Source organism: Thermobia domestica, chromosome 6, assembly GCF_964235325.1.
Source record: "Thermobia domestica chromosome 6, izTheDome1.hap1.1, whole genome shotgun sequence".
Taxonomy (NCBI): Eukaryota; Metazoa; Arthropoda; class Insecta; order Zygentoma; family Lepismatidae; genus Thermobia; species Thermobia domestica.
Genome location: NC_137459.1, coordinates 209,843,605 through 209,987,783, shown reverse-complemented (window position 1 = coordinate 209,987,783; position 144,179 = coordinate 209,843,605). Strand labels below are relative to the sequence as shown.

Here is a 144,179-nt window from a genome sequence, read left to right as displayed (position 1 = left end):
AGGACGAGTCCATTTTCGCCGGGCGAAGGGAGTGAACAGCAAAATAATACAACTCGCTCGTAAAATTTACGACACGTTAGCTTTCTCGGGTTAAAGAAAGTCCGTACGTAGTATTATATCTGCTTTGTCACATCTTTACTTTTATTCTACGCACTGGCTTTGTACCTGCTGACTGGAAAACTTCGAAAACTCTTATGTTTCTCAAACCACATAAACCTGTTGCTTCTGTTAGCTCATACCGTCCTATTCAACTAACATCGACCTTCAGTAAAATACTGGAACGCATCCTTGTCAAACCTCTTCATTCATACCTGGTACATCACAACGTCATCCCACTCGAGCAAGCTGGTTTCAGACCTTCTTTCAGCATTAATGACAAATTGCTCCGCCTCTCAAATTCCATCTATACTCACTTTAACACAGGCAACTCGTCCTGCTTGGTCCTGTTTGATCTCGAGAAGGCATTCGACAAGATCTGGCATCCTGCTCTCATCTGTAAACTCAAACAGCTCCGCCTGCCTATTGCTTACCTTAGATTCATCTTTAATTTTCTTAGCTGTCGATTGGCTTATGTCTGTATCAACACTAGTTTTTCATTTCCTATTTTTCTTCATTCTGGAGATCCCCAAGGATCGGCTTTGTCGCCTTTACTATATATTCTATTCGTTTCCGACTTCCCAGCAATCCCAGATACTCTTAAGCTCTTTCAGTATGCCGATGACACTGCACTGTTTGCGACGGGCAAAACAATTCATCAGCTTCATCTGGTTCTCCAGGATGCTATCAATGCCTTCGTTGATTGGTGCTCCCACTGGAGACTGATAATAAACCCAGCAAAAACTCAATGTATGGTATTTCTTGCCCCGAAGCATCGTTCGCGTGTACACCGCAACCCAACACTCTTAAACCTCTCTGTACAAGATGTACCTTTAAAACCTACTCGCAGTGTCAAATATCTAGGAATAACCTTCGATTGTCAACTAACCTGGACAGCACATCTGAAAGATATCTCCAAGAAGGCGTACTCTCGCCTCAATCTTCTGAAAGGTCTTGCTGGAACTACCTGGGGACTCCATATTCATACACTTCTTAACACATACAAAGTTTTCCTCCGCCCGATTCTGACGTACGGATTTACAGCTTGGATATCTGCTCCGACCTCATACTATGAGAATTTATGCATCTTGGAACGTCATGCCTTGCGAATTGGTTATCGTATCAAATTACTAAGTTCCACTCAAGATCTCTATCATAGACTTAGTGCCTGCACAACAATCATCCACTTCTTCAGCAAACTTTTGTTGATCATGCCCGAAGTACCTCCCCCATTACCGCTCTGTTCCCTCCGCTCTCATTACTATTCACTTTGTACCATCACACTCTACCTCCAGACCACCCTGACGCAGTCTACTACGAGCCATACACTACAGCCGCTCATCTACCTCACATATGGCCATCATTTGCACAGTGACACCTTCTGAACTAACAGTGCTCCTCTGTCCTCATTGATGCCTAGTGCCGCCCCTAGGCGAGAAGATAACCAGCATTTGTTCAACTAACAGAACCTATGTGTTGCAGTAAGTTTCGCACTTCATTTCATCATTCCACATCATATCATTTACAGTTATGGTTTTCTGCAGTTTATGTATTTACCTTTCCCCATGATTATGGTTAAAGGCCATAATGACTGTTAAAATTTGAATAATAAAATTTTCTGTACCTACCCATAGTCCAACCATTGCTTCCTGAACAGCACAATATACTAAACATCTCTTCCCCTACAGAGGGCGTAAGCCTCTTCGGGTAGTAGCTAGCGTAGGCTAGCTGGTAAAAAACATTATGAGGATCTTCTGAGTCGATAGCAATATCGACTGTGTCAACTGTGACGTACCACACGTCAGAACAGTTGTCTTTTGACAAACCTTTTCCCACTTCCTTTCGAAGAAGCTTCATACTGTGTGTTACCGCTGAGAGACTCATCAAGCCCACCTCAGCTGATACCAACGCAGTTGCCAAGCGTCTTGAGGCCCACCTAGACCACTATCCGAACGGGTGGTCTTCATATTATCTTACCTTACCTACTACATTTGGCGGCTTCATAAGCTTGAGTAATGGATCCTGGACCGGGTCCAGGGCATCCCGGATTACCACTCCAATTTGTTCAGGGCCCCTCTATTCCATCAGCGAAAGGGGATAAGCGGAAGGATTGGCAAGATGTCAATTCAAATACTACAGGAACTTCACATTTGCCATCCAATGCATCCGCTCCTATAAATACTGCCCAAATCACGCAAGAATCAAAACGTCCTCACACCTTGAGTGAATCATCCTCTTCTTCTAATGAACTCATGGACGCAGACTTCTTGCCGCTCAAGACATCTCCTAAACCATCAATTTATGATTTCCTTCTCACGAACTATGCTGCTACATATCAGGATCTTCGTCAGCTATATTTACAAATTTTGAAATACGTTCCTCGAACTAACATGAAACAACTCATCCATACCAAGAATGGTATCATTATCCGCTCGCCAGATCCAAATCTAGCTTCTACCATACGTAACACTTATTCTTATGAAATTTTCGGACCATCAGCTGATCTTAAGAAGCTAACTCCCAAACAAGTAAAGCAACCTCCGCCTCCTCGTAAACCACCGGCACTTTCTTTTGTCATACGAGGTGTAGACCCTCAATTCAACGATGAGGAAATCACCAAAGAATTATAGCTGGAGGGACATTCAGTAATAAAGTGCATCCGTATTAAGAACGCTAATGGTTCTACTTATATGGTGCGGGTTCTTACGAATTCCCAAGACGCCATAGACAAACTTCTTAGCGACGGTGCTTATATTTATTTAAAACGTCATAGAGTTGAACCCTCTCGCTCCTCGCCACCTCTGCCCGTTCGATGCGAGCGCTGTCAGTCGTATAATTCCCATTCTACATCTGAGTGTAAAAATCAACTCAAGTGCGGCTTCTGTACAGGACCTCATGTAACGAAATCCTGCACGAATCTCCATCCCACCTACAGCTATAAATGTAAGGCGAAGCCTAGAGCAGAACTTCTCACACCTGAACTCACTGTACCTATTCGTACACATGAATCGCCAGATATTACCCCTGCTCCCGCTTCAGGTTCTGAACCTGTCACGATCAATCAATTTCTCACATTTCTTACAGTCTCTCTATAAAACATCCATCCGTTCACCAGACAAGATATCCTTCAGAATTCATCTCGCTCCCAAAAGCATCTTCCACATTAATTTCACTGGTACGTACTCTAGCAACTATGTTCATTTTCACTCAATTCCTTATGAAACTGCCGTTTAACACCTTGGTACATCTACTGTTCATCACGCTGATTATGGCCATTAAGTTTTTGTTTTTAAATATTCGTTCTTTAGCTAAACATAAACCTTTGTTTGAACAACTACTTTTGGAAGAACATATTAATTGTTTCTTACTGAATGAAACCTATCTTACTTCTGCCAAGCTTTGCAAAATATCATCATACCATTTACTTCGTCACGACTGCCTTACGCCCTCACGTCGTGCGAACGGTGGCGTAGCTATCGGATTCCCTCCTACAATTCCCCATAGACTCCATAGCTCTGGGATACAATCCTTGCCCGAACACCTAATCAGTACCTTATATTTTCAACAATGTTATGTAACAGTAGCCACCATATACATCCGACTTGGACATCCCATTCCTTTGCAGTTCTTCCAGTTTATTTCAAACTCATTTTGCAACTATGTTATCATGGCTGACATCAACCTCCACATTCGCTTCGATAGACAAAAATCGGCCTTTCGCAGATACATCCAAATTCATACCACTGGCTTTATCCATAACCTTGCAAAACCTACCAGACCAAACAGTAACACTACACCTGATGTCGTTATTACATCATCAAACTTACTTTCTCAGATACAAGTGGATGTGCTGGATCCCATGGGCAGCGACCACGTGCCTATAAAACTTATCATCACTCCCCCGGGCCAGCACCATCCAGTTCCTCCTGTCATACCTCCCAGGCTTATTCCTCCTAACAATTGGGCAGATTGGCTGAACTTCCGTAATTATCTCACCACCCAATTAGAAAACCTTACCGCTCCCACCACCGAACAATATTTATACAACACTCTCCATACGATCACTCACAGCATCCAACAAACATCCTCTAAATATATACCACACACCCCTGTTCATAAGTACAAACCTACTTTACCGCCTCAATACTTGCGTTTGATTCGTCGCTCGCGACAATTCTATCGGGACTACAAGCGTACCGGCAATCTGGAATCGCTTCGCTTATCTCGTCAATACCAACGATCTGTGCATAATTACATTGTAGTATACAAGAAACGAACCTGAATCAAAACATATAATAACTTATCAGAAAATACGCATCCCACAATATTCTGGAAGCGATTTAATCAACTCACTGGCAAATCTTCTAGCACTTCATATCCGTTACTTGTGAATGACACTCCTCACCATACTGATACTGAGAAAGCAAATGCTTTTGCTCATTACCTTCTGGATATCTTCGCTCCACTCTCACCCACTACCCCGAATCATCTCCATCTTGGCGACCATCTTAATCTCCTTGCACCTGCTCTACAACCAAATCCCGATCACACTCTACCACCCAATTCACCGCTCACGGTACCCATCACAGTCGCTGAAATTCATACTGCCATTGCTCGTAAACGCAATACCGCACCTGGTCTTGACGCTATCACCTATCGCCATATCAAAGAGGGTCCTTATGTTCTACTTTCTTTACTCTCCTTGATTTTCACATTTGTTCTCCGTACAGGATTTATTCCTGCTGACTGGAAAACTTCTAAAACCTTAATGTTTCTGAAACCCGGTAAGCCAGCAACCTCTGTCTCATCATACCGCCCTATACAACTTACTTTAGTCTTCAGTAAAATCCTTGAACGAATCTTAGTCTCCCGTCTTCATACCCACTACTCACGACTCCATCCCTATTCATCAAGCAGGCTTTAGACAATCTTTCAGTATTAATGATCAACTTCTTCGCCTCACAACACATATCACAAATCAATACGACCTCCTGAAACCTTCTTGTCTTGTTGTCTTTGATTTAGAAAAAGCATTCGACAAAGTTTGGCATAGTGGACTCTTGTATAAACTATACTCATTCCACCTGCCATATTGTTATATTCGCTTCATCTTTCACTTCCTTTCCTGCCGCCTGACATATATCTCCATTAGCAACACTCTCTCACATCCTGTCTTCAACCCGTTCAGGCGTTCCACAAGGTTCCGACCTTTCCCCTTTACTGTATTTACTGTACGTGGCGGACTTCCTTCGCCTTCCTCTCAATGTCAGTCTATTCCAATACGCTGATGGCACTGCTTTCCTAGCCAGTGGAACCACCATTTATCAGATTAATCTTATTCTCCAAGAAGCCATAAATTCTTTCTACACCTGGTGTCAACACTGGCGTCTCAAAATCAATGCGGATAAGACTCAGGCAATTGTGTTTCTTCCTCCCGGTTCACGCAGCCGCATCCATCGTAATCCCACAAGACTCCGCCTCAAGGTCGATAATTCACCTATCTCCGCAAGCAAAACAGTCACCTATCTCGGCATAACCTTCGATTCTCAGCTGAAATGGAATGCTCATCTTAAACGCATTACAGCCAAAGCCACAAAGCGCCTCAACCTCCTCCGCCGCCTTATAGGTACCACTTGGGGTCTCCAAACAAATACCGTCCTAAACACCTGTAAAGTATTCATGCGGCCTGTCCTGACGTATTGGTATACTGCTTGGGTCGATGCCCCGATTTCCTTTTACAAACGCTTGCTCGTTTTAGAACGCCATGCGCTACGTCTTGCTTACCGTATTAGGCTTCCTAGTCCTACCAGAGATCGGACCCCCTTCGCCAACCTTCTATACCACCTCGAAGATTTGCGACTCCGCTATATTACGAAGCGATTCCAGAATCACCATCCTATGCTGTTCGACACCATGCATCATGATGCTACATTTTTTCAAGTCCTATGCACCCTTACGCCATACACCATTATCTCTATTATTCATAATCTATCATTATACTCTCCCGCCCAACAGTCCCTTCCTATCAATCATCGAAGATTACATCACAGACTTGAACTCACCTTACATACTTCCATCCTATGTCGCACAGTAATCCTTCTGTACTAACAGTGCTCCCCATGTCTCCATTCTGTCCAGAGCAGCCCCTGGATAAGAATATAACCTGCATTCGTCTGACTAACATTTCCCTCGTGTTTTATCGTCAATCGCACCTCACTCTCACCTCATCACATGATCATCATTTTCTATAGTCTCGCTCATACATATATTAATTTGTATTGTATATATTAATTTGTTTTCTATATATTAATTTGTGTTGTATATATTAATTTGTATTGTATATCTCACTTCGCATTGTAATAGTTGTCCTCAAATCCTGGCTCACTTTCCGCTCCAAACGATTATGTCCAAAATGCAATAATGACCATTATTGATTATTGTTTTGGATTTATTGGAATAAATAAATAAATAAATAAGACCCTCTATTAACCAACTACATGTACTGTAACATCCCCAACTTCCTCACTCCCTCATCCCGAATAAAGGGCGTAACCCTTTGGGTGGGCGCTAGCCTCGGCTAGCAAAAATTAATAAAAAATAAATAAAATATTTTTATGAGATTAAGATTTCATATTGTGGAGGATCAGTCTCTGGTCGACATCACCGTGTTTCTCGTCTGAGACCGCAGGGGAGCCACAAGAAAATCTATATTTTTGAAGGAGCTTACACTGTAAAGGATCGTAAGATCGACATCATCGTGCTTTTCTCTTATTGAGAGCACAGGGGAGCTACAGCTACAGCTACATTCGATTTTAGGAAACCCGCCTCATTAATAAACGGGTTCTCACATTTAGTGGGAGCAAAACGATTTAATAATCATCTATACTTTTGATTTGAGGACACCCGCCTCGTTAATAAACGCGTTCTCACTTTTAGTGGGAGCATAACAATTTAATAATCATCTATACTTTCGATTTGAGGACACCCACCTCATTCATAAATGGGTTCTTACTTTTAGTGGGAGCAGAACAATTTAATAATCATCTATACTTTCGATTTGAGGACACCCGCCTTATTAAAAAACGAATTCTCACTATGAGTGGGAATACAGCACGCTATCATCAAATATCTAAGAGGGTGAACCACCTCAGAAAAAAAAACGGACTTCTCATCCCTAGTTTGTACGAAGTATATATCTTAATCTATTACATTCATATTCAGTTCTAAATATTCCATACCGAGTACAACGATTTTATGAAATTGTATGTATTTCAGTATATCAAACTAACGGTGAGTATGGCTTCATCTTCAAGAGGACCACTGACTAGATCAGAGTCTCACCATTCTTTATTTGGTCAGCCTGAAGTATTTTCTGGAAGACAACTCCCGACGAAGGAAGAAGTAGTTAAATGCTACCTGTTCTACAGAAAAATGCTACCTAAAGAGGGGAAAGAAACACTTTCTACGAGAGATATTTTAAAATATGTGGCGAATGATCTTGTCAGTATCTGGAACAAAGCTAGCATTCCAGTCATTGGATATTCCAGCGTTTTGGGCAAACTTTCAAAGCTCATACGACTTGCCCAACAGCTCCAAAAATATCCACCAGCAAAGCGCACATCACTTACATTCATAGCGGACTTCAGTAATTTCAAACAAGTATATGATATCTGTACTTGCAAGTGTGTTAAAAACAAAATAATGGACAGACAGTTGTTTAAATGCGCCATAAAAATACCACAAATAGAGTGGAATTTCTGGGTAGATCAGACTTCGGGTCGGAAAATGGTAATCGGTTCGATTGACAAGATTGTTTCGAGTTCACTTCAGAAAAAATCAGAGAGGAAGGACTAGGAAGAGCGGTTTAGGAAAAAGCATTTGCAAAGCCTAACTACGACTAAAACTACTGCCTGTCAGTTGAACTTTATGGAAGAAAATGAAGCAAGTGGTGTGGCCTTGGAAGATGAATCACCTTATGAAGCAAACACATCCGACTCTGAAGACACATATTCCGAAAAACGGCCAGCACAAAATAGGCATCAGTACCCAAACATAATCCAAATGATGGAAAGAACTGGCGTTAATAACCGAGATGCTTGCAAATTAATGCATGTCTGAAAGACTAAAACTGGATAAACCTGAAAATACACTAGAACCAACAAAGTTGCGGAGACAGCGAATTTGTTGGAGAGACAAGGGAGCAGAATCTCGTTCAGTTGACTTGCGCAGGCTAATTTGTGTAGGTTTTGATGGGCGCATAGATGAAACCAGATTATTTGGACCAGATGGAGGACAACTAACAAAGAAGGAGCATCACTAAGTTATTATTGCATATCCTAGTGAGCAATACGTGGATCATATTGCTACACAAAGTGGCAAAGCAGAAGATATTTAAGATGAAATACTCTGTGTTATACGTGACACGGATTCGACAGCTACTTTGCGTGCTGTTGTATGTGATGGAACAAATACAAACACCGGCGAACATTCTGGAATTATACGTCGAATGGAAACAGCTTTAAATCGGCCTTTACAGTGGCTCATTTGTATATTGCATCTGAATGAGCTTCCACTAAGAGAAATTTTTAATAATATTGATGGCAAAACAACTGGTCCAAAGGAATTTTCGGGGCATATCGGAAAGGTGGTAAGTTTTGAACCACGGGATGTTCCAATAGTTGATTTCCAGCCCGTCACTGGAGATGTCAAGGAATTTTTTTGTAAATATCACAAAAGATTTTAGCGCTGATCAAAAGTATTTGCTGAAGGCTTGCATCGCAGTACAAAAGAGAAAGGACAACGCTGATGCTGCTGTTATAAAATTTTTACAAACTGCTTCTCCATGTGCCCTTAATCACGCCAGGTGGTTGACGCTCGCCAATCAAACCCTTCGTTTGTTCATGAGCACAAGAAATTCATCCAAAATCATATTGCAGCTTGTAATCTACATCGTTAGAGTGTATGCTCCAAGTTGGTTCGAGATAAAAAAAAAAAACATTCCTACTGCTCTGATGGATTATGTAACTTCTATTTTATTTTAAAGAAAGTTAGAAATTTACCCGATAGTGAGATGAAGGAAGCTGCAATAAGATCTCTAAAGTTAATATGTTATTTTGCCCACAGTGAAAATATTCTTCTTGCAGCTCTTGCAGATCCAAACATTGAAGTAAGAAAAGATGCAGTAAACAAGATTGTTGTTGCAAGAACGACCAATCAAGCTGGAGTGAGAAAATTTTGTAAATCAAATATTATGATTCATCTCGAAGCAGAAAACTACTACGAGATGATTGATTGGGATGCTTCCGTCACACCGTCACCTCCACTTGTAAACTCAATGCCAGATGAAGAATTGCTGGCAAAGATTGAAATAGGACCACTGGAATTTACAGGAATTCAATGTCATTCACAAGCAGTTGAGCGAGTCGTAGAAGAAGTTTCCACAAAATTTTTGGTCATAAAGCCAGACATGGAATGATTGCTTCATCCGAGGAATCAAGAAGGAAATTTGGAAATTTGGATACTAAGCAAGCGTTTCTGAAAGCAGATAATTAAGTAATACTTCTTTAAAAAAATGCATGTTTTAGAACAATAAACCTACTGAACAGAAAAAAATTATCATATGCCAATAATAGCTTAATTGTTAACTCAAAGTTGGGACCCTTAAATCAAAAGATAAAAATCTGAATTTTTACATAGAAATTATCTTTACCTGTATCAACTTTTAGAACTAGAAACAAAAACTTCTCTTTACATTTCTTGGAGTTCGCCCCGCCCTAGGCCACAAGATCTGGGAGGCCAATAAAGATTAAGAGAAAGTTGGAAAGAGAGGACCAAAGAACAAGAAGAACAACTTTTTCTAGGGGGAGTGGGGGCAAAAATTATTAATGTTGGATCCTCTCAGAAAAAAAAAAAAAACTAAGTTACTGCGCTGGTCAGCGGTTGCACGGATTGTCCCGATTTACATTGCATTTCGTCTTTTAAATAACTTTTAATTTCCAAAGAAGAAAAAACTACATAAATTATTTGCACATTCTTGAAATTGCACCCACACGTGTAGTAATAGACAGTTTCCTGTTTATGTTCCATAAGTACTAGTTTATTTTCTTACACTCATATTAGGAATTTGTGGCAAATTGAGGCCACATAATCATGAGCCTGTTGATCATGAGGCGCAATCAACTAGTGGTTCGAATTCCTCTGAAGAGCAAAGTCGGAATTTTAACTGTCCTCAGTATTTCTGCGTTCGTGTTTCTGTAGTTTCTGGAATACGTCGAAATGACATGAGGTGCAAGTGGCGAAAAATACTCCGGTAGGGGCGATTTGTTTAAAATAAATTGTGAAAGCAGGAAAATCCTACAGTTACTTGCGTTCAAATCCCGTCGTAGTAATTATTACTTTTTCTGAATGGGAAGATAATGTTTATGTAATTGGTGTTGTAATTATGTCATTCCTTTATTATTATTATTATTATTATTATTATTATTATTATTATTATTATTATTATTATTATTATTATTATTACCACAGAAAAAAAAGAAAAACTAACATAGTCGAAGGTATTCATAGGAACAGAAAAGATATAGAGTATGTCAGATGTTTCTTAGGTTTACACATGAACGCAACAATATTAATACGTTTATGGTTTTACAGATAAAATTATCACTTTATGACAAGAAATGGAATATAAAGATTTGTCATCTCATAACAGTAATGCATTTTGTTTAGCTCTTCTTCTAGATAGAAAGCTGATGTGACATTTTAAATAGGAAAATTCCCGTGACTAGCGTTGTAAATTCGATCACAATTTGCAATTTGTGCACAGCTACGAACAGTTCCTTGGAACTCACTTTTGACCCATACTACAGCAGTAAGGACGTGTTTAGCCCTTATGTATTCATCCAATCTTGTCCAAACACATAACTTACCAAACGGTTACGAATGAAGTTGATACGGATGATGTAATTTTGTGATGTTGGCTTTTCACCTGTGAAGGAGGTCGTCTCAACTCCTAGACCCAGAGAAATTGAATATTTTTCATGTTTCTATACATCAGAAGTATCAGTTTTGTAGGTTGTAAAAATTTACTGAATTGCCACACCCGGAATCGAACTCGCGTCCACAACATTACGATACTAATTCTTAGAAGCCACTTCTCTAAGACATCACTGTCCTGGTAGAAGGAAAAATGGACTTGTAGTGGATTCAGTAATTACACACTTTTACGATTTCAGTGTACTGGAATCTGGTGTAGAGGGTACTGGATTATTTTTTAAGTTAATTAGTTTAACGAACTTTTTCAGTACCTTGTTTCCTATTTTTACGCGTTTTACAAGAAGGACAAAAACACAGGAACATTGGGGAGAGTAAAAATGAAAAACAGTATCGGAGCGTTCTTTCCTCGCCTGAAGTAAAACAATAAAATATGGAGAATATGCAATTCTTGGTTTTCCATTTGCTAGGTTTTGTTAAATCTGTAAAACCAAACCAAACAAAGAGCAATACTACCACACAAAACGATCAAAATGTTAGCAATTCATAACATAACTATTGCATAATCCGAATAACTACAGTATATCCACAAATCATGATTTGTAATATTTTACCAAAATACGTCGTGACTTTTCTGAGAACTTGATATTTGAAATGTTGTTAAAACGCAAAGTTCATTGATCTCAGCACTTATTCACTTACTCTCTTATGATCATATATAAAGGTGAAATGTAGTATCCATGCTTGGTGTAGCATGCAACTAAAGAAATAAGAAGCAACAGGATGATATTTCCCTCCGCCAAGTCCCCTTCAATGGAGTGTTATGTTTATTCAACTAAAAACCGTGAAATTCAAGCAGAAAATTCATAAAATATAAAATATGTAGCCAAGTCTCCTCTTTGCAATAATAATAATAATAATAATAATAATAATAATAATAATAATAATAATAATAATAATAATAAAATAATATTAATAATAATAAAGGAATAACAGAATTACAAATATCAACTACGTGTACAATACGTTCCAATCAAGAAAAAAGAATAAATGTCACACAGGGATTCCAACCCAGGTGACTGTAATGGCAGTTCTCTGCTCTCACACTTTGCTCTCACACGTTGCCTCAGACAAAGTTAAGAAAATAAACTAGTAGTTATGTTAGATAATCTTAGCAAACACTATCTTTTTTATTTATTTATTTATTTGCCATCAACACAACAGGCATAAGCTTAATTATAGTGTTCGTGTATTACATCATACATTTACAATAGTTTTCTCCAACATAGAGTCCATTTTACAAACTCTAGGGATACAGAAGTTGTCTATTAATATTAGATAATTTTCATAATATGGGTAGATTCATGTTGTCTTGCACGTCAAGTATTTGATAAATTTTGATTGGACCTTTTCCAGTTGGTGTCTGTATTGCTGTTGTGATGGATTCCAAATCACAGCAGCATATTCCAGTTTTGATCGGACATAGGCATAATATATTTTTGTTAGTGTAGTACTGTTGTTGAATTTATTTCCTATTCTAATTGTGAACCCTATGTCACATTTGTTTACATTAAATTTGTTAAGAGAACACCAATTAGCAATATTTTCCATGTCACGTTGTAAATCGAGACAGTCATGGATTGTATTTATCTTACCGCATATTTTGAGTTCATCAGCAAGAAGCAATTTGTTGCTTAATAATATATGATCAGGGAGATCGTTAATGAATAAAAGGAACAATAACGGACCTAGATTAGAGTCCTGGGAAATTCCAGAATATGCAACATAATTAAATGATTTACATTCTTTGTAGATAACAGTTTGTTTCCGATTCCCAGACAGCATATTTGCTTGCCGCATGCTTGCCTGTCGCTTTTTTTGATTTCATTTCGCTTCGGCTTCGCTTCGGCTTAGCGCAAGCTGTAGTGCGGGCAACCCACGCTTTACTTGTGAGACGCTTTTCTTTGGATTGAAGTAAAAAGCCAGCGCGCGTTCGATTTTCAGTTGTTCTTAAAAACCACGTGACGCTGACCTCTTAACTTTCGGCGACAAGGTAGTGTTCCCGTTGTTAGCGTCTTTTTAGCATTCACCTTGAATAAAGGACAAACTTAATTATTTTTTTTAAATTGTGCCGTCTAGTACTCTAGTCCCACGTATCTATAATGGCGCTCTTTATTTCCTCGTGTTCCGGTAAGAGGCATAATAAATTGTAGTATTTATGTATAAGGCATAAATGTGAACATAGATGGCAGCAGATTTGAGCCTACTTATTTCGCGAAAGAATACAGAACTGTTGCAGATATTTTAATATAAACTTCAAGTTTAACTTACAGTTTAAACTTTATCTGAACGCTGTGTTTAAAGTATAAACATTTTTCTGCGTTTTTATATAAAATGGTAGAAATTTCAAGGACTCGCGGCTAATATAACAAGATATTGGATATTTGTAAGAAGCAACGGCGCGTTGCTTCCCACAACTACATCGTTAATACTATAATTATTTTGACGTTTTGCAGAAGCAGATCGGAGACTTGGATGTTTTTACGGTTCTGCATTTGGTTCAATAATTGAGTAGGTGAGGGGATAATATATTGTAGTATAGATTTAGTCAGACGATTAATTTATACGGATTTCATACTGTTTTATCTAAATTCGCTTACCGCAAGCATCCATATAGCATGTTTGGCGTGTGTTTCGCTTGCAATAAGCTTAATAAAGCTTGCCATTGATGAGTTACGCTTATACTTGGCTTGCGTTTGAGATAATTTGACTTGTGTTCCACTTGTGAAGACTAGCTTTCCGCAAGCCTTGTCCAGATGTAACTAACTAGCTTGCCACAAGCTTGCAGCAAGCTAATTGGATTGCATAGTAGAGCTTGCGGCGAGCTAATTCACCTGCAACAGCAAGTTTGTGGGAACTTGCAGCAAGTTTAAATTGCTGTCTAGGTTATTTAAATATGATGAAAAGAACTTGATCAAGGGAGAAGAGAGATTATATTCGCCTAGCTTATGTAATAGTAACTTGTGATTGACTCTATCAAATGTCTTTTCAAAATCTATATATATTACATCAACCTGACATCCTACATCTGACGAATTTGCTATAATGAATGTGATAAGTGCAAGGTTTGTTGTTGTTGATTTGTGTGGGATAAAGCCATGTTGATATGGTGAGATTACGGGTTGGATGTGGTCAATTACCCGTCGGTATAGGATTTGTTCAAATATCTTTGCAAAAGTAAGTAAAATTGGTATAGGCCGGCAGTTATTTATTTCGTGTTTATCATTAGTTTTTGGTATTGGGCAAACTATAGATGATTTCCATTTATCCGGAAAAACTCGTGTTTTTAAAGCGAGATTGAATACAATCCTTAGCAGATATGTAAACGTATCTATACAACCCTTTATGATATATGGAGGTATTCCATTAGGGCCCACAGCATTTCTGGGGTTTAATTTTCTGATTGCCATTTCTACTTCAGATTGAGCGATTTACTCAATTGTAAGTGATTCTAGTTTGTTACTTACATAAGTTAATAAATTGTTCGTAGGAATGTCAGTGAAGCCTGTATCTGGCACATATACTGACGAGAAATACTGTGCAAAAGCATTGGCTATTTCATCATTATGGTAAAGTTCGCGTCCCTCATAATTTAATTTCCTCCCAAGAAGATGCTTAGTCTTATTTTTTTATAAAATTCCACAATTCATTAGCATTGTTATTAATGCTATTTTCAGAATCTTGTATGAACGCTCTATATGCCAGCTTAAGTTCTTCCTTTATTTCCCTACGTAATTCATTGAATTTATTGAGATAATTTCCTTCTTTATTACATTTGCATTTTTTTTATGATACCTTGCTTTAGTTTGATTTTTTGATAACTTTATTTGTAAACCAGCACGGACAAGCTGTTCTTGAGTTGTTTTTAAGTGGCACGCACTTGTCAAATACACTATAAATAATGTAATAGAGATTGTCAACTAGGTAATTGGCGTTTTCATATTTCTTTAGGCAGTTCCAGTCAATAGATGAGAATTCAAGATACAACTATAAGAAATTAGCTTTCCTAAAATTATATCCTGATATATTAGTTTTCTTTTTAATCTTCGCGGTCCCCTGCTGCATCACGTTTATTACTAAGGATGGATGGTGTACATTTTCTGGAATTAGTGGACAATATTCCCTACTGACTTCTATATTCGTTATATTAGACAGAACCAGATGTAATGTACGATTATTTTCGTTCGTTGCATTATTTAATGACTGCAAATTGTAATAAGACATAAACGTATATAAATTCTTACATTTAGAAGAACTTGATTCAAAATAAAATCCCGTACCCTGTATTTCGGATAAACTCAAATCACCAATCATGAGCATAGGACAACCTTGATGACAATTGATTTCAAGGCGAGTAAATAAATCATTATACAATTCAATATTAGATCTTGGTGAGAAATACATAAAACAAATATATATGGTTTTCCCCTCACTGTTTATTTTGGCAATCAAGCAGTCATAATTATCATCACACCTGTCCAATAAGAACATGCAATGTTTAGTTAGGGCTGCAATAAGAACACCCCTACCTCTTGTTTTACAGGTTTTGACAGAGTTTCTGTCTTGTCTCAACACAGCATATCTGTTATCAAATACCTCAGCATCATAATGAAATTCGTTAATCCATGTCTCAGTGATTGCAATTCGATCGTAATTGTTAGTTAGTACACCACACAAGAAAATACATGTTCGACGACGTAAGCTACGAGCACTTTGATAGAATATTTTAGAGAGTCTTTATTATTTGTACGACCAGTTGCTATTTTTGAACTACACAAATACATTTTTTCGAGACCGGATGTAGATAACTTACCATATGTAATTCTACACATGTTAATATAATTCAGAAAATGTGAAAATAATTTATATCGTCCTTTCTTCTTTAGAACCTAGAAGGTAAGAAGAATTGTAGGGATGAGCACGAGCGAGTTCAAGCGAGTTTGCACTCAAACTCGACTCGACTAAAACAACAAACATCTTTGAGATCGACTGGATAACTCAACATGAAAAAAATTCCTCCAACTTGACTCGAATTTGACTCGAGTATCGATTCGGGTCAAGTCAAAGCGAAAAGATGGAGCCAAATGCTATTATTATTATTATTATTATTATTATTATTATTATTATTATTATTATTATTATTATTATTATTATTATTATTATTATTATTATTATTATTACTTTGGATCTGTATAGGAAAACTGCAAGCTTATTTTAATGAAAAAAGTGTAATGAAAATTTAAAAAAAATCCTTGGGCAAGGTTTGAACTCACGCCAAAAATTAGTTTTATAACTAGAACGTTGTTCTAGAACACTTGGCCAGGAGGGCCGACAGCAGTTTGCCTCAATTTCAACTATATGTAGGTCATGACCCTTGATGTCCTATTTGTACCGGCCAATAAGTTCAGAGGATATCTGAAATTCTTGGAATCTCCCGCACACCAAGGTCTGTGGGGTCGGTAGTTACGCCTCTGGGCCCGGTCCATACACGACAAATTAATTAAGGGACAATATTGACAAATCTGATATTAATATACGCATATATAGTGCCCCTAATAATAGATATGTTATTTTTTCTGAAATTGGCCCACTACTCATTATTGTTTTATTTACCTTTAGTGTGCTGTAGTGAACGTAGTGTAATGTAGTGAACCTTTTTGATGCTTCACTTATAATTTCATTTTCGCATCGTATATGGAGTAAGACAATTTTGTCTTAAAATGGGAACCCTTGAACGGCGGGGAGCTTCCTTGGTTGTTAGGGGCAGTAGCCCCTGTCCCCACAAGATACGGCCCGTCGCCGTGGCAATATTTTTTCTTAATTGGAAGTATTATTTATGTTATTAATTTAGTAATTCGGTTATTTCTTTGTTATTATTATTATTATTATTATTATTATTATTATTATTATTATTATTATTATTATTAGTAGTAGTAGTAGTAGTAGTAGTAGTAGTAGTAGTAGTAGTAGTAGTAGTAGTATTAGTAATAGTATTGCAGAGTCGAGACTTGGCTACATATTTTATACTTTATGAATTTTCAGATTGCATTTCAAGTATTTTTGTTGAATAATAAAAACAGTCCACCGTAGGGGGTTTGGAGGAGGGAAATTTTATCTTGTTATTTTTCAATGCTTTACTTGCACGCTACACCAATCCTGGATATTACATTTCACCTTTCTACACTCATGCTCAAAAATTAAGGATAATTGCAGATTGTGGTACTACACAACGTGGCACTACACAAAACTGGCGCTAATAGCATAGACACATAGTGAACACAACATACGAACAAAGGTAACATATTGGTACCATGGTATTGGTGATGTCCACGGTATCCACGGTATCGGTGATAAGTTGAGAAACACATGTGCTACACAACGCCACTGTTTAATGCGCATGTACCCCGACAGCAATATGGGATATGATCACCATGCACACGTACACAAACCTTACAACGGGTTGGCATACTCTGGATCAGGTGGTCGAGCAGCTGTTGGAGTATAGCCTCCTATTCTTGCACCAGTGCCTGTCGGAGCTCCTGAAGTGTCCTAGGGGTTTGAAGACGTGCAGCGATACTTCGACCGAGAGCATCCCAGACATGCTCGATGGAGTTTAGGTCTGGAGAGCAGGCAGGCCATTTCATTCGCCTGATATCTTCTGTTTCACGATACTCCTCCACGATGGCAGCTCGGCGGAACCGTGCGTTATCATCCATCAGGAGGAAGGTGGGACCCACTGCATCCTTGAAAAGGCGAACATACTGATGCAAAATGGCGTCCCGATACACCTGACCTGTTACAGTTCTTCTGTCGATGACATGCAGGGGTGTGCGTGAACCAATCATAACCCTACCCCACACCATCAAACCACTACCTCCATACAGGTATCTTTCAAGGACATTATGGGGTTAGTATCTGGTTCATGGTTCACGCCAGGTGATAACCCGGCGAGAATCACTGTTCAGACTATACCTGGACTCGTCCGTGAACATAACCTGGGACCACTGTTCCAGTGACCATGTACTGTGTTCTTGACACCAGTCTTTACGGGCTCTCCTGTGAACAAGGGTCAGTGGAATGCACCTTGCAGGTCTCCGGGCGAATAAACCGTGTCTGTTCAGTCGTCTGTAGACTGTGTGTCGGGAGACAACTCCTTCAGTGGCTGTGACAAGGTCCCGAGCAAGGCTACCTGCTGTACTCCGTGGCCGTCTGCGGACACTGATGGTGAGATATCGGTCTTCTTGTGGTGTTGTACAGTGTGGACGCCCGGTATTGTAACGCCTGGACACGTTTCCTGTCTGCTGGAATCGTTGCCATACTCTTGAGATCACACCTTGTGGTACACGGAGGGCCCGTGCTACGACCTGCTGTGTTTGACCAGCCTCCACTCGCCCTATTATTCTACACCTCATAACGTCATCAATATGTGTTCTATGAGCCATTTTCAACACACAGTCACAATTAGCACGTCTGACAACATCTGCACACTTACACGCTGCACCGTACTCTGACATGCACCAACACACCTCTGCGTATTTGGACTGCTGCCAGCGCCACCGTGCGAGGACCAAACCGCATACACCGCACCGAATGGTCAAATGCACCGCATGATCCTACCCCGAGGTGATTTCCAACCGAAAACCGCCCACCAGAGCGTTGTTTCACCATGTATCCGCATTAACCTTAATTTATGAGCACGAGTGTACATCTACGGGAACTACCGTAAAAGTTTTGATGATCATAAGAGAGTAAGAGAGTAAGTGATGAGATGAATCAACTTTGCGTAATAACAACGTTTAAAGTATCAGGTTTTCAGAAAAGTCATGACGTACTTCGGTTAAATATGACAAATGATGATTTGTGGATATACGAGAGTTCTTCGGATCATGCAATAGTTTGTCGTGAATAGCTAAGATGTTGAGAGTTTTGTGTAGTAGTATTGCTCTTTGATTGGTTTGGTTTTACAGATTTGATCAGAGATGGCGTGGGTCAATGTAAACTTGACTCACCAGCCACATCAACCCAATCTGACCCATTATCCACCACCCACGTTGGCTCACTCTGACCCACTACCCACCATGACCCACCCGACCCACAACCCACCATGAACTACTGACCCACCAAAACACATTGTCATCAACTCTGACACATGATAGACGTCCCCTTTTCTACCGACTAAATAGTTTATACTTGTAATAAAACCAGTTTGTCAAATTTTAACTAATCCTAGTTTGAATTTCTACGGTCAATCCCTCAAGCATCGCTATTATAATAATGATGGATCTGACCTTTACGATATAAAATGGTAAAGTGTTCGTTATTGGCAAACGTACGATGGATTTTAATTAAATTACCATGCTCAAATAATTTCCTTGTTGAATTACCGATACTTCTCAGTGGAAAAGCGAATGAAATTTGAAACTCCCAAATCAAGGTACGTAGACCAGCATAGAGAACCTTACATTACTAATTTTATGTCTATTTTCTAACAACTTTATGGGTTGATTGCCCTGTGCTTTTAGCGTTCGATATAATAAACAAGCTTTTGGCGATTATTATAAAGTGCATGGTAAGTATATATGGATATATGATGCAAAGAACTGTATTTTTTGTTGAGTTGAGTTGAGTTGATTTGGAGTTTAACGACCCTTTCAGAAGCAAGGCTATATGAAAATGGACCTACCCCATACCGTAAACGTCGCCAACACCTAGTGGCTCACTTGCGGGTAAACGTCGACCGCCAATATAGAGACGACGACCGAGGGATTACCGATAGTGTTACACTGCCGGCAGTTTTTCGTCGAGTCGAAACAGATATCTCACTTTGAAATTGCTACCGCGTTGCAGCGAGGACTTCGTTTTGGTACGCGCTCCTTCGATTCGTCGCGGAGAGTCGCGAAGGGACGAACACGAACTATCGCCAGTCATGTGCATGCGGTTATTATTATATACTATCTTTTCCTGACTAATTGTTCCTAAAGTGACCTCCGGGATCAAGAATAACCTCTGCCTCAACATCATGAGTAAAAAAAAATCTTGAGTGCGATAATTGTCTGAATGTAGAAGGAACTGTCGTTGATACTTAGGAAGTAAGTATTGGAGAACTATGAAATAAAGTAAATAGACACGCGCCATTTTGTTATAAAATTACATGGCGAACGTATTTGATCTTATCCTAAACATTTATCGTTTCATATATACGGTTAAAGAGCACCTTGAATGACCAAATGAAAACGACTTATCCCTTTACAAGCGACTTCTCCTTCATCGCCTACGTGGTAAATTCGGAGAACACGCGCCCAGTGATCATAAGGTTGGTGTTTCCAACCTCGTCCGGGTTAATTTTCTGTTTTTTTGTGTGTGTGTTCTAGACTCACCTTAATGTAATCAAATCACACATATAGGCGATTTAACATATTTTGGAGGAGTAATTTTGTGATTCATTGGCCTTTTGTCGAGTCAGACGATGCTGTCTACAATGCAGTGAGCTGAGAAGTTCGGTGGGTCAGATTGCGTCATAGTGAGTGGTGGGTCATGGTGGGCGGTGCACCGCACTGGGTCACGGTGAATGATGTGTCGCAGTGGGTCATGCTGTTGACCCACGACCCAGTGACCGAATCCAACTCTGGATTTGACACGAGACAGAGAATGGAAGACTAAAATTTGCATGCTCACCATATTTTATTGTTTTACTTCAGGCAAGGGAAGAACGCGCGAATAGTGTTTGTGATTTTTGCTCTCTCCATGTTTCTGTGTTTTGTCTCTCTTCTTAAAGAAACTGTAAACTGTAGAAGTGTGTGTGTGGAGAAATTGTAAAAGTGAGTAAAACGCATAAAAATAGGAAACAGGGTACTGAGGAAGGTTATCTAAATTAATTAACTTAAAAAATAATCCAGAGCCCTGAAACACCAGATTCCTATCAATATAAGTATATGTCCTATGACGTGCCGTGAAAAAATAGGGCCCGAGGCGAAAGTATAGGTCAGCACCCCGTACATATGACTTCTATGGACTATTTTTGCTGCATAATACTTTACTATTTTATCAAGACTGAAATCAGAAAGTTTCAGCATTGTTACACTGGAATCTGAAAAGTGTGTAATTACTGAATTAATTACAGCTCCATTTTTCCTTCTCCCAGAACAGTAATGTCTTAGATTAGAGGCTTAAGCGTTAGTTTCGTAATGTTGTGGACGCGAGTTCGATTCCGGGCGTGGCAATTTAGTAATATTTTCAAACTACAAAAGTGATATTTCTGATGTATAGTAACGTGAAAACTATTCAATTTCTCTGGGTGTAAGAGTTGAGACAATTTCCTTTACAGGTGAAAAGTGAAAAACACAAAATTACGTCAGGTGTATCAACCATCGTAATTGCCTGGCAAGAAACGTGTTTCGACAAGAATTGATGAACACGTAAGGGCTAAAAACGTCCTTACTGCTGTAGTATGAGCCAAAAATGAGTTCCAAGGAATTGCTCGTAGCTGTGCACAAATTGGTAATAGTGATCGAACTTACAATAGGGATTGCTAGTCAAGGTAATGATCCTATTTAAGATGTCGCTTCACTTTTCTGCTTAGAAGAAGGGCGAAACAAAATGCATTACTGTTATCAGCTAATAAATCTTTATATTCCATTTCTTGTCAAAAATGATAATTCTATCTGTAAATCCGGAAACAAAATAGTAGTAGAAAAATGATCGAACTGGAACAGATCTGGTTCGTAGTAGCTCAACTCAGGAGCCCATGGGAAATCGAACACCTTGAATCGTCCACCCACGGTCTTTTACGACCTTCATTTTAGGGGTGTATTTGTTCCCTTTTATGAGCACTTTTAAGGGGGTGTACTTGTTCTCTTTTATGAGTACATTTTTAGGGGTTGACTCGTTCCCTTTTATGATCACTTTTTCAACCCCTATTTGAACAATTTACCATAGCAGATGGAGACTACGAACACATAGCAGAGCAGATAATACATAAGACTTCGTAACATAGCAGGGATGTATTCATTTCCTTTTATGAGCATTTTTAGGGGTGTATTCGTTCTCTTTTATGATCACATTTTCCACCCTTTTTTTACCATAGCAGAGAATACGAGCACATAGCAGAGAAGATAATACATAAGACTACGTAACATAGCAGGGATGTATTCGTTTCCTTTTATGAGCATTTTAGGGGTGTATTCATTCTCTTTTATGATCACTTTTTTCAACCCCTATTTGAACATAGCAGATAATACATAAGACTACGTAACATAGCAGGGGTGTACTCGTTCCTTTTTTCCACCCCTTACTAGAGAATACGAACACAGCAGAGCAGATATGTATTCGTTTAGGGGTGTATTCATTCTCTTTTATGATCACTTTTTCAACCCCTATTTCAACATAGCAGAAGACTACGTGACATAGCAGGGATGTACTCGTTTTTCACCAGTATTTGAACATAGCAGATAATACATAACATAGCAGTTCCAGCCCTTATATTACGAACTCCCTGAACCGTCCAGCCATGGTATTTTACGACCTCCAGTTTAGGGGCTGTATTCGTTCTCTCTTATGATCATATTTTTTACCCCTATCTTAACATTACCAACATAGTAAGGGGTGTACTCGTTTAGGCGGTATATTCGTTCTCTATTTTAACATAGCAGAAATTGCATAAGACTACGAACATCCTGAACCGTCCAGCCATTGTCTTTTACGACCTCCAATTTAGGGGTGTATTCGTTCTCTTTTATGAGCATATTTTTAACCCCTATTTCAACATAACAGAAATAGCAGACAATGAGCACATTATAGCAAAAACTACCAACATAATAACGGGATGTACTCGTTTCCAAACCTTTAATTACCATAGCAGAAGTTACATAAGAATATGTAACATAGCAGGGGTGTGCTCGTTCCAACCCCTATTTTAACATAGACAATGAGCACATTATAGCAAAGATTACAATCGAACACCCTAAACCGTCCACCCACGGTTTACAGATAGTCATTTTAGGGGGTGAATTCATTCTCTTTGATGACCACTTTTTCCACCCCTAAGAAAAGACTACGAACATAGCAAATTCGTCCCACCTCTAATTGAACATAGCAGAGATGTATTCGTACCACATTATCCACCCTTTATAATGTTGATGGCTCTTTTAGATCTCCATTTTAGGGGTGAACTTGTTCTCTTTTTGCACATAACAGAGATTATTTTCTTTTACGGGGGTAGCAACCCCCAACCCTCCTCCTTTCTCATCCAGGGCTTGGGACCGGCAATGGCGGAGTTTAAGAAATAACAACACTATTTAACAAGTCTAGTTTACGCAGAACTTAATCTCAGCCCAGTGACCCTCATCATACTCCCATAAATGAATAAAGCATAATATCTTTAGCATCAATAGTGGTGAGTGAGAATTTGTTTAAGAAATAGCACAGTGAATAACCAGATGCACGACATGCTAGATAAAGAAAACAATAATGTCCACAAAATTGAGATAAATCACCTTGAATTCGTCTATTATTGCATGTATAATACAGACAGTTTCGTTTTAAAAACCTTATATGATATTGTATATAGGGAGGTATACCATAGCTATCGAAACACTCTCCCACACACATATTAGATATATAAACAGCAACCCAATGTTCTCCAGGCTTATCACTAGAATGTGCATTTATAATTATGGCGGCTTGAAATGTATGAATAAACAGCGGTAGCTCGTCTGCATCATACACACCGATAAAATGATCTTTAGGCAAATTTTGTTGTAGTGCCACATAAAGTTCAATTGTATTTAACATTTTTTAATTAACATATATTTTTCTCTGGAAATCAATTTCTAATTCTGAAGAGAATTCACCATAAATAATTGCTGTTACAGGAGATGGCAGCGCTTCTTTAAAATAAACCTCTAAACGTGCACTTCCTTGCCGTTGTGGACTAGTATGAAATCCGGCTCTAGCGCTAGAATCGGGAGTTAAATCAAACACCAGTAGAGTATAACCATTAGGATATTCGGCAAGTGAAATATCATTACCTTGATTAGAATAATAAATACGTGAACCTGTAAATAACGTAGAATATCCTTGTATATAGCTTATTATCAAAATCAGGTTGTAGTAGTTTGGATGGTAAAGGCGATCCATCAACATACAGTGTAATAAACGACATAATAAAATGTTGAAAATGGAATGGATTTGTTTGATAAGTACCATTAAAAGCAGCATTAGTAACAAAACCAATAATAATACGTTTAGGCACTATGCCTGAAAACAGATCTGGAAGTGTACTATCCATAATTCCTTGTGGTAAAGTTTATGTCTTCATCTGCACTTTTGTTAGAGGATATTTTATTCTAAATTTAGGATTTTGTAGTACTTTATTTTGTGCTATTTTAACTGCTGGTGATAAATCAACCTCTTTCAGAAGCAATGTTGCATCTGTAATTACAACCTTTCCAACAGCATCTGCGTCACCCATTAGACAAAATGTAGGTTTAGCTGGAATTAATTTAATACGCAGTTGTACACCATTCAGTAAAAATTTCTCCTGATTAAATATATCAGCATGAATATAACCCAATAATTCAAATGACTGACTTAAAGTAGTGAGAAGAAACCGTTGTTTAAATCTTAAATTACCATCGGTCACACTGTCTATATGACCTGCAGTATCTTTAAACCACATTGATGTTTGAATATGCGTTGATTAAGCATTAGCATTATAATTTAGTAGTTTTTCAATATACGATCGATATGGATATGTATGTGAAAAGTAGGAAATAACTTGATTATTCAAATATAATTGCACTTCACTGAACATTGCATTGAGAAAATCATTTACAGGACCAATTTTCTTATCTGCAGAAGTTAAATTAGAACCATCTGATTCAGTAATTTTACCTTTAATATATAACATTGTGTGCGTTAAGTCCATATAGTCATCCCCATGACCGGGGACAACAAATTCTATTGGTGCATTATCTGATATTATAGCCACAGGCTTATATGGAACTATTTCATTATCTATAATACTAGTTTGAGTGGATAAACCAGCAAATAAATCTAATTATGATTTCATACACTCACTGCATATTTCTTACTATTAATATTCACACAAGTTAAGATTTACAATACCGTATTACGTCTGCGAAAATGTAATTTTACACATATACTGCCATATTGGAAAGGAAGTGGATTAACTGTACTCTCTCTTAAATCAATAATAATTTGATCAAATTGTTTACGTTGCACGGTGACATAATGAGGATTGTCAAAAATATGTACATTATTAATACCATGCTCTGTAATATTTGTATTTATAATACGTAACAATGGGGCTATGGTGTCACCTACCATTTGTGGTTTTACAATGTATCTGTAAATATACATAAGTGTAGGTAGCGATTTTTGTAAATCTGGTGGATAACGAGCATGATGCACAACTGCAACATCTTCTTGTTGAATATGATCAAAACCTAGTATTCTGGCTAGTTCAGGAGATAGGCGTAGTTCTATATGCTTCTCTTGATCTTTTATTACTCTATTAACCTCAATTCGTTTTACTGATGCTTTAACTTTTAATTGTAAATTTAATATATAACTTTTATGATTAATTTGAGATAGAATATCGTCAACATGATAATAGTGTCCTGGTAAGATTTTAGTTATGTTCCAGCTTTTTGTATTTATGATACGGTAAATAATATTATTAGTATATTTGGAAACATTCTGAAATGAACTTGTATAATATACTTCAACAACAGCTGTTTCCCACACTCCCTTCTCCAGTACAATAGGATGATATAATTTAGTAGTATAACAAGGAAGAGTATTTTGAGGAAAATATTCCATAGAACCATTGCTAGGAAGTGTGAGATAAAATCTATCACTTTGCTCCATAATCAATCAATCAAGAATATCTTTGGACTTTTTTATCGGCTTCACACCGCAACCTGTAGATTTAAAATGAACTTCATTTCTTTTTCTTCCAGCTCCTACCAACACCTGATGTAATTTATTTTGAGCTTTGTTTTTTAAATTTGTTTTAGGTTCTTGCCACCGATCTTGTAAGACTTTTCGATAGGTCTATTATTATCTAGTACATCTCCTGCTACATTAATTCCTGTACGTATCAACTCTTTACCAACAGTTTTTGCACCTTGTTTTAATAAAGGAAATACAGTGCGGAATAAACCTCCTAGAAAACTACCAATGCCATAACCTTCTTGATATGCTGTACCTTTGTATACATTGTAACCACTCCCTGCTTGATTAGTGTAATAATGAAAGTAAGGGTTATTCATCTTTCTTTCTATATACTAAAAATATCAATAGATTACAATATTATATTAGTATTATTGCTTATAAGTACGCCATTTGTTGATAGCTTTACGTTTACGGGGTGGAGAACCATCCTCTTCATTCCCATCATCATCGTCCTCTTCCCCACCTTCTACTTGTGTGAGTTTTCTAATATATTCTATTCGTTGAGGATTACCAATGTACTCTAAGGGTATATTAGCGTTAGCTAATAATGTAGCAAAAGGTTTCCAACCGGCAAATGAAATATTTTTCTTACGACATCTAACAAAATCGGATACCAAATCCACTATATTTGCACCTTCAATTAATTTATTATTAATATTCACCTTTCCATTATCATCCCATTGAATATTAGGATTTTGTTTCAATTTACGTAATAAAGGTCTTGCTTTACGTTTACGAATTTCAGTGAGAGTAGATATTATTTCATCCTCCTCCTCCTCCTCTTCTTCTTGTTCCTCCTCCTCTTTATCAATAGTAGTAGTAGTTGTTGTTGTTGCTGTTGTAACTGCTGCCGGTTTTGGAATTATATTTAAATATTTTTGTAAGACCTCTCTATATCGTACTCATTTTTCTTCTGCATTTAAACTTTTATTATTTAAAATTTCTTTCATTTCATCATCAAGATTAGATATCGTTTGATAATGATGTAATTTTTCTGGTGAGAATAAAATATGTTTTTGTGTGTTTTGCATAATTACTTAATTAAACTTCATAATATACCTCCTAAAATAGATGCAAGCAATGCAGTAAGAAAACTACCTTTTTTGTATAATTATTCGTTTTTTCTTTTGTTTTAATGTCGGACCTTTTTTCACCAAATATCTCAGTTCCTTTTTATATTTAAAAAAATATTTATCTCAGTTTTATTTAACGGAACATTTCCCTGTAATACTTTATTGGAACATTCGCAAATAGAGCGAATTAAATCAGGATCTGCATTTTGTAAAATTGCCTTACGTGCTTTCGGTTTTGACTTTGCTAAAAGTTTTAACAAATGTGCATTTTCCTTACTAATCATTTTTACGGCTATTATAGCAAAAATAGTTGTTAGAATATAAACCATATTACAATTATTTTTACAGGCACATAAACATAATTAAAAGAATCTGTTGGAAAGATATTTGTCCGAACTCGCAGTTCATCAGGAGTATTTTCTTTTAAATCAAAAAATAAATAACCATGTGCAATTCGAGTTGCATCTTGATATGCTTCTTGAATAAATTTTGTATTACCTGGATACAATTGTCGTGACAGATAATTAATTTAAGCTTGGTCTCTGGGATTTTTAAAACAAGCAATATAATGACAATTTAACAAAATATCCCGCATTCCCTTTTGTTGATGAAAAATATTCTGTGTTATAAATATTACACTTATATTCCTATGATGGCTACCCTTAGTAAAAATATCTACAATCCGATGGTCACACTCACGCATTAAATCATCAATAATTACAAGGTGTGGACCCTCGTGTGCTTGAAATTCATTATTTTGAGGTAAACCTTCTTTAAACGTGCAGCCTGAAAGAGTATCATACAACGGCTGCTATTCACCATAACACCATACAATATTCTTAAATAGCTTACTGTAATGTTCAAGAAATGTTTTAGCAAAATACGGTTTTCCACAGCCTGTAGGACCTGCTACCATACATGTAAAAGGATTTTTCCACTCCATATTTTTTTCTTTCTATTACAGATATATCACATTTATTTTAAATAACGTTTTTAACATTTTGCTTTATTTTTTTTTCTTTACATAAAAACACAGCGTTTGTTGAAGAACAAATTTGATTTAATATACCTCGTGATGATGATGACAATTTAACTAAGCAACGAAAATTTACAGTGTTGCTAGAATTTAAAATATAAAATTCACCTTTTGAAATTATAAAATCTACAAGAAATACTTGTGACGACATGCTTCACCTATAAAGGCTTTGAATTTTCTTTTTTTTACAATAGAGTATGCTTTAAATCAATCAAGAATTTTCCCTTTTTGGAAAATCCAACCATTTCACATAGGCTTTTATTATTTTTCTTCCGCAAACCTTTTTCAATCAAATACGTATGAGGATATTTGGTTTTCATTAATTTCTGTTCATAAAAACGTCCCTGTATAGGTTGCTGCTTGCTATCTTTTAAGTGGTAGGTCGGTGGATTTCTCAGGAATACTTTAGCTATTTGAAAGATTTCAGTCGTCCAATTACGAGTAAATCCTCTTTGAAATTTCTTCTTCGCCTTACTTATTCTAACATAATCATTCACTTTAAATTTTGGTTTTCCTTTAAAGGAAGCAAACTTTTTACAATACACGGTTCATAATAAAACCTGTTCATGTTTTTGGTTACATCTGCAGGTCTCATTTTGATAGTGCTATGTTTAGTATGATTCTATTGTTTTAGTAATTCTGGTAATATATCGACCCACTTATAATTACCTTGTAAAGTAAAGCGTTTCCACATTAAATTACGCAGTGTTTTGTTAAATCTTTCGACAATACTAGCTTTTATTTCAGTATATTTAGAATAATGCTTAATATTATATGTTTTCAGTAATTGAGTAAAGTATGTGTTGTAGAATTCTTTGCCTCTATCCGTCTGAAGATAATTAGGACTTATCTGATTTTGTTTTAAAATCGACTCAAAAGCTTTGGCTACATGTTCACCAGTTTTTTGTTTCGCCGGCACTGCCCATGCTTTTTTACTAAATGTATATATGACAGTTAATAATTTTTTATAATTTTTATTAATTTTTGCTAGATCTTTTAAATTGCCAGAATTCATTTCTACAAGATCTGCCTTCCATAAATCGTGAATAACTTTGGTAATAACAGGAATTCTAGCATAGTGTTTTCTAGCAGATTTATGTAATTTATTTCTTTTCTTGACATTCCCATCTTTCTATTTAATATTTAAGTAACAATTATTTACATATTTTACATTGATTATCTTTTTTCCCTAATCTTATAATGACTCCATGGTAAAGTATGAACATTACAATCTAATATATAACGTTTATCATCGTGAGGGTCTAACGCTACTTTTTTCACTTTATTCGTCGTGATATTATGCTGTTTCGATTGAAGATCGTATTGTGTTTTTTGTATAATTTGTTTAGAGAATAAACAAGATTTGTAATTTTCAAAAGTAATTTGATTTTTGACAACATTTTTCTTGATCTCTTTACAGATTTTATGCTCTTCCTGTTTACCTACTTTTATGGCACGTAAACAAATTTTTAGCACGTAAACAAATTACTTCACTGACTGGCTTACCTTTCATTTAATCTTTCACTTTACCTAAAACGTGTTTATTTATTTTTTTTTTGCTATATAAAGCATGATTTTCCGGATAATTAGAAGTATAAAAATACTCATTCATGTCTTTTATATCTTTATAAATATCATCGGTTTTAATGTAGTAAATGAAAGAGTCAGTATCCATGTAAGTAATATTAATCTTATCCCCATATCGAGGTTTCATTACATTATAATGGGATTCATACATTGCTAATTTTGATAATTCTAAAACTGTAGCTCCTACATAGATCGGTTTATTTAGAGTTACAGATTTTTTTAGCATATGGAATAATGCAAAATTGTCTCCTAATTTTACCCAATTTTGAAACTGATCTTGCGCTGCTAATTTTTGTACACTTTTTTTCATTATTAATTAATCTTATATCAATACGTTTTCGTACATTCTCCATTGTCTTTTCGTATACGGAATTATTTAATAACTCATAGAAATCTTTTTCAAATTCAATTGTAGAATTTGCACGACGCTTAGTATTTTCTTCTATATAAGACGCAAGCCATTTAGATTGACGAAACCATAATATTTTATGTAGTTTACCAATATTAAACCTTGCTTTAGATAAAATTGCAATACTCTATAATGCAAGATGTAATTCGGTTTTGATTTAAGTGTTAAGAGTAATTTTAAGTATTTACAATTCGGTGGAATTTCGTTCGTGGGAGCACATGGAAAATCAGAATGGTATTCGTGTAAATAATTTGGATACTCTAAGTTCACTTCTAGAAGAAAAAAACATTCACTATCAGTGGACCAATTAATAATTTTATTCCTGTCTTGCCAATCGTCAATTTTGTCTTCCCACCGAAAACCACCTATAGTAAATAATCAATCATTGATAGTCCGTATAGGTTGTTCATGTCAATATACAGTAAATAGGATTTTTCTTTTTCTGCATCAAAATCATGTACGTAGGGATTATTAGCTTCGGCATACCATAATACAGCTTGTGTGATGCCTCCACGAATCGATTTTCCACAAAATTGATGATACACAACAGAATGCATTTTCATTATGAAAATTCTGCCATATAACTTGTACACCGAACAAGTGAACACCTGCTACAATTAGTTATTTATCACAGTTTTGATATGAAAACTAGTCTTGCCCTTATTATAAGCAAGTGTTTTATCGTTAAAGGTGGAAAGTTGCAGATATTTAATTATTTGATATTGAAGGAAAAACCAAGAAAGAGCAACTTATGGATTGCAACTTGGTATTGAATCTTGTAATAATCTTTATAGCCATCTATTCTTAGCAGGTGTGTATGTATTCTCTTATCACTAATAGCAGAACAGACACAAGAGAACTGAATTCTAAGTTTCCAGGTGTATCTTCTTCTAAGAATGGGCTGTGAACTGATAATTTAAATCCCCTTAATTGTTAAATGGGTCAGCAATAAATCGATTGTATTTAGACAAACTGGCAATAAATACATTAAAATATTTTAACTTCGTAATATGCACGGTAAATTATAGGTAGTCAAGTATGAGTATTGGAAAAGAACACAATATTCTGCAACAATGATGGTCTTTGCCTAAGGTTTCAAGATTGGAGAAGAAAACTTAAAACACTATAACGGACCACGTAAAATTGCCTAAAAAAAATTTTGGTTTGTGTCTGATGAAGGCAAAGTTAATTTGCCGAAACTGTAACGCCATTATTTATTAGTTAATATATGCTTTGGTCAGAATTTGTCTATTATTTTTATTTTTGGCTTGATTCAGTCCAACGTCCTACACTTATGCCTGCTACGCTAAAGGAGACGTGGACCTACTGATTATGGTGGAATCCTAACCATTTTGGTCGTTCAACTAATATTCACCAGTTTATATCATTTTTCTAATATATATCCGAACAATCCCTTTGGTATTCTCTGCTTGCCAGTACTATTAGGCATGTGTTTCATCGACGAGCCGTCTATTCCATCGCACTTTGAAATAGGTATAACTTGTAGCATGCTGCTATTCCATTTTTCACTACAGGAATTTCCATTTAATTAACGATTTCTCTCACTAGTCTGAAGATCTGATTTGTATAGTGGCTATTGTTCTAGATTAACTACTGCATTAGTTAAAACCCTGCAAATGCTCGCACGACTGTATTTCATAACACACATGTTAATTGCACAGTTTTTAATGTTCATGCGAGCAAGAGAGCTCCTAACTCTGAAGTGAAAATAGATATGTAAACTTTGGTTACGGAAATGGATTCAGGAGTAAATTCCAGTACTATTTGATACCTCACATGACCCCCTTACCGTTTATCATATTTGACCGCGATTCAGTATGGCGCCTTTCAAAATGACGATCATGCACTGGAAGTACTCCCACGTATAGATATACTACCTTGGTTTACAATACTGAAGTCAGATCTATCAAAAGCTTTTTCATTTTTGTGTCAAGAGGATATCCTTGGACATTGCCTACTGGATTTCAAGATGGCGTCGGTGTAGCAGCTCAACAAAGCATTTGCTCATCGAGTGACTATTACTACATTACTTTGAAACTCGAACTGAAGCTTGTCACAAATTTTCGTCAAAATTGAACTCTCACGGTTTATGGACCTTCCTCGTCAGTGCTACCAACTGCTGTCAGTGCCGAGAAAGGTTACGTGTAAGTTGGGTTGCATCTGCCTAGGCGTTCTCACAACTGCAAAAGACCTGAACCCCAAGTAATGGAATTAGAGCGTTTAGTAGGGGAATTGCTTATGTGGCTGGCTTTACATGTAGGCTTTAAGGGATTTGCTTTATTAAAGCTCTGATTGTTCCAGAATTTCCAACAAAATGTGAATTGGACCAGTCATAACATAGTATCTGGTTGTATTGAACATATAAGTAAGAATTTACCTCTGCATATTAATGCAATTAATCGCTTCTGTTGGCATTTAGAGAAGTTTTTGCTTACATTCTTTGCTTATATTCTTGCTTAAGATTATATTCTTATGACTCCTGAAAAACAAGTAACCATAACTTCAGTGAAATGCCCTTATATATCGTTTCTCAACCAATTGAACCTTGAGCCTTGTCGTGTGGAATTGAAACATCCAAACAATAATTGGCCTCAGATTTGGCGCGATATTTTTGCTGTTCATATCTCACGATATGTTGAATCGAACTGATTTGTCAATGAGTTTGTTTCCACGAATGGTAAAAACCACCGTCTCGAATTCAGTGACACTTATCGGTGTGACAAGTGTTTAAATTATGATGATTTTATGCATCGATTAACTCAATAATGACTTGCAGCAGCATTTCGGTTCAAATTTCAAATGGTGATCAGCAAAATTTGTCGAACACTTCGTACTCTTACCAAAGTTAGAATATTCATTCTACCGGATTCTGAATTCGATCCAACATCGAAACATAATTATATTATATGGAGTAGTAGGAAAATTCCGGTTCTGCGCCACTGAGCTCACACCCACTTCGTCAGAACCGACTGATGTAGAGAACAAATGTCCCAGTGGCGCTTGATACGCGATGCCGGACTACCCTGGTACCAGTTGGGAAATTGAGTCCTCCATTACAGGGGTGTATTCGTTCTATTTTACAACATTTTAATTGGTGTACTCGTTCTCTTTTACGACCCTTTTTAGGGGTGCAGTTGTTTTCTTTTATGACCACTTTTTCAAACCCTATATAACATAGTAAAGATTACACAAGAAAGGGTGCAAGCACTTTTTAACACAACAAAGCTAATAAAAGAGTGTGGCTTATTTTTCAATCTCTTTTCAACACAGCAGAGAATAGATAAGACTATGAACCAATATCAGAGGTGTACCTTTTATCAATCCCCTTTGTAACATAACACACTATACAAAAGATTATGAACACATGTTTCAACCCCTAATTAACATAGACAAGAGATTACATAAGAAAGGCTACAAGCGTTTTTAACATAGCAGATTGAAAAAAAAAACAGTATATATTATTTTTCCAACCCATATGCAACATAGTAGAGATTACGACCATTTCACGCGTATAGGGACGAGTTCTGAAATAGAGTCCTCCGTTACAGGGTCGAATCCGTTCTCTTTTAGGACTCTTTTTAGGGAGTGTAATCGCTACCATTTATGAACACTTTTTTACGGGTGTACTCGTTCCCTTTTTGAGTACTTCTTTCAACCTCTAACATAGCCGAAATTAACTAAGACTATGAACACATAGACTACGAACACATATTTTTTTCGCAACTAACATAACAGAGAGTAATGGAGATGTATTTGTTCTCTTTTACGTTCCCTTTTACGGCTCCTATATATAACATAGCAGAAAGGCTATAAGCATATTAACCCCTATTTAACACAGCAGAGAATGAATCAATAGCAGGGGTGTAACTTTTAGCAACCCTTATGTAACAAAGAAGAAATTACAGAAGAAAGGCTACATAGCAAAGACTATAAACACATCTATGACATACCGCAAACCTTATTTAACAAAGCAGATATTACAGAAGAAAGGGTACATAGCATTAGACTATTAGCACATTTTCCAATCCCTATTTAACATGGCAGAGATTTGACCACGTATGGGAAAAATTTTATGACACATTTTTAGGGGTCTACTCGCTCTCTTTTCCAATCAATTTTTTCAACCCTTATATAACATAGCAAAATTACATAAAACTATGTACATATATTTATTTTCGCAACATAGCAAATACTACTAACTTAATGTGGGGCTATTCGTTTTCTTTTTCTTTTACGAGCACATTTTTTATGAGTTGATAATATTGAAAACTCAGACCTGACAACGTTGAAGTCGCCATATTTTAAATTGACTTTTGTAAAAAAGATTACGGCAAATTCTTAGTAAAATATTTAACATACCAGATTATTCTATTTTAGGGATATTGTTATTGCTTCAAATGTATTATATTAAAATATTTAAAAAAAAAGGTATTTAAGTTTTTAATTATTGTTTATTAAATTCCAAAGGACATTAATGAAAATAATTTTAAATAATTACTTCTTGCATGTGTATCTTGCGCAAGAGTCACACGAAACCCTTAATAAACATTAAAAATTGATCATCTGTAGATTCAGATACAAGACGTAGGCACCGTGACTCGCATCATACCGACAATAGTCCCAAAGGATCTCCAATCATAGGCAAACAACATACACGGTCTCCGAAACGTCATCGTGTACATAACATTTCAGATTCTGATAGTGACCAGCTTAAAATTGACGGCCAGAGCTATCCCCCGCTATCTACAGCTCCAAAACCGCAAACTTACTCATTCTTACTCACAAATTTCGACAGCAAATATCAGAATGAAAAGCATATATTTCTTCAGCTCACCAAGTACTATCGGCGATCTCAGACCATCCAAGTTGTCGCAACAAGAAATGGTATGATCATCAAATCCCCTGATCCACAATTGTCTACGACAATTCGTAACAAGCTCAGTTTTGAGATTTATGGCAAAAATGCCCAGCTCACCAAACTGCATGATTGGACAATCAAAGAGCAGCCTCCGCACCACGCACGCCTACTTTCCTTGTTGTAATACAAGGTATACATCCTGATCTATCGGACGATGAGATTCATCAGGTGCTTATGGAGGAAGAGCATAAAGTCTCCAAATGCATCCACATTCACAACGACCGCAGTCCCACTTATATGGTTCGCGTGTTACCTTCATCACAACACACCATTAACCAGCTACTTGACAACGAAGCCTATATATATTGTAAACGGCAACGTGTCGAACCGTCCCGCACTGCACAACCAGTATCAATCCGTTGTGAGCGCTGTCAAGAATAATACACGCACAACAGCGCCAACTGCAGGAATAAAATGAAATGCGGCTACTGTGCTGGGTTGCATTACACCCGCACATGTCGAAACTTAACTCGTCCACCGCAGTGCCCGCTTGCCCCGAACAACATCCAACTTACAGCTTTAATTGTCAAGCCCGATTGGCACTATCACCAGATAAACCTCACTTAGTGGCTCCACTTCGTGTTAAAAGTGAACCGCAGACCGAATCTGCTCCGTCCTCCGATTAACCACCTGATAACCAGTCTGTTATAGTATCTCAGCTTCTAGAGTTCATCACCATAGCGCTGCAAAACGAGCATCCTTTTCTATTGCTGCATGCATTGCAACAAGTAGAATATACTGCCCGCTGTGTCTTCCATGTTATATCCAATGCGACCTACACAGGCCAACGAGTTCACTTTCATACCACCAGTCTGGATGCATCCGTTTAAGGATCTCAGTTTCATTTTGGATATCGATATCACCTTTCTTAATATCAGTTCCGACAACCAACACAAACCCCTCTTCGAACAAGTACTTCTGGAGGAACACGCATCAGCTTTCTTACTCAACGAAAACATCTCAACCCACGCCTGCCTTGTAGGTTCCCAGGATATCAGATCCTTCGAGCTGAAAATCAAACACCAGCCCTATGTGCCAGTGGTGGCGCACTCATTGGGTTTACCTCTCACTTACCTTATCGCACTTTCTACGCCCCTATTCACAACCTACCGAAATATCTTATCACAACCGTCTATTTCAAGGCTTTATACGTCACCTTAGTGACTATCTACGTTCGCCCTGGTCATGCAATTCCTTACTCCCATCTCCAGTATATGGCTAAAAACTTTCGCCATTTCATCGTAATGGCCGATACCATTATTCATAGCAGACTCGCTTGCCAGAAGGCTCAGTTCCACGACTTCATCACGACACGCATATCTTGCGTTCTGCACAAACTTCCAAAATCAACCCGTCACCTTTTAGATACCAGATGTTGTTATCACCTCCACAACACTGTCAGGCAAATGCCATATCGATGTCTTAGACTCTCTTGGAAGTGACCACCTCCCAGTCAAGTTAACTATCAAAAGTTCTTTTCACCACCACTGTTCTGCAAACATTCCACCTAGGGAGGTCCGTAGATTTGGCAAAGCTAATTGATAATTACAGACTTCATCTCACGTCTAAGATTAAGGGGCCACGGTGGCTCAGCGGTAGAGCGTTCACCTCTGGTGCTTGGGGTCCCGGGTTCTATCCCAGCCCCAACCAAGTGAACTTTGTGGTGGACAAACACCGTGTGCGTGGGTTTTCTCGGGGTTCTCCCGTTTCCTCCCAATTTCTTCATTCCACCATTTCATTCATTACTCATCATCACCGTCTTCTTTAGCCTAACCGGCATAACCGTGGGACGTAAAACTCAAAGATTTCATTTCATTTTTCACTTCTACGCTTGAACATTTCGATCCACCAAATACAGAGGATGAACTATAGTATGAAACCGTGCCACACACTGGACGCAACTTCACATCCTACCAAATACTGGAAGAGATTTAATGCATTGACTGGCAAACTTACTCAAACACCTTACCCTCTTATTGACGGCGATTATCCATTCACCACAAATAGTGATAAAGCTTATGAATTTGCGAATCATCTCCAAACCATCCTCACTCCATTTCCTCCTGAAAGATCCCAACGACACAATCCTGTATATACGTTTAAAGTTGATTCTCCTCATCTTCAACCCAGTACAGAGCATAACTTTCCAGATCATCACGAACTGACCACACCCATCACAGTTCCAGAAATTCGTGAAGCCACAACTCGCAAACGTAACACTGCTACAGGTATTAACCTTATCACTTACCGTCACGTTAAAGAGATTCCTTTCTGTTTACTGCTCCTGTTAGCCCATATTTTACCTTTCAATTTATCGGTATCATTTCACCGGTATCATTCCCGCCGATTCGAAAACCTCCAAGACTCTAATGTTTCTAAATCTAACAAGCCAGTTACATCTGTATCATGTTACCGTCCAATCCAATTAACCAAAGTTTTATGCAAAATTCTCAAACGCATTCTTGTAAACATACTTCATCCAAATTTCTCTCGCCATCGTATCAACCCACCCCATCAAAAAGGTTTCCGTCCTCGCACTGGTGTTCACGACCAGCACTGGGTTACATGCGTAGGATCCACACTGCGTAGGATCCACACTGCGTAGAATCCTAACTGCTTACGATCCAAACTTCGTACGATCCAAACTGCGTACGATCTATACTAAAACCGGCGTAGGATCCAAAACAGGTAAGGTCATATGATCGAATAATTAAAATACAATTATTTTATAATCGCAGAATATTAAGTAATAATATTTTTTTGAAGTTACATAGGAAAAAACCGGAGTAGGATCAAAACTGTATACGAGCGAAACTGCATAGCGTCAAAACTGCGTAGGATCCACACTGTGTAGAATCCACACTGCGTAAGATCCAAACTGCGTAGAATCCATACTGCGTAGGATCCACACTACTTAAGATTCAAACTGCGTAGGATCCACACTGCGTACGATCCAAACTGCATAGAAACGAAACTGACAAATAAAATAGTGACAAATATAATTAAATAATCATACAGGGGTGTACCCAGGAAGTTTTCTTGGGCGACTATGACTTATTAAGGAGGGCCCAGAAAGCTAAGTCTTGTCTCAGCAGGGAGATAGGGGGAGAAAGGTGAAGCCTTCCCCCCAATTCCCCAACTTATGATCAAGTTGGCAAATGCCTTGTTCAGAAGATTGTCGTTACGTTCAATTGACTTAGCTTAACATTTTCTTAGTCACCTAGTTGCTGTGAATTGTCACTTCTTTTATAGACTTCGCAGGTGGCACAATTGAAGGTTCATGTAATTAATTCAAGTTTTTGTTAGTTTGGGCTTCGTCCCAAATTTACTAACTTCCAGGGTTGTTTTGTTTAAAACAAAATGTTTAAAACAAATGAGTAAAACTTGTTTTAAACAAATGATTTTGTTTAAAACAAATTTTGTTTACGTTTTAAACATTTTGTTTTAAACACGTGTATTTTGAAAACTTGTGTTAAACATATGTTTATTTGCATTTTATTCTAGTTTTCCAGAGCAAGATAACTGTCCAAAAGTGCTCCCCAATAAGAAGACTATTTTCTTCCCATGTGAATGTTTTGATTTCTCGTGGCTCCAGCAGTCAATGTGGTGATCTACAATTTATTTTGTCTCTTTTCCCCCTTATTTTTAACGTATATTGTATTATTTAAATGCTTCTTAGTTAACTTGCGAGAAAGTGTCGTAGTCGAAGGTTGGACTACTTGTGGAACTGGTATTAAAAAATAAATAAAATAATTTACACGGAAACAAATTTTTGTGTTGTATTCAGAAAACAAACAACATATTATTTGCTAAGTTGAGGCTCTGAAATTAAAATATTGCAGGCATTTGTTTGTACAGTACAAGTTGGTTCTCAGTCTCGGTACAACATAGAATCGTTTAACATGAGTTATACGGGAAGGAAAAAAAAGGACATGATTTGGTGCAAATTTATTAGAGTAACTCAAACTCAATCAGGTAAGTAAACGATCAAACGAGTTTGTTGCAAAACGTGTATAAAAAGAAATAGGCGGTTTAGTTCAAAGAACGAAAATCATTACGAAAAATGCAATGTTTGGTAAAGAATGGAAACCCAAACAAATGGTAAAAATGTTGATCCGAAAATTGCTTCTGATGAATCTAACGTCAGTGATGTGGCTGAGATGCAACTGGAAACTCCAAGTAAGGATTAATTTTGTATCAACAATATATTTTTTCATTATATTATAAAAATTTTATTTCGTACCTCTTCCCCACCACAGTTCTAAATTTTCTTTGAAACTTTACAGCTTGGCATAGCTTGCATGAAGAGACCAGGCGAGAAACGCAAGGTATGGCAGTCGCTCGTGTAACTAACCATTAAAGTGAGATACTTATTATAACATTAGTGCTGAACGTCAAGGTCTGGGACAATTTGATCTCAATTTGTTCATCTGTATGCATGTATGTACCACGCTACAGGGTGCAATATTCAGTCTTTTAACATTAAATTTTGAAGATAAAGACACAAGACGCCGGAATTTGCTGTATAGAGTTTGACTGCGATCCCACGTAAAAGTTCAAAATTAGTGGTTCGGATCCCACTTTAAACAAAAAGCCCTGTCTCATATAGTCTTGCTACTGATGCAATATGTAATCAATCAAACTAAATAAACTAATTTTATGTGTTTCAAACAAACTTGGGTTGCAGGATAAATTTGGCTCCAACTCAACATTTAGAGCAATGAGATCCAAGTCCATTTTCAGAAAGGTTCACTTTTGCTCAGCAAACGTAATATCTTCATAGCATAGGGTATGAAATAAATGAAACAAAAACCACGGGAAAGCGTGTGGACTAGAGTTCTACTAGCGAGTAGCATATGAAACTATCCCACGCCTATTCGCATGGTTTTAGTTACATTTGTTTTGGATTCTTGACTGCGAAGTATTACGTTTTGAAATAGAATTCATTTGCTGAGGAGAATTAAGATTTATAGCAAATGGATTTAGATCTATTGTGCTCCGAACCCTTCAAATATTACCTTTCGTCAATATATTCTTCACCCAAAAAACAACCAATTACCTAGACTTGTCGAAAACGTAGCACTATTATTATAAAATAATTTTATTAGCATCAGTGTTATGAAATAGTAATCAAATTTTGCAACAAAAATCTCACCCACCTCCACGAAACGCTACCCCTAAAGGCATAACTACAAAACTTTCAGAAGCGGTAACTCAAAATAATTTTCTTTAGGGTTAAAATAACCGCACAACAGCATTTCTGGTAAAATTCTAGCCTTCATGTAACATGACACCATTTGTATTTGAAATTTTGAATACTAAGCAAAGATGTTCGCCATGATGCTTGACAGCACCATCTGATGTGTCAGACCATTTCCAAGTTTCATCATTCTCTCTCAACCCGTTCTCAACGCACAAGGATGGTGAGGACTTTGTTTTGCCATGTATATTGATAGATTGTGTGAAACATCTATAACAGGTAAATTTTAAAATATATCTTAAAAGCTTACTATATCCAAGAAAATACTTATGAGAGTCACTGGCAAGAGGGTGTAATAAAAGGGGTCGTTATATGAAACAAGTTGAAAATTACTAATCTATACTGAAATATTCTGTATCCAACACTGTGAAGTCTTAAAGAGAATAAAATAAATGAAAAGATCGGTTGTAAGAGCAAAAAAGTCTTAATAAATACATGATTACACGATTTTGAAATATGTTTATAATCATGTTTTAAACCGTTCAAAATGTTTAAAACATGTATTGTTTCGTTTGTGTTTTAAAACATCTTTAAAACATTTAAACACCTTTTTCATGTTTTAAACACGTGTTTTGTTCTTTTTTTTAAAAAAAAACTGTATTTTCTCCAACCCTGTTAACTTCTGACCAAGTTGGAAAATTAAAATGCGCTATTTCCAATATTTACTTAAAAGGCTGCCATTACTTTCAATTGACATTTGATTAGCATTTTCTTACTTACCCAGTTGCTGTGATTTTCAATTTCTTTATGAACTTGACAATTGGCACAGTTGATTGTTTATATAATTAGTCTAGTTTTAAGTAGGTGGGAATATGTCGCCAGATACAAAATTTCCTCATCCTAGGCTTCGCGCGTCATAAACCTACTAAAATACCAAACTTCCTAGTTTTTATTCCGATTTTAATTATGGTACGTAAAATATGAGATTTTATATATCCAAAAAGTCTATTTAAATTACACAGTTTTTTGTCTCTTTAAAGCTGCTAAAAATGGAAAATATTCACTTTTGGAAATTTTCTATATAGTTCCAGGAGGCTACAAACTTTGCCAAATTTAATCGTTGTAGTTCTACTGGAAGTGCCTAATCATTTTTGGATGTAGAAAATGTTCCATAAACACATTGGGGTGCTTTAAATTGAAATAACATGGAATGAAAATCAGTTCCCCATAAAACACAACTAAAGTTTTAAACTGTTATTTTATTTATTTATTGTAATTTTCATAGACAACCCTATCCAGACCCTACAATACCAAATTTTAATTATTTTTTAAATTCCAATTTCTGACCCCTGTGCCTTAGACGCTAACGCTCGTGCCGAAGGCAAGAGCGGTGCCGGGTTCGATTCCCAGTAGGACCACTAGGTCGAAAAGGTGTACAGATTTTTTTCAAGCCAGCCATTCCGGGTAAGTTTTTTCCTGGGGTTTCCTCATTCGCACCAGACAAATGCCGGGATGGTACCTCATATAGGCTCCACGCCTCTTCCTTGCCCTCCTCATTCCTTTCTTCCCTTTCTTTCCCCGGATTCTATGCTCGCCGAGAGACGTCATTCCTCAAACGTGACGAGCTTAAGGCTGTTGATGGCGATAACGTAATAAAATTGTATAAATATCTTAACTATATATAAAACTACATTACCTGACATAAATTATTGAGCACTTCTTGTTGGGCTACAATGATTAAATTTGGCATTATTGTAACTTTCCGCAACTAACCCACAGAAAAATTGCCAAAAGTGAATATTTTTAAATTTTAGGGGGTCTAAAGAGGGATGAAGAATTTCCCCATGCTATTTAAAGGGGCCTTTTTTGACCTATACTCTCATGTTTTAGGTACTTAGAATTGGAATAAAAAATTGAAATTCGGTTTGCTTGTACGTTTTCGTTAGCACTACCTAGGTAAATCAGTAAAAATAAAAAAAAATCAACTTTTGAATGGTTTTATAGGGAACTGAAAAATCTTCCCCGTGTTATTTATATGGAACAACTTTTACACCCGCAAATTATTTAGCACTTCCTGTAGAGGTACAATCATTAAATTTGGCATGATTGTAGCTTTTCGAGACAAACTCACAGGAAAATAGCCAAAAGTGAATCCTACTGAAATGAAGTTTCAGTAAGGACCGAAAAACGTGGTCACAGATCGTTGCAATTGGGTAATTAGGTGGCGCACCATAAATTCATATTTAGTTCTAAACATCGTGTGCGTGGGTTTTCTTGGGGTTCTCCCGTTTCCTCCCACTTTTTTCATTCCACCATTTCATTCATTTCTTATCATCACCGTCTCCTTTAGCCTAACCGGCATAACCGTAGGACGTGAAGCTCAAAGATTTCATTTCATTTCATTTCCGTATTAATGTTCTAATCCTTGATTTTTTCTCACTTTTATATTTACCATAATCTATTATTTTTTTTAATTACTAGCTTCGTTTATTCAATATCGACATGATACTTTCAGGATATATTAGTGGTGGGCTATGGTTTATTTTAAAATAGCTTGCATCTGTCTCGTAGCAGTATTTCTAGCCATAGAACTATTTATTTCTAGACTTTTGGTTTTTTTTAAAAAAAAAATCCCTTTTTCCCTTCTAAAATTGGCCTCTTATTTCCTTCTCTTCTATTGGCTATATTGGAACAAACGTACCAGATTCTGGAAGCCTCATTCTTGACCTACACAACGCACTATAAAAAGTTTCACTTGGATAATTAGGAACACTACAATTCAGGTCTTATACCTTCAGTATACCATATTACATAATTTTAAGGATAATAGTGACTTTCTAGGTAAAATTATATATCTATTTTTTTAAAAAAATTACATACTAATTTGAGAGATATCATCATGATACTAGCTGAATATATTAGTGGTGGGCCAAAGGTTACTTTAAAATGGTTTGCGTCTGTCTGATAGCAATGTTGCCAGCTACAGAAAATGTTAATTTTAATTTTTGTGAGAAATTTGGGAAATTTATACTTTTCCCCCTATTATTTCAGTGTCGTTGGCTATATTCGAACCAACTGTCTGAAATCATTCTTGGAATACAAAACGCACCATAGAGGAGCACGATTGGATAATTAGAGAAGCCAGTGAACCACCATGTATGCTGATTTTTGCTTCTGACGCGTAAGAAGTGCCAAAATTTCATGTGTATTACGAGAGAGTTTTTTTCTTTCTCTCTTTGTATAGCAGCCAGCGACTTCAGGTATTTACTGTACTTTGTCAACATATTAAAGAATTCTTTTTAGGTGACTTGAACCCATGTGGCTTCAGTGTTGCCAGCTAGAAAAATCATGAACTTCGGCTAGGGAATTAAAAAAATCACTCTTACATTTTTCTCAATAGTCCCTCCCGTTTGTAACACTGCAATCTAACTTACACCAAAAAATAGCCATGTCCCTCTTCTAAAACACAAGATGTAAACAATATCAATCGGGCTAACAGTGTTTGGGCAATAAATCATTAACTGAAAGTCTACGAAAACCCCAAAATCGATTTTGTCCCGAAAGGGTTAATGAGATACGCGCGCCAAAGATTTCGGGCACTAATTTAACGTGAGCCCCCCCCCCCCCAACTTTCTGGGCTGGTCCAGAGAATGAATGGTCAACATAGTACTGTCTGCGGGCTGGATGGACTGCCAAATTTCAGCTTTCGTTCTCCCATAGTTAATTTGTTTGTAGCGGGAATTTCTGTTATGGTATAAGTTAATTACAAGCAATGAAAAACCGAAAATGAATGTGGACAATCTCGAACAAGCAATAAACAATCTGCGTGATTTGCTTTAGATTTCGGAAAATAGGTTCTGCCAGATTTACGCTTATCGACTGTAATCGTTTATTTATTTTTTTTTTTATTTATTTGGGAGGGAAGCAAAGTATAATACATTTCAATCATTACACATGCAAATAGATGTTTTATGGTAAGAAATATAACTTCGATATTTTTTATACGTGTTAAGGAGCTTAGATTATTATCTAATAATTGTAAGGAAGATACAAGTTTTTTTTTTTTTTAGGAAGATACAAGTTTTTCATCACCCTCGTACAACAATTCATGTTTAATAGGCGTATAAAAGGAGCTCATCCCCAAAACATCGGGACCCCATTCTGGGACCTCATGGTGGGAGCCCAGTTCCTGACCACCATTGTGCTGACGGGAATCGTAATCGGTAAAAATATCACAACTAGATACACATGCAGAAAAAACATATCCGTGGAGAAATGATTCGAATAAAAACATTCAAATTGGAAGCAATTCATGGCAATTGAATTTTTAAAAATCACTGGTAGTGATCAGTCTTTGGAAAAGACAAAATCGTTGGTTAAGTCCTGACCTCTTAAGCCTCTATTTTACAACTTCTTCAAGTTCGAAAATGTTATTATTCTTGTTTACTTTCATTTTTAATATTCCCACGCAAACAGCAGCATGCATGTTCTCTTCATTCATCTACTTTTCATACCTTCATTCTCACCATCGTGATAAACCCGATTGGGTAGAAAGGCGTGATTAATTAAGAAAATTCATTACAATCAAAACACATTTCAGACTTTGATCGTTTGACTTTGAAAATGCTCCTGCATAATCTATAAGACATTACTCGGCACCTTGATGTCACATCGTCATTAATAAATCATACATAACAACTTTCTTTAATAAGTGAAAAACTTGTGACTGTCATTGAAACGTTTGAGTTGCGAGCGGAGCGAGCAAGACAATTTTTAACAAATCCATTTCTCTGCTAACCGACAATTTTGGTTTAATAGGGCGCCAGAACTTTTACGGGGCGCCGCGTAGTTTATTCATTTTCAACACTTTTCCTTTCTTCTTGCGTCCCACTGGCCCCCCTCTAGCTACGGCTCTGATTGAAGATGACGACAGTCTCAAACTAATAACTGGCAAATAGGCATTTTAATTTGCCAACTTGTTCAGAAGTTGGTAAATTTGGGACGAAGCCCTTCCTAGCAAAAAACCGAGACTAATTACATAAATCTTCAAATGTGCTAACTGCCAAGTACGTAAAAGAATTGATAATTCACAACAACTGGGTAACTAAGAAAATGCCAACTTGATCAGAAGTCGTTGACTTGCTGCCCCCCTTTCCCTCCTTAGTGACGCCCCTGGTCGTATGCAGCGTTTGGATTCTACGCAGTTTGGATCCTACGCAGTATGGATTCTACGCAGTTTGGATTCTACGCAGTTTGGATTTTACGCAGTTTAGGTCGTGCAAGATCCATGAATATAACCCTAATTGATAGCTGCACAGGTTAAACAAATTAAAGAAATGATTAAAAAATATATTTTTTTGAGAACATGATTAAAACTTAAATTATTTCAGGGCAACGGCGTAGTACCAAAACTACGTAGGATCCAAACTGCATAGAATTCACACTGCGTAGGGTCCACACTGCGTAGGATCCAAACTGCGTAGGATCCAAACAAGTTTTGAGCTGAACTTTTTGATCCTACGCAGTTTGGATCGTACGCAGTGTGGATCTTATGCCGCATTTCCCCAGCACTTACGTCTCACCAGTCTAATTACTAATTACTTCAACCACTCACAGTCTTCATGTTTACTTCTAATCGACCTTGAGAAAGCTTTCGATAAGGTATGGCATCTTGCGCTCTTCTATAAACTTGTGTTCTGTAAACTTCCAATATGCTACATCCAATTCATTTTCAACTTTCTGTCATGTCGCATTACATATATATCTGTAAACAACTCCTTATCACACCCTGTCTTTATTCATTCCGGCGTTCCACGGGGCTTAGCATTATCTAAACTTATGTATCTGCTCTTCGTTGCCGATCTTCCTCCACTTCCTCCAAATGTACATCTCTTTCAGTTTGCAGACGACACAGCCTTTCTTGCTCTCGGCAAAACGATCCACCAATTGAACACAGCACTCCAATCTGCCATCGACATCTTTGTTAGTTGGTGCTCGAAATGGTGATTTCGCCTAAATTGTGAGAAGACTCAAGCAATAGTTTTTCTTGACCCTAAGAGACGGTCCCGCGTCTACAGAAACCTAACACGCCTGCACCGTTATATTCTTGATACTCCCATCAAACCTACCAAATATGTTAAGTACCTAGGTGTTACATTCGATAATCACCTCACATGGCGATCTCACTTATCTCAGATTAGCACTAAAGCCTACAATAGACTGGATCTTCTTCGCCGACTTACTGGCACAACTTGGGGCCTACAAGCAGATACCATTCTCATAACATAAAAGGTGTTCCTATTCCCCGTTCTCACCTATGGCTTTACAGCTTGGATCGCTGCACATTCAACCGTTTACAACAAGCTCAAAATCCTAGAAAGACCAACACTGCGTATAGCATATCGCACCAAGCTACACAGCCCTACACAATTTCTGAATGATCGCATTTCCTTTCCTCACATCCCTTACCATATCGAAAAGCTTCGACTTTCCTAAATCACAAATAGACTGGCTCAAAAGCATCCCAGTTTGCTTGATATCATACACAGTGGTATCGACTACGCTCCACAACATCCTGTCCGCCACCCACCACTCTCCCTCATCTTTATTTTATATCGTTATTCACTCCCACCAAATCATCCTGATGAAGACATCGCATCAGCCTATGCCATTCATTCAGATTCGCATTACATCTTCCCATCATATACAGAGTAATTCATCTCTTCTAACAGAACTAATTGTGTCTCTCATCACGATCCTGACCAGCTCAGGATCGGAATATAACATGCATTCGTTTAAATAACCCTTCCCTTTACTGTGTTCTGGCGTTTAGTGCACCTCACCCTCATCTCCATCTCATCACCCATCCTAATGATTATGGCTAAAGACCATAATGTCTGCTACGGTATTTGAATGCTATATAATTGATGATCAAAAATTTTAAAATAAATTATTAAAACCACTTAGACCATCCCTACTGCCTTCTTTCCATATTACTATTCCTTCTCTTCAAGAGAACAGGGCGTAACCCTTGTAAGGGGCTAGCATTACTTCAGTATGGAATGACTGTGAGCATTGTATCCAAAATTCTTCGATCTTTAAATCGAACGTACCAGCTGTGACGTACCATACGTCAGTACAGCTGCGTTTTGAATACCTTCCTGCTTCTCATCCTGTTTTTTTTTTCTTCTCTCGTCAACCTGTAGAATATTATCCGTCAGACTTATCTCAGTCAAGGGAGAATAGCACTTCAGGTATCTTAGAGTGACTACCTCACGTTGAGTACTATCTAAAGAGGTACTCTTACCTATTCATCGTTGCATCTACACTCATCAACCACTTCTTCACTTTCACTTTTTGGGTTCTGGCCCACCAGGACGGATCTTCCTATGCGTGACCAAATTACCGCTAATAGTATTAAAGATAAGGGACGACATGAAGGATTATTGGCTACTGTTTCCGGACCGGCTGTGCGCCCCACGAAGGCAAAACTGTGGCCTACATCCAGCCAACCATCTGCAAGTAACCATGTTTCTGGGGACGCATAGTTACTGGAGACTCAATTGCGTCAGCTTTGTCCATGAATTCCGTCCGTTGTTGATCACCATCTGCTGGGTCAAGCTACGCTACACGTCTGATGGACTCATCACATAAAAAGAAGCATCATCTTCACTCTACTACATCCACATTAGATATGGACACCATCGATGCCATCCAGGGTACTAGCACCAAGAACACCGACCTCCCTGCTTCTACTATTTACTCGATGTTTCTGACAAACTACTATGCCAAATTCTCCACGGCCAAGTTTGTTTTGCTCCAATTTCGAAAATATCTTCCTCGAGCAGCAGTTACTCAGGTGGGGCATACCCGCAATGAAATTATCCTGAAGACCAATGACACCAATCTGCTGAACATCATCAACAACGAAGTCCCGATCGACATCTTTAGGCCAAATGCACAACTGTAATCACTTAACAATAGCAGAAGGTAACAACCACCACCTCCTCATCGGACCCCGTTTCTATCACTGGTCATCCGCGGAGTGGAACCAAGTTACACCGAAGAAGAATTCCAAGAAGAACTAAGGCTCGAAGGACTCACAATTACAAAAGTACTACGGATTCGCAATGACAATGGACCAACTTAAATTATAAGAGTGCTCACTACCCACTAAGCTACGATCGGTGATCTACTTACGAACGGGGCATCTAACCGCAGACTGCAAGAACAACAGCAAATGTGGATACTGCGCTGGACTGCACACCACAGGTGCCTGCACAAATTTTCACCAACCACCTACCTGCGCTATATGCCATGAAAAACATCCATCGTAAGCTATAAATGTAAAGCCAAGCCTGCACCTCCAGTGGATCATCCCGAACTTGTCGCACGATTACGCTCTTTGCATATAGCTACAGACACACCTCACGATGATAATGCTCCTATCACCATCAGCCAGTTTTAACCTTTCTGACCTTAACACTCCAAAACATTCATCCATTCCAACGCCCCCATATTCTCCATCAAATCATATACACAACCAAGCTAACATTTAACGTCAATCACACTGCAACATACTCTGGCGCAACAGTTCATTAACATACCTCGCAACCCAATCGTGAAGACTAAGACATCTCATCATGGAATTAATGTTCCTCTTTTTGAATATTCACTTCAATCAGCAAAACAATCTACTTTTCCGCTGGAATACCATCCGTCATAATAATTCTCTTCCGGCCCAACGTGACAGCGGCGCGGCTATAGGATTCCGCTCTCATTTGCCTAATCGTCACCATCATTAAACCACCCATCCAATCCCTGAACATGTTATCATCACCTTATATTCCAACCACATCATCATCACCCTTGCCACCATCTATCCAGGTCATGCTATTCCATTCCACTTCTTATATATATATCCAATTTTTACCCCTATTACGTCATCATAGCCGATTTAAATCTCAACAGTAGAAGTACACAAGATCGTGACAATTTTCAAACTTTATTACCACCAATTCCATTGGTAATCTTCACGCTCTCACAAAAGCCACAAGACCCATCACAAATACCACTCCTGATGATGTTATTACCTCAGCCACTCCTGCAGCTAATTGTCACATTGACGTTCTTGACCCTCTGGGAACGATCACGCCCCCATTCAACTTTCCTACCGTATAAACCCCCATCAAACCAAGCACACCCACAACCTAACCCTAGTGTGAGGTGCAGGTAGCCTGAGCCTAAACTAAGGTTACTACAACACCAACACAAATAAAATAAAATAAATAAGGTGGAGTGACTGGGAATATTCAAATTAAAACATGAAATTTACATGAAATGCAAATTACCAACATCTGCATAATTTATTCCCTCTTGGAGATGATAGTGTTCTCCTGCAAGAGCCGCCACTTCCACTGTTAAATCGGTAGAGCATAAATAAGTTTTTAGTTACTACGAACCACAGATCTCAGGGTGATCTGTTCTACAGTCATGGTCGAAAGCTACTATAGTGAGTTGTTTGTTTATTACCAAAAAGGTTTAAAATAAAGAAAAAAATCTACTTTAAAATAATAACAGGTAGCAGCCTGTTTTTTCTAACCCACTATACTCATGACTGTTTATTGGTTCTCTTGGGCAATTATACTCTCTGAGCCCCATACAGAGAGCCGGTCAAACATACTTATGGCAAGGGAAAATGCCTCCTGATATCACACTCCTGAAAACAAACATTTAATTAGTATCAGGTACTCACCCTGCAGCAAATTGAGTAGACCAAGAATTCTGGTTAGAGATGGTAATTTTATTCTCATGGAACAGGACATAAGGATGAGAGCGGTGATAAATAGCTTACACTTCAATACACTTGTTACTTTCACTCCTTCTGTAGTGCACTACCACACACACTTAAACTTTTCATAGATATATTTATATATTCACCACGCGGTTGCATTTTATAAATAACAAAGGTAGAGGGGACTAAACTTGATATAAAAGGTCTGTCTGACCTTTAAAAAAAATATATACAAACTTTCTTATCTCCTCATTTTTAGTGAGTTTATGGTCTCTAAACAGTTTAGAGAGGAGAGAATAATTTCACACTAGATATCATTTAAAATAAATACGATAATAAAGAAACAAACAAAATTTCAACTGATATAATATCTTTGTTCTGTCGAAACACAGTTTCTGTTGTAGACGAGGATGTCACGCACATAGTTCTAGATGAACATCACAATGTCCTTCCGCATTACCATTTCACTGTGAAGGGAAATGTTCCTTATGAGCTTAGTTACACTGGCTTTTGAAGTTTCACAAAGTAGACATGTAGTATGTCCTTCAAACAAGCAATTTAAACTGCTTGAACTCCTTGTTCAAATGTCCAAGGAAAGGCACTGTGTAAAAGCGTTACAGGCCTATGGCAATATTTCTACTGGAGATATTGCACATTTTGTTTTCTCCCATACTGGAAGTATTTGTTTCACCAATTTTAACGGTGGTGTGTTTGACAAATGTCAAAGTTAGCAATCTCTTTTGAGTGACGGTTAGCACTCAGAGAACGAAAAGAGAAAAAAATTTAACTGTTAGTTCCATTTGTCACTCGTCGTTACTTAATACAACTTATTTACCAACACAGAAGATATGTGCATGGCTTCACACATTCTGTAATTTCACTTGACGGTGTTTTGCACAAGTAGAGTTCACTACACACTCGCGTAGTACTGTTGTTCACGGGAATATCCACGGAGACCGGCACTGTCCTCACGTTTTCCCGGGCTATCAGCAACTATGTAAGCGAAGTCAGATGACTTCCTTACGACCAAAAGCTATATGTTCTCACCTCTAGATACTAAGTTGAACTCCCCTTGTTTCTCTGCAGAAACAAGTATATCAATAGCACAAAACCAGGAAAGGAAGAAACTCGCTCCCTTTCGAGTCCTTTGACAAAAGGTTGTGTGCCTTCTGGCTATATTCCGGGTGTTCCTATCTGCAAATACACTTGTTCAGCTACCTTCCGTTGCCAATTTTCACCTTCACCCTTTTGACAGGTGCTGCCCTTACTCCAAGTACGGTCAACACGAAAGCTTTTGCTCCCAGCAGAAGTCTATGAGAGTTTTCAACACAATTATGTTTATCTTCACTTGTTACACACGTATTAATATGAGAAACATAAGTTATTATACATAAAAATAAAGGAAAATATACAAAGAATACATAGTTATGAAATACATGAACTGTCATCTCTATCAGAAGCAGCAGTAAGCCCAATTTCCTGTGGCTGTCCTTCAAAACTGTCTGCTACTAATGCATCCATGTTTGTTTGGAGAGGGATAGAGGAAACATCTTTGTTAATATTTTTTTTTTACAATTACAAGATCCAAGTGTCTTGTTCGATAATGGATACACGATGATAAATAAGTCAGGAATTTTATACGGTATTTCCAAGAACGTTTTGAGCGTAATACGATAATATTAATAATTAACATAGAAAAATAAGTCAAAATAGAGTAAAACTTTCAAACTGCTGTTGCATCTTGGGAAAGGAGTCTAGGTCCGCTTGCTGACCCGTACTGGTCATGGGGGAAGTGGGGGCGGAAGCGAAGCTTGAGCCTAGCGTCGCACAAACTCACACCTATAGAAATCTAAAAACTCACATGTAGAAGCTAAAAATTTTATGAATTTTTACACAATAGAAGCTGTGTGTCTCTACCCACTGTTTCCAAACCAGAGTGGTACCACTAAGGAAGTTTGTAGAATCCTTCCTGTGTATTGTGAGCTTTATTTATTCCCAAAACTAGTGATTTCTTTCCATGGAGTTGTGAGGACCCCACATCTCGAAGTCTAAGGCGACGAGAAGTCGGGAAGAAAAAAAAAATTCTCTGTGAGCGCTTGCTCTGTCTTCCTGCCAAAAAAAAATCCAACGTATGATTCTCATCGAATATGCTTATTTCTTCAATTATTTATCCATTCTATGCATATTTATATCATTCTTCTTTCATCCCCATGTATGCTATGCATTGTCCAAAACCCAGTAATTAGATGCAAACATTTTATTACAATATAACAAGCCTATAAACGAAAATAACACACATAAATATAATACAATATGATACAATATTGTATTAATATTCCCGTACTACGCTCCAGTGTTTTACACAATTTAATCACAATACCTTGATATATGTAAAAAGTATGCTAATATTCAAGCAATTAATTTTATCACAATATACTCTATTTACATATTGGTATGTAAATGTGCCCCTCATCTGCATTTTGATATGCAGATGATGGAGAAGGACATAGGCCTTCTACAGTTTTTCCCCCTATGATTCTAGGTGCTGCACTTGCTAGTACAGGACGTAGATCATAAAGAGGGCACATTTTTCGTTCCTGAAAATCTCTAATTCACACAAATATATAAGGTTAAAAAAAAAGTAAATACATAGTAATCATAATGACACAAATCTCAAATAAACAAAAGCTAAATATAGAGAATTCAGTGTTCCCTAACTTTACATAAACTTGAATCACATAAATTCCCATACCTACTAAATTACACTAATACACTAATTCACTGAAATACACTATAACACTTACACTATTTACACAAGTCAAATCCGGGGTTTGATGCTTCACTGTGTGATCCTATTGCATCTCTATTGCACCAGTACCACTGTGATTCTCTTCTTCTCTTGCAACATATGGCTTTAAAAGAAAAGCATTTCTGGTCATCTTGACCTTTTTTGTCGCTGGATCCGCTAGTGTGTACATGTCCCGGCCAGTGGTAGCGACAATCTGCCATGGCCCCGAGTATAAGAGTAAGAGTTTTTTCGACACACCTGCTAGAGCATCCGACTTGGGGAAAACTCTAGATAGGACAAGGTCACCCACATTGTACTCTACAGTACGGTGTGACTTGTCAAAATTGCGTTTTCGTGCAGCAGCATTCCTTTTGTGGTTCTTACGAGCAATCTCAATGTAATACTGCACGTCATGGCGTTTTTCCACTTCTGGGATCTCAAATAGCCTGGCTATGTCTCTAGACATAGACTGTCCAAAGTGACACTCAAAGGCTGACACGCCAGTGGTCAGGTGCTTTGCCGAATTTAAACACTTCTCAATTTTGTCCAAGTATTTTGGCCACAATCTCTGGTTATCATGGCACAATTTACGTAGTAAACGTACTGTCGCCTTGACAGCCACCTCGCCCATCTCACCCTGGGGATAATATGGCGTGGAAGTGATGTGCCTGATACCAAGATCTGCTAACTCATTTTTCCAGCGGATAGACTTTAAAGGTGACCCTCTGTCTGTCAAGACTAGTTCCACACTAGGGTTAACTTTTAAGTAATCCTTCAGTGTCCTTATTGCAGTGGTCGTGTTTGCTTTCTTACACGCATACAATCCAATCAGTTTTGAAAATGCGTCGTAGAATACTAGGATATAGTGGACTCCCCCAATTCCCTTGGTTAGAGGTCCTAACCAATCGGCGCAGGCCAAGTAGCCTGGCTTCTCAACAACAACGGGATTCAGTGGTCCCGGACGATAACATTGGGGAGGGTTGCTTTTCTGGCATAATTCGCAGGAAGCACGAAATTTCCTCACACTTGCTCTCATCTTCGGCCATACGAAAAATTCTGATAGAAGTGGGAGTAGTTTACTGGCCGACATGTGCCCTCGATGTGTATGGTAAAAATCGAGCAGTGGAACTACTAGCACTTCTGGGATGCATATTCGGACTCCTTCCCGGTCACGCTTGCATAAGCGCCCGTTCAATACTTCAAAACGGTGACAAACACCATTCACCTTTGGTGAGTACGTCTTCTCTTCTACATCTCTCTTGATCTTGCCGTAGACAGGATCTGAAGACTGCATCTCCGGTAGTATGGCTATCATCTTCCTCAACTCACAAGGAATTTCCGTCAGGATGGACATCAGCGACTCCTGGAGGATAGGCTTCCGTGCAACACTGAGGTCTTCTTCTGTGTGAGGAGGGTACCTAGAGTGATAATCACTCAAATTCTCGTTCGACTTAACAAACTGGAATTCAAAATTGAAATTGGAGAGCAACATCGCCCACCGGGTGATGCGCTGGTTTGTAAGCCTACAGTATAGAATAAAATTAAGCGCAAGGTGGCCGCTGCGAATTCTGAATTTAGTTCCTATTAAATATTGTTTAAACTTAACAACCCCAACAATCAGTCCAAAAAAATTCCTTCTCCGTTACAGAATAATTCTTCTGTGCCGCATTAAACACACGTGATGTAAATGCTATAACTCTAATGTCATCATTATCATCACGCTGGTACAATAGAGATGAACACGCAATATCACACGCATCACACTCTAAAATTAGCTGTTTGTCAGGCAGGACGGTTTTCAACACTACTTCTTCCTGGAAGATCTGCTTGATCTTCTCCATCGCTGCCTGATGTTCTGGTTCCCACCTGAACCGCACATTCTTTTTGAGTAGTTGGAACAACGGATGGAGAACTTCCGAGTATTTCCTACTGAAACATCTATAGTACTGACAGTAACCAATGAAGGAACGCAGTTCCTTCACGTTCCGGGGTGTTCTAAAATCCAACACCGACTTCACTTTCTCCGGATCTTTACCGATACCGGATTGAGAAAGATGGAAACCAAGTATGTTCAAGCTTTTTCTTGCGAAATTGCACTTTTTCAGTCTGAGAGTTAGGCCGCCCGCAGCGAGTAAACCCAACCCTCTGTTGAGGTGTACAATATGATCTTCGAAGCTCCTGTCGGCTAAAATCAGGTCATCCACGTATGTGCCGCAGTACTCTCTAGCTTCAGTTCCTATCAGCATATCTAATGCTCTGACGCAAGAAGCAAGGCTCTGTTTCGTCCCAAACGGAAGTTTTTGAAAGACATAAGATATGCCTTCATGTAGGAATCCTAGGTATTTTTGGTCGCTTTCCTTAACTCGTATTTGTAAGAACATCTCGGTTGCGTCGACACAGCTGAACCAAGAATTGTCGCAAATGTCCTGAAGAACAGATAGGGTGGCATTGGTCTGTCGGAAAGGTCACCAGAAATTTTGGCCAGAGCTCGGCCATCTATACAGACCCGGATACGTCCATCACTCTTCGGTGTCACTACCAGAGGGTTTATAAACGCCGTAGGCTGTTTCTTGATCACAACCCCAGGCCAACCAACGCGAAATTTCATTGGATACCAAGTTTCGAAATCTCTCCGGGTAAGGGTATAACTTTGTCTTGATAGGACGGTCGTCCGTTATGCCGATCTCATGCTCGTAGTAAGCTATGCAACCTGGCTTAACATCAAAAAGTGCTTGATGCTTAAGAAGCACAGCTTTCAAACTCTCTCTTTGTGAGGCTGAGAGATCTGAGTAGTTCGATACAAACTCCTCTATCTCTGAATGGGAGGCGCGAGTTCTCACTTTCATCCACTCTTCTGGTGGGAATACGTGAGCTGCCATCTCTTGGGCACTTGGGAATCTTCCATCATCCAAGTTTGGGGCACGAGCTTCCTTCTCTCTGCAGGTCTTAGGCTCATTCTGTGCACTAACCCGTGTGGCCTTCCGTCTTTCATCTGACGAGGAAGAATTACAATCAAAAGTATCTACTTCATCTATAATACTGAAAGGTTTTTGGCACTCTCCACTCAATTCCAAACAACGAACTACTAGATCCTCAGTCTCGCAATCTACTGATCTAAACACCACTTCTACATCATGAGGATGTTTGAGATGTAGAAGGCCGGTGTCATAGTCTAACACGGCACGAGATTCGGTAAAGAAGTTGGATCCTAATATCAGAGACCTGTTCAGGCCTGAAATAATAATACCTAAAATATGAAACTCCTTCCCTTGTATCTCAATGACTAACAGCGTTTGGCCTATGATTGTCGCTGATTTACTACCAAAAGCAGACGTAACCCGTATATTCTTCGCACTCAAAAATGCGGGAGGGGGGTGGCTATTTGAGACAGTGTCCCAAATTTCTTTCGAAATTGCAGAGCAAGTAGCCCCAGTATCTAACAAACAATTTACTTCTGTTCCAAACGAATACATTTTTATCTCTGGTAGTGAGATGACGTTATTGGTAGGTAATTCATCATTACAAGAATCAAACAAGTTTTTAAAGATGCCATTTGCTTCTTCGTAGATCTCCCTATCTAGGTCAATATGTTCCCCATTCCTACTAAGTAAGGTTAATTTATTCTCAAACATGCCTTCACTAAAATGCTTCTTGGATGTTATTTCTAAACATAAATTACAATTTTCTACTTCTTTTTCTTCCTCAGTTACAAAAATTTCCTTTACTGTGGTTTCGCAAGAGTTTTCATCATGTTCATTTTCTACATTATCTTCAAAATTACGCACATACTTGGGATATAATTTTGTCAACTCGGTTGGACAAGTTCTCACCGTGCCCTTCCTATCGTCGCCGCAAGTATATGCGGACAATCCTCATTCTCGTGACGAAGGAGAAGAGGATTGGTTACTCCTGGTGTTGTTTACATTTTGTGAAGGAGGAGGGGGAGCACGGTCATAGCGCTCAAGCAGTTGAATTTCCTCCTCTTCTCGATGGAAGGAATTCCTCGCTGTCCATCCGTGTTGCGCATTCCGCCCCTCCTTCCCCGGGCTCCACGACCGTTGCTGTGGGTGGAGTGGGAGTTCCCCCCACGTGACCAGCCAGCTGACCCACTTCCGCTACTCTGGTTTCGAGGCGGGGAGTGCTGGTGGCTGTTGTTTTGGTTTGTGTTATTTTGTCGTCGTCTCTGGTAAGGACGATGGTTATTATGTGTTCTGTTTTTCTTTCTAACCATGTGCTTACCACTGAGGCCAGAGGGGTTGTTTTCCTCTCCTTCCATGCTCACCTGGAGCATGTTGACCCCTTTCCTCTGGTTTAATTGGTAAAACTGGTCGCGATTCGTCATCGACGACTGCAGTTCTTGTACTAGATTCAAAAGTTCTGCTATGGTCTTAGGGCGAGACGAGACTATTGCCCTAAATAGCCAATTCGGGAAGTGCCTCGGGAGTACCTTTAATAAAGTCTCATCTGACATTCTTGGCTCCAATATACTATTTTTGTGTAGCAAATCCAGCAGATATTCTGCGGGGGATTTGTGCACGCGATTATCGAAGTGGGATGTGAGAATATGTGCCCTCAAGTTCGCCAACCGCTCTTCGCTAAGGTAGCATTGCCTAAAATTGTATACAAAATCTTCATATGTGTGGATTTTGCTACGGTTGACCTGGAACCACTGGTAACAGGTGTTCCGGACCGCTCGAGGTATGAAACTTAATCTCATCTCGTCCGGTACTCCAGTGACCTCGAAGTACCGGTCGAGATCTTGAAGAAAATTATAGGTCTCGGTTTCTGATTCGTTTCCTGTATACACAGGTAAAGGGACGTCCCTGTGTATGAGACCAAATGCGGTTGCGAGATTTTGTCTCGTCTCATGATTGCATGAGCGAGACGTCGACAGAACATGGTCTCTCTCGTGGGCTGTAGCGAGGTTCCCAGGATGAGAACCAGGCAAGTCGCGACTCGAGGTGTTGTTCGGAGATGGCGGTCGTTCTTGTGTGCTGGAGACAGAGATGTTTGCGAGTCTCCCCTCAATCACCTCACTCGTCTCCTTCTGAATGGAGTTCTTCCACTCCTCCATTTTCTTTTCAAGTTGTGCACACACATCTTGAACGGTATCTTGCATCTGCTGGATGCTACCGTTACATTCAGATCGGATTTCCTCGAGTGGCGTTTCCTGCTCTAGTTCCCCCCTGATCCTGGCTAGTTGGGAAGCGAAACTCACTTCCACTCTCCTGACCTGATTATTCAGTTGGATCGTGGTCTGTTCGACACGAGACGAGACCTGTTTCACACTTTCAGAAAGCTCTGTGTAATTTTCCTCTAGTTTCCTGGTGGTTTCGGTGACACGTGAGTTGAGATCTTCCCGAGCGCCTTCAATCTCCCCCCTAAGTTCTACTGTGGTGATCTCTAGTCGCTCTGTCAACTCCCGTTCACTCTGCTCAAGTCTCGACGTCATGGAATCTAACCGAACTTCAAGACGAGCATTGACCGACTCTATGGCCTGTTCAAGTCTTTCACTATTCTGTCTTGTTTCATTATGGACTTGTTCAAGACTTCTATCTAATTTCTCTAAACCCTTGGAGCTTTCTTCTAATTTCTTTTCTAGTTTCCTTTCTAAACTTTGGGAGTTTTCTAAAATCTTATTCTCTAAAATTTTCGCATTCTCCTCTTGTCTCCTCGTACTTTCTTCAAGTTTTTTAACAAGTTCACCTATAATGGCGGCTAAATTTATGGTACTAATGTTTTCCAAAGAGCTACCTACATTAACGGCTGGGCTAACACTTCGTTCTGGAGTTTCCGTGGTTTCCTCCCTTTCCTCCCGTACGGGCACTTCCGGTTCCCTACCGGTGACTGGCGGAACCGTTTTCACCGTGTCAGCGTCTCCCACAACGCTGATCGGGCGCTCGCTAGCGCTCTGCGCTTCAACTAGACTACTCTCTTCTGAGAGCTCACCAGCTCTCTGAGCGAACTCTTCAAATACAAACTCCGTGTCCATTCTTTCTAATCTTCCAGCCTGTGCTCGCGTTATGACCATTTACAAAAACAAAAGGTTACAAAAGGTTACTTCCCCCCTAACTTTAAAAATCCTGAATTCTCTAATGCAATATAGTCATACAAACATTCAAAACACAAAATAAATTCAAATACACAAGACACCGAGGTTCTTGGAAAATCCAGGGAGTAACAAAACATATACCGAAATTTTACATAAACTGTATGCTGACCAGTGAGTATCTGTAATATACTCTATGCCCTTAACGCTGCTGGCGCCACTTATTTTGTGAGGTGCAGGTAGCCTGAGCCTAAACTAAGGTTACTACAACACCAACACAAATAAAATAAAATAAATAAGGTGGAGTGACTGGGAATATTCAAATTAAAACATGAAATTTACATAAAATGCAAATTACCAACATCTGCATAATTTATTCCCTCTTGGAGATGATAGTGTTCTCCTGCAAGAGCCGCCACTTCCACTGTTAAATCGGTAGAGCATAAATAAGTTTTTAGTTACTACGAACCACAGATCTCAGGGTGATCTGTTCTACAGTCATGGTCGAAAGCTACTATAGTGAGTTGTTTGTTTATTACCAAAAAGGTTTAAAATAAAGAAAAAAATCTACTTTAAAATAATAACAGGTAGCAGCCTGTTTTTTCTAACCCACTATACTCATGACTGTTTATTGGTTCTCTTGGGCAATTATACTCTCTGAGCCCCATACAGAGAGCCGGTCAAACATACTTATGGCAAGGGAAAATGCCTCCTGATATCACACTCCTGAAAACAAACATTTAATTAGTATCAGGTACTCACCCTGCAGCAAATTGAGTAGACCAAGAATTCTGGTTAGAGATGGTAATTTTATTCTCATGGAACAGGACATAAGGATGAGAGCGGTGCTAAATAGCTTACACTTCAATACACTTGTTACTTTCACTCCTTCTGTAGTGCACTACCACACACACTTAAACTTTTCATAGATATATTTATATATTCACCACGCGGTTGCATTTTATAAATAGCAAAGGTAGAGGGGACTAAACTTGATATAAAAGGTCTGTCTGACCTTTAAAAAAAAAACAATTTATATACAAACTTTCTTATCTCCTCATTTTTAGTGAGTTTATGGTCTCTAAACAGTTTAGAGAGGAGAGAATAATTTCACACTAGATATCATTTAAAATAAATACGATAATAAAGAAACAAACAAAATTTCAACTGATATAATATCTTTGTTCTGTCGAAACGCAGTTTCTGTTGTAGACGAGGATGTCACGCACATAGTTCTAGATGAACATCACAATGTCCTTCCGCATTACCATTTCACTGTGAAGGGAAATGTTCCTTATGAGCTTAGTTACACTGGCTTTTGAAGTTTCACAAAGTAGACATGTAGTATGTCCTTCAAACAAGCAATTTAAACTGCTTGAACTCCTTGTTCAAATGTCCAAGGAAAGGCACTGTGTAAAAGCGTTACAGGCCTATGGCAATATTTCTACTGGAGATATTGCACATTTTGTTTTCTCCCATACTGGAAGTATTTGTTTCACCAATTTTAACGGTGGTGTGTTTGACAAATGTCAAAGTTAGCAATCTCTTTTGAGTGACGGTTAGCACTCAGAGAACGAAAAGAGAAAAAAATTAACTGTTAGTTCCATTTGTCACTCGTCGTTACTTAATACAACTTATTTACCAACACAGAAGATATGTGCATGGCTTCACACATTCTGTAATTTCACTTGACGGTGTTTTGCACAAGTAGAGTTCACTACACACTCGCGTAGTACTGTTGTTCACGGGAATATCCACGGAGACCGGCACTGTCCTCACGTTTTCCCGGGTTATAAGCAACTATGTAAGCGAAGTTAGATGACTTCCTTACGACCAAAAGCTATATGTTCTCACCTCTAGATACTAAGTTGAACTCCCCTTGTTTCTCTGCAGAAACAAGTATATCAATAGCACAAAACCAGGAAAGGAAGAAACTCGCTCCCTTTCGAGTCCTTTGACAAAAGGTTGTGTGCCTTCTGGCTATATTCCGGGTGTTCCTATCTGTAAATACACTTGTTCAGCTACCTTCCGTTGCCAATTTTCACCTTCACCCTTTTGACAGGTGCTGCCCTTACTCCAAGTACGGTCAACACGAAAGCTTTTGCTCCCAGCAGAAGTCTATGAGAGTTTTCAACACAATTATGTTTATCTTCACTTGTTACACACGTATTAATATGAGAAACATATGTTATTATACATAAAAATAAAGGAAAATATACAAAGAATACATAGTTATGAAATACATGAACTGTCATCTCTATCAGAAGCAGCAGTAAGCCCAATTTCCTGTGGCTGTCCTTCAAAACTGTCTGCTACTAATGCATCCATGTTTGTTTGGAGAGGGATAGAGGAAACATCTTTGTTAATATTTTTTTTTACAATTACAAGATCCAAGTGTCTTGTTCGATAATGGATACACGATGATAAATAAGTCAGGAATTTTATACGGTATTTCCAAGAACGTTTTGAGCGTAATACGATAATATTAATAATTAACATAGAAAAATAAGTCAAAATACAGTAAAACTTTCAAACTGCTGTTGCATCTTGGGAAAGGAGTCTAGGTCCGCTTGCTGACCCGTACTGGTCATGGGGGAAGTGGGGGCGGAAGCGAAGCTTGAGCCTAGCGTCGCACAAACTCACACCTATAGAAATCTAAAAACTCACATGTAGAAGCTAAAAATTTTATGAATTTTTACACAATAGAAGCTGTGTGTCTCTACCCACTGTTTCCAAACCAGAGTGGTACCACTAAGGAAGTTTGTAGAATCCTTCCTGTGTATTGTGAGCTTTATTTATTCCCAAAACTAGTGATTTCTTTCCATGGTGAGTTGTGAGGACCCCACATCTCGAAGTCTAAGGCGACGAGAAGTCGGGAAGAAAAAAAAATTCTCTGTGAGCGCTTGCTCTGTCTTCCTGCCAAAAAAATCCAATGTATGATTCTCATCGAATATGCTTATTTCTTCAATTATTTATCCATTCTATGCATATTTATATCATTCTTCTTTCATCCCCATGTATGCTATGCATTGTCCAAAACCCAGTAATTAGATGCAAACATTTTATTACAATATAACAAGCCTATAAACGAAAATAACACACATAAATATAATACAATATGATACAATATTGTATTAATATTCCCGTACTACGCTTCAGTGTTTTACACAATTTAATCACAATACCTTGATATATGTAAAAAGTATGCTAATATTCAAGCAATTAATTTTATCAGAATATACTCTATTTACATATTGGTATGTAAATGTGCCCCTCATCTGCATTTTGATATGCAGATGATGGAGAAGGACATAGGCCTTCTACACTAGCCCGAGGTTCGACAAAGCCGACTGCCACGATATCGCTTTCACCTCACACAACGTACACAATACCTCACTGCTCCAACTACAGAGGACGAGTTAAACACCACAGTTGATACAATCACCACTGCAATCCCAGAAGCTACTGCACTTACCATTCCAGCCAGTCATTCTATTCCATACCAACCCCAACTTCCACCACAGTATCTCATCATGACCCAACGCTGCCGTCAATTTCTGCAGGATATTCATTGCACCCGCAATCCCGAGTCACTTCGCCATCATCAGCAACTCCATCGTATAGTTCATAATTATACCAATGCCTACCAACTTCGCTGTTGGGTCAAAACCTATAACACTCTAACTGACATACTTCATCCTACAAAATATTGGAAATGATTCAATGCCTTATGCGGCAACCTTAATACAAACCTCCTATCCTATTCTTATTAACGACCTGAGCTCCTCCGTGGCTAAGCGGTTAGCCTACGCGCCTTTGGCGTGGGAGACCCGGGTTCCATTCCCGGCGGGAGCTCATGTGGTTCGGATTCCACGTTAATCAGTAGATCCACGTCTCATATAGCCTCGCTGCTGAACGGGACGTTAAAAACAAAATCAACTCAACTCAACTCAACTCTTATTAACGACCAGCCGGCTCTCGCTGACAGAGATAAAGCTAATGCTTACGCCAATCATCTCCAGCAGATCTTCACTCGAAATACTTCAGCAGCTGCTACACACGAAGTAGATCGCCTAAATCTCCCTGCTCCTTCATTACAACCAAACGGTCAGCATCAATTTCCTAACGATACGCCCATATAAGCCACTATCACGGTTGATGACATTCCTTCCTTTCTGTAGAAGAAACGCAACACTGCCCCATGTCAAGATGACATCACATACCGCCATATCAAAGAGTGCGGGCCCACATTGCTTCTGTTAGCATCTATACATACATTCGTCTTACAAACTGGCTTCTTTTCAATGCCCTGGAAAATGTCCAAAATATTAATGTTTCTCAAACCCAATAAACCTCCTCAAGATGTCAGCTCCTACAGGCCAATACAACTTACCTCTACTTTTCGTAAGACATTCGAACGCATCATCGTCAAAAGGCTTCATCTCTACCTCACAGATAGACATCTTCTTCCAGACACCCAAGCAGGATTTCGACCATCATTGTCCATCAATGATCAATTATTATGTCTCACTACTACCATTACGCAACACTACAATTCCATCAAACCATCATGTCTACTACTCTTTTTCCAAATCGAAAGTGTTTCGATGAGGTATGGCACCACAGACTTATATACAAATTACACAAACTCCGGCTCCCGATCGAATTCATCAGACTGGTCATCCACTTCCTTGCAGGCCGAATCACATACATATCCATCAACTCCAGTCTCTCTCATTGAATTTTCTTAATCTCAGGTGTTCTTCAAGGATCCGCTCTTTCGCCGACACTCTATCTTCTCTACGTTGCCGACATGCCACAGCTTCCTGATCACGTCTACAGTTTTCAGTACGCTAACGACACAGCCTTTCTAAAACTAGGAACTACCATTCAGCAAATCAACATTAAACTCCAAACTGTTATTACCAGTTTCCACACCTGGTGCACCCGCTGGCGCCTCACCATCAATGCAGCCAAAACTCAAACAATAGTCTTCATACCTCCCAAACAAACCACTCGTGTGAGACGCAGTCTACGTCGTCTTTCATTGACATTAGATTCTGTTACACTTCATCCTAGCAAAAGAGTTACATATCTTGGCATTACTTTCAATTCACACCTAACATGGAGCAAACATCTCCAACTAGTTATTAAAAAACCTTACTACCGTTTAAATTTAGTAAAACGATTGACTGGAACAACATGCGGTATGTCCACGAAGCTAGCAGGTCACCTATGGCAGGACAGAACTTCAACTTCACATATCGTTAATGCTTCGTTAGTGCTCGTTAGTGCCGCCAACCACATCGTTAGTGCTACGGAAATAACGTCTCAATTTTAATACTTACTCTTGGTCTCCTAAATTCATGCCAGCAGGCCAACACATTAAAATCACACCATAAGTGAAATTGCCGCTTCGAGCAGTGTTAGTGCTCGTTAGTGGTATAAACATTAACGTTAGTGCTTCTATATATACAGTTTTTAAGGGAACAAAATGAGTCCGTTTTATGAAGCTGGCACGAACTTAGCAGGTCACTTATGGCAGGCCAGAATTTTGACTTCACACATCGTTAGTGCTCGTTAGTGCCGCAAATCCCATCGTTAGTGCTACAAAAAAAAAACGTCTCGATTTTTAACAGTCACTATTGGCCTGCTACCTTCATGTCAATGAACTTGACAGACCACTTATGGGTGGCCAGAATTTCGACTCCACACATCGTTATTTCTTCGTCAGTGCTCGTTAGTGCGACAAACCCCATCATTAGTGCTACGAAAATAACGTCTTAGTTTTAACAGTTAGTATTGGCTTGCTAACTTCATGCCAATGAACTTGGCAGGCCAGAACTTCGATTTCACACATCGTTATTACTTTGTTAGTGCTCGTTAGTGCCAACCAGTTTCTCTTCCTCTTCTTAATAATATCTACAAGTTTTTCTTTCCTCACCCACAATTTCTAACACTCATTCGTTTTCCTCTCGACCCAAATTATTCTTTCCATTCTTCTCCCCACCCACATTTTGAAGGCTTCCAGTCGATTTTCATCACCTTTACGTAATGTCCACGTTTCCGCCCCATACAGTACAACACTCCACACGAATGATTTTATGAGTCTTATTCTCAACTCTTTATTCAAGGTCCCACAAAACAGACTTTTCTTCCTCCTAAAGGCATCTTTCGCCATTCCTATCGTTGCTTTTATTTCACGTTTGCACTTCACGTTATTACTAAGAATACTACCCAGATATCGAAAACTATTCACTTGTTCTATTTTCTCACCTCTTACTTTTATATTTGACACAGACCCCTTCGTTCCAATCACCATGGCTTTTGTCTTTCTAACATTTATTTTCGTTCCATATTCTTCAAAGCCCTTTCTCATTTTTCTAACATTTTATTGATTTTCTTTTCAGATTCTGCAACTAGCGCCATATTGTCTGCAAACCTTATGCATCTAATCATTCTACCTCCTACCGGAATGCTATCATCATCATGTGAACTTCTCGAACTCCCCTTTCAATTGCACTCTCTTCCGTCAGTTCTTCCCCTATCCTAGCACTTACTTGTTGGTTCATGTATAAGTTTCTTATGAGTCTTCTATCTTTCCATTCCAACCCTATCTTCGTTAGAAATCCCAACAACAATTCCCAATTCTCGCGGTCAAAGCCTTTTCTAGATCAATAAATATAACATACAACTCTTTCCCTTTTTCTATAAATCTTTCACCGATCGCCCTTAGTAATCCAATTGCATCTCTTGTGACCTTGCCTCTTCTGAACCCGTTCTGGTCCTCCTCAACTTCTTTATTTGTTCTTTCATATAACCTTCTCTTCAGTATTCGGAGCAGAATTTTAGCTGCATGAGATATGAGACTAATAGTTTTATAATCCTCACATCTTTTTGGGTTCAATTTCTTAGCCATTGGTATCATGATCGTTTTCAGAAAGTCTGTTGGCCATTCTCCTGTTTCATACATTTAATTGCATGGTCGGAACAATTCTTTCTTTTCCTTGTCTCCTATATTTTTAATGAATTCGATTGGTATGTTATCTTTTCCGGTTGCCTTTCCATTTCTAATCTCGGATATAGCCTTTTCAAACTCATCCCGAAAAATACTAAATCCTTTATCATCCTCGCCTACTTCATTTTCTACTTCAACACTTAGGCTACATGGTCGATCCCTACTCTCATGTAAGTCTTCAATGTATTCTTTCCACCTTCCTATGACCTCATTTATCTCGCTGACTACCTTCCCATTCTTATTTTCTACTGCCATCATAATACCCCCTTGTTTCCTCCGAAACTCCATAGATTTCACCTCCTTGTACATTTCCTCAAGTTGTCCAACTCTTTCTAATTCTTCTATGTCTTAGCATTTTCTTTTGTAAAATTCTTCCCTCGTTCTGTCTGTTTCTTTTCGTAATTCATTATTTAACATTATGTATATCTTTCTGTCCTCTTCTGTATCAACCTGTTTCCACATCTTCCTCTCCCTCATTTTCTGCAACATCTGCTCTGTAACCCATGGTTCCTTAGCAGTTTTGTGTTCGCGGTAACCTATTGCTTCCTCTGCAGCCTGCTGTAAGCAACGTTTAATATGTTCCCACGGTGCGTTACTACCTGCACCTATTCTTTCCTCGTTTGAACATTTTTCTTCGAATTGTTTAACGAAAATATTTCTTATTTCCTCGTTTTTCAACTTTTCAGTAATCAACACTTTGTTACCTACTTTTCTTATGCCTACATTTTTCAGTTGAATATCCACTTCGGCCAGCACAAGATTATGATCAGAGAAAATATCAGCCCCAAGAAGGGTCTTCGCGTTCTTTAAGCTATTCCGATACCTGTCCTGAATCATAACATAGTATATCTGATATCTTTCGCCGTTTATTGGTGATTTCCATTTATATCTTCTTCTCTTGTGCTGATTGAATCAAGTGTTCCCAATTACTAGTGAATTCTGTCTACAGAAGTTCACTAGTCCCTCTCCCTTTTCATTTCCTTCGCCTAAACCATATTTGCCTGCGATACTACCTTCCTGTTTTTCTCCCAAAACTGCATTGAAATCTCCCATTAGAATTGTGCATGCACCCTCTTCTCCCTGTCTATAATTTCTTCTATTTTCTCATAATTTTCTCTATTTCTTCAGTTGCATGCGAAATCGTCGATGCATATGTCTGTATCACCACTAGATCCTTCGTTTTCCCTTTAAGTCTTAACATCATAACTCTATCATCAATAAATTCTACTTTCACTACCTTGTCCTTTAAGCGCTTTCCAAGAATTATTCCTACGCCATTATGACCGCCCTTTCCATTACCTGAGTAAAACATTCTATATCCTTCGCTGATCAATACCCCATTACCTTCCCATCTAACTTCACGAACGCCTACCAAATCTAAATTATTTTGTTTCACTTCTTCTTTAAGATTTTCTAATTTTCCTCCCTGTAACATAGTGCGTACGTTCCATGTCCCTATCCTAAACCTTTTTCTCTTCCTTGCCTTTCTTTCTCTGTCAGTCTTCCCCCCATTATTACTTTCTCGTTCAACAGTCCTTCCCAAGCCATCCCCCCTGAGAACCGAATGGGGGGATATTTTACCTCCGGAACTACATTTTGACCTGCGAAGACCATTGTTCATATGTTCTCTTTTTGGTGCCAGCAAACTAGGGAAAATAGAGTGGTGGTTCCCCGTTGTCTCCCCCCCCCGCCGCAGTATCCCAGCCGTTAAAGTCACTCTGACCACGTCTGGGACTAATGTCCGAGTTGCCGTACCAATCACTATGATTTCCGCCAACTTGGCTACTGGAGAACTGCTGCCTTCTCCTAGAACACTCTTCGTCTGGCTACTTCATTTAGACCAATTCGGTAGGGATGGCCCTTCTGGTAATGAACTACCACCGACACAGCTCTAAATTTTGCTGTAGCAAACAATTCTCCCCGCCCGACACATAAGTGTCTTGGTAAAGGTGGTGTTTATCTGGGAGGTTTTATGTATTAAACCACCAAAATTGTTTAGTAACGTAAATAGCTGAACTTTGAAAACGTCTTGTAATATTTTTTGTCAAACGCAATGATGCTAAATTTGTAATAATAAATCATTATAGCTGTATTTTACAAATACAATTGGCACTGATTATTCGAACACTGCTCTAACACATACAGGAACAATCAAATTTGTAAATAAAGAGCTTTAAAAAACTTCATTTAAGCCGCTTTTATCTATTGCGCGTAGCTTCTGAAAGATTTTTGGCAATAAATGTATAGCAGCACGAAGTACTCCAATATTATCTTACCAAAGAGACCTACATGTTTTTGCTTTATTGGCTTTATACATATTTTTTTAGAAGTTATTGTGCTTTTTACCTGTTCTCTACCAATAGCAACTGTATGTAAAAAAACTGGTATATTGAAGAATTTATATATATATATATATACTTTGATATTTCGCAGGCTACCTTTTATAAGGATACACTGTACCCTTCGCTGCATAAGTGCGCAGATTTTTACCAACAGCCACTACATGAATTTACTATACAAAACTGGTATACAGAAGAACTAAAACCACTTATCTATAATGTGATGTTTCGCAGGGCGCTCTACGCACAGAGTGTACTGTACCCTTCGCGGATTCTTGAACAAAAGTAACAGTATGTATTTATTATAAAGAACTGTGCTGTGCAGAAGAATAAATAAAACTGTTTATCTTTAATGTGGTTTCGCATAAGGGCGCCTTACGTAAAGGGCGCGCCGTATCCTTCACGCGTTCTTTAACAACATTGTATTAATTCTACAGAACTGTGCCACACAGAAGAGTAAATAGAACTTAATCTTTGATGTGGTTTCACAAGGGCGCCTTATGTAAAGAGCGCACTGTACCTTTCACTGGTTCTTTACAAATAACAACTGTAACAGCCTTTCTCATTTGGCGGCGAACTGCCGCGCGCGGCGGCGAATTACCGCGTAGCATAGAAAGACACTACAAGCAATGGAGCTTTTCATATATGCGAGGCGGTCGCCACAAATTTACGCGGCGAGGAAAAACAGCCGCATCTCCCTGCTAGAAAGCGGCGCGGAAGATTGCCGCGTACAGCCAAGCGGGACATTGCAAGGAATGGAGCTCTTTACATATAGACGGCGATCTACCACTTGGTGTTGTAGGAGGGAGCAAGTGTTGCCAGGAAAGAGTAGTGAGTGGTTGCGATAATTTGTATATGTGCGTGCGGTAATTAACATACACTTTACAACCACTAAGGTTCAGAGATAACTACAATTCAACTAACTTCGATAATTAGACAACAAACTCAGCCAACAAACTCAGCTCATATCCAATCTACAAATAACTTCAGCCACTTATGGATCCATTCCAACTGAAATACATTTACACATTATTTATATTACATAGTTACACTAGTTACGCACTTCATTTGTTTTCACAATTTCTTAACACCTTGTCCGAATATTCAATAGCAAACATCTTGCCCCAACTAATTGACAACCTAACAGAAACATATGGATTCACTTTTTTTTTTAAGAGAAATGATACTTTGAAAGAGATTTTTCTATACTGTTTCTACAATTGATAGACTTGAGCAAAATAGCAGCAAGGTTCTGGATATTTAAAATACTATTCCGATATTCACCTGTTGTGACTAGGAAAACCGGGATAAAGTTCTCTCGGGATAGTCGGTGGTTGAGATCTATCCCAGAATTCAAAGTCAACACTCAACCGCTGATCCCAAGGCTGGTCTGTTGGTATTATTATTATTATTATTATTATTATTATTATTATTATTATTATTATTATTATTATTATTATTATCGTATTATGGGTTTATTTGTTTTAAGCGTTCCGACTATTGACTTAAGTCTCTTTAAAACCCTGCTCTAGTCCCTGAATTCAAAGGACTATTCAAAAATTACAACCATAGAACTGTTAAGATAATTATAAAGTATATAAAATACGGTATATTTATTAAATATCACGTAACGAATTCTCTCTTGCTTTGCTAAGGTACATTGCAGTATTATTATTAAAATCCGGATAACGAATTTTTATGTAACTATATATATATATATATATATATATATATATATATATATATATATATATATATATATATATAGATATAGATATAGATATATATATAGCAAAATAGTACATAAATATATAGCAAAAGACTGTAAAATATGTAATATTGTTGAAATATTTGATAATACATATTTCAATTGTGGGGTACCAGAAATTTATAAAATTAGAAGCTCAGTTGCCCAGCGCTGCCCCACGTTTATCCCAATCTTGTATTACATAGAAAAAGAAATATAATGATTTGGACTCTTTTTAATCAACGACCTTTGGATTCGACACTTCGGTAGTATCGGTCGTATTCGATTAGTTTTACATGTCATCTTTTCCCATATATTGTATGTAACAAGTTTGGTTAAAAGCACTGAAGGTGTTCTAGGCTAGAACATAAAAAACACACACAAATACACAAACACACACACACACACACACACACACACACACACACACACACTCACACACACACACACACACACACACACACATATATATATATATATGTATGTTAATTACCCAGAGATATACAGGTGCATTAAAAAGTTGAAGTTGTTTTGACATTCATTGGGAATTACAGTAGTTTAGAAGCTAAATTAAAAATAAATACCTTGCACTAATTTTGGACGAACTAATAGTTTCACTTACATTTTTAAAATTTATTAATTTATCTCTGTCTTAACAAGGCGAGTAGAAGACACTTTTTGTGTCTGTCCATTGCAACCACCACAACACGATAAGAGTCACAAGGTATTGTTTCTTCAATTGCACAGTCACCCTGCTCGCATATTTTTCATTCGCGGCAGAACGCTGCGTAATATGAAAGGATACACTTCTCACGCGGCAAACTACCGCTCGCGGCGACGGCAAATCGCCGCTTCAATGTGATAGAAGCGTAAGAATTGATTATTAAAAAAAAACTCGTATCTTTATTCATAATATGATGTTTCGGAGGGCGCACCGGGACGTGTCCCGTTGGGCCAGCACGGGCCTATATGACACCCGTCATTAGTGCTTCGTTAGTACTTGTTACTGCCGATTATTATATCATTATTGCTCCATAGATAATGACTACATTTAAAAAAAATTAATGGCTCCAACATAATGGCAGCAGACAATGGACGAAAAGGCAACATACAATGGACGACAGACCACAATTTCGATCATAACCGTCATTAGTGCGTCGTTAGTAGTCGTTTGTGCCCCATATCCCACCGTTAGTGCTTCACAGGAAAATAATATATTTTTAAGGAAAGATATTATTTGCTTGCTAATTTCATGCCAGCAGAATAAGACCAAATCTACGAAGACCACAATTTTGATTACACCCGTTATTAGTGGTTCGTTAGTGTTAGCTAGTGCTGCGTATCCCATCGTTAGTGTTCCACTGGTAAGGTCTAAATGTTTACAAACTTCATTTTCCTCTCATAATTTAATGCCAAAAAGCCACCCACTAAACCTACAACAGACCACAATTTTGATTACACCCGTCATTAGTTCTTCGATAGTGCTTCTTACTGTGCCATATCCAACCGTTTTCGCTTCAGATATAACGGCTACATTCTTGAAGAAAACCATTATTGGCCTGGTAACTTCATGTCAGTAGTCGAGGAATAAAATAAAAGGCAACCCACAAGTTTGTTTACATCTGTCACTAGTTCTTCGTTAGAGCTCGTTAGTGCCGCACATCCCATCGTTAGTGTTCGCTGGTGCTGCAAATAAAGTCGCTAGTATTGCATATATAACGGCTACATTCTTTTAAGGAATCCATTATTGCCATGGTCACCTCAACCTAGGAAACGAGGAACAAAATCAACTGGAGGCTACAATTGTGATTACATCTGCAATTAATGCTTCGTCAGCGCGCGTGAGGCGCGCATATTCCACCATTAGTGATCCACTGATAAAGGCTACATTTTTAAAGAAAGCCAATATTGATCTGATAATATTATGGTAGCAGACCAGGGACGAAATCTACGGGAGACCACAGTTTTGATTACGCCCGTCATTAGGCTTCATTAGTACTCTTTCGTGCCTCATATGAAACCGTTAGTGCTTCAGTAATAACGGCTATATTCTTGAAGAAAATGATTATTGGTCTGCTATCTTGATTGCCAGCAGACCAGCGACGAAATAGACGGCAGACCACATATTACTTTACATCTGTCATTACTTCTTCGTTAGTGCCGTACATCCCATCGTTAATGTTCGTTAGTGCTGCATATCCCATCGTTGATATTCCATATATAACGGCTACATTTTTATGAAAGCCATTACTAGCCAAATTCATTCCAGCATACTAGGATCCACAGGAGACCACAATTTATATTACGCCCTTCATTAGTGCTTGATTGCGGCGCGTTAGTGCCGCATATCCCATCGCTATTGCTTCACGAATAACAGCTACATCTTTTAAGAAGCAAGTATTGGCCTGCTAACTTAGTATCATCAAAACAGGGACGAAATCTAACGCAGGTTACAATTTAGATTACACTACTCATTAGTGCTTCATGAGTGCTCGTTAGTGTCGCATGTCAGACCGTTGGTTCCTCAAAGCTAACGCCTACATCTTTCAAGAAAAACATTTTTTGCGTACTAAATTTATGGCAGCAGAGCAGGGATGAAATCTACGGCAGACAATAATATTGATTACATCTGTCATTAGTGTTCCTATAGTGCTCTTTAGTGCCGCAACATTCCATCGTTAGTATTTGTTAGTGCTCCATATCTTATAATAAGTACTGCACATATCTCGGCTATATTTTTTTTTTAAGAAAGGCATTATTGGCCTGCTAATTTTATGGCAGGAGACCGTAGATTAAATCCGCACGAGAACAAAATTCTGATTTTATCTGTCACTAGTGCTTCTTAAGTATTTCCAGTGCCGCTATCCCACCATTAGTGAGCCTCCAATTACGGCTACATTTTTTAAGAAAGCCATTAGTGGCCTTTAACTTCATGCCAGCATACCAGAAGCAGAATCTACGGTAGGCCACTAGTTTTAATATTCCCGTCATTAGTGCTCGTTAGTGCTGCATAACTCATCGTTAATGCTCTTCAGATAACGCCTACATTTAAAAAAGAATCTATTTTTTCCCTTCTAATTTCATGCAAACACGCCACGCACGAAATCTACAGCAGACTACAATTTTGATTTTATCTATCATTATTGTTTCGTTAGTACTCGTTAATGTTGTATATCATATCGTTAGTGCATGACACATAACAATTAGTATCAAGCTGGCCCCACCACTTTTCTACTGGGTAAAATAAATAATGCCATTCGTTTGTGCTACGTTAGTGCTGGTCAGTGCCCAAATTTCTGCGTTTTTGCTATAAAAATAACAGTCATAAACAATTTAAATTTCGGGGCAAGCTTTTTTTCCTTAATTCAGATAGAATTGACTTCCTAATGAGAAACGTTAGTGCTGTTTAGTTCCCAAATTTGAGCGTTTTTGCTGTTCAAATATCGCCAGTACAACAAAATTAATTAGCGTCAAGTTGACCCCGCTCTTTTTCCTAATTGAAATAGAATTGATTTTGTAACGTCAGATCTTTCTGCTACGTTATTGAAGGTAAATACTCAAATTTGAGCGTTAGTGCTATTCAAATAAATATTACAATAAATTAGCCTCAAGTTGGCCCTGCTTTTTCCCTAATTGAGATAGAATTAGTTTTGTAATGCCAAATGTTTGTGCTGCGTTAGTACTGGTGAGTTCCAAAATTTGGTGCTGTTTTAATAACACCGTAGTAGACCAGTAACTATAAGTCGTAGACAAGAGAACAGCAGGTGGTCTATTTCAGCTGTTACTTAAGGACTTTTATGTCTGTGGGGATGCCCCGGCCACGGGTAGGTCCCTGGGGGAGAAAGATTTATTACCTGGGAAATAGAAGGGAATGAGGTGGTTCCTCGAAAGTGGAATGACCTCTTTTCCTGTTGAAACATGAACATGCACGATTCTTTAATCGAAATTTTAAGAATTATAATCAAATTAAAATTAAAAATACGATTCAGATTATTAGAACTTCCGTATATGGCTTGAAACGTGATCCTTAGCTCCCACAAGCCTTTTTCCATTAATTTAACTGTGATCCTACTTAAATATTTAATTTGATTCAACAAAATGATGTCATTTATTTTAATTTAATTCGTTTTCTTTAAAATTATTTCTTTCCTTTTTACGGGTCGCTTGTATAAGCTATGATTTTTTGCCTTTTCATTTTTAAACGTATTAAGAACTTCTTGTAAGAAAATGTTCCGAAAATGTTTTAAAAAGTATGATTTTAATGGTGGTTCGTTTACTACTTAAAGTGCTAAGAAGAGCTACAGTAACTTCGAAAATATGAACAGAACAGAACAGAACAAAATAGAAATGAGTTATGTAGGAGCGGGAAGGAAAAGAATGAATATTTATTTATTTGTTTATTTTTCATTTTTCGGTGCGAAGCGAATTTCGTTTTTCTTCTAGCTTGCTTCTCAAATGAGACTCCAGTGCAGGAAGGATGATACATCCATGCGTTCTGTTCAATTGCTATCTCCCGACTGTCTTCACTTCAGAATCGAAGATACATTTAGCCCCGTTCAGCTCTCTTCTCCTCTATAGAATTTTCCTTGCGATTTGATTGACAAGCCAAGTCCAGTATAGCTTCACCTCTCACTGTTTGAATTAGGGAAGATGGTTTGCTGTCAATCCTTTAGTTCCTTTAGTTCTGAGTGAATGGAAGATTTCATTTTTTCCTCCCTTTTGCCCTATTAGGGTTCATCGTTTCTTGTTTGTACAGGTAAATTCCTGCTTTCCCTCGCGATGATTGATTAGCTATATTGTTCTTTATCACTGAGTGAACACACATTTCTTGTCGCGAATGGATGAATGTTTTTCTCCCACTCTTTGACGAGTTCTCTGTCTCCCGGCAGGCCATCTCTCCTCCCTCCTCCCTTCTCACGGTGCGTGACGAAGAGCCTCTGTAGGTTACATAACCCCGCCTACACCCGACTGACCGGCTTTGTCTCTGCAAACAACTGAAAAAGGATGCACCTGCCTTCGGATGTCTAACTGGGACGGAACGGTCATTATTCCTTCTTGAATAGTTCTTTTCTGATTTAGAGACAAAAATGGATGGTCTGTTCTTTGTAAGAAGGATACAATTCTTATTGCGATATATATCGAAATCAAGCCGATATATATTATAAAGCTGACAGTTTTCATTAAAATCAATTTACTATGGAAATTGCTGGCTGACCCCGCCTTAACGAATTTTGTAGTTCTTTGTAGGTGTTAGTTCGACTGTCTGGTGACGCGCAATATGGTATTAAAACTCCGTCAAACTGTCTTCGGTTGGTAGCTTTGGCGCAACGATTTCAAACATATGGACAATCTACAAACTTTAGGCACACTATGGAACTGTCTGATAAGCGTTAACACTTTGAAGAAATTAAAATTTATTTATCTCCATAGGAAAGAAAGAAATGTATTTTTTGATCCGACAAGATGTTTCCCTTTTGTAGGTTGAACCAAACGGTATTACAAAGGAAAATTCATTTACCTTATTCCTATTTTTATTCCCCCTCCTATATATTTTATTAATAAATATACAGTATAATCCCAATGCGCAAATTCCAAACTAAGTTTGGTTTTGCGACACGCTTAAGTTATGGCTATTTCTCATAGTTGAAAAATATTGTGTTTTCTTCTGCTTTTTTATCTGTTCATCAAGAGAAGATATCATATTCAAGTAAGATTTATATTATTAATGTTGTTATTGTTTTAATATATATTTGTATTAAGAGTTGAGGAACCCCCAGGGAATTTACATACATTTAAGAGTCCACCACAAACCTATTTGCCCAAGGATTGAAGCGGAAACCCCCGACGAAACCCACACGGTACTGTTCATTACAATTGATTCAAAATTCCAAAACACTTGTTTTCTCATGAGAATGCTAATTGGTTTCCACAAGGATTGAACCAAATACTCCCAACAGCGGAGAAAACTTTACCACTGAGCCATTCTGTTTTTAAACCGGGGAAAACGACCCCTGAACCAGCTCCCCGAAGGAATGAGAGATATTTGCTTTCTGAAAAGATTAGTTGAGGGTGCTAGCGCTCATTTAGCATTACCCCTGAAGTGTTTTGCAGTTGACCAAATTATTGTTTGACCACTACGTGTTTGCTACGTCTCGTCTCATATACGCAATCAAAAACTATATTGTTTGAAGACTATGTTTTAGTCTCGTTTCGTCTCACATACGCAATCAAAACTATATTGTTTGAAAACTGTTTTAGTCTCGTCTCGTCGGCAACTTATCCATGAAAGATTGAAGGATGAAACTATTATTATTTTAACTAGGAATATGTGCAAATCTAAAACTTCATACTGTACTTTTTAACAAGGTAACGTCTTATTTACACGGAAAATATCTAAACTGGTGTTAGTCCATTTAGAAAAATGCATAGTAACGTCCCTTAAGAGCCGCCAATGAGGGACTTCATAGGTTACTGCAGAAGCAACTATAGATTATAATACTTATGGAAATATCCATTTTACCTGCGAAAAGAAGTTAGTCAGTCTTTTTAGAAATGCATGATGATGTGAATTAAGAGTCGCCAATGACTTAGTTCACAGCTTACTGAAGAGGCAAGTGTAGATTAGATTACTTATCCATTTTACTTGCAAAAAACAAGTTAGTCAGTTTTTTTAGACAAAAAATGGTTGGTGACGTCCCGTAAGAACCCCCAATGATGTGGTTTATAGTTTACTTCAGAAGCAAGTGTAGAGTACAACACTTATGGAAATATCCATTTTACTTGCGAAAGTAGTTGGTCAGTCTTTTTAGAAAAAAGGTTGGTGACGTCCCTTAAGAACCCCCAATGACGGAATTCATAGTTTACGGCAGAAATCAAGTGTGAAACTTGTCTGAATCTTTACAACTGAAAGCGAGATTAAACAAAATTGCGTATTGCACAATGTTTTTTGAATGTAGATACTATATTGTTTAAATATAATGTACATACTATGTAAATACATTGTTTCTGAATGATTTGTCGAGAATCTGTAATCATATTGGGAAATCTTTCCGGAAAATGAGCAGTTTACAAATAAATAACACTTTAAAACATATAGACACCCAATATATTTCTCAACATCATCTGTAGTAAATATTGTTTTATTTACTGTACTGTAAAATAATTAACTTCAACAGAAAGATAGACTTTTGTCTTACTTGCGTAACAAGAGTAAATGCAAAGAGAAATTATAATATAGATACATTCCATAGTATTTAAAAAAATCTATCAGTATTTAGTGTTCAAAAGTGTTCAAAAAGTTTTAAAATGTGTTCCCATACTGAAAAATGTAGATATAAAGAGTTCTTAGTTGCAGTGGGGCAGTTTCCTGAGATAGATTTGATAATTGCAAATTTTGCGTTGCGTTTGCGTTTGCGTAGATGTACAGGCTTTCCTCTAGATGTATGGTACTTTTTCACAGTTAGACTTGAATGAAACAACCACATTCGTTAATCTTTTTCGATCACAAAACTCTACGATATTTTTCACCCCTTCGAATTTGCGTTAGAATAGTAAACATTCGCAAATCTTGCGAAATGTGATGTACATTGAGGTGTTCCATAACTTCTTATATCTAGGTTGTAATTTAGTGAGAGAAAAAATGAGGATAGCGTAGTGTGCCGTCAGCGTAATGTCAAATTGGCGGCAAAATTTTTGCAACACTCCTTAAATAATTAAACAGTTAATGACAATTATCTTTGCTAATTACGTATACAATCTTATTTTTCTTAAAATCTTAAAACAGGGAAAAGAACAGAAATATGTTAGGCATTCTCCTCGCGCTGATTCAGTTCCTTCAAGCTATCTTATTTTCTTTCTTAGGACGAAATATTGTGTCTATTCGATCCTCTCTTTGCCAGATCACTGTCGGCTTCGAAGGCAGTTAAACTATAACCATTCTCGTCTGAGAAGAAAACATTTTTCTTTTTAGGAGAAAAGTAACAGTTTCTCACTTTGGTCATCACAGCTTTAAATAAACAGAAGAGACAGGAATGTTCTGAATTTAGTTTAGTTTACTTAAAGTTAAAAGGTTATTTTTACTAGCCAGCGGTATATTCTGTAGCACTGACACAAAGTCCCATTTCCTCGCAACACACCCACAAGTGTTCTATTATAAATTTGATTACTCAATTTGTTTTCGAATTTTCGTAATACAAATTGTCATAGTTCTTAAGTTATTATTTTTACAGCACACTTGTAAAGTTTGAACTTTAAAACCCTCTAAATTTTATTGGAATCATAATGTGTGTGCCGAGTCATGGTGTAATTAAAACTGTCCTACTAAATTTTATTTTCTGTAACCAGACGTGACTCTTTGTACACACGAGGTCCAATGTCAACCTCCTAAGGTTATCAGGTTCTGTATATAAATTTATCTCATGTAAAGCAAGGTTTTTGGAAACGCCATCTCTTGCCTGACGCAGACCCAGAAAACTCAAATTCGTTTTACAGATAACTAAAATCCAATCAGGTAACATCCGGCGGCGTGCGAAATTGATAAAGGTTAACAAAACCCGAGGACGCCTTCTCTTTTTTAGAAGGGAAAGACAAAGGGGATTACCGTCTAGTTGTCAAAGAGACACGAGCCCCATGCTCGTTGCCCCCTTCGGGGGAAAACTCCGTCGGACGTCATGACGTGCATATTCTGTCCGCCGTGTAAGGGAGAACTTACGCCGGGACGTTGACACGCAGACTACAAGTCTGTTCTTCTTTCGGGAGAAACTTCTAAGTTGTTGACCGGGGATCATTGTGCTTCACAGCGCTAAGTCTATCGGAAAGTCTTCGGACTTCTACTCAGAAAGATATCTTGTATCTCCCGTCGTCACGTCCTTCGCCGACTTATTACTCTGTTGTTTCGGTATTGATTGTTAATTCCATCTTACGGCGTATGAAGCAAATACTGTACGACCACGGTCGCTTCATTAAGATGTTTCATCTCTGAATCTTGAATGAGCAGTGCGTTTGTCATCGCCAATCCATTCATAAGTGCTCACTTCAATTGGACAGCACCACTTGTCTAACTGTGAGTATGCAGTCAATCTGGAATTTATTTACTACTAATCAGACTCCCTGTATCAACTTCTGAGAACTAGCTCTGCACGGATCTCTTAAAGATCCCTCATTAACTTTGCTTGTGTTCCTAAACGCTTCTTAGTGCAATAATAGTTAGCCTGTGCTAATGCTGATTCACATAACTCCCGAAGACCTCATGTAGGAAGTCATTTGTGTTGTATCAAGTCCACGGACATTTTCGAGCCAACAAATAAAACTCTTTCTAACCCGAATTTGCGTCGTTTACGTCATTTAAAAATTATCAATACTTCATTTTCGATAATCCGATCATTTCTTGAGATCTCTATTAACGCCTCATACATCGACGTGCCAATGCTGTTGTAATGTATATACGGAAGACTATTACACACACGTGTGCACTGAAAAATATTCTTTGCTCAACTAACCTGTAATTTAGAATTCGGCCGCTAGTTGTCACTGGTAGTTCAATTAAAATAGTATTAAATTACTATTGCTAGTGTAGTGGACCTGAAAATTTGCTTGGAAGACGTATTTTTAGTAATAGTATAAAAGTATAAGGAAACCGTAGACATAGTGTTTGTTCAGCTGCCATGACCCGGGATTGAACTACAGACTCCCAAACATATGAAGTGAACGCTTTAACACTTTTTAAATAAATAAATAATTTTGTATGAACTCTGTTTTATAGTATCAAAACCTTGTTTCGTGTTGGGAGAATGATAAGAGTTTTTACTAAGATTGAAATGCGGAATATTTTTTCACATTTGCAAGAGTTTTTGTGAGCGAATTTGATATCATTTTATACTTTGCTGAAAGATTGACTTGATTTTATATTTCTGGGCTCTAGACATTTTTAACATGTGACGTTCTGAGGGATGACATCCCTCCGCGAGCGCACTATTCGGGGAAAGAGTGAAGTTAATTGCCACGCAAAGCATTTGACAGGTGTGAATGAGAGAAAACATCATTTAGGATATCCCAAAAAGTATACTTTTTCCACCGAATCACCCACCGGTAATCGAACAAGGGACCGTTCGCACCGTAGCCCCTGTCGGGTCCATTTGCAACGCAGCTCCTGTCGGGAATTGAACCTGCGACCGTTCTCACTGAACGCGAAAGTGTTAGCGACTACGCTATGCGGGAGAAGTCGTCCCCCTACCGGGAATCGTACCGGAACAACTTGCAATGAAGGCGAGAGCATTTTCAACTACGCTGCGCGGGGCACTACTCCCCACCGGAAACGGAACCCGGGACCCGTCGCGCTGAAGGCGAGAGAGCGTTAGTGACTACGTTATGAGGGAACACTAGAGTTGATTTCAGTTTAACATCACGTTTATCAGTGGTATTTCTTGTAGATTTGTAGAAAAAAATTGTTTGTAACGGCCAAGCCGAATTATATGAACATTTTATTGAAAATTGCATTTGGGTCATACACAGAACAGATAGTTTGCTTGTACAGATTTATCGGGAGTCCGAAAATGTATGAAGTCTTGTCCAGAATTCTGCATAGCTCATGCAAACTAAATATATTTTTATAGGTTTCGTATGCTAAAAGAAACCGTCTCTCGTACCTGGTTAGATTAACAAAAGTTGTATTTCTATTTCTATTAAGTATATATTGTGTATATTAAAAACAATAATTATAATTTGCACTATTTTGGTGAAAATATATTGTACTAATAACACCTTTTTATTTTGCAGGAGAAACTGGCTCAAGAAGCTATGTATTATGAATTTGAAGACTACACTGCTTGCGATTTTTTATTATGATCATTGCGAGAATAAAGAATTTAAATCAATTCCATATTTTTCGCACGATTGTACAAATAATAGAAATAGCAATGTCAAATGGCATGTGTGTGACATTTCTGTAAATTTAGACTTAGCAAGCATGATATAGAAAGAAGTGAAAGAGGAAGAGATGAGAGTTAAGTGTATTTTATGACTACCATGGAACTTGGAGGAAGGGTGTATAAAGAGAAATAGGGAGCGGAAAATAAAGGCAGCAAAAAGAGGATGGAGAAGTGCTGCAGGAAGAGGAAGAAGAGGAAAAATAATTTTGAGGTTACAGAAAATGAGGAAAAAAGTTTGTAAATAAATGAATGTTTTGCGGGCAATGGGGAGTGCGTTTTCTTTCCTCTGAATTTTTAAAAACGTTCCTAACTTTCTTAACAGTGCTAAGGTATTTTGATAATAGTGTCAGAAAATATTGTGTAATGAAAATTCATGCTGTGCAAAACACATAAGGTTTCTTCTTTTATATACTTGAAATTATTGGAAATTCTTTTTTGATGATTGGTTGAATTTTTGAGATTATTGCCCCCTTTTTCAGCAAAAAGCTATATTTTCTTATTCTAGATTTTTAGAATAATATTCCTTGTAAGAATTAATCCGAGCCACATGACCTATCACCGGGAATCGAATCCTCGATGAGTGTGAACAATGGAGAGTGATATTAGAAAATGTTTCGTACAAATAAAAAAAATAAATGCCAAAGACTAGTGTACTATCCACTTAGCCAAAGCGGTCGCACTAACCACTTAGCAATTAAACAATTTTAGTTGGTACTTACACAATTCATCAGTAGAAAATAAACTACGTTTTTTTAATCGAAGGTTATATCTTGTATTCTCTCACACTAAACTGTACAAACTTTGAAGTTTTCAAAAGAATTGAAAAAAAGCGAAATGAAGTAGTATTTGCTAAATGGTTAATGGGTTTTTTCAGCAGTAATATTTCTCTTTGTCTTGTAATAAACCAATGAAAGTTTAAACTTGATTGGGCTAAACGAGACACTGATTATGTGAAAAGAATGATTTTATGTTGTATCGCTTTATAAAAAAGAAAACTCTTGAAAAAAGGTGAGTGGAAACTCGTGCAAACGGAGTATGCCTACCACAAAGTCTAACTGGTCGACCCCCAGCAACGGGAAAAACTCTACCACTGAGACACTGCTGCCTTACATTGAAATTTGAAACAATGTTCTTTATTAGTTAAATAAATAATTAGCGATCTCCCTTGGCTATGTATTGAAATGATTTCCCTTGACTATGTATTAAAAATAAATGAAATCTGACATTCAACAGTTATGTCTGTTAGGCTAAAGGAAATGGTGAAATGAAGAATCTGCCAGGGGAAGCGGGAAAATGCCCAAGGAAAGGTTACGGAAACGATATTGTCAACCATAATCTTATTTGGTAAAGGATCGAACCTGGGATTGAACCTGGGATCTCAAGCATCTAAATGAAGTGTGGTTAAACAACTAGTTTGAAATATGTATTCCTGGAAACGGAGGACAGAATAGCAGGCTACAAGTTGTATGTCAAGTCTCATTCTAACATTTAATTGGTGTAAACCTCGTTTGGTTTTAGAATTTGTGACCACTTGCACGTAATGTGAAAACGATCTTATTTTATTTGACACAGGAAATCTCTATTTGACATTACATTTGCGTGGTATGATGAAGGAAAACTTTACGTACGATAGTCATTGGTATTGATGGATTTGTTTGGAGTTTAGTTTCCTGTTCACCATCAAGGCTATTTTTGTAGTCCTTAGAAAGAAAACTGATAGACTTTCAAGTTCCTTTAAAAGCTTTCACCCGAATATGAGCTCCAACGTGGGAATCGAACCCTCTTTATACTCGCTGTGAACTTATTTGTTTTTTGCGTATTTATTTTTGTTGTATCATTTTGCTTTTGCCAATTCAAAACGGTATATCTGAACATATTAAGAGCTACTTGTTAAATAAATGGAAAGTGATATTAGAAAAATGTTTGTACGAATAAAACAATAGAAAAAAACTGAAACGAAATCTTTGAGTTTTACGTCCCACTGTTATGCTGGTAAGGCTAAAGGAGACGGTGATGATGAGTAATGAATGAAATGATGGAATGAAGAAAGCGGGAGAAACGGGAGAACCCCGAAGAAACCCACGCACACGGTGTTTGTCCTCCACAAAGTTCACTTGGCGGGGGCTGGGATCACACCCGGGACCCCAAAAACCAGAGATGAACGCTCTACCACTGAGCAAAAGAAAATAAATGTCAAAGGTTAGTGGCCTAACCGCTTAACCATAACAACTGTTGTTTCATCTTGTCTCGTCTCATAGGCAAGTTTGACATTAAATGACAAAGAAAGAAACTATTATTATTACTATGTTACTTTTGGTAGTGAGTTTATATGAGACGTGGACCTAAAGTGAAATCTAACTTCATGCTGGAAACTGAGCTAGGTTTGTCATGATAAAAGCACGCACACTAAGCGTTTAGCTATAGTGTTTGGAATTATCCTAACTGGTTTACCATTTAACTTACATTTGGTCATTCAGTTTAACGTTTTACTCCCTATATTCTGTAAGCTAAGAGAAATGGATAACGCTGATAATGAATGACAATCAAAACAAAACAAACTGCACATGAGCTGTACCTTTACCGCTGAGCCATTGCAGTCTACGAAAAGCTTGAATTCAATAAACTCCATGTTTTTTGCGAAATATGTCCCTATCTTTCTCTACAACAATTTGATAGTTCACATCATTTTATTTCTTTCCAACATGTTGGTCTTCAGATTCAATTGGAATTGAATTTTTCAAAAGCAATATAGTGCTATGGCTAACCTGGTGATATATTTGTCAGCAATTTGATAGTTCTCACTATAATTTTACCTATTATTTTTAGAGTGCGTATGCGTAACATACTCCTTGTTAAAATTGTTTTGAACACTAAATAAGTCATAAGTAAGTACTTCAAAAGTTACATCTGATATACATTGTACATCATATAGCTAAAGCTATTAAATACCAACAAGATGAATGGTCTCAAGGACTTGAAGTCAGAAATTATGCTTGAAATGAAATCTTTGTAGCTGGTACGAGGAACTCCTCTTAAGACAAGTAAATGAATAATATGAAGGAAGACTTGAGTGTGGGTGATCGAATCAGAAACCTTCACATCAGATATGTGTATGCTATTACATATAAAGCTATTTGAATAAGTACTTGTTCTTTGAATGCACAACACATATGTTTGAGAAGAGAGATAAATAGGAGATATACTACAGTTTATCCGTAAAAATAGATCCCAATTTCATGAAACAAATGTTGGAAAGTTTATAATTTGCACAGGTTACTATAAATATTGTTAGGAATTAGATTTTTTTCTTTCTTTGTTTGAGCTTATCAGCATTTAAGGACATGTTAGCTATGATGCTCGCAGTATCTATCTAGCGATAAAAAGTGTACTGTGCTGTGATCAATATTAGCAGTCGGAAATTTATCAAGTGAACATGAGAATTTGTATGAGTTTTTAGCAAAAAGCAAAATAGCTGGTTTGGACAGCAACTGCAACATATATTTTCAACCTACACTAAGCAATGCAAACAAATATTCTCGTTTTATTATTACTATTTGATCTGACCTATTGCTTTTGAGCAGTATTATTTTCAGGTAGTCTTAGTTGTAGTTATCTGTGTACATACTTTTCAGCAACAGTAGAACAACTATCCCCTTCTGCTGACAATTCTGCTGAATTTTACGCGGGAAATACTGTGTGAATATATATATTGTATTGCAAGCAATGCCAAAAGCACACAGAAAACGGAGTAAACCGCTAATGCTTAAATGTAAGATGACCAAAGTAGAAAAAAATGGTATTAGGATAAGATGACTACGGACAAAGTAAGAAACTCAACATCAGAGATCTAACTATGGTCAAAAGTAAGAAAATGATGAATAGGCACCGCTTAGAAAAATCAATGTGGGAAAATGACAAGTGGAAAGACTTAAGTATAGGAGAATCTAGCAGACAGAAAATATTAAAAATTCTCCTTTAACTTTTAAATGTTTTATATTATACTATATGTGGGATAGTCTTTATTAACCCTTATCCGGGCAACCGGGGCCTCCCAGGCCCAGTAGCTTCATTTTTCTAAAATTTCTCAATAACTATACATATTTCGAAGACATAAAATACTGAATTCTTCTATCTTTCGTCGAAGTTAAAATCATGAACATATCGAGTTGGTAAAGCTTTAAAAAAAAAAAATTGAAAATCTTTTCCTGACATAACCGGGCAACCGAGACCTAGGAGGCCCCGTATAACTTTAGTGAAATTCCTGTCAAATAATAGATCAAATTGTCACATAATTATATATTGAGCACGTGACTATTATAACCTTTAGTCGGAACAGTATGCGGCAACAGACATTGAATTTTGCGTGTTCTGCACTAAAAATATATACTGGGCATGACAGTCCCCGGTTGCCCGTTTACGTTACAAAAATGTCTGGACAGGATTTGCTATTCTGCTTGGTCGGCTTACAAAAGCGTGACACGAAGTTTCGCTATTTGACAAAAATATATACCGGTACATTTTTTTTCATTTCACTCAGTTTACCTGTTGTCAGCACCTAATAATTAATGCTGGACAAGGCATTCATCATTGTGAAATGTTTCTTGTGCCTTGTTATCGTTTCATTTATTTTAAGAAGGTGTGGCTTAACCACAGCCAAAGAACAAACCCAACAAAGAACAAACCCAAGTGGAAACAAAAGAAACAAACAAACAAAAGAAAACAGAAAATTCCTTGTATGTTAAATGCTTCCTGTCAGTGCTCGACTCTATTCCCTCGTTTTTCGTCGTTCTATTTTTGTCTGTTTTGTCAATGTTTCGTCATTTGGCTTCTTCTTCTTTTCTTCTCTTCTGGACGTTATTTTTCGCCTGTATCTTAATGGTTTTCCCTGTATGTTTTATATTGTTTATTGATTCACTTCACTGGTTATTCACCTGCAATGTTAACACTTTTTAACTATTTACACGTCTTTCCACTTATATTGCTCCTTGTATTTTTCACCTGTATGATTATTTTAAATTTTCTTTTATGCTCAAACCGAGAAAATTTACTTTCATTTACCACTACACAACACCACACTATAATATACTACACAACACTGCACTAAGAATATCATCCACTAAGCACACATATTTCAAACACTGTTATTACACTTATTTTTCCATTCGCTCGTGGTACTAGGCTGGTCCATTGAACGATAATTGGGGCCCAAGATTCACTCGGAGAACTTAGTGTGTCTCTTGGTCCGAAGTATCCCACCTTATCGTCATATATATGTTCTCAGCACCACCACCTCGAGACGTTCCCCTCACCATCAAACACACACACACACCCTCCTAGTGCATCCGGAGTTCCTTCCAGTGGTTTACCACGGCGATGTACCAGGCTCTTTCACTCTGTTCCTCGGCCAGTGGGGTGGTTCCTGCGCTTCCTGGAGTAATCTCCGGTCCGGAGGATCTGTTCACTCACATACTTCACTTCCACTCTTCCTAATCGTTACTGCTTTAGGTTTTATCTTCTTGTTGTTCTATATTTTAGTCTGCGTAGATTTGAATATTCCATTGTAAGTGTTTTAAGGATGTTATAATCTTCTCTACTCTTTACTATGTCTTTTGTATATTTTGTTCTTAAGTATTCTCTCTCCTGTATATTTGTCTCTATTTGATGGCACCACAGGACGTGATGTTCAGGTGTTCCCCTACTTCCACAATCACAATTTGGCGTGTTTCTTTTATTAATCCTGTATAAATATTCCTCATACCGTCCATGTCCTGTGATGTTGTGTATTATGCCATAATTTACTTCCATATGTTTCATGTTCCTTTCACGCACGTTTGGAAATATGTCTCTGGTCCGTGTTCTGTTGTCTTCCTTCACCCACTCATTATTCCAATTACTTACTATTATTTGTTCTAATTCTTCGTTGTTAGTCGGTATTAATGTGCTTAGTTTCTGCGTCTCCTCTACTTTACCCCTTTTAAGGTAATAGGTCATTGCTCTCTGTTTGACACAAAGGTTCGTCAGTTTTTGGCCTAATACTATACACAATGCCATATGCGATGTAGTACTAAAAGCTCCTGTCATTCTTAACATTAAATTCATCTGTGGTCTATTAATATGTGCTTTCAATTTCCTGTGTTCTTGTAAACGATGCGCCCATATACTTGCTCCATAACACATAGTCGCATTTAGTATCATTTCCTGATATAATTTCATTGTTGTTATAGGTAATCTATATTTATTTGATGCCAGTGTTACTAACTTATTTATGATTTTCTGCCATTTTTCAGTCACGTAATCTATATGCGAACTAAATGCCAATTTATAATCTATTTCTATCCCTAGATATTTAAATGTTTTGACTCTTTCTATTTTGTTTTCCTGTATTTTGATTATTGGGTCTCTTTTTAATATTGATCAAAAGATCATATATTTCGTCTTCTTTGCTGACAATTTTAACTTATTTTTAGTGCACCAGCTCTGTAGCTTTGCTAATATTTCATTTATCCTTGATTTTAGTTTACTTCTCGAATTTCCCATCGTAATAACTGCTATGTCATCCGCAAAAGCTACTACCTTTTCTACATGATGCACTTTTTCCAGTTGTTCCAAACACGGTTGTATTTGAATATCCCACATTAGTGGTCCAAGAATGGACTCTTGTGGGCATCCTTTTTCTACCTTTATGTGTATATCATTCCCCTCTGTTACTATTCTTACTATCCTATCCGTAAGGTATTTCTTGATAATATTGATGATATATCCGGGAATTTTGATCTTTCTTAAGTTTTCAATTAACGATGGCCCCCACAGATTATCAAATGCTCCTTCAATGTCTATAAATATTGCCGCTGCATATCTCTTTTCTGCTTTACTCATTATTACCTGATTCACAAATGTATCTAGAGCATCTTCTGCGCATGTCCCTTTCCTAAATCCAAATTCTAGATTGTCGTTCCTTATGTCTCTTCTTTTATCCTTTCCGCTAATATCTTTTCATATATTTTGTTTATATTTCTTAGTAGACATATTGGCCTATAAGAACTAACTTCTGTAATATCTCTGTCTGTGCTTTTCAGTAATATGATTAATCTTGATTCCTTCCACGAATCTGGAAATTCTTCTCTCTTGAGCAACAGGTTAAACAATCTTGTAAGATAAGGTATCCATATTTCTTTGTTCTTTGAATAGACTTCATTTTTTATCCCATCCCATCCTGGAGCTTTACCAGTTTTTAGTTTTCGTAATATGCCCTCAACTTCATCATTTGCACCTTGTTTATAATTGGTTTCTAAGTTCCCTTCTTCGTGCTGCATACTTTTCCTTCTCAACTCATGATGCCCTTCTGTATCATGCTCCTCTTTAACTTTTGGAAAGAATTTCCTCATGAGTACTTGTAGTGTTTCCTCTCTCGTTTGTGTAAATGTTTCATCTTCCTTTTTAACCGTGCACAGGACTAATGGATTAGTTTTTTTTTTATGTTGCTAGTCTATACGGTAGACCCCACGGATCTAATTCTATCTGTTGTTTGAGGAACTTTTCCCAACTATTTTTCTTTGCGGTAAGAATCGCATCTTCGTATTCTTTCTTCACTGTTCTATATTGCTCTAGTCTTCTTTCCCTAATCTCCTGACTAATTGCCATTTGATAGCTTTTCCTCTTTGCTCTCACTCTTTTTCTTATTTTTTCCAAGTCCTTGTTCCAGAAATAACCATATCCTCTTTTCCGTTGAATTAGTTTCGTTGACTTTTCTATTGCCTGCTTCGTAGCCGTTTCTATATTATCAATTATTTCATTTATTTCACTTTTTTCATCTATTTCCGGCAATTTCAGTTCCGTTTTAAATTTCTCCCAGTTTGTGTTTTTGTAATTATAATTTTTGAGTAGATCATTACTTCCTTTTTCTATTTGAATGTTGAAAGTAATAGTCTCATGATCACTCATTGTTATTTTATCCTGGACCTCCCAATTTTTATCCTATTGGTTAGTCTTCGTGTTGCTAAGGTTATATCAATATATGATTGTCCTCTAGGCTCTACAAATGTTGATTTATTGCCAGTGTTAATAACATATAGTCCATTTTGTTCTATGAAATCTTCCATTTTTTGACCCTTTTCATCGGTATGCGGTGATCCCCATAGTACCGATTTCGAATTTGAGTCTACTGTCAAGATTATGTTTTTATCAGGATTGTTCCATATTATTACGCTTAATTTATCCAGAAATGTTTCTATGTTCATGCTGTATTGAAAGTATGCGTTTATATTCCAAAAGGTAAATGTTCCATATGTTACTTCCGTTACTATTATCCAATTATCACTAAATTGCGATATTTTCAGGATTTCAGTCTCGTTATTTAAAATTATCGTGGCTGTTTTCGGTTCTTCTCCTCCTACTATTATTTACGCTGTATGTGGAAAACCCATGACTCTTCCTTTTACTATATATGGTTCTTGTACATTTAGGATGTTTGTTTCATTTACTTCAACGAATCTTCTTAATTCCATTGTTGCCGTTTTCGAATGTTGCGCATTATTTTGTGCCATTTTAATTACCTTTATTGGTTCAGGCATATTTCGTATGTACATACATATCCGATCCACTCTTCGTGCAATCAAGGTATACTCTTCCGTGTGCGTTTACCATTTGCTTGTATACATTATCAATCCCCCAATAAATTCCTCTTCTTTCAAACGCTTCATCAACAAGGTCAACCAGTTCCCATCCGCTCGCAGGTAAGTCGTATACTCTTAACTCCATTCTATCTACTTCTTCTAAGATTGGATATGTTATCGTTCTGCCTTTCGGATGCATATCTCTTATTATTTGCCTGAGAGCTATTGTTAATATGCTTCTATCCTCTATTTTTGCAATTCTATACATGTGATTCATATTATTATATAATGGTCTTGGGTCTGATATACCGGTACATTCTAGACTAGTCTGAACAGTAAGTGACAATAGGCATTGATTTTGTGTATTCTGCACTTGAAATATATACTGGGCCTCACAGGCCCCGGTTGCCCGTTTACGTTACAAAAATGTCTTGCCCGGATAAGGGTTAATACGAAAACAAATTAAAATATAATATAACTGGTTCACCATGTAATGTGAATTCGTCCTGTGAGCACACATACATTGAAAAAAAATAATTAGGTGAATACAGTGAACTGTTTTAAAGCCTGTGAAAGTGAAAATGTGAGTATTGTGTTATAAAAATATTTCATTGAACTTAGAAAAGTAATTTTAAAGTGAACGTTGTTATTAAAGAATGTACCCTATGGGTAATAAAAAATAAAAATTGGAAGATTCAGGGTCATTTACCGACTCATGCTTGTTCAAACCTGTTTTAACTAAGTCTTCCAAATAAAAACAATAAAAGATCAGGTGAAAGTTCTACAATGAGGACACTAAACTAAATAAATACCACAGTTAGGAAAGGATAAATCTGTGTGTGACTGTATTTCACACATTGTGGTCATCTCTCTTCGTACTGTATTACATAAGAAGACCATATTTAAAAAAAGTGTTTGAATAAATACATCTTCTATTTTTTTTCTTTTTGTCAGTACTGAAGATTAGGAGCCAAAATCTCTAATGAAATTAGTAGTGAAGATGTGTGCCACTATTAGTGCAATAACATTCACATAAGCATTCAATGTTTAATAAATACGTTTCAAAATATCGGAATCTAAAACAAAAAAGTTTGCTTCATTGCAGTGGATGTACAAAAGGGCAAAATAAACCATGATTGAATTATGTTAGATAAAAATATATTGAAGACAAATGTGATAAGTTTTATTACGGATATAAACATACAAAATGAAATTGTGCATCAGTTTCTGAAGACACATGACGGTACTTTATGAAATAGTTCATAATGACACATTTCTTAAATAACTGCGAAAGATATTCTTGCAAAAAGATTTATAGTTAAGAACATTGCTTGTGAATATGAAATACTTTAAAATGTGTTCTTGATTGATAGAACTGTGTTTCATTGAATGATCTTGTCAGTATTCTGTAGGTGTATTGCAAATACAAAGTGTAAAAAGGAATGGTGTGACGTTGGTTCTTTCTGTGGGCGTAAAAACTGATAACAAATGAATCTTACTGTTGTAATTGCTTAAGAAAGTTGAAAAATAGTTACTGTGCAGTGCAGTGCAGTGCAATGATTTTAAACATATCTTTTGATAATGTTGCGAAGGAAGTGGTAAATGTTGCAAAAGAAGAACTGATTAACACCATTACGAAATGAAAACTACTTACAAACCAATTTAAAATATTGAAATATACTCCTTTGGTACAATTATTATTATGGGAAATAAGTGTTTATAAGTCTTGAGGAGATGTTAGTGTGTGTTAAAAGTTTCATAATGTAAGAATGAAAGAACAATTTTACTAAATATGCGATAGTAAGATTTTCACTAATAATCAATTTAAGATCCTACAAACACTGATCACAAAAAGAAACCATCGGTTCCAAAATGTTTACCTATGGTAATACTTGGTAATAATTGATAATACTTGTCCTCATACAAGATGTAAATTTTGTTTGCCAACTTTAATTCTCAGATACAGTATAGTATACCCTCAGCTCATCTTGTTCTTCTCATAGATGACCATCTGGTATTCAGGGATTAGTATGTTTTGGATTTTTTTTTCGCATTACCAATAGTAGAACCATTTTGATGTTCAATGGTAACATCATAATCATCATCACACAAATCCTTAGCCTGCTTCAACAATCATTCCGGATTCTTTTTGATTCATACACGTAGTTACGACGATGATCGGCCATAGCCTTACCGAAAATGATAACCTCGGGAAGACAATAGATATTTATGTTCATTGGGATGGTACACCTTTCCAAATGAGAAACATAATCCTCATACTTGGCCGATCCATGGGTTCGACCCCTTTCCTTAGTTCGACTAGCAATGTGGATCTTAAAATCCAGCTTCTTCCCAAAAGGAAAATGTTCATTATTATTTAAGCCATTTTCGATGGTATGGAACAATATATTGTGGTTCAATTCTTTTTTACGATTCCATAAACATATAGAGGGATGTTCAACTATGAAGTTAAACCCTCAATTGTTATTCCTACAACAGTATTATTATAATTAGCTTTGAACGTCTATCGTATTACAAAAAAAATTATGCCTGGATATAGGATTCAGGGTTTTTAGTTCATTTTCACTTGCACACTTAATACTTATTTCTTTTTCCTTTAGCACACTGTACGTACAATTACAAAATGTCTTTACTATTAAAATTGTGGTACGACACATTGTATTTGATGTGTCCTGATATTGTTAGGTTCATAGGTTTTACCTAGCAATTTCAATGGATTGAAATTTTTCTTTTAAGAGTTTACCAATATCATGATAAAGATCTGTAATATCAAATTCTAATTTACATTCTGCTAAAATAATATCTTGTGCACCTTTAAAATGTGTCTATAGTTCGATCAACAAATGTTGATCCTTTTCGTTAGTTCCACGTATCCAATATTCTTGTGTGTGTATAGTACATAACCAAATCAATAAGCTCATCATTATTTCCAATTCCATGCATTCAGAACAATTGCATTCATAACACTTGTAATAACGAAATTATATTCTTGTAATGAACGATATCATTTCACCCTATCTGAACTTCACTAGTTAATTTTCCCAGGTAGGATGCAGTTGTAACTTCGCACAAATATAATACTGTACGTGTAATACTAAATTAAGCCCTATTGTTGTCAATAAGTTATAAATCTTTTAGCATAACCCATGTCTTTTCTAGGGATTGCCAAAATTTTCCGGAATCCGGATTCCGGAAATGTCGTTTTCCGGAATTGGAAAATTTACTTTCCTGAATTCGAAAAAATTCCGGAACTCGGAAAATTCCGGAATTCAGAAAAATTCCGTATTTCGGAAAAAATCCGGATTTTGGAAAAATTTCGAAATTCAGAAAAAAACGGAATTCGAAAAAATTCCGGATTTCGGAAAAATTCAGAAATTCAGAAAAATTCCGACATTCGGTGAAAAAATCCGGAATTTAGGAAAATCGGAATTTTTCCGAAATCCGGAAATTTTCCGATTTTACTTTCCGGATTCCGGAAAGTAAAAATTCTGGAATTGGCCATCCCTAGCTAGTAGCTGTTAAAGGAAAAACACAATAATGAATATATATATATTGTATTAGTTTCTTGTAGTTGGATATGTCTTTATCACTTACGTAGACAATTGCTACTGCAGTTATTTACTGCTTTATGAGGAAGGTCTTATTTTCAAACACAGAAAAGTCGCCGGTATGTCTCAAACATTATCGCGTTTCCACTTGCAGCGGCTCCAAAGCACTGCAAACTACTTTTTAACCAGACGAAAGGCAGTGAAGCAAAAGAAATCTCAACAAATATTCTAATAACATTCGCTTATTGTCAACATACCTATGTACAGTAAATACTAATTTATAATTTTTGACTTACGAAGTATACAATTTAAATGTTCAATAATTAACATAAGCAGGCATTCATTAATTTATATTAATATAATAATTAATAAAACTAATAAGCGGGTGATTGATGACACAGTGGTAGAGTTTTCATATATGGTATTCTAATCCAGGACATGTGGGATTTCGATGACTAATTTTGTGTTCGAAAATTTTCCCGGTGGTACTCTTGGTTCCCTTTCTTATATTTGTTCCATCATCACTCATTAACGAATTTAGTATATCAAAACTCCTTAGCCATATATTCATTCTATTCGTCAGTGAAACAGTCTCAAGAACTATTTGATGGATTACCATCAATTTTGGCCATGATGTACTGAGTCAAAGTTAAGAATCGAGTTCCCTGATGGATGTAATATTCAAACCGGAAGCGATACAAATCAACCATTTTCGGTTTTAATGTTAATCATTATATAGTAAATATGGTAATAGATATCGAGAAGTGCTTTCCAGTAATCGACATATATAACGTTCGTATAGATAGAATGTTACCCAATTTCTGAATCTGCTGAAGGAATTTAGAGAGGTATTTATTAGGTATTTAGAGAGAATTTTCCGCATTAGAAAATGTGTGCTTGGTAAAGAATGTAGAGAATTAGCTGAGTCCGGCACGTAGCTAGAATATGGTAATAGGAAGGGGGGTTCTGTCACGAAATACTGTGGTTATTTACCTGGGGCTCAATCATTCTAAACTATTTTATTGGCAACATATATTGGTTCGTTTAGCCAAGATTTCTAATGGGGGAATGATATGAAATACTGTGGTTATACACCAGGGGTTCGGTCAATCTAAATATTTTACTGACAACATACCCATATTGATTGGTTAGGACGATAAAGTGAGGATATGTTAGTAAGTATTTTAATAAGAAGCTATGAAAAATCTCGAGTAAAATAATATAAAAAGTATTGAAAAATATATAGTCTTCAGAGGTCATTCGAACGGTGTCGAGAATTTTGCGCCTGGGAAATTTGCGCCCTACCTCAAGAACAGGGAAAATTGCGCTGCGGTGTACCTCCACCGGGAAGATTGAGCCCTGCGAAATAAAAGAACCTATTCGAGCTTTCGCATTTGCTCGGATTGGCTGACATTACAGCATGAACAATCCTCCCCCCACAACCTTGCCATTTGTGATTTATTTTCATTGTGGCTATATAAGGGGAGAAAAATCTCCAATATATGCCAAAAGAGCGGATCTACGCAATCACTGCTTCTTCCAGAGATGATTTTGGGGGAACACTGGCCTCCCCAGAGCTCTCAGAGTGTCCCCTCGGAGGAGACCAAAATAATACGTCTAGAATATAATAATAAATAGAATAGTACGAGCAGTGACCCCCTCCGGAATACTAAGTGTGCCCCCCCCCCCCCGAAACATTTTTTCTGAAAGAACGACTGAACGCAATTATGTGTTTGAAGTGTAATTCCAGCAAGTAAACACACTGTACATAGTTTTCTTATAATTTTACTTACCTGATTTTACATTCACTTTACATTTTCTTTTCTATATTTTGTGTCCTGAAAAGCCAAACAACTCTCAAGGTTTGTGAACAGAGATATCTGTGTAGACCTAAACAGCCTTTTGTAGATCAAATTATACGCTTTGATTATATTAATATATAATTATAAATCAGTCATTTATACTTTTATTGTATTTTTTTTCATTTGTTCGGAATATTATAACGGATGGAGTAACTCACTGAGACGATGAGAGGCAAGCCTAGTTCAAGTGTGAGTGGAAGTTACTTTACACAATACAGAAATAAGTTTAATTGTATGGCGCTAACATCCCAGTGCAAATATATAGCCGGCGCATTTTCCCCTCTTTTCCCGGGCGCAAAATTCTCTCATTCAAGGAAATATAATGTCCGTGAAGTTGACAAGCCTCTTATGTCAGACACCAATTTCGAATTTTAACGTCGCTAGCGCTACGTTAGTGTTCGATAGTGATGCAAATCGTTAGTACTCCACAGATAACGTGTGCTTTTTAAATAATAGATATAAGTCTTCTATCTGTATGAAAACACGTCCACTTCTAAGAATCATCTCAAAAATGAGGTTAACCGTTAGAGCAAGTAAGTGCTCATTAGTGCCATTGACATTAACGTTAATGCCTCCATCGTACGGTGCTTTGAGTAATAATAACATCTCGCTCTTTGCTAGAGTCTCAATGCGTCCCTATATTCTCCCGAACATAATGCGCAATGTGGATGTCCCCTGACGTGCCCAAGTTAGTTACTTTTTTTGCAACTATTGTTTATCTGTTATTGTTTATTGTTTATTGCTAGTCTGCAGAGTAGTCCTTACATTAATAAGCCATTGCCCTTGATAATCATTGCGTATATACAAGCAATTTGTTATTACTGTTAGAAGATATCAAAAAACAACAGATAAAATCTACTACTTAACTGTTCATATTTTTCTTTTACAGTACATAAACGATTAATAATAATAATAATAATAATAATAATAATAATAATAATAATAATAAGACTATTCCAGCATAAAAGTTATCAATTGCATCACACTGGCAACAAGCGACGCATATTTTAACTTCATAACAATTCGTTTCTCACAATTTTCTGGAAAACTACTTATGATAACATCTTCATTATGTCAAGTTGTTTATCTCAGTGTGATGTATGTCTTACCTCTTGACAATATCACAGTAAAACAAAAATTGAATATTAGGAGTACATCGTACTTTTGGACTACATCTCATTAACCATGGGAAGATTGAGTAGTGTATATTTTAGGATGTAAGTTTCAGCTTAACTTGCGTCATGCATTCTTAGGATTACAAAAAGGAAATTTGTTCGTTTGCATTTGAACAAAATTCTGAGCATTACCAAAAGAAAAACTATCTTTTCCGAATTTCGTAATTTCTCTGAATGCCGGAATTTTTCCGAAATCCGGAATTTTTCCGAATTCCGGATTTTTTGCGAATTTCGGAATTTTTCCGAATTCCAAAATTTTTCCGAAATCTGAAATTTTCCGATTTTACTTTTCGGATTCGGGAATTTGCCATCCCTACTCTTTTCCATTTCCTTTCAAACCATAACGAATTAGTTTCCTTTTCGATGTGCATGTATGTGAAAATCAAATTTTCTATACCAATGTATGACACTGTTTGCATGTTGTATTGCGTCAATAGTAAGTAAGTAAGTAAACTTTTTTGTTTGCAGTTTGTCTAATCGTTGTGTCCATTTTCCGTACATTAAATTGTAGAATGTTTTAGTGCAATATGTTTCATGCCTGGCTTCGTCCTAATGTTATCCTCCATTAATTCCATGTGTATGATACTCTTTAATATATTTTTCTTTGTCTCCTTTGATTTAACATGAGGTAGAAAATCCTAAAGATTCCTATTTCATTTGAAGGAAAGAATTCACGTAGTCACGGAACAAAACAATTAAATGAGTAACCTTAGAACCTATGAGTTCGAATTCCCATGTTTGACAATTTTCATTGTCTATGATAACTCAAATTACTTATAAATATATCGTTTGTTGTCGGATTGCGATAAAGCTTTAGCATACAGTAAGTATTAGCTATGATATCACAATGTCTACATTTGTTAATATTACATTCAGTCACAACATAACACGTATATGTCTACTGTTACATGTATACTTCTTTATTGTGTGTATATGTATTGTATTATGAAACATTACTCATGGACATGTAACATCCAAATACTGAATTGTCATCCATTTACATCTATATGAATAAAAATTCATGTTTTCTCATAGTATAGCTTCATATGATCATGTATATAATTAATGTAACTCTTAAATTATTAGATACAATAAAAACTAAATAAAAGTGAGGTTTTTCTGACGTATCGAATTAAATATTTTTTATTAAAATACGTGGAATGTAATTCAATACGTAAACAAGTATTGCAATGGGAAAAACTTTTAATATATTCATACTTATTTTCTGCGCATTTGTTTCGCGCATCCCCTATCCTTGCACTATAAATTCTGCGCATGCTTGTACTTGTACTAGCACAAATAAAATGGTTGATACGGTGTTAAAATGTACAGTCTAAAGGTAGCTGTTTCAGCTGTTGCAAAGCGAAAAGTAAATAGACCTGCATAATGTTAAACAACTAAGAACAAACTATTTTTATAGTATGAAAAGGCAGGGTGAAATTCACACCAATCTTCCTTATCGCAAAGTAAACACGTAAAGTCTAATCATATTTCTCCTCGTGAAAAATATTTTGAACTTGAAAGACAAAAGAAAATTATTCTTGTACATCCAAATGATCCTGACATTCGCGAAGATGCTAAACCATATAAGATTATTTTCCCACAAAATTATCATACGCGATGCTGTGTCTAGACGAGATTATAAATGAAAGTGATGAAGAATTAAATACTATTGTGTGGAATTTCCCAATTAGGAAATGAACACGTGAAGAAATATTAAAACAATATCTAAAAATTCATGTCAAATATATAGGGGCAAACATTATTCCACATCTTAAAAATAAATTTAACTATACATATCAAGAGATAACATTGAATGATTATGATATTTCTGATTTAAGAGAAGCATATCTTGAACATGATAAAAATGTGAATCAACAATCCACACTGTGAGTATCAGTGTCTTTCCCTAAATGTGAACGACCGTTGCGAATATCAGTGTTCTTCTTTTTCTGTGAATGAACAATGTGTGTTACTCTATATTGCACAACGGAAACCACAGCCTAAACTTTTGTGTTGCTGCTGTTTTGAAAATCGCAGTATTTTAAATGAACATGAGTGCATTACTTTAGATTATGATATGATATGCTATAATGCACGGCGTGCTATGTTAATGTGAAAAATTTTGATAACTTGTATGAAGAATTTGCAAGGGTGGATTGTAATATTGAAATTGATGATTGGACATTTACGTATGCATTTTATAACATACTGTTAAACAAAGACGATATTCAGTTAATTACAGAGTTGTTCTTACAAAAATATTTACAATATAATATACAATTTTAAACTTGTAAAATAGTGATAATAAAAAAAACACTTGTGTTAATCAATTACTAAAAAATAAAACAAAGTGTATAAAAAACAAAAAAAACTGAAAAAAGACTTCCAGCAACAAATTAGCGAACATGTACTGGTGCGTATACTAATATAAATATTGATTGTATTAACCCTTTCCGGTACCCGGCTTTTTGGGCTATTTTTTAGGCTTTCAGTCAAGCAGCTACTGCATCGTCACTGTTTTCCTAAGATCATGGTTCATACCTTCTTCTCTTGAGAATGGAGCTGGGATTTAAATGGTATAACTTCCATGCCCATACCATATACCAGGAGCGGGAAAAAATTATGTCAAAGAGGAAATTTCGGAGGGAAATTTTTTCTCAAATTTTGGGTCCCTCTGTAGCGGCCCTCTGCGAACGTAGCCTTATAAAAAAATCTGGTGAATAGTACTTGGTATACTGAATGTGTGTGCCAAATTTCAAGTTTCTATCTTGAACTATTCACACCATGCCCCAAATTACCGTAAAACACCATGATCTCAGGTAAAAAATTTCCTGAGGCATCCCTAATTACCCCATGGTCATATTTCGCCCATCATTCGCTTCAGCATAGAACTTGCTTTCAGGCGGTATGACTCCCGTGTCTCCATCATGTATCTAAGGTGGGAAAATCCCGAAAATAGGATTTTTTAGATCTAAATATACTTTTTTTCAACTTTTAGCGCTTCTGGACCCCCTGTTATAACGCAGAGATCTGACAAATCTGATAAATACTACTAGGTAAGCTGAATGTTTATGCACAATTCCAATTTTCCAGGTGCAAAAGTAAGCCCTCAAAAAATAATACCGAAAATGTCCAATATTCCCCTATACAGAAGTATATTTTGATAAAAATTCCCTGACACTTCCCTAATTACCCTAAAGCCATGTGTCGCACATCATTCTCTTCAGAATAGAACTGCCTTTCAGGCAGTACCATTCACTTGTCTCCATCATGTATCTAAGGCAGGAAAATCGCAATAAAAGGGATTTTTTTGTAGAATATTCCTTTTTTGAACTTTTTGCCCCTCTGGATCCCCCTTGTTTCAAGGCAGAAATCCGAAAAAACTGGTAAATACTACTCGGTAGACTAAATGTTTGTACAAAATTTCAATCTTCTACGTGCAAAAATCAGCCCGACAAAAGTAATGAACATAGACCGGCCCCGCAATATTAAAAGAAAATATATATTTTAGAATTATGACGTCATCACCTTCTATGTCTCGACGGAAGAAGGTGTGAAACCATACGTAAGGTCTTCTACAATGCCTCTGGACTCGAAAAACACAAAAACCGTACGAAAAAGCACGAATAGGAGAGTTATAACTCAATGTACCATGAAACAGCCCGTATGGTACAGATTGTGCCATGCGATTCCCAAAGGGTTAAACAATATTTCAAGGAATGTTAACATTTTAAAATCGCAAATGTATTTGTATGTAAAATATATATCTTATTGAAATTTGTAAATAAAGATTTTATCACTTTATATTACTTCTTTTTATTATTATTTCCTTACAAGTACGTTTCAAAATTTTCTTATGTGTAAACGCGTTTTACATTATTGTACTTAAAATATACTGTGAAAATTATTTCTTGCAATTGAAAACTTTAACATGTTCATATGAAAAACTTTCCGCATGTTATGATTCTCGTACGCAAAATCGGTTTTTGCATTTTTAAAACGTAAAAAAATTCTGCATGTTACGATTCCCGTATGTAGAAATAGTTTCTACATTTTATATTGCATTTATGCGAAAAACATTTTTTTGTATTTTTATAACGTAAAACTTCTGGTTGTTATGATTTGCGTTTGTGAAATCAGTTTCTGCAATTTGTTTTAAAAATTTCATGTTTGTTCTTAAATTCAAATTACATTTTCATTTTGGCAAGTTTTGTTATCTTAATTCCGAAAAATTCAATTTCATTTTATCATGTCACATATTTTACTTTACGTTTCTGCATTTTGTTTTTAAAAAATGCATTTTTTAAACTTGAATACTTTAACTTTGAAAATTGCATTTTCATATTGGCAAGCTGCATTTTCTAATTTTGAAAATTATACTTTCATTTTATCAAGTCGCATTTTCAGTTTACGTTTATGCATTTTGTTATTAAACTTGTATTTTAATTTTGAAAACCCTTCTGCATTTTATATTACATGTATGTGAAAAACTTTCTGCATGATATGATGCGTGTATGGAAAAAAACTTTCAGTATTTATATTGCGTGTATCTGAGAAAACTTTTTGATGTTATGATTTGCGTATATAAAACAGTTTGTGCATTTTATATTTAAAAAATCTTTCAGCATTTATATTACATATATGTGAAAAACATTTTGAATATTATGATTCGCGTTTGTAAAATCACTTTTCTGCATTTTATAATTCATGCATGTGAAAACTTTTGCATTGTGTAAGGTAAGTATATAAAATCATACTATAATATTACAGGTTTTATAAAATTAATTATTAGATCAGTTTCTGTATTTTTTATATATTCTGTTTTGCCATTGCAAACTGGAAGTTAAATTTTTGTTTGTAAATATTTTATTCTCTCGTAAAGTTTAAAAAATCATTTCTTATTTTTATTATTTCTTATCTTTTAATATCTCGTATTTTTTAGATCGCTTCCTATTGAAGCTCTGAGGAATCTGCGATTGTGAATATATTAATTTTTTTGCAGAAACTCTCCTTACTTTTCTAAACACAATACTCAAGAGTGTGATTAGTCAAATAATTGTTACACAAACTCGCTCTTCATTATTTATATGGTTCGTTCGTTACACGAACTCTTCTTATTGAATGGTACGTGTGTTATACAAACTCTGTGGAAGTATGTTCCGAAAATACTAAAAAATTTTTACTGTTAAATAATTTAATGTAAAATTTTCAAGAAAGTAAAAATTCTCATTGAACTTTTAAAAGAGTTAAATGTAATAGGAAAAAATCAATAAAATAAAAACACATATCAAATATGAATTTTTAAACGAGTTTCCAAAATGAAACGATAGAATACTTAAATTAGTTTCAGCGTGTAAAATGGCAATAATGCCTTTTATTAAATAAAAATCAAGAAATGATATATGCATATATTTATATGAATATAAAGATATATAGGAGCATACAAAAATAATAATACATATAACTGTCACATAAGTATAGAAAATAATATATATATATATATATATATATATATATATATATATATATATACAAACACAATAACACACACACAACTGCATATAATAATATATACAGATAATATTATATACATATATACAAAAAGAAATCACTTTACAACGTTTATGTCCTTTTCTAATAATATGTCCACTAGTATTTCAATATATTTTGGACTTCTTAATAAGTTATATTTTTCATCAAACAAGTGTCAATTTCTTTTGCTATTAAAATGTGATCTCACATAATTTGCATACACATCGTCCCTCACATTTTGCTGTCCATATTTTTCCACGATTCTTCTTCAAGTGTTAATATGTTCACAAAGAGGCACTTATGGCCAAACTGATTAAAATTATTTACGCTACACCCCTTACAAAGTAAAACTGTCTTCTGTTCCCGCTTTTGAATAGTGTCTTTAACACACATTTCACTCAAAAAGTCACTACTACAGTGGCGCTGTTTCGTTTGCACATGCAAATCCAATGGTGTGAATTTGGAAAAGTCAGCGGTGAAACACGTGTTGGTGGTGTGTCGGGTTTACATTCATCTATCTCATCGAATAATTTACAAATTTCTTCCTATCTTCTTCACTAAATAAATCAGGAAATGTTGGTCTTTCTTCTTCTTCAGCTAGGGTCCACTTTATCGATGGAACTTGAAACTTGTGTTCCGAAGCTCCTGCTGCTGGTACTGGTGAAGGTGTTCTTGATCCAAAAGGTGATGTTGGAATTAATATTGGTTCCTCTCTCAAATCAATAATTAGTTCCTCTATAATAACATCTGCAGAAGCCGGGGGGAAATAGCAAGTTTCCTCCTCAATAAACAAGTCCGGAGATTCTTATTTGGATTTAAACTTTTTGGGAGATTCAACAAACTCAAACGAAGAATCCCAGTCTACTTCGTTGCAAAGCTCGACTTCTCGCTGTATTAAACTGCCAAAGGACTCCTTGATACTATGTCAGTCTTCTTATCATACCCCGTATATAAGGAAAACTTTACTTACGACGTCATATCACATGGCACTTTAAAACAATTTTTCAAACACATCATTTAAAATATTTCCACATGTACTTTCCCAATTCTCTATACATTTTTGATAGGTATAAGGGCGCAAAAAACATGTCATTTATGTTCTCATATATCATTCACTTGATCAAAACATTCCTCTGAAACAACATCATCCAAGTTATTTACATTGTGCCACGATCATTCACATATTAAACGGTAGTCCTTCAAAAATGTTATTCATATTCTGCACTAATAATCACTTGTCATCTACGTACAAAGGGTGAACACAGTTCATACTACCAATCTTCTTTTGTATTCGCATTCAGTACCCTTTCATGTTTCAACAGGATCAAAATTCTTTTGTATTCGCCTCCAGTGTCGCCTCATGTTCCACCATTCGTGGTGCCAAACTTGTTTTGTATTCTTCGCCTACAATGTCTTATTTTCATCTACCATGCCATTAAACTTGTTTTTAATACTCGGTTAGTATTCTGTAATGTTTATCTACAGCGACCTTAATCTTCATTTGTATTCCGCGCCGACAATGTCTTGTGTTCACTTACCGCGACGACAAACTTCTTTTCTATTGCTAATTAGCATAAGGGCATGTTTCGACATGTTCACCTACCGCGACCTTAATCTCCTTTGTATTCTCCGCCGACAATGTCTTGTGTTCACCTACCGCGGCACCAAACTTGCTTTTATTACTCTGTTAGCATTCTGTGATGTCTACCCGACGCGGCGTCGCTTTTCTTTTGTATTTGTCTTTATGTTTTAAGACGCACATGTAAGGTCATTACCGGACAACGCCATCTTCCGCTCCCGCCCAACTGGTTTTCAAATAGCGCGCGTAAAATTCAGTTCATGTCTTGAATTCACCAGCGAAATACGTACAAGAACCACGCTCTGTATATATACCAGCATAGCGTATCGTGCTGGAGTATACGTATTCCATACACAAGCTTTTTGTACGCCCAGAGAATAAAAGATACGATCCCTCGAATTAAAGATCCCGCATAAATAAAGTTTATTCCCTCCTATCTTTAATATGATCACAATCAAAGATTGTTTGACGACTTCTTTAATATTTCGGAGTATAATTCCTCTGAGTTTTCTTTAATGAAAACGAACCAATTAAATTAATATGATCTCATCATAGCTGTTCTACAGAGTCTGTATAACATACGATTTGGGAAAAATAATTAATATAATCACAACATGCCCGTATAATAATATTATGAAAAATTCATATCACGTGATACAGGTCATTCAACTTTTTCTAGAAACCACTCCATCCGTACTAACGCTCAATCTTTTTCCAGGAGCCCGTCTGACCAATTAACGGTCAGGATAATAATTCTTTCCCCTCCTAATGACCTGCCCAACCACACCTCTCCCCACTGACATAAAAGTCGTTAAGTAACAGCTGAAATAGACCACCTGCTGTTCTATTATCTACGACTTATAGCTACTCGTCTTCTCACCTTTATAACGAAACCAATTTCCGTCAGGTTGACCCCGCTTTTTTCCGTAATTGAGATGGATTTCATCTTCTAATGCAAACTATTTGTGCTACGTAAGTGCTTTGTCGTAATTCAATTTGTCCGTTAGTGATGCTGAAATTACACGATCGTTAACTTTGCGCCTCCACTTAATGCATTATCGATAAAATTAGTGTCAACCATTGTTGCATCGTTAGTACTTCTTAGTGCACGAACCCTAACGTTAGTGCTACAAGTAAAAGACCTCTTGAGTTCTAAATTGACGCTGGTCCCCACTTTGAGGACTAACGAAATAATTAGTGTTGTTCGTTAGTGTATCGTTAGTGCTTATTAGTTCACCAACCGCTAACGTTAGTGTTCCACTAGTGTATTCTCTAGAGCCAAAGCAATGGTCCACGCTGGTCGGTCCACACTATACAGCAGTGAAAAAATTTGTGCCATTTGTTCCTGTATCGTTTTGTGCTTTCAGAAAATACTTACAGTTTCGTTAATACTTTACTATTAGTGTATATATAGGTAATTATATGTCACGAAACTCCCGTAAGAAATGCATGAGTAATTTTTAATTGCGTGAAATTCCCGGCAAATTGAAATCACTAATGACCTCTTCTAGTGCAGTCGCTAGTGCATCGTTAGTGCTTCTTTGTGCAGCAACTCATAGCGTATGTTCTTCGTTAGTGTCGAGGCAACAAATGAAAAAGCTTTGGGGGTCAGGGTGATTTTGATCCCTACTTTAAGCACTAACAAAAAAATAGTACTTTTTGTTAGTGCTTCTGGAAAACACTGATAGTTTCGTAAATGTTTCACTATTACTGTAGACATAGCCAAATTTAAGTTCCAAAATTCAAATGAGAAAAGCATGGGGAATTTTTCATTGCGTCAAATTTCCGCCAAATTCAAAAGCACTAATGATCTCTTCTATTATAATTGTTAGTGCATCATTAGTGCTTCTTACTGAACCAACCAATAACGTTAGTGATTTTTAGTGTAGATGCTACAAGTAAAAAGCCTTTGGGGTGCGAAGTTCACACTGCCTCCACTTCAAGCAGTAACGAAAAATTAGTGCATCGTTATTGCTTATTAGTGCACCAAATAATGACGTTAGTGCTTCAGTAGTGAATTCTCTAGAGCCAAAATAATGACAGGGAATAATTACACTATGAGCCCCACTTTAAGCACTAACGAAAAAATAGTGAATTTTCATAGTGCATCGTTAGTGCTTCCAAAAACATTTATATTTTTTGTTAGTGCTTCGTTATTGCTGTAAGGGGGCCGCGGTGGCTCAGTGGTAGAGCGTTCACCTCTGGTGCTTGGGGTCCGGGTTCGATCCCAGCCCCCGCCAAGTGAACTTTCCGGTGGTCAAACACCCTGTGCGTGGTTTCTCGGAGTTCTCCCGTTTCCTCCCACTTTATTCATTCCACCATTTCATTCATCACTCATCATCACCGTCTCCTTTAGCCTAACCGGCATAACCGTGGGACGTAAAACTCAATGTTTTATTTCATTTTCGTTATTTTTGTAGATATAGCCAATTATATGTCATGGAAATCTGAAGAGAAAAACACGTTAGTTTTTTGTGTTGGTCAAATTCTCGCCAAGTTCAAAGGCAGTAATGATTTCTCCTAGTCCAATCGTTAGTGGTTGCTAGTGCACCAACTGCGAACATTAGAGCTTCTCATCGTGAATGTTTTTGTAGGGAGGAGCTAGCGCGTAGTTAGCACCCCTAAGTTTTATTTTATAGCATCCATACTATTGAAGCACTAATGTTGGGAGTTCTGCAATAAGTCCTACTAACGAAGTACTAACCATTTCAATAGTGGACATTAGTGCTTTTAAATTTGGCCTTAATTTTACAAAATGAAAATTCTACGTCTCTAAAGTTAGCCCCGCACAGATCTCAAATGCTACTCAAACCTTTTACATGTTTACTGCACATTAGTGCACTAAACACTAACCTTAGTACCATGGCGAAGTTTACGAACATAAAAATTTAAACACCACTATCGGACAAATAGAGGCACGACCAAGCACTAACGTAGCACAAACGTATGGCATTATAAAATTAAATTCTACTTCAATTAGGGAAAAAACGGGGACCAACTTGACGGAAAAAAATCGTTATACCGGCGTTATTAGAACAACACTAACGCTCAAATTTGGGCACTAACCAGCACAAATGTAGCAAAAACATTTGGCATTACAAAGTCAATTCTATCTCAATTAGGAAAAAAAAAGCGGAGCCAACTTGACGTAAAGTTGGATCCGAAATTTAAATTGTTCATAACTTTGTTATTTTGATAGCACAAACGCTGAAATTTGTGCACTCACCAGCACTAACGTAGCACAAACGAATGGCATTATTTATTTTTCCAAAAGTGGTGGGGCCAACTTGATACTAATCATAAAACAGTTATATATTTTTAGAAACCATTATTTGTCTGCTAACTTCGCTACAACAGACCAAGGACGAAACCTCCTGCTAATAACGATTTCATTTACAGTTGTCGTTAGTGCTTGTTATTGCAGCATATTGCATCGTTACTGCTCCACAGATAACGGCTAGGTCGTTACTGCTTCCATATGCCGCATACACCATCATTAGTGCTCACACATAATGCCTATATTTTTGAAAACCCATTATTGACCTTCTAACTTCCTGCTAATAGACCTGGGACGACACCAACTTCAGACCACAATTTCAACTTCACACATCGTTAGTTGCGCAAATTTAATCGTTAGTGCTCCACAGAGAACACCTCTATCGCTTAACAAATTCATTATTGGCTTACTAACTTCATTGTTGGCCTGCCCTTTGACATGAAGTCAGTGGGCCACTAATGAATTTTTTTTTAAAGAAAAATATATAGGTGTATTCTGTGGAGCCCTAACGTTGAAATTTGGTTAAATAACGGGCACTAATGAACCACTAACGATGAGGGAAATTGTGTCTGAAGTAGGTGTCGTGCCAGGTCTGTTGGCAGGGAGGAAGTTGGCAGGCCAATAATGGGTTTTTTAGAAAGAAATATGTATTGTATGTCAGTAATAATGATGGTGTATACGGCATATCAAAGCAGTAACGAGCTAGCCGTAGTCATTATTTGTGGAACAGAAACGATGCAATATGCTGTACTAACGAAGCACTAATGACGGCTGTAAATGAAATTGTTATTAGCGACAAGTTTCATTCCTGGTCTGTTGTAACGAAGTTAGCAGACAAATAATGGTTTCTAAAAAATGTAGCTGTTATATGTCACTGTTAATGCAGCTGTTATGTGTCGAGCGCTAACGATATGATATATAGCATTAACGAGTACTAATGAAGCACTAATGATACATAAAATCAAAATTGTGGTCTGCTGAACGTTTCGTGCGTGGCGTGTTGGCATGGAATTAGAAGGGCAAAATGGATCTTTTAAAAATGTAGCCGTTATCTGTGGAGCATTAACGATGAGATATACCGCAATTACGAGCACTAATGACGGGTGTAATAAGAATTGTGTTCTGCCGTAGATTTCTCCTGGACTTCTGCCATTAAGTTAACAGGCGGATAATGCCTTCTTGAAAATGCGCCGTTATCTGTGGAGCACTAACGATAGAACATGGGGCACTAAGAGCATTTGCACACGTCCCCGCCAATGCCGGATCCGGCACCGACAATGCCGGAACCGGAACCGGAACCGGGGCTGCCTTGCACACGCAGCCGGCAAAACCGGAACCGGCTCCGGCAATGTCGGTGCCGGCGCTGCTTTGCACACACATCCCGGTAATGCCGGTGCCGAAAGGTAGTTTGAGTTTGAACGTGAAGGAGAGAACATGAGTCCGTTTTATACATTATATGAAAAGCTGCGTACATATGATTCGAATTTTTTTAATTAATTACTTTCGCATGTCTAAACAAACGTTCGATATCTTAGTATAACGAATTAGTAATCATATTCAGCGCTGTTCAGATGTATATTCTTTTTTTTTTTTTTTTTTTTTTTGGCAAGAGCCGTGTAATATTTCAGACTGACTTGAATAAATGGAACGGTCGTTCAACATCTGAGAAATAAAACAATGAAAAGAACAAGGTTAATTGTATTAAGTCAATCAAGTGACGTAGGAGCATTAACGTCTAAATCCCCAAATATCTTTTCTTTAGTACACAAAGGTATATTGCAAACTGGTCCGTATATACTCCTAATCAAAAGCATTCGCAGAAAAACATGACTAAATTAATAATTTTGACAAGTTACAATAGGTAGTAACCCTATACTTAAACCCACAATCCAATAGTGTCAAATTGTCAAGAATTTGCGAAAACTGGTGGCAAATTGTCCGCTTTGTCGAATTTTGGTATCAAATTGACAGCTGATAAATTGTCCTTACCCCGAACATCGAAGTGGCCCATTTTTATGTCTTCGATTGTACACTCATGTCCAAAATTATTGTCGCATGTCTATAAATATGTTGTTCTAGGAATATAATTTAATAACGATTTCGCCCGGTATTTCTCATAATGTTAGTATGTGTATAATCGGCAAAGACATGTATGTGGTAAATTTCATGTCAAAAGAGCAGTAAATAAGAACAATAGAACGAAAATAAAACTTTTTTGTCCATTTAGCAACATTTTGTTTTACTCATTCTAATTTTCGTATTTATAATTGTTTTCCTATGAAATTTACCACAAATATGCATTTCCCGATTATACACACAGTATCAGTATTAAAAGTACTCTGCAAAATCATTATCAAAGTATATTCTTACAAGAAGACAGTTATAGATATGGGACAATCATTTTGGACATGAGTGTACATTTTATTTTCATTTACATATAATCTACATTTTATGTATCAACTGTAAGTAAACAGAAAGCGTTTTAATCACTATTGTTTTATATTATCCTGTACATACCTGTCGCTTCTCGTTTCTTTTTGTCCATAGTGTCGAAGTCTTGTGCAAGGTTTGTATATACTTCTTTCCAGGCTTTCTGCTTTTCGACCTTGTCTTTATATGAGTCTGTAGTCTTGTCCCATAGACAAGGTCTCATTTCCACTAATTCAATGAAATTCAAAACATCGTACTGAAACACTTTAGTCATTGTCACTCGATGAACGATGAAATGAATTGTCACTGAAGCAAGACTTCAGTGCACTGCAGAAAACAATCCCCTAAATCAAAAAAGCTACTTCAAGCGGAAATAAGTAACATATAGCGACACTCACGCAGAAAGTATGGCACTCCAGAATAGTTTCATATAAATGATAAACGTCAGTTTAATCCACCCCCTGTCAAATTGACCTACTTCTGTCCTTGATCCCCTGTGGGCTTGCATAGTTGCATACAGATAGACGAATCGAGTACATTCCTGGAATCGAACGGAGGAAACGGAACTAAATTGTAATTTTCTTCAGCATAGGAGGATTTTTTCCAGGGGAGATTTTGTTCTAGATAGGCCTACATATGTAGTATATCCGATATAACTTTCATAGATAACGTTTTGCAATGCATCTTGCATCTTGTAAAACAAAAACATAGGTAATTTCGGCTGTAGCCTGTTGTGTTGATTAAATCAAATCATACTGTTATACAAGATATTCTTCTTTATGTATTCCTTTCCCTCTTTCAACAAACACCCCCCTTCCAAATTACGTACTATGATCTTGCAGGAGCCAAGAAAGACAATCTACACAGAAGGAAAATGTTTAGGAGAAACCTAATCCCTATCAATGATTGATGGAAGGAGTCTTGCGAACTATTATTTTTCTATTTTTTCCCCTCGGGGGAGACTTAACACAAGATCGAAAAAACAAGGTTATTTGCTCTTTGTGTGTGTGGATGACTGCGCACGAGGTATATGGCCTTCTTTTGGTTTATTTCTCTTTTTTTCACTTTTGTTGCTATAATTTTAACATCTATTTAAATTTCTCAATATTGAAACAGGCTGAGATCAAGCTATTTATAATAATAATAATAATAATAATAATAATAATAATAATAATAATAATAATAATAATAATAATAATAATAATAATTTCTGGAAAGGCAACATTGCGGCTGTCTATTCACTCAGTATACAATCGTTCTATGGAACAAATACCAGACAAGACAGAGTACATATTTTTATTATAATCTATAAGGTAAAACAGTATGCAACCACAAGAATAAAAATTTTCTTGTTCTGTTTGTACATTTTCATTTCTTTCTGTAGTTGTGTTGTAGTTTTTATTTACTTTAATTTTATTTACAACCTTTGTTATGCTTGGGAATGCCTACTTCTACGATTATGATGGATATTTATACCGTACACACTGGGTTGCATAATTAACAGGATAAGCACTGGACAACTATCCTAGATTCATAATTTCTTCGTATCTCCATTTTGTTCATTTCCGCCATGTTGATTTTTTTAATTATGACTTCATATATGCTAAGACATATTCTCTATCACAACGAATCCAACGACCTCTTTGTTTAAATCGTTTAAGTAAGTTTCAGCTGTAGAAGATGATAAATTAATATACATACATACATGTGTGAAACTCCCTTTCCGCGTTGCCGTAGTTGGATAATTCAAACAAGATCCGAATTTCCCTTGCTGAGAATTTATGTAAATAGCAAGCCACTATATTTGTGGTACCTCATAGCCATTTTGATTATGTCATTCTTCATTATATATTCATATGATGTGAAAAAAAGAAAATAAAAAAACTGAAGTAAACAAAAAATCCAAATACAGGAAAAGAAACAAGAATACACAACGCCTTGCCACTCACTCACTGTAGCTAGATTGAAGAAACCTATCAACAAGCCGGCTCCGTCTTTACCGGCTGCGTGTGCATGTACGCATAATAAAACATTGCCGCCGACAAAACCGGAGCCGGAGCCGGCACCGACATGTCGGCGGCTAGTCCGGCTGCATTTGCCGGAGCCGGGAGTTCCACCGGCTTTTTTGCCGGGTCGGAAAGCGTGTGCCAGCTACCATTTGATTACATTGCCGCCGACTCCATCGCCGGCATTGTCGGAACCGGATCCGGCATTGCCGGGGACGTGTGCAAACTCTGTAACGAGTACCAACGACGCAATAATGACGGGTGTAATCGAAATTATGTTCTGTAGTACATTTCGTCCGTTGTCAGTTGGCATTATGCTGTAGTAAATTAATGGCTTTTTAAACCATTATGTAGCCATTATTTAAAAAAATGAAGGCATTATCTATGGAGCACTAACGATATAATACTCGGCAGTAACGAGTGCTAACGAAACACTAATGACGGGTGTCATCTGTCGCAGATTTCCTCCCTGGCTTGCTGGCACGATGTTAGCAGGCCAATAAGGCTTTATTGAAAATATATAGCCGTTATCTGTAGATCACTAGCGATGTGATATCCTTCAGTAACGAGCATTAACGAAGCATTAGTCAAGGGAGTAATAGAAATTGTGGTCTGGAGTATGTTTTGTCTCTGGGCTGCTGGCACGAGTTAGTAGGAAAATAATGGTTTCTTCAAAATTCTAAGTGATATTTATGGAGCACTAACGATGGGTAAAATCGAAATTGTGGTCCGCTGAAAGTTATGTGCGGCGTGTCGACTAGTGGGGAAAATAGATTTATATATATATCAGTTGTCTTTGGAGCACTAACGATGGTATATACGGCACTAATGAGAACTAACGAAGTACTAAGGGTATGTGAGGTTGGGATCGTGGTCTGCCGTAGGTGCCTTGTCAGCTTCATGAGACGGAACTGTTACCCAAAAAACTGTATATATTGAAGCACTAATGTTAATGTTTATAGCACTAAACAGCACTAACGCTGCTCGAATCTGCAATTTCGTGTATAGTGTGATTTTGATATGTTGGCCTGTTCGCATGAAATTAGAAGGCCAAGAGTGACGGCCAAAAATTGAGATGTTATTTTTGTAGCACTAACGATCGGGTTTGCGGCACTAACGAGCACTAACGATCATTAACGAACCACTAACAATGTGACAAATCGAAATTGTGGCCCGCCAAGTTTATTGGCCTGAAGTTAGCACGCCAATAGTGACAGATAAAAACTGAGACGTTTTTTTTTGTAGCACTAATGATGGGGTTTACGGCACTAACGAGCACTAAAGAAGTATTAATAATGTGTGAAATCGAAATTGTGGCCTGCCAAGTTCATTGGTATGGAGTTAGCTGGCCAGTAGTGACTATTTAAAAATTGAGACGTTATTTTTGTAGCACTAACGATCGGGTTTGCGGCACTAACGAGCACTAAAGAAGCACTATATATGTGTGGAATCGAAATTCTTGCTTGCCCTAGGTGGCCTACCAAGTTCGTTGGCATGAAGTTAGCAGGCCAATAGTAACTATTAAAATTGAAACGTTATTTTCGTACCACTAACGATGGGGTTTCAGCACTAACGAGCACTAACGAAGCATTAACAATGTGTGAAATCGAAATTGTAGCCTGCCATAGATAGCCTGCCAAGTTCATTGGCATAAACTTAACAGGCCAGTAGTGACTGTTGAAAATTGAGACGCTATTTTTGTAGCACTAACGATGGAATTTGCGGCACTAACGAGCACTACCAAAGTACTAACGATGTGTGAAGTCGAAGTTCTGGTCTGCAATAGGTGGCCTGCCAAGTTCATTGGCATGAAGTTAGCAGGCCAATAGTAACTATTAAAATTGAGAAATTTTCGTAGCACTAACGATGGGGTATGCGGCACCAACTAGCACTAACGAAGCACTAACGATATGTGAAAGTCAAAATTATGTCCTGCCATAGGTCGCCTTCCAAGTTCATTAGCATGAAGTTAGCAGGCCAATAGTGACTGTTAAAAATTGAGACGTTATTTTGTAGCACAATCGATGGGATTTCCGACACTAACGAGCCCTATTGAAGCACTAACGATGTGCGAAGTCGAAATTCAGGCCTGCCATAAGTGGCCTGGTAAGTTCATGCCAGCTTCATAAAACGGACTATTTTTTATCATAAAAACTATGTACATAGAAGCACTAACGTTTATGTTTATAGCACTAACGAGCACTAACGCTGCTCGAAGTGGCAATTTCACTTATGGTGTGATTTTCATATGTTGGCCTGCTGGCATAAATTTAGCAGGCCAATAGTAACTATTAAAATTAAGACGTTATTTTCGTAGCACTAACGATGTGGTTTGCGGCATTAACGAGGACTAACGAAGCACTAACGATGTGTGAAGTCGAAGTTCTGGCCTGCCATAGGTGGCCTGCTAACTTCATGGACATACCTGCGGTCTAAAACCACATACCATTTTAAATGCGTATAAGGTCTTTCTTCGCCTAGTATTAACATATGGTTCACCTTTTGGATGTCTGCCCCACTCATATATTACCAAAAACTACTAATCTTGGACAGACACCCTTTCGCATAGCCCATCGCATCAAGCTTCCAAGTCAGACCCAAGATCTCTATCGCCTCATCACCTCCCAAACCTTGAATTTTACATTGAAAAACTCCGCCAAACGTACATCACCAAGCGTTCCAAACATAACATCCGCATCTATACAACGCCATGCATTACATCGCCTTTCATCCTTCCACTATACGCTACTATCAAACTCCCCTTTCCTTACTACTTACTCTTTATCAATTCTCCTTACCGCCAAGCGATCCACAACTTTTGTTTCTGAATGACTGCATCACTCATGCTTATCCTCCTCATATCTTTCCCTCTGCACCGCACTTCACCTCATCGTGCATCTTCATTACACCTACCTTCACAGATTACTGTCACTTTGCTCCATACATTTGATTATATTTTTACGAAAATTATCTGTCACCTACATGTTTATCACGTCACTTCTTCTGTATAAGACTGTATTATTTTGATGTTATTAAGTTTACTTCTCTGCTTCCTTTATTTTAAAATGTTAAAGAACGAAAAGTTGTTTTAGTCCTTTCTTACAATAAAGATTATGTAGCATCCCTTCGACCACCCATAATAAATCTAACCCCGCAAATCCTTTCCAAATCTCCTCCCTAAAAGAGGGCGTAACCCTCCCACAGGGTGCTAGCCTCCTGGCTAGCTTAAAAAATATTAAAAATCCCCTAAGTCCAAGCCCAGCGGAGTAGCAGAAAAAAGCAGAAGAAGAATTATTAGTAGTGACAGAATGCTGAATACGAATGCTATATTTGTTTTGATTTAGATCTTATAATCTATGTTGGATACGCCCTTTTATATAAATTTTAACAGATTTGCATGAAACTCGGCATATAGGGGTTTTCGAACATGCTGATTACGAATATTATATTTGTTTTGACCTACACCTTATAGTTTATGTGGGATACGCCTTTTATATCAATTTACTTTTTTATTACTTTTATTTATTTACTTTTTTATCTAGATCATATAGTTTATGTGTATTGTACTTTTAGAAAAATATTTATGTATGAAGTGTATTAACTAGTTTTTTTTTTTTTTGCAGGTTTTAGAAAATACCAGCAGAAAATATCAGTCAGCGTTAGGAGTAATACGTTATTTTTTTTTTTTTAAAAAAAGCACTTCTTGGTGTTCTATAGAGGTAAGAGACCCAATGATAGTAAAAGATCAAACATTAACGATTAGATATACACTATTACAAAAAAAGACTTCCTGGTATATTATAGAGAAATACTTCTATAGCAGGAAAACATCTCGATATGGTTCCAAAGTAACACTGTGGTATGTGTAACAATTGGATTGCAAAGACAATTTTGGCAAATATATGAAACGCATGCATTCATAATCCTCATCAAGGAATACTGCGAAAAGGCAGAAAGCTAATAAGGGAGCAAAGACTGCATTCGAGCATACCCTTAGAACTTATATTTTACCAGATGAAAATATTGAATGCTATTTAGTCGACAAACCAACATTTTTAAAGCGTATTAAGCCACAATGTGAGTCAATTTTAAAAGAAGCTTTGCCTGTTGATTATTTAATTAAAGTCAATTGCAGTTTAACAACAATATTTATACAGCCTTCATCACCAGATATTATAACAAGTTTTCCTCTTGCATGCGGATATCGAGTAATCCAACCAATTGATGGTAACAGAAAAAAAAACAACGATGAAATATTCCATGAATTACGTCACTTTCAAGAGTAAATTTGTATTCAAAGATCAGGTTTTATATGCTCCCAGCCGGAACATAAATTAAAAATTAATGTTAATAATTATAGCAAATTTTGAATGCTTCTGAAACCAAATAGCGGTTTTCACAATAATCCTGAGATATCGTACTGCCGTCCTATTCAGTATCACGAGGCTTGCAGCTTTGCTTACAAGATGTCTTGGAGCGATAATACACCAACGAAACCTGTACTTCAAAGACATAATGAAGACGAGGATCAATCTGCATCCGATGGATTCTTATTTCGTATAGAAAATGAATTATATTACGTTATTCAACGGATTCATAATCCAAAAGCAATTGACGTATTGACCTTTGAAGAAGAAAAACCTCAAGAACTGTTAGCACTAAGATTAGTATTGATAAGAGAAGAGTGATAGTACACATTTTGACCAGAATAAGTAGCTTGGAAGTTTATATTAAGGATTCGCTTGGCTGCCAGTTGAATCTGTTGGAATACTCGTGGCCTTTGAAATTGAAGAAACTTTCGGAGTTCCGTGGTGAGAAAAGAGAGAAACTGATTGATTTGAATAGGCTGAGAAACGGAGGTTTGCTTATCCGTAGTATTCTCGGTACTTCCTGTAACCCGTAGGGCACAACTAGCTTTGGTTTGCTGGGTTCAGGACGTGGACGTGCTTTGCACTTGTAACTGAATGTGGGACGAGCATCCCCACACGTGCTACACGCCGGCGGATTGTTGAGGTTCGGACCGGTTTTGGTGGTATGATGTTGCTCGCAGTGTTACGACAATCCGCTGTGGTATGCGAGTTAAAGATCTGACACTTTTCACAACGCAATGGAAGTGGATGTGGAATATGTGATGGCTCCACTCGATGGCGTTTTTTGTATATAAAAGTTCCATTGTAGAGTAAATCACCGATGAATTCCTGAGAGTCAAAACGCGGATCATGTAAGTTGCCCCATGCGCGTTTTTGATGAATAAGCACTTCAAAATAGAGCGTCCTTCAGCTTTAAGTTCCTCGGTGCCTTCTTTATCACTGACGCTTGGTTCGACTCCACGTATGATTACTGATAAAGCTGGTTGTTTTCGTGGATGAGGTGGCTGTTTAATATGTTTGTCAGTTAGTATTTCCAGATTAGCATTTTTGCCAAAGATTTCAAAAGAGTATTTATTGCGAATAGTGGGGGCGAAGTTGGGATCTGGAGACTGTATGATGATTCCGTTTCGAATTTTAGTCATCTGACTGACATGCGCTCAAGTGAAGTATTTGGTAAGTTGAAGAAAGATTTACTTTTCGTTCTGGTACTTCGGATCATAACTAGTAAGTAAATAACTATGTAAAGCTGTTTTCGAAATGTTCCATAGTGAGGGAAACTGCTGCTCATCTCGGGATATGGTACATCCATCTCGGTACACTTAGATGGAGTAGATTGCGAAGAGTGGTGCTTTTTTGCGGTGGCGATTTCTGCTGACGCAAGTGCTACGCGTTGGAGCTGGGGATCGCGAGCGAGATCGAGCAACTGCCTGGGATCCCATGCTGTTTTTGCGTTTATCAATCTTACCAGGAGCGCCATTTGAAGTAGAAGTTGATGATGCTGATTGTCCTGTATCGATGTCCATTCTTAATCAAAATGTTAGGGATAAATAAAGAAGAAGAGGAAAATAAAGGTGATGGAATGCCACAAATATTTTGTCTCTCTCGGGTGAAACCCTCTATCTCGCTGCACCATTACGCCCGTAGCAATGATTGCGTGATTGCGTCCACAACTCAGGATCGATCACAGCATAGACTCGATACCTATCCAAGGTACATCGTTCGGAAAGTTGACAGTCAATCGAAGGTATATGAATAAAATCGCTTTTATTTAGTTACAGCACATAGGCTAGCCTCCCAAAAGGTTATGCCCTTTATATGGGAACTTGTATAACAGGAATATGTGACAATTGGTATAGGCGGTTGGTCTATGAGTATTTATCTTTATTACTTTTATTCAAATTGAAAAAAAAAATATACATCTATAAGTGATAAAGAACACCATGGTTATATGTATTTATAGAGCAGGCATTATAGCATTGTGCTATAATCATAAGGTTGGGTAAACGATATAAGAGGATACAAATATATTTAGATTACAGGGAGTTACCGTGATTAACGAAGGACGTAAGAGCATTTACGCTATAATCATAAATGAGGGGAAAATGAAACGAAAGTGAAATGCACCGGACATCACAACACTTAGAATATGTTATAAGGACAAATGAGCTTATCTTCCGGTCCTATGGTAGCTCAGGACCATGATGTAGACAGTATTTACCCTGTTAGAACACATGAACGACCGTGTAACGTAAGATGGAAATATGAACGATGAAGAGAAGTCTAATTTGTAAGCAGTAACAGCGTAATGTCGGGGTGATTCGTGGGTAAAGAGTAATGATATAAGGAAAATAGAAGAGAGAGTGGAGTGTGATGAAGGGGAGAGGAAAGGGTGTAGTTTCTGTCGAAGTTCATGGTATATAAAAGAAAGGCGTGGCGTTCCTCGAACCATTTACTGATATACTTGCTTCTCAGTGCTTCGAGATAGTATAGGGCATATGGAAAAGGCAAAAGGGCATAAAGTTCGATTGTAGGGCTGGGCAGTTTGATGCGAAATGCGATTCGTAATGCGTGGCGTTCAAGGATTTTTAGCTTTCATTATAAAAGAGAGATGCATTGCTCCAAGCCACAAAGCCGCAAGTTAATACAGGCCGCAGAAAAACTGTATAGGTATTTAGGACAATCGATGATTTGAATCCCCAAGTTGTGCCAGTTAGTCACCGTAAAAGAATCAGCCTTTGATATCCTTTGGTAGCAACCGTCTTTAAATTAGGGCGCCAGGTGAGGTGTTTGTCGATGGTATGGTCAAGATATTTTACAGATTTGGATGGTTTTAGGTGTGTGTCTTGAGCTTTTAAGTTAAGCTGATCTGGATTTTTTTTCTGAACTTTACTGCGTTTATTGGGCGGAAGAACGAACAATGTTTGTGTTTTGTCAGGATTGATCTTTAACCGCCATTTATTGCACCAGCTATCGAAGGAATTTATGGCAGATAACAGAGAGCGATTAATTGTTTTGGAGTGTAGTTCCCAATGCAAGGAAACCGGTATAGTCAGCGTATTGAAAAAATGTTTACGCTATCTTTCTGTGGCGGTAAGTCTGTGACATGTAGTACACAAAGCAGGGTAGAGAGTTGAACCTTGAGGCTCACCAGAATGTAGAAAGATGGGGTGAGAAAGCGAGATATTTATAGAGATGTAGGCCAATCTGGAGAGAAAGTTAAAAATAGGCAAGAGGAAATTTTGAAGTTTAACTGTTTTGCAATATGTCCTTGATGCCATTCTTTATCGAAGGCTTTTACTAGGTCAAACAGAACTAAATAGGATGGTTTGGAAGTGTTGTAATGATCTGTTATGATAGTGATTAATGTTAAGATTTGGTCATTAATGCAGTAGTTGGGGCGAAAACCTGCTTGATGATGCGGAAGGAGACTTTTAGCAGAGAGGTGGAGATGAAGTCTCTGGACAAGATCCCTTTCAAAAATTTTACTATAAATAGATGTAAGTTTAATTGGCCGATAAGAAGTAGTACTATTATCAGGTTTGTCTAGTTTGAGAAACATTAGGATTTTAGATGTGTTCCAGTATGATGGAACAAATCCTGTTCTGAGCGCAAAAGTAGATATGAGAGATAGTAGGTAGAGAATAATGTAAGGTCCTTCTTTAATGTGACCATACGTTACCGCATCTATACCTGGTTTTGTGCTTCTTTTCCGGACTATGACTTTTTTGATTTCTTCGGTGGTGATAGAAGCTGTAAGTGGGTGGTTGTCAGGAGTGGAATTAGAGGTATTTGGTTGAAGCTGACGGAATTGAAAATTAACTCTCTCTACTGGACGATCTTTGCGCGGTCTCATTGCCGTTATAGGAGTAAAAGTAGTCTGCAAAATCGTCAGGTTTTTCTTTATCAGTGTAAAGAGCTTTGTCCTAATTGATTAATGGATATGTCGTATGTAACTGTTTACCTGTGAATATAAAAACTTTTCCAAAATTTCGTTAGATGAGTTGTATCAGAAAGCGTATTGCGGGTGTCTACCCAGCGGCGTTGCTTCTATGCTCGTATGTAGTTACGCACAGCCCGTTGAAATAGCTTATGAAGCCTCAGAGATTCAACATTCCCAGTACCTTGGTAATCTCGATAAAATTCTCTGGAACTTCTAATAAGTGGAAGGTAATGTGGGGGAAGCTGAGGGTGTGGTGGGTGAATATTTGACTTAGGGATATTTTATCAGCGGATTCATGGATGGATGTGGTGATGACATCGAGTGCATGATGTAGAAGGTCTTTAGTAATGGGTGTGCGAGAGAAAAGAGATACGATTCCCAGCCTGCTTTATCAAAACGTATGACTTGAGGTGGGATGTAGCATGAAGAGGGTTTAAAGTTCTGCGTGAGATAGTGGGCCTAATTGGGAGATGATCACTGCTCATAGGATCAAGAACGTGTACTTTACATCTATCAAGGATATTGTGAGAGACTATGACGATATCGGGAGTAGTGTTTGAGAGATTGCAGGTTGGTTTCGGTAGTTGCAGAATAGTACCTGTAGTATGTACGATAATTAAATCTTGGAAGTGGTGTTTTTGACGATGAGAGCGGCTGTGAAAGTTAATGTCAGTCATGATAACAAACATACGAAAATTTTTAGAAATAAATTGAAAAAATCCACAAAGACGCTCATGACCTGGTCGTATGTAGATTGTTGCAACAGTTACATAAAGATTAGCAAAATAGAGCGTAGTAATAGAGCGTAGGTTTTCAGGCAGGTGTTGGATTGGTGAGGGAATGGTGCGACAAGATAAACTTCGTGGGAAAGCAATAGCTACCCCACCGTTTGCTTTGTGAGCTGGTATGGTACTGTCATGGTGAAGTACACGATAGTTAGAAACTTTACTAGAGCGTTTAGCGGTAAGGTGAGTTTCATTGAGTAAGAAAGCATGGATGGTTTTCTCAAAAAGAAGTTGTTCGAACAAAGTACAATGTTCTTGTAAGGAACTGATATTTAGAAACAATAGTTTAATATAATCCATGTCTGAAAACTCAATTACTGTTCGCTGTAAGATTAGTGTTAATAAGAGAAGAGTGATAGTACACATTTTGGCCAGAATAAGTTGCTTGGAAGTTTATATTAAGGATTCGTTTGGCTGCCAGTTGAACCTGTTTGAATACGTCTGGCCTTGAAAAGGAAGAATATTTCGGAGTGCCGTGTTGAGAAAAGAGAGAAACTGATTGATTTTAATAGGCTGCAGAACGGAGGTTGGCGTACATGTAGTATTCTTAGTATTTTCTGTAACCAGTAAGGGCACAACTACCTCTGGTTTGTTGGGTTCAGGACGTGGACGTGCTTTGTACTTGTAATTGAATGTGGAATGAGCATCCCCACAGGTGCTACACGCCTGCGGATTGTTGAGGTTTGGGCAGGTTTTGGTGGTATGAAGTTGCTAGTATCCGCATTTCACAGGGCTACGGAAACCCGCTTTGATATGCGTGTTATAGATCTGACTCTTTTCACAACGCAATGCAAGTGAATGTGGAGTATGTGATGGTTCCACTCTATGGCGGACATTGCAGGAGCTTTGTTTAGATCTGAATGGCTAAACCTACTGAATGCTGCCAACTTCAAAGGCCTAAGAGACACAATGATTTGTACTCGGACGGATATGGACTGACTAGAAAATATTTCCACTTGATATCGTGTTACTTCTACAAATTTCCTAAAAACTCACTCCAGCATCTATACATAGCAATTCACTTCGTTTGTGAATCTCCTGTCCTTTACTTGTGTGAGTAAAGAGACATGCACAATGGGAAGGAAATTCATGGTCATAGCAGAACGATGCGCTGAGTAAACAGCGCTTGTTCAGCTAGTATACTATTTTACCACACTTAACTGTTACTATTTGAAGCGTATTTCTTAAACCTAAACGCTTCTTTTATTTACTCGTTTGTTTAACAGCTGTCTAAGGGTGACGGTGACGATGATAATGAACGAAATGGCGTAACGAATAAGGTGAATAGAAACGAGATAACACAGAGACAAATCATGGATGTTGTTTGTTTATCAGAAAGCACTCTTGAATGGTGCTGAGTTCAAACTAGGGACCTGAACCACCACAGAGAAGCACTTTAGCAGTGAGCCAGCAGTCAAAGAACCTTAAAACTCTTTATCTTAGATATTGAAAAACAGTGCACGCTATATGTATTGTGCGCCTTTATATACACGCGTTTAAAAGCATTTTATTAGTATCAATGTTAATTACCTGGCAGTCCTAGTTGTTGTCGTATCTACTCCAAATTTTATATTTTGATGGTTCATTGCACCAGAAATTGTGCGACATATTATACAGACATTCTTTAGTTCGTACTAGGTTTATCAACTTCTTTCCGTCCATTTCTTTTTTTCTTTTACACCAAACGGAAAGTGTGTTTGTCTACATACACTATTTACTGACCCGTACACGTGAAATCAACGTCTGAATTTTCTACAATTTTCGTCAGTATGAACCAAACTTATCGCACAGTTTCTGCTGTCTTCACATCACTACGTGCAAGCATCATCATCATCTAGCGTGTCATATATGCTTTCTTACATAGCTGAAGCAAGTTATTTCTAAAATCCAGTGTTGGGTAAGTTACTTGTAAAACTAACGCGTTACAAGTTACTTTCCTCTCCTTTAATATGTAACGCGTTACTTGCCCCTCAAAAGTAACTGTTGCCCTACTTCGAAAGTAACGCATTATTCTAGGTAGGAAACTTTGAATATTTGAAAAAAATATTACTTCCATTTTCAGTACTACTACTATTATTATTATTATTATTATTATTATTATTATTATTATTATTATTATTATTATTATTATTATTATTATCATTGCATGTTATGAATCTCTTTATGAAGACGAAGGAACAAATGGTTACTTGACAGCCATATCAACATTTAATGGGTAATATGCATAAAAGTGATATCTTACTCTTTGCTCAAGATTTTGAGATTAATCTCAAGGTTGTATGCATAAAAAGCAAGACAACGTGACGTCATTAGTGTTTAATCTCAGGTATCTGACCAAATGCTCGCTCGGAGCTAACGAATCAAACTGTGATTTATCATTTTCATATGCATAAAGTTCAGTATAATCTCAACTAACTTACAAGGGAACCTTCCAAAAATGATAGTTGTAGTGAAAGATTGACCTATGCTAATTGAAAGAGTTGTAACAGAGACGAGCATTGCCAAAAAATTAGCTGCCCATAGCAATAGGTTCAAGAAATATAAGGACTGGAAGTTCGGGAAGCAGCAAGGTTGGACAAGGGGGAAAAAGTGCAAATTCCGCAAAGAAAAGGGGGCGCGGCGAAATACAATGCTGACAAGTGATGTATAGAAAGAGACTTGCCACAATAGGGAACAAATGAAGGCCACCAGTGGGGTTAACAGTGTTGCCAACTGCAATGAAAAGTACATGTTTTGCAAAGAGCACTATATGAAGTGAGTGCAATATTCAGTGTCAACCTGTCATGTAGAACACGTGTATAATCAGTGGTACAATCTGACAAAACAAAATAAAAAAACAGAAGTACGAAAAATACGGAAAAGACGGAGTTGGCCATAATGCGCCACATTTGATCACGAGCTGTGCATATTAGAATGAACAAAACAAGAAAGCACCAACTATGCAGGAAACCGACGTACCTACAGTCGGAAAGAAAAACGAGTTCCAAAGTTGGCAACACTGGCCATGAAAATTCAGACAATTCTAATTAGGCCACTCGCTTCACAAAAGGAAAATTCCGGCAACAGGCATTAGCCTTCGCATCATTTGTGCATGCTCGTCAACATTGTACGTGCAATTGTTCGATGAGACAATGGTCCAAACGGAAGATACATTTGCAGTGAGCACAGCGGAATACTGCCAATCCGTCACACATGGTACAATGATCGCCTGTGAATGTCTCGAAACAGTACTCTAGAGGTGTCGAAACCTTTGGTGGTCTTTCTATCACATATCCACACCTGTAGAAAGCAACCATAATCAAAGGCCTGAATAAACATGCCGTAAACTGGTAATGGGTTAAGGCTTGAAGTTTCAGTAAATTCTCGTGGGACCAAATGTTAAAGTGAGTACACAAGCTCTATAACCTAGCGCACAAAGTTCTTGTATGGCCAAAAACATAAACATCAAGTGGTTGTATCAGACCCGTACAACCAGGGGGGATCAGCTCAACTTTGAAATTCACTCCGGATTGTACTCCCATACGCAAAAAAAAAAAAAAAAAAATTGCGCGTATACTGTAACTCACGATTTTCCGTATTTATTCCTTTTCCCTTACGTTTATGGGTAAAATTGTGTTATTAGTATGTGGAGATAATAGAGAGCAATCCATCTAAGGAGATATTTCCAAAAAATATAATAAAATAATAAAAATATAAACTAAAAACAAAATTATGCTCGGTTTTGTGTATACTGGCAACGATGATTTCTAGGGTTTTTTTCAGTAGCACAGCACGATTGCGGAGGGAATTCAGTAGGGGAGTCGAGGAGATGGATCAAGGAACTGGATACTGGACTAAAATGTTGCATTTATTGGTTAAAACCTAGTGTGTAGATTGCCTGCCAAATATAAATTAGCTTCTGTAACTAAGATGTCGTACGAAAATATAGAATTAAACAGAAAAACCCTTATGTTAAGGTTCAAAGCGATACGCACCATGGTTATGAAGATTATTTCTTAAGAAAAAAGAACAAACACAACGTGGCCTCTGTGGTTAGGTGGATAGAGTGGCGGACTCGTAGATATTTTATTACTTTGACATCACATCGAATCCCATCCCATCCTATCCTTTTTTTTTTTTTTTTTTTTACAAAACATTATAATTTTCATGTTAATAAGAACCGAAGCAATATACTAAGGACAACTTATTGATATCCAGGATTACAGTATTATTGGTAATAGCTATTGTTTTCAGCGCCTAGCGCGCCCGTCTACACGTTGACTCATACATCTATCATTCAGTGCAGACACGTATCCAGGTTTTCTATTCGGAGGGGGCCCAACACGAATCCTCGTAAGGACGTAATTCTAATGTTTTAAAAATATCAATATCAATAATAACAACAATAATAATAATAATAATAATAATAATAATAATAATAATAATAATAATAATAATAATAATAATAATAATAATAATAATAATAATAATAATAATAATAATGCAGTTCTGTATTTCTCTTAAACTTTTTCCTACTTTTCATTTATAAACCGGTTTACTTTGGAAACTGCATTATAGCACAAACAAAATGAAACATATTTTCGAGAGAAATATAACTAAAGAAAACTGTCTGCTACGTATATCACATAACAAAAATAGCAAGAAGACATTGAGTGTATCGTTCTAATATATTAAAGTTAAAAACAGAACGGAAACAAAATGTTAATCTTATTTAATTCCTGTTCTTTAATTCCAAATGGTATAATGGCATTATGGTATGTTCTTAGAATTATAACAAGACAACAGCACATTGCCCAAAGTTTGGACACTGACTATTAGTTAACTGATATAAAAGAGTCTCAAAAGGGTAAAAGCATGTTTATTAAAAAGTGCTTGAGTTTCGGAGGGGGACAGCCCTCAGGCCCTCACGCTGGATACGTCCCTGATTCAGTGCAGTTCAGTTATTTTTTATAAAACATTATTATTAGATGTGTAATATGTAAAATTATATCATAAGTTTTACTTTTAATAGGACTTTTCTTAACACATCCATATTATCCAGCGTTCTGCCTGCCTGTTCATGCCGGATAAGCGAAATTCTACAGTATTTCCAAAGCTAGCATATACATGAACTAGAGTTGTATTGTCCTAGAACAGACAATAGTGTGAAATGCTTATATTAAAAGGCTGGAATAAAAAAAATAAATACTGTTTTGGTAGCGTAAGAACAAATTAAAAACAATTCAATATATTTCCTAGGTATTAGATTATCATCTTATTGTGTCGATATGTATTCTTTTTTTAAACATAGTTTTAAAAGTCATACCATTCTCAATATTCCTAAGGAAATCGAAAGAAAAACTCCTATGTGCCTCTTGTGGCAAAGCGGCTTAAGTGCGTGGTCTGAAACGTTAAGGTATAGATAGAGTACCCGTACTTCAAAAATGCAAATCCGCGACGCTACTAAATTACGAGAATCTTTGAAATGCTTAAAATTGAAAGAAGTGTTGAATACTAATTTACTTTTCTCCATTAGATAGAGTTGTTCAAGCATTAGGTTATCACATTTTTATTCCTTTCACTAGACCTTCTTCCAAGGGCGCCGATTTCTCTGTAATTTTTTTTTTCTGGGAGGGCATTCAAATGCAGATGATATATATTAGGATTTTAAGGCAAATTGCATTCAAATTATGCCAAATATTGTATATTCATAAATTCAAAGGGGGCCTACATGAGCTTTGGGGGGCCCGGCCCCCTAGGATCGGCGCCCTTACCTTCTTCCTAGTTAAGCAAACGTAAGCAGATGATTTACTCCCTTCCCCTGGTAAGCAAAATTGTTTTGTTTCTCAAGATTTGTTGTGTTTCGTGAAATAACAACAGGAATTTCCAGATTACTTAACCATCTAAATGAATGTTTTCACTTAGAGCCATCCCGTCGATTCGCTTTGCCTAGGACTAAAATAAATTAAGGGTCAATAATGAAAGAGACATGTGGATCGAAGATCTTTCTTTGTTCGAACTTTGATTTTTTCAAATCCATGATGGGAAATTATATTATGTGCACAATTTTTGAAATTAATAATATACAATCGTAAAAATATCTTACAAAACGATGGTTTATTGCAAAATACTTTGACTCAAAGAATAAATTACAAGTAATAAACTTGTTACTTTTCCTGAAGAGTCTAAGTCTTGAATGAGACAGAGGCTCTTCAGCGTAGTGCTTGGAAAGATTGCCTCACTTCTTCTACCTTCCCGTGACGCAGCCTTGATTCGACTTGATTCTAAACAGATTATTCAGAAGTCGAAGTCGGAATATGTTTCCCATTTTTCCCAAACACTCTTGGTCGATTACAATCTGCCTCACTTGTGAGGGGACAACCCCATGCCGTAAGCGTCGGTGGACTACCGATAGGCAACTAGCGACATGTCCCCAAAAATTGGTGATCCCGCAGCCAAAAATTGGTCCCACTTCCGCTTTGAAAATTATACCACCACTGGCAGAGAAGCGACGGAACGCCAACGAACCACAAAATTGTTCCCCTACAATACGTTAAATCGCCTTTGCATTAAGGTGAGTCTACAAACATTTTTAAAAAAGTAAAAATAAAGTGCCCTAAGCTGGGCGTGAACCACCAACCTTAGGGTTATTAGTTGCGTGTTCTTCCGAATTCGCCACGGAGGCGATTACGAAGACACAGCTTGTAGAGTGATAAATCGTTGAAGTATTTTTAATATTTCTAATCAGAGTGCTCCATTAACCGTGTATATTTGACGATAACTGTTTGGAATCAGATCAAATGCACTCGTCATGTAATTTTATAACAAAATGGCAAGCGTCTATTTACTTTTTTCATAGTTCTCCCATATTCACTTGCTAGTGATCGGCGACAGTTGCCAACTAAATTCATACAATTATACGCACCCATCTCAAGATTTTTCACTTCATGATGTAAAGGCAGGAGTTACTCTTGACCCCCGGAGCTCAAGTATTGTCCTTATAATAACAATTGGTCAGGGAAAAGTAATATATAATAATAACCGCATGCACATGACTGGCGATAGTTCGTGTTGGTCCCTTTGCGATTCTCCGTGACAAATCAAAGGAGCGGGGATCAAAATGAAGTCCTCGCTGTTACGTGTTAGTAACTTCAATATCCCCGATTCTAGATATCTGCTTCGACTCGACGAATCCTTGCCACTAGTGGCACACTAGCGGCAACCCTTCGACGCGTCGCTATATTGACGATCGCCATTTACCAGCAAGTGGGCCACTAGGTGTTGGCGACGTTTACGGCATGGAGAAGCTAATAAACAAACAAACCAATAAATAAATCTAAAACCTTATAAAAATGTTTTCCCAAAATTTACATCTAGCAAAATCATTTGTTGGTATTCCAGAACTGCAAATTCACCTGTATTTATAATTTACTTCTATCGTAGTTTTGATATGAGAATGATGTGTCTGAAACTGTAACACAGGTCATTAAGACTTTTTTTTTTTTGCTTTAGTCAGATTTAGCAGTTTTACTTAGCAGTTAGTCAATTTGGATCTGTGATTTTAGAGTTTTAGAGATTTCCTTAAATTTTTCATTTCTACAACAGTTGGCAACTAACACCATTAACGTATCTCTTTCGATATTTCCATAGACAATGGCTTGGTCACTCCCAGGATATTTCATACAATGAACTACGGTGTCTTACTCCATTAATCCGAACTACATTTAATATCCAACAACTCTGTACATTTTCTCTTAAATCTGCAAACTTTCTACTAGGTTAAAACTGAGTATTTTCTATTTTCTTCCTTTCTTGCTAAAACGAAAGTGTTCTTTAGACAACCTGAAATGATGACTCTATATTACATTATGTTGCATAGGGCATTTTATGTAGCATATCATTTGGCAGTTGTACACTTTCTTCGTATATTGAAAGCAACAGGGATTAAGTCCTTCTACACTTACATGAGAAGTAAACAAACTATTTTTAATTCGTGGAATTGTGCCAATGCACTAGGTCCAGAGAGTTTTTAATTTAAGATTATTATTATTATTATTATTATTATTATTATTATTATTATTATTATTATTATTATTATTATTATTATTATTATTATTATTATTTATTGACTTAGGTTTTCCTGAATATTAAGCAATATTTCACAAAAAGCTGGTATTTTTAAACAAATGTGTTCGATATCAAGTTTTCACAAAGTAGTCACTCTCTCCTATAAATAATTTCAGAGCGGCCGCGGTGGCTCAGTGATAAAGCGTTCACCTTTGGTGCATGGGATCCTTGGTTCGACCCCAGCTCGCACCAAGTGAATTTTGTGGTGGACAAACACCATGTGCATGGGTTTTCTCGGGGTTCTCCCGTTTTCTCCCACTTTCTTCATTCCACCATTTCATTTATTTCTCATCATCACCGTGTCCTTAACCTAGTCGGTATAACCGTGGGTCGTAAAACTTAAAGATTTGATCTCAAATAATTCCAACCCAAACAGTTGCAGGAAGTATGCCATTTCGAATAAAACAAACTACTCTATAAAATTCTGAGTATTATTATTTTTAAATATACAATTCTAGCGGACCTTATTTCTAAATCGAAGGGTAAGAAGACTAAATTCACTCTTATTATTATAGATTAATTTCAATTGAAGCAGTTAAAATAGTTGGGAAAAAATTAGAAAGCCATACCCTATATTCCAGTGTGCCACAACCGGATAACAGGCACACCCAGCCTGTGCCAAATATCTAATATTAACAGGCGTGCCCAGCAAATTACAAGAATATTTGTCGAGTTTATTTTATTTATTATTATCAACGATTCTCCCATGGATCAGCTGTATACAGTTAAACAAACAAGTATCACGTTGAGGGAATGAGTGTAATTATTTACTTTAATAGTAATAGAAAGGTATACTTTCTTGTATTTTCTACCGGGAATAACTGCATCCGGTCTAGAAAGCAGCGGCTAACAACGAAGGAACCCGATGTGCCAAACACACACCACTCTATAGTCATGAGTGCCACAAGTCCTTTTCTACGTCTTGGCACCCTAAAGGTTGTTGCCTTCAAAGAGAGAGAGAGAGAAATAACTTAAGTCTATTGCACTTCCATGCTTAAATAAATGCATTATGTAAATAACTGTTTCGTTTTCTGTTTTTATTATTATTATTATTATTATAAATTTCTTAGGAAGTTGACTGCCATATGTATGCACACTGCTCTCCCGTGCAGCGCCTCGTGTATGATTTTCCATACATAAACTATATATTCCAAGTTTGTTGTGTTCGTTCTATAGGTGTGTTTGTAATTAGATGCATATGGCGTAGAAGTCAAAATTTAATGTCCACGATACGTATATGCAAAACCATAGACAAAGAAATTTATGAACAAAGACATTTATGGCGCTAAAACAAAGGGCAAAAATAAAGAATTACTGGCGGATTATTGTCCGTTGTGCACAGGTATTAACGGTTAACAGTGTTAAATTTAAACACATAGTTTTAATTAAGCACGAATTTAACTTATAGAGTACAGTGCGGAAAGGCTGAGGAGTTTGCTAGGATCGTTACAATATCGAACCCCGTAAAATGTACTGCAAACCTGTCCACAAGCCCCCCGTAATGTTGAACAGATGTTGTGCATTAATGCTCACTTCAATGCAAACTTATATAGACCTACGCACTTCAATACTAAACGAAGGTGCAGAGACTATTCATGAGTTCCAGTATTAAACTCTCTCACCCAATGTATTTTCCTAACATGTCTCCCAGCGATTACAATATTTTTTGGTATCTCAATCACTTCCTAGTAGGATAACTTTAACTAGAGATCACTGATTAACCTGGTATTGGATGTTTCACTTTCTTACCTTTGGAGTTGACAGTCATGGGTTGGACTTTTACACGCAAATATCTAATATTAACAACGTTTTTCTATAATTTCGTAATATTGTATTATTTCTTTGTATTATTCATTAGCTTGGTTAGACTTGTTTAAACACTTTTCTCTTTGCACCTATTCCTTAACGTTGGATACAAATACACTAGCTCTCACCGGGAATCAAATCCAGAACCAATGCACTTGAACCATTTGGCCACAGGAAGGCACATTTAAAAAGAAGTTTCGATTTTGTTAGGAAAATTGTGATTAGGTGTAACATTTAAAAATATATTTAAGAATGGGTACGGATGAAACGCACTGAATTTTCTCGCCCGAATTTCTTAAACTGACTCGTGTTAGGCTGCAGCTATTACTGAAACATTTATTTGGGAAATGCGAATAAAATAGTGTGTTTTAGAAAACTTTGTTCGAAGCAACTTACGTCCAAAAGTAAAGTACCCATTCGTCATATTTCTGTTAGAAATAACTTATGTCATACATTAGAATTATTAAGGAGATAATTGTATGTGAACTATGAGCAAAAGCGTCTGAGTACTTTCTAAGAAAATCGTTAAAAAAAAGTCATCCCCAAGAATAAAATATCCCTTGTATATCTTTTCAGGACAAACGAGTTATGCTATTTATGAAATACGAACACAATTTCCAGAGTAATTATCGACAAAATCGTAGGGTAAAACTTGCTCCGAAAAGTAATATACCACTTCTAGCTTTTTAGGATGATGGAATTATACCATATCGTTAGGTTATTTATGTAACATTTATTTATGAAATATGAACAAAATTGGGTCAGGCGTTAATGGGAAAATCGTCGAAGAGTAGGCTAAACTACCTCTTCTTAATGTTTACAGGACGAACGAGTTGTGTCATATTGTCAGGTTATTAATGATACATTTATTTATAAAATGTGATTGAGAAAATTGTTCAAAAGAGAGATACAGTAAATTACACCTTACGTATTTTTTCAGAGCAATGATTCATACTATATTTGTAAAAAATACAAACAACATTTTTTACAGCCGTTTTTGAGACAATTTAATGATTTTAAATTTTCATCCTTCAGTAAACTACCCTTATTTTCAGGTGTCGGAGGATATAGAATTCGAAACGATAGTGTTATAAACACAAATCTCCGGGTGTAGGTGAAATTCCGGCTGAGTTAATTTTAGCTGGAGGCGAAAAATTGTGGAACAAGATACACAAACTCATTCTCCTTATATGGAACAAGAAAGAATTGCCACAAGAGTGGAAAGAATCAATCATTGTTCCAATTTACTAGAAAGGCGACAAAACTGACTGTAATAATTATCGAGGCATTTCTCTTCTATCAACATCCTATAAAATCCTTTCAAATAATCTGTTAGCAAGACTGACCCCATACGCAGATGAAATTATTGGAGATTATCAGTGCGGATTTAGACGAAATCGATCAACTATCGACCAAATATTTACCATTCGCCAAATACTCGGAAAAAAGTGGGTATACAATACCCCGGTACATCAACTATTTATTGATTTTAGAAAGGCGTACGACTCGGTTAGGAGAGAAACATTATACAACGTTCTTACAGAACTTCGAATACCGAGAAAGCTATTTAGATTAATTAAGATATGTTTAAGTGAATCCCAAAGTAAAGTCCGGGTAGGAAAATTTTTGTCCACGAGCTTTCACGTCGAAAATGGCCTGAAACAAGGAGATGCGTTGTCGCCATTATTATTTAACTTCGTTCTGGAATACGCTATAAGGAAATTCAAAGATAGCAACCAGGACCTACAGTTGAACGGTATTGACCAGGTTATGGCATATGCTGATGATGTAAATTTAATAGGGGATGATAGGAGAACAATAGAAAGAAATGCAGAGATCTTATTAAACTCTTGCAGGGACATGGGTTTAGAAGTAAATGCAGAGAAAACTAAGTACATGAAAGTGCGTCGGGACCGGAATACAGCAAATTATTAATGCGTTAAAATATTAAATAATACTTTTGGTAAAGTGGATAGTTTCAAATATCTAGGATCAATATTAAGAGAGGAAAATCATATTCACGAAGAAATTAAATGTCGACTCAAAGCAGGGAATTCGTGTTACTATTCGGCTCAAAATCTCTTGTTGTCGCGAATTCTGTCGAGGAATTTGAAGCTTAAAATATACAAAACGATTATTATGCCTGTTGTTCTATATGGCTGCGAGACATGGTCACTTACTCTGAGGGAAGAACATAGACTGAAAGTATTTGAGAACAAGATCCTGAGACGAATATTCGGACCCAAGAGGAACGGGAATGGGGAATGGCGGAAACTTCATAACGAGGAACTACACAATTTATATGATCTACCCAACATTGTTAGGGTCGTCAAGTCGAGGAGGCTTAGGTGGGCGGGTCATGTAGCTAGAATGGAAGAAAGTAGAAATGCTTTCAAAATCTTGACTGGAAGACCAATCGGAAAACGACCATTAGGAAGACCTAGGCGCAGATGAGAGGACAATATTAAGATGGATCTCGCAGAGATTGGAATACAAAGTAGAAACTGGATGCAGTTAGCTAAGAATAGAAGTCAGTGGAGAGCTTTTGTGAACGCGGCATTGAACCTCCGGGTTCCATAGGCCATATAGTTAGTTAGTTTTTTTTAAAGTGTTATAAAAAGTGTTATAAAGTGTTATGTCTAGAATTCGGTCCAGATACGACGAACAGTATGCCCTCTATTTGAATACATGAAAAAGTGTGACGAACCGACAGACGAACAGATGGACAGACATCAAAATTACTTTTTCGATATGTGTGGGCGTGAAACTTGAGTTCATTGAAATCTCGAATTCGATTTTTATCACTATTACTACAATTTCTTCTTTCGTCGCTCGAACGTGAAAACGAATAGGAATACAACGACACGTAAGGTGATAATTTGTAATTCCCAAAATTTAATGAGTTAAGTTTAATGTGTTGCCGTGCTAGAAAAAAAAAAGCTTATGCCTGTTTGTTATATCATTTTAATATAAGTTTTTCACGCTACTATATAATGTAGAAATATGGTATGATTATCGTTCATATTCATGGTATCTTTTGGAAATATTCGTGTTCCGCATACATAGATCTGTATAATTTAGCTTCGTTCAACGAAAACATTCCTTACACAGACTTATGATTGCATTTTGAAATCGTGTTTTTGTCGTCGTTAGAATTTAGTAAATATAAGCATAACACTCAAATTAGTTTTTGACTTTTACAGAAAATCAAATTTCTGTAAAAAAAAAAAGCCCAAAAGAAAAAACTGCGGCTGACTTAATCAGCACCCTCCTTGTGCAGTGCATAATAAAACGCATGTGTTATATAAATTATCCCCTACTCTCATTCGTTGCCGCTAGCGCAAATTATAAATAAAATTGAAAAAAATCATTCCTATAAATCAAAAAGGCCATCTAATCAAAGTAAATAATTTTTAAAAAATAAAAATTAAAAATAAAGTAATTGTTTTTAAGCACTCAGGTTGTTAAATATATAATTTGCTTGTAGTTTACTTATTGTATATTATTTGTTTAATCATAATACATAATACTCGTAATTTTAATCTCACGTTAAATTCTTAGCCGTAATCGCTCGTAACTTTACAGTGTATTATAAAGATTTATAAATTATTTGTTTTAATTTGTTTTTTTTTAATTCTTTATCTTTACGGTAAGCACTTTTCTCTTCCCCAATATCTTTTCAGCGGCCGGTGAAAACGGGAACTGCTTATATAGTTTATAATGACCTTTCGTGGGTGCTAAGAACCACAAAGCCAAAGTTTAAAGCAAATGGTTAAAAAAATGTCTGTTAACAATCCAAAATAAATCGTCCTATTCCCAATAAACCCACAAAGGTCGGTCATAATTTCTTGCAATTGTGGATATGAAAAAAAGAGAGAGAGGGAGAAAGTCAATACTCTAAAAAGAAAAAAAACACAAGCACACACACACACAGACAAACGATAATTTGACATCAGCTTTTTCCTTTCTTCCTTTTTTTCACGACAACAAGCATCATTCGATGTAACGCCATGTCGATATAACAAGGGGTAAACTTGGGAAGACTGTCAAGGTCGCGTATGTTATTTTTCCTGTTCTTGACACACAAATCCGAAGTGAGTTGTCTGCTGTTCAAGAACGGGCAGGTAACATACAAGACCATAAATTGAAAACAATAACTGTTTCCAATAGTACACGTATTCTAATATTGAATAAATACGTCGATTAAAGGATACTATCAATAATTTATTTCCTTATTATACTGTTTCGGTTCTTATTAACATAAAAGTTATACACTTCCAATAATGTTTTGTTAAAAAAACATGGATGGGATAGGATGGGATTCGATGGGGTGCCAAAATAATAAAATATCTACGAGTCCGCCACTCTATCCACCTAACCACAGAGGCTACGTTGTGTTTGTACTTTTTTCTTAAGAAATAATCTTCATAACCATGGTGCGTATCGCTTCGAACCTTAACATAAGAGTTTTTCTGTTTAATTCTATATTTTCGTACGACATCTTAGTTACAGAAACTAATTTATATTTGGCAGGCAATCTACACACTAGGTTTTAACCAATAAATGCAACATTTTAGTCCAGTATTCAGTTCCTTGATCCATCTCCTCGACTCCCTTACTGAATTCCCTCCGCAATCGTGCTGTGCTACTGAAAAAATCCATAGAAATCATCGTTGCCAGTATACACAAAACCGAGCATAATTTTGTTTTTTGTTTATATTTTTATTATTTTATTATATTTTTTTAAATATCTCCTTAGATGGATTGCTCTCTATTACCTCCACATACTAATAACTCAATTTTACCCATAAACGTAAGGAAAAAGGAATAAATGCGGAAAATCGTGAGTTACAGTATACACGCATTTTTTTTCCGCATGGGAGTACATGCTCGTAGAGCAAGTTGGTGACTTTGTTCGCTGTCCAAGAATCAACAAGTTGCACAACATCAGTTAGGTTTCTTTCTGCCAAACTTGGCCAAAACACGCTGGCATAAAACACGCTTAAATCACTCTTCCGCATGTTTGCGGTTGTATTTGGTAAGGCCTTAATATTCGGAAGAGTTGACAAAAAATCTGTGGTCTTCTGGGGTAATGTTCCTTTGCCTTCTGCCACTTGCACATACATTGGTGACAAGAGAGTTCCATCAGCAGAGATGACAGGCATTATCATATAGAATGTGATGAAGACGTGATGACGAAAGAAACCTAACTGATGTTGTGCAAATTTTTGATTCTTGGACAGCGAACAAAGACACCAACTTGCTCTACGAGCATGTACCATCCGAAGTGAATTTCAAAGTTGAGCTGATCCCTCCTGGTTGTATCGGTCTGATACAACCACTTCATGATTATGTTTTTAGACCATACAGGAACTTTGTGCGCTACGTAATAGAGCTTGTGTACTCACTTTAACATTTGGTCCCACGAGAATTTTCTGAAACTTCAAGCCTTAACCCATTACCAGTTTACGGCATGTTTATTCAAGCCTTTGATTACGTTTGCTTTCTACAGGTGTGGATATGTGATAGAAAGACCACCAAAGGTTTCGACACCTCTAGAGTACTGTTTCGAGACATTCACAGGCAATTATTGTACCATGTGTGACGGATTGGCAGTATTCCGCTGTGCTCACTGCAAATGTATCTTCCGTTTGGACCATTGTCTCATCGAACAAATGCACTACAATGTTGACGAGCATGCACAAATGATGCGAAGGCTAATGCCTGTTGCCGGAATTTTCCTTTTGTGAAGCGAGTATCCTAATTAGAATTGTCTGAATTTTCATGGCCAGTGTTGCCAACTTTGGAACTCGTTTTTCTTTTCGACTGTAGGTACGTCGGTTTCCTGCATAGTTGGTGCTTTCTTGTTTTGTTCATTCTAATATGCACAGCTCGTGATCAAATGTGGCGCATTATGGCCAACTCCGTCTTTTCCGTATTTTTCGTACTTCTGTTTTCCTATTTTGTTTTGTCAGATTGTACCACTGATTATACACGTGTTCTACATGACAGGTTGACACTGAATATTGCACTCGCTTCATATAGTGCTCTTTCCAAAACATGTACTTTTCATTGCAGTTGGCAACACTGTTAACCCCACTGGTGGCCTTCATTTGTTCCCTATTGTGGCAAGTCTCTTTCTATACATCACTTGTCAGCATTGTATTTCGCCGCGCCCCCTTTTCTTTGCGGAATTTGCACTTTTTCCCCCTTGTCCAACCTTGCTGTTTCCCGAACTTCCAGTCCTTATATTTCTTGAACCTATTGCTATGGGCAGCTATTTTTTGGGGAATTCTCATCTCTGTTACATCTCTTTCAATTGGCATAGGTCACATCTTTCACTGCAAAGGTTCCCTTGTTAGATTAATCTCCAAATATTGTCAATACATCCGTATTGAATGGAATGATTGTAATTAAAATGTGATAAATAATTGGATTATGATTATTACAAAACTAAATATAGGTTAAGTTTATGAGAAAATGATGAATTCTTCAAAATTATGTCAGACACATTGTTTTGTTTACTTGGATGTAGTAAGAATAAAACAGACATTAGTAGAGTGTAGCAATATTATGCTAACGAAGACAAGAAACAATAAAATGCAATGTAAAATGTTTTGTAAAATGTTTGTCAACAAAAACACACGATTTTGGATATGTCAAAATAGTCAGATTGCAGATGTAGGTGTCTGGAGATTTCGATCACTTGATGACATTGCAGAAACACAAGCTTCGGCAATGAGATGGGTAAACACCGAAAGATGTCGTTGGATGATGTAGCAGTTTCATCAGCCGAGAAAAGGGAATAAAAAGGCCATGTTTTAAGAAATCGAGAGAGAACAGGAGGGAACCAGAGAACAAGAGAACAAGAGAACTGGAGACCTAAAGCAGGAGAAAGGAGTCGAGTATCATTCAGTCGAGAGTTAAAATTTATTACTATCACAGTCGATGGCAGTTTAAGGTCTGACCATCGTTAATCTAATAACTCCAACCAGACCATCATACAACAGAGGACGAGCTCTACGTTATCCATAGGAGAGAACCAACAACACCAAAGGTATGTGTTCCTATCTAGACCTGTTGTCAAGTGAGGAAATAACCAGAATTTATTAGGTTGTGATCTGACGCTTGTTTCAAATATCCGCTACATTCACACACATTTTACACTTAACAGTAATTGGAGAATCTGAATGCATGAATTGTCACAGTTAAAAACCTGAGTTGTTATTAGCGTTTCCCCGTTCTAGTTTGTATGTTAAGTCTAAGATTTCCTGGGTATTTCACGTAATGTCCAGAGGACAATTTTCCTGCGCAACTCAGCTACGCAATCCCAAAATTAAAGGCACACGAAGGAGAGTTGACAATATTGTGAACCACCTCACAACCAAGTTCACTTGTCTCACAGTGTGTTAGAGTGGGTCGAAATGGCTGAATTTATGGATGTGTAGACAAGAAAAAAGTGTACAAAGCTCGAAGAGACTCCGATGTGCATGACTATAAAATTCTATGTAGACTTGAAAAGCAAAATATACAATGGAGGGCACAGCGTTTGCTTGGGAATTTGCTGGAAATCAGAATTTACTGGAAACACTGGAAAAAGAGAGTGTTTTGCTGTCATGTTGCACTCTCTAAGATAAAAAAAACATACAATAAATAAACAAAAACGTGTTAAAAATTGTTGCTCAAATTTGCGTAGCCGTTAACGCTCTCGCCTTCCATGCGAGCGGTCCCGGGTTCGGATCCTGGTGGAGACACTCGGTGGAAAAAGTAAGAAAGCTTCTCCAGGCCAGCCATCCTAAATGAGGTTTTCCTCATTCACACCAAGAAAATGCCGGGGTGGTACCTAACTTCTAGGTCCCGGGCCTTTTCCTTTCTTCCCTAATGCTTTCTTCCTTTCCTTTCCACGCATAGTGTGCTCACCGAGGGACGTTATCCCTCATGTGCGTTACGGGTTAAAGGGCCTTCGATGCCGAAAACTCGAAAATCTAAAATCCTAAATCCTAAATGTTAAAAAAAAAATATAATGAATAAATATGGTGAGGTACGGAGGAACCACTTCTTGTTCTTTAGTAATTCATAGGGGACTCCATTTTAGGGTCACTGGTGCGCCGTCCACGTCCAATTTCAACATGTACGCTCTAATACTTGCTATGTGTGATTACATGTAACCTTTTATGAGGAACAAAGTGGCATTTGACCATTTTTTTATTTCTTATAATTTGTGAGCTAATCGACTTTTTAAGGTTATTTTAAAACTCTGATTCCCGTTCTTTAACATCTTCTAGAAGTTTTCTGGAAACCAAGATTGCCATTTTTTTTTCAAAATTCGCGGAAATTCCAAACACCGTTGCATGAGATAGGGGCACGGTGCCTCAGTGGCGGAATCCCCGCTGGTCTAGTGATTAACACGTGCGCTTTTGGTGTATGGGAGTAGTGGCCGACGTATGGCGAACTGAGTCACCAAAATTTTTTGTGACGTCATAGGTCAAAGGTCATTTTGACGGTGCGCAAAATTTTGGCAGCGGCGGCGGGCGTCACGCTCCAGGAGGCGGAAAAATTTAGATCAATGGGGCCCTTACTACTATGGGGTCCCGTGTTCGATTACCGTCGAGAGAGCCTTTCAAATTTTAACTGTCCTCGATGTTTATCTGTCCGTACCCCTGTTCTTAAGGAAGTTACTGGAAAAACTGTAGAGTGTACAGGGAAGTAAAAATATAGTAAAATAAGGAAGTTAAATTATTGCTACTTGTTCGGTAAATCGCTTAACTTAAAAAGAAAAGAGGTAGAGCGCTTACCTCTAGCGAGTGTGGTCATTTTTTCCATCCTTGGCAAAGTGAGGTTGTGGTGGACAACATCGTTTCCGTGGATTTTCTCGGGGTATTCTCATTTCCTTCCACTTTCTGATTCCACAAAATCATCCATAATAATTCGTTTGCTTTAATCATCGCCTCGGAATGTCATGGATTTTATCTTCAAGTGGCACAAAGCTCCCACCATACCACAAATTTCATTTTTTTTAAGAAAAAAGGAAGTAAATGTTATTCATTTCTATGCTTATAAAAATCAAGCCTAACCTAATTCTGGGATTTCTACTAAAAAGAAGAAAAGAAAAGAAAAGAAAAGAGAAACTTCTACCAAAATATGTTCCTAAATCCGCCACTCCGAGTAACGTTTGACACAAATTGGTTTGCGTGTGCGCTGTGAGTATCAAGAATTGTCTAAAAAAAACATTGCAATATTTCGTTACCACTTACTTACGTCAGCAGACCTTTTGTCTTCTTTACAGTATTGAAACTTGACAGCGAAATCATCCTAATGTGGAATCGGACCTAAAATTGATCCGAACGTGGAATCCGAACCACATGAGCTCCCGCCGGGAATCGAACCCGGGTCTCCCACGCCAAAGGCGCGTACGCTAACCGCTTAGCCAAGAGGGAGCTCAGGAAACAATCATGTATCTTTAGAATAAATTACTTACTACATTATATTCCTTGATCTTGTTCTTGTCGGTGATAATACTAATTAGTATATTTTTAACATAGCGTGAAATTTCAGATAGCATTGCAAGGGAATCCATAGATTACTTCCCGAATGAACAGGTTTCCACGCTGTCGGAAAATTTGAGAACCACTACTGATCTAACCCAACAGAAGAAAAATATTGTTCTCACTGCGACATGCAGTTCCGTCTCATGTGAACTTGCCTTTGATGATGTTTCATACAGACATGACGTAATGAATGCTACGTTTATTTCCTTCCTTTTTCTAATTCAGGAATTTATATGTGTGTAGCGAGTGAATGCATGTCAGTAAAATTAAAATCAGTAGCGTTATTTATCCAGCACAACAGCACGACCTTTTCTTTTGTTGGATTAAAACAGTAGTGGTTCTCAAACTTTCCGACAGCGCGGACCCCTGCTCATTCGGGAAGTGATTTGCGGACTCCCTTGCAATGATATCTGAAATTTCACATTGTATTGAAACTATACTAACTAGAATTAACAGCGATAAGAATAAGATCAAGAGATATAATGTAGTAATTTATTCTAAAGATACATTATTTTTTTACACTATTGTTTCCTAGTGAACGAAACTGTAATTCAAAATACAGTACTTTCAAGACTGAACTTGATTTCTTTCTTTCTTTTTTTTTTTTCGTTTAAGGAAATCCACTTGCGAAATAACGTTCTCAAATCAGGGAGCACTAATGTGAGAAATGGAGTTCTTAGTGTTTTTCCATATCTGTATTGAACTCGGGAATAATTTTTGTCGCCATCAATCTTACGTCCAATTCTACATTATAGGCCAGTCGAATTAGGATTCTCGTATATGGTGCTCGTGGATATAATTGGTAATAAATTTTTCTCTTTAAAGGATTGTTGTAATAGCGGTCCAAATCAACATACTAAAAGTCCTGAATGATTCGCCTTGTGCTAACTCCGCCATCTTGGAAAATGGTGGACGAACACATATCTTCATTCGGTTTTCGGCTAATTTCTCGAAAAGTATTAATTTTAGAAAGAAAATCAACTGGACCAATTTGAAGGAGCAGAAAATTTCCTATTAGATAGAGCTTTTACGTTTCTCTCAAAAGCACTTTTCAAGATATCCTTTCTACTTGCATTGCTTATCTTAAAAATAATTATGGTTTGACTGCACTGTGGTACTTGATGGGTATGGTGAAACTACCAAGAACACAAAAAAGTGCTGAAAGAGGTAGGAGATACGCCACAAAAGATGCGCAGACTACGAGGTGAAGAAAGACGGCAAGTAACAGTTTCACAGGAAATTTTTCTAAACTCATTGCCTTACTAACAGAAAAATCACACAATTATTACATCAGCGCCTTGCAAGCTAAAGACGATACTGGCATACTCATTGTAAATAAACCTATAAACGCTGCAAATTCACAACGAATTGCAGTTGTCGGCGAGGACATCGATTTATTAGTTCTTTTAATTTTCTTAACTCCAGACGGGACCGATGTACTCTTCGTTAAGCCAGGAAGAGGAAAGGTATCCACTTAAAAGTACTTTGCCACGCAACTGAAGGGGAATCATCCCTAACCTCAAAGAACATTTCCTCATGTGGTAAGTGGTACAGACAGTTCAGCCTTCTTTCACAAAGGGAAGGTCAAGACAATTGCACTACTTAACAGGAGAGAAGACATTCCAAATGCTGTAAGTACCTTTAATAATCCTGATGTCACCAAGAATGAGATTCGTGAAGCAGGATAAATGTTCGTCCTTGCATTATACGGAACTGACACATCAGATAAATGTCTTGATAACTACAGATATAAATGTCTTAACAGAGAAATTGCAAAAAAGATAATCGAAGTGAAGTTGGATAATCTTCCTGCGACTTCAGATGCAGCCTCCATGCATATGTTGAGAGTTTTCCATCAAGTGCAGTTATGGAGAGGGAAATTAATTTCATGTTTCTGCATGAAAAACTGTGAAAGTCGTTATTTATGCAAAAAAGCACGGATGGCAGGCACTGATCTTAGTAATCAACCTGTAATAGAAATAATGGATGATAAGAATAGAGGTGGACATTAGAATGATGATTACATTCGTGGATCAGGTCTCCAGGGGACAGTGCAAAAATGCGCCAATTGGACGTACCTCTCAATATGGTAAAGATGGTGAGGCCTTACAAACATCATAAGTAATATCTGCGCTTGCGATATATAAATCACGAAGCGGAAAACATATCTTTATTAGCAAAGGAGGTTGAACTAGATAAGGAAGGAAACATTTCTGTGCTCTCAAATACACAAGAAATATTCTACAGTTCATCCTTTATGATAAAAGATCAATTGGAGATGAATAATAGTCAATTAATATATAAAAATGCAATATTCCGCTAACAGAGTCAATTTTTGGCTGATTTATAATTTCAAGACAGGGAAACTGACCACAATTTCTGGAGAACCATGAGTGTTGAAAAAAACTGTGAAAGTTCTATTTAATAGAAAGTGTTTTACTTTTCCAAAATGGCCCAGTTAATTTTCTTTCTAAACTTAACCGATTTTGAGAAATTAGCCAAAAACAGAATGAAGGTTCTTGATCGACCGCCATTTTTCCAAGATAGCGTCATCAGCACAAGTAGGATCATTCAGGACTTTTAGTATATTAATGAGAACCACAACCACAACGATACTATAAAGAGAAATTTTCATTACTTACGAGCAAGGAAGAAAATCAAATATATCTCGAGGGGTGCCAATGTGCTCACCACATAACATCCCATCAAAAATGCCGTGTCAATGGTGATATAATGCCATTGAGAGAAACGTAAAAGCTCTATCTAGTAGGAAATTTTCTGTTCTTTCAAATTGGTCCAGTTCATTTTCTTTCTAAAATTAACCGTTTCGAGAAATTACTCGAAAACCGAATGAAGATGTGTGTTCGTCCGACATTTTCCAAGATGGCTGAGTTAGCCCAAGGCGGATCGTTCAGGACTTCTAATATGTTGATTAGAACTACTATTACAACAATCCTGTAAAGAGAAAAAAATCATTACAAACTATATCCACGAGAGGTACCTAATCCGACTGGTCTATTAAGACGATTTCGCTTTCTAGTTTTATTATTGCAAAGAGCAGAAAGGGTCAGCTCGCATAAGTAATTGGTAAGGAAAGGCATCAAATGTTGCAACGCCTTTTCAGACAATTCTTCATACTCACACCGTGCACACAAACCAATTTGAATCAAACGTTACTCGCAGTGTGAATCTAGGAACATATTTTGGGAGGAATTTCTCATTATTTTCGGAAATCCCAGAATTAGGGGGAAGTTTGACGTTTATAAGCTTTGGAATGACTAACATTTACTTCTTTTTTCTTTTAAAAAATCTGAAATTGGTGGTATGGTGGGAGGTTTCCGCCACTTGAAGATGAAATCCATGAAATTAAGAGGCGTCGTGCAGTTAATGTACAACTGCTTTTGAAAGAAAAAAAAATCCCTAACAAAAAAGGAGCTTCTTTCACTTCAAGTAGTCCTGCATAACGGTTGACCACCTTCAGGGCAGAAATTCAGTAAAGTAGTAGAAAATTTAAATCTAATAACGTAGGTATAATTTCTAATTGCTTTTTTTTTTTAGTAATTGAAGTAACACTTCCCGCACAAGAGCTATGAGTTCAATTTTATTAAAACACATTTCACATATTATTTAGGCGTTGCGGACCTTTCGGCGAGGTCCCACAAACCACCAGGTTTCCGCGGGCACCACTTTGAAAACTACTGGATTAGATTGATTAAAGTATGGTTACTTTCGTTTGAATATTCCAACATATGAAACAGTGACGACCAAATTCCTTGCGCTATACGGCCATGTAATGGATGCAATAGTTGTCAAGTGGTTCTGGCCACATTGACAGTGTGCAATCCGAGATAGTCTGTGACAGCACAGCGCATGTGATGTAATGTGTGTTCGCTATAAGGTGAATTAGAAATTAATAATAAATACGTTCTTGTGCAATACACTTAAGTGTATTAATTAATTATCATAGCAAACGATACATGGCGCAGTCGGTTATCTTTTAACAGTAAGACTGTCATCTAGCCAAAAATGCAGTCAGCTAAAGTCCCGAAGGAACTTTGCCTTACCGGTAATTTATGTGAGAATTGGAGAAAATTCAAACAAAATTTTGATATTTATATGACTGCAAGCGGCCAAGATTTAAAGCCCAGTGCCACCAAAGTTGCCATATTACTGAATGTAGCTGGTGAAGAAGCTGTAGAAATTTACAACACTTTTGAGATAAGTGATGAAGACAAAAAGAAGTACGAGGTAGTTGTTCAAACTTTTGAAACTTACTTCAATCCACAGAAAAACGTGCTCGTAGAACGTTATGTTTTTAACTCTCGTGTGCAAGATGAAGGAGAATCGTTTGACTCATTCGTTACCGATTTAAAGAAACTTGTTAAGACGTGTGAATTTGGTGACCAAACAGACAGTGTAATAAGAGATCGTATTGTGTTAGGAATACGTGATAAGGTATTACAGGAAAGAATGTTGCGTGCAGGAGAACTGTCACTCGATAAGGCTATTGAAATGGGACGTGCAGCGGAATTTGAGCTGACAACAAGCAGATACC

General features: G+C 37.1%; 1 protein-coding gene across 1 annotated transcript; it reads right to left on the bottom strand.

Moving 5' to 3' along the window:
• Positions 1-86,532: 86,532 nt before the first annotated feature.
• LOC145687432 (uncharacterized) lies at positions 86,533-87,201 on the bottom strand. The gene has a single exon (XM_081760884.1). The coding sequence runs from the start codon at positions 87,199-87,201 to the stop codon at positions 86,533-86,535; it is 669 nt and encodes a 222-aa protein (XP_081617010.1).
• Positions 87,202-144,179: the final 56,978 nt, after the last annotated feature.

What these genes read in the sequence shown, in the direction of transcription:
- LOC145687432 (XM_081760884.1), bottom strand. Translation starts at nt 87,201, where the DNA reads ATGTGTTATGGAGCAAGTATATGGGCGCATCGTTTACAAGAACACAGG.